The sequence below is a fragment of the Oryzias latipes genome, chromosome 8 (genome assembly GCF_053564925.1).
Source record: "Oryzias latipes strain Hd-rR chromosome 8, Olatipes_Hd-rR_3.1".
Lineage (NCBI taxonomy): Eukaryota > Metazoa > Chordata > Actinopteri > Beloniformes > Adrianichthyidae > Oryzias > Oryzias latipes.
The window spans coordinates 18,258,977-18,366,448 of record NC_136244.1 but is presented as its reverse complement, the minus strand read 5'-3'; the positions used below and the strand labels follow the sequence as shown (position 1 = coordinate 18,366,448).

General features: G+C 40.2%; 13 protein-coding genes and 1 long non-coding RNA gene across 25 annotated transcripts; 5 read left to right on the top strand and 9 right to left on the bottom strand.

The window, feature by feature from the left end:
* Nucleotides 1-18,316: 18,316 nt before the first annotated feature.
* On the bottom strand, nt 18,317-22,107 carry mrpl12 (mitochondrial ribosomal protein L12). Of its 2 annotated transcripts, none has more exons than XM_004071387.5 (5): nt 21,896-22,107; nt 20,905-21,097; nt 20,724-20,798; nt 20,428-20,565; nt 18,317-18,867 (listed from the first exon to the last, which is right to left on the bottom strand). In XM_004071387.5, the coding sequence occupies exons 1-5, from the start codon at nt 21,958-21,960 to the stop codon at nt 18,751-18,753; spliced, it is 588 nt and encodes a 195-aa protein (XP_004071435.1). In that variant the 5' UTR covers nt 21,961-22,107; the 3' UTR covers nt 18,317-18,750. The 2 variants fall into 2 exon arrangements, with proteins under 2 accessions (XP_004071435.1, XP_011476416.1); XM_011478114.4 differs by having other exon boundaries at nt 21,902-22,107.
* Nucleotides 22,108-22,404: 297 nt separating this feature from the next.
* On the top strand, nt 22,405-24,079 carry LOC101165147 (methyltransferase-like 26 B). Its single transcript, XM_078950955.1, has 7 exons — nt 22,405-22,538; nt 22,671-22,906; nt 22,992-23,154; nt 23,262-23,321; nt 23,401-23,468; nt 23,737-23,815; nt 23,894-24,079. Exons 1-7 carry the CDS (start codon nt 22,494-22,496, stop codon nt 23,939-23,941), a joined length of 699 nt encoding a protein of 232 aa, XP_078807081.1. The 5' UTR covers nt 22,405-22,493; the 3' UTR covers nt 23,942-24,079.
* A 129-nt stretch (nt 24,080-24,208) lies between these two features.
* hgs (hepatocyte growth factor-regulated tyrosine kinase substrate) lies at nt 24,209-33,399 on the bottom strand. Of its 8 annotated transcripts, none has more exons than XM_023957510.2 (20): nt 33,191-33,399; nt 31,634-31,718; nt 31,411-31,486; nt 30,744-30,836; nt 30,103-30,226; nt 29,972-30,024; nt 29,766-29,834; nt 29,510-29,634; nt 29,174-29,258; nt 28,943-29,041; nt 28,261-28,356; nt 28,138-28,176; nt 27,893-28,057; nt 27,594-27,807; nt 27,339-27,511; nt 27,113-27,253; nt 26,850-27,033; nt 26,647-26,777; nt 25,924-26,106; nt 24,209-25,372 (listed from the first exon to the last, which is right to left on the bottom strand). In XM_023957510.2, exons 1-20 carry the CDS (start codon nt 33,225-33,227, stop codon nt 25,268-25,270), a joined length of 2,277 nt encoding a protein of 758 aa, XP_023813278.1. In that variant the 5' UTR covers nt 33,228-33,399; the 3' UTR covers nt 24,209-25,267. The 8 variants fall into 8 exon arrangements, with proteins under 8 accessions (XP_023813278.1, XP_078807079.1, XP_023813277.1 ...); XM_078950953.1 differs by having other exon boundaries at nt 30,103-30,223; XM_023957509.2 differs by having other exon boundaries at nt 29,174-29,285; nt 33,191-33,387.
* Nucleotides 33,400-34,181: 782 nt separating this feature from the next.
* Nucleotides 34,182-35,379, bottom strand: cldnk (claudin k). The gene has a single exon (XM_078950957.1). The coding sequence runs from the start codon at nt 35,377-35,379 to the stop codon at nt 34,732-34,734; it is 648 nt and encodes a 215-aa protein (XP_078807083.1). The 3' UTR covers nt 34,182-34,731.
* btr02 (bloodthirsty-related gene family, member 2) lies at nt 34,457-39,915 on the bottom strand. Its single transcript, XM_020705265.2, has 8 exons — nt 39,764-39,915; nt 38,316-38,583; nt 38,156-38,233; nt 37,829-38,071; nt 37,628-37,754; nt 37,524-37,550; nt 36,261-37,431; nt 34,457-35,533 (listed from the first exon to the last, which is right to left on the bottom strand). The coding sequence occupies exons 2-7, from the start codon at nt 38,580-38,582 to the stop codon at nt 36,887-36,889; spliced, it is 1,287 nt and encodes a 428-aa protein (XP_020560924.1). The 5' UTR covers nt 38,583; nt 39,764-39,915; the 3' UTR covers nt 34,457-35,533; nt 36,261-36,886.
* A 115-nt stretch (nt 39,916-40,030) lies between these two features.
* LOC144994159 (GTPase IMAP family member 9) lies at nt 40,031-41,473 on the bottom strand. Its single transcript, XM_078950954.1, has 2 exons — nt 41,306-41,473; nt 40,031-41,192 (listed from the first exon to the last, which is right to left on the bottom strand). Exons 1-2 carry the CDS (start codon nt 41,322-41,324, stop codon nt 40,168-40,170), a joined length of 1,044 nt encoding a protein of 347 aa, XP_078807080.1. The 5' UTR covers nt 41,325-41,473; the 3' UTR covers nt 40,031-40,167.
* A 1,454-nt stretch (nt 41,474-42,927) lies between these two features.
* On the top strand, nt 42,928-45,947 carry rsad1 (radical S-adenosyl methionine domain containing 1). Its single transcript, XM_004071635.5, has 9 exons — nt 42,928-43,239; nt 43,331-43,464; nt 43,544-43,748; nt 43,816-44,181; nt 44,745-44,808; nt 44,878-45,025; nt 45,264-45,318; nt 45,408-45,511; nt 45,633-45,947. Exons 1-9 carry the CDS (start codon nt 43,099-43,101, stop codon nt 45,718-45,720), a joined length of 1,305 nt encoding a protein of 434 aa, XP_004071683.1. The 5' UTR covers nt 42,928-43,098; the 3' UTR covers nt 45,721-45,947.
* Nucleotides 45,948-47,406: 1,459 nt separating this feature from the next.
* Nucleotides 47,407-49,001, bottom strand: rasd2a (RASD family member 2a). Its single transcript, XM_004071390.4, has 2 exons — nt 48,147-49,001; nt 47,407-48,068 (listed from the first exon to the last, which is right to left on the bottom strand). Exons 1-2 carry the CDS (start codon nt 48,865-48,867, stop codon nt 47,545-47,547), a joined length of 1,245 nt encoding a protein of 414 aa, XP_004071438.4. The 5' UTR covers nt 48,868-49,001; the 3' UTR covers nt 47,407-47,544.
* Nucleotides 49,002-52,931: 3,930 nt separating this feature from the next.
* epn3a (epsin 3a) lies at nt 52,932-62,727 on the top strand. Of its 4 annotated transcripts, none has more exons than XM_011478120.4 (11): nt 53,310-53,609; nt 54,543-55,206; nt 57,679-57,791; nt 58,260-58,280; nt 59,758-59,907; nt 60,260-60,340; nt 60,498-60,624; nt 60,719-60,886; nt 60,974-61,042; nt 61,129-61,365; nt 61,468-62,727. In XM_011478120.4, the coding sequence occupies exons 2-11, from the start codon at nt 54,669-54,671 to the stop codon at nt 61,764-61,766; spliced, it is 1,803 nt and encodes a 600-aa protein (XP_011476422.1). In that variant the 5' UTR covers nt 53,310-53,609; nt 54,543-54,668; the 3' UTR covers nt 61,767-62,727. The 4 variants fall into 4 exon arrangements, with proteins under 4 accessions (XP_004071684.2, XP_011476422.1, XP_078807075.1 ...); XM_011478121.3 differs by lacking the exon at nt 53,310-53,609 and adding an exon at nt 53,616-53,820; XM_004071636.5 differs by lacking the exon at nt 58,260-58,280 and having other exon boundaries at nt 52,932-53,609.
* Nucleotides 62,728-63,197: 470 nt separating this feature from the next.
* On the bottom strand, nt 63,198-65,149 carry arl16 (ADP-ribosylation factor-like 16). The gene is made up of 5 exons (XM_004071391.5): nt 64,990-65,149; nt 64,806-64,861; nt 64,611-64,727; nt 64,412-64,527; nt 63,198-64,282 (listed from the first exon to the last, which is right to left on the bottom strand). Exons 1-5 carry the CDS (start codon nt 65,069-65,071, stop codon nt 64,117-64,119), a joined length of 537 nt encoding a protein of 178 aa, XP_004071439.1. The 5' UTR covers nt 65,072-65,149; the 3' UTR covers nt 63,198-64,116.
* Nucleotides 65,150-65,223: 74 nt separating this feature from the next.
* Nucleotides 65,224-68,270, top strand: fn3krp (fructosamine 3 kinase related protein). Its single transcript, XM_004071392.4, has 6 exons — nt 65,224-65,525; nt 66,425-66,576; nt 66,664-66,755; nt 66,861-66,943; nt 67,040-67,162; nt 67,267-68,270. The coding sequence occupies exons 1-6, from the start codon at nt 65,385-65,387 to the stop codon at nt 67,603-67,605; spliced, it is 930 nt and encodes a 309-aa protein (XP_004071440.1). The 5' UTR covers nt 65,224-65,384; the 3' UTR covers nt 67,606-68,270.
* Nucleotides 68,271-68,975: 705 nt separating this feature from the next.
* Nucleotides 68,976-90,287, top strand: tbcd (tubulin folding cofactor D). The gene is made up of 39 exons (XM_004071637.5): nt 68,976-69,457; nt 69,542-69,592; nt 69,678-69,775; nt 69,900-70,001; nt 71,118-71,264; nt 72,460-72,515; nt 73,775-73,904; nt 74,569-74,614; nt 74,761-74,893; nt 75,047-75,186; nt 75,263-75,323; nt 75,461-75,535; nt 75,660-75,754; nt 79,832-79,988; nt 82,470-82,527; nt 82,627-82,656; nt 82,963-83,048; nt 83,523-83,603; nt 83,701-83,774; nt 83,895-84,012; nt 84,834-84,894; nt 84,988-85,010; nt 85,085-85,116; nt 85,222-85,284; nt 85,365-85,441; nt 85,595-85,676; nt 85,758-85,876; nt 85,956-86,047; nt 86,316-86,456; nt 86,915-86,998; nt 87,135-87,293; nt 87,427-87,565; nt 88,468-88,589; nt 88,691-88,768; nt 88,850-88,936; nt 89,024-89,111; nt 89,288-89,397; nt 89,480-89,564; nt 89,691-90,287. The coding sequence occupies exons 1-39, from the start codon at nt 69,271-69,273 to the stop codon at nt 89,709-89,711; spliced, it is 3,588 nt and encodes a 1,195-aa protein (XP_004071685.1). The 5' UTR covers nt 68,976-69,270; the 3' UTR covers nt 89,712-90,287.
* znf750 (zinc finger protein 750) lies at nt 75,810-79,394 on the bottom strand. Its single transcript, XM_004071393.5, has 3 exons — nt 79,258-79,394; nt 76,731-77,983; nt 75,810-76,648 (listed from the first exon to the last, which is right to left on the bottom strand). Exons 2-3 carry the CDS (start codon nt 77,966-77,968, stop codon nt 76,084-76,086), a joined length of 1,803 nt encoding a protein of 600 aa, XP_004071441.2. The 5' UTR covers nt 77,969-77,983; nt 79,258-79,394; the 3' UTR covers nt 75,810-76,083.
* A 7,419-nt stretch (nt 90,288-97,706) lies between the features above and the next one.
* LOC105354550 (uncharacterized) lies at nt 97,707-106,917 on the bottom strand. Its single transcript, XR_909146.4, has 5 exons — nt 106,776-106,917; nt 98,503-98,613; nt 98,156-98,234; nt 97,935-98,025; nt 97,707-97,845 (listed from the first exon to the last, which is right to left on the bottom strand). It is a non-coding gene; the product is annotated as an uncharacterized LOC105354550 (long non-coding RNA).
* Between the last annotated feature and the right edge of the window lie 555 nt (nt 106,918-107,472).

Sequence of the window (107,472 nt, the reverse complement as noted above, 5' to 3'; positions counted from 1 at the left end):
TTGCAAATGTGACAGACATATTTTACACCTACACCCACACAAATGTATTTAGGGGAGTGTGCTTAGGTGAGTTTGTGTTTACTAGAATGTTCAGTGATGTAATGGAATGTGGAAAGGAAGGTACAAACCAGGATGGAGAAGAAGTTTGAGGAAAATCCATCTCCAGACAACCCAACAGCAGCCACAAACAGAGCTGAAGGGTCAACCACAGCAGCTGTCCCGCATAGCAGGATGCTATGGGAATGCAAGCCCCCAGTAAAATTCCAACACCCATCCAAGCCCCACTACCCTCTTGTGAGGGGCTTTCTTATGTCTGGAGGTTCTGAGCCCCCTCTCCCCTGCTGGTTAACTGATTCATTTCTGTATGTTCCCACTGAAATCCATTTCCCAGAAACTTTGGAAAGCACGTGTCTCTAAAAAGGCCATCCTGACTCAAATTAATCAAATTACGATTTTAGCATTCGCTCCAGTGTGAACAATTACTGAAAATCAATTATAACAGGAAATTGCACCAATGATAAAAAAAAGTCAGTGCTTAATGGCTTTGAAAATGTCTGAGGTGTGCAAGAAAACCCATTTCTGCAGCTCACGTGGTCAGCTGAAGCTGAGATGGCTTCCAGCCTTCGCTCATGCTTGCTGTCTACACACATTGGGGACCTTCTGATGCCTGCTGGAAAATATTATCCAGCACTGAAAGCTGAAAAAAACAAACAGCCAGCGGTTTGCATTCCCTTGATGTTGTCTCAGAATTAGCACTCATTGCTGGTTTTCACAGGCAAATGTAATCAGCTGAGTGACAGAATCCTGCATGAAAACAGGCTCGGCTTGTTTTTGACATTTCACCCTGTAGTGTTTGGATGTCAACCTTAACAGGGATAATTAATCAATTATAGATGTAAGAGGCTTGTTGTCCTCTCCTGGCTCAGATCAGAGGACTCATTTATGAGATTACGAGGCTTTTTTTTTTTTTTACCTGGCGTTCTGATGCTGCTTACAGACAAAATGGGGAGATTGCATCCGGGTGGGGGTGTTTAAAATTACCTTGTTAGACTGCCAGTCTGTAGTAATCATTTTCCACTGGCTGCACCTGATAAGCACCAGCAGTGTTCCCATGCAGACCCTGTCATATCTCACAAGTGTCATTTCCCTGCATCATTCATCCGCTGAATTCTTTCCCATGAGGCATTTCATCCGAGCAACTGCGGACAAAAACACAGGGATGAGAGGGTCTGACTGATGTTCGGTAGTAAAGGAAATTGCACCCCCCCCCCTCATCCAAGCCACTCTTGTATCTGAATGACTGTCATTGAGAGCCCATGGCAGGAAATATGCACACAGAGTGCACCACATTCCTTCACCTTTTTTGGACACATTTGGGTGCAACGCATCCCATAATTATAGTTCATTACTCAAACTAGCAAAGTGCAATAGAAAGCTACTGGCGCTGAATTTTCAACCAAATGAAGCCATAAGTCCATCCAAAGGTAACATTTCAACTCCTGCATGTTTTTATTCAGATTCATGAATATGATTCCGCTATGGACCAAGCAAAAAAAACTGTGGTTAGAAGAAAGAACAAAAATCTTTAGAAAAACAGAAACGTGCTCATAAAACACATTTCAACTTCCTTATTGATGCACCCAGTGATGGAGCTTACAATGCAGAGAAAATCAGGCCATTCATAGTTACAAAACCAGCAGCCTCTGTAATCTTCCTCTGGTCTGAGCAAGTAAGGTCAAGCTATTTCAAAGAAAACTATGGGAATTCATTCCACTGAAGGAACAGTCATTAGTTTGTATTGACGACCAAAGTTTCAGAAAGTCAATATATCATGGGAGTCCTGGAAGACAATGCTCATATGCTGCATGATAAGAATTGATTGCTATGTTTCATTTCATGCTGGTTACACAAATTCCACCAAAGCAATCAGTTTTAGAAGAATTTGAGAATAAAATCCTTTTTCAGGTGGATTCTGGTTATTAAGAAGAATCACCTAGTAATATCAATGAAGCTACCAAACAACAAAACAAAGTGTCCAAAATAACTATAGATGAACTTACAAATGTGATTTTTCTTTTGTTATTTTTAATTTTTCTTTGTAATTTTAACCATATGCTACAAACAAATGTCCATCCTTGACTTTAATTTGTCTGACAAAACAAGATGTGTGCTTTTTCTGAAATAAAATGTCTATGTCATGAAAAGTTTGATCAGTCTGACAGGCTGTGATCTCCCCGTTATCCCACCACATCACACCAGTTCTCCAAATCTTACACTGGCTTCCCATAAAACAAAGGTTTTTTTGTATCAAGATTCTCCTCATAACCTTCGAAGCACTCCATGACCTGGCTCCACCCTACATTTCTGATCTTCTTCACATTTCCATTCCCTCCCGAACTCTCCGCTCCATTTCCTCTCTCCAACTCCATCTCCCACCTGCCTGTCTTGCCACAATGGGGGGCAGAGCTTTCAGTCGCTCCGCCCCCCCAGCTATGGAATTCTCTTCCTCCAGATCTACGCAATACCGACTCGCTGTCACTGTTCAAATCCAAACTCAAGACTCATCTCTTCAAACAATCATACAGTTAATCCTTTCCGTTAACACAACTATCTATCTATCTATCTATCTGGGACAGTACACAATAAAATCCTCAGCACAATTAGCCCAATTAACTTTTTTCCCTCTCTTGTTTCCGGACAGATGTTAAAAAAAAAACTAAAAATAACAAATGAAAAGAATGTAAAAAAGCACGTAAAACACCCACAAGTGTTATGGATCAAATGCAAATGTTGTAAGACCTTAACATTGCAATCAAGACACATGTGACTTTTATAAATGTATATGATGTGAACAAATCCAATAGTTTATAGTAGAACTAAGGTACGTATTTGTTGCATGACAGCAGGTGAGGGTCCAACAGGTGCATCATAATTCCGCTTTTACAATAATCCCTGCTGCACTTGGCCTGATGAACCACAGCGCATCCAGCTGACTGAGCGACCTGTTAACCCATCACATTTCTACCAAAGAATATTCTGTCCTTTGTTGTCGATGCACAGCTCTTCTAATAAATAACATCCGCCTTCATTTGGAGAATGTCTTTATTGGGGACCAGTGTTTGAGCAAAACAATATTTCACTAACTCTCCCTTTCCGCTGTTTGATAGAGAAAGTATTATTAGCTTCATAATGATAAATACATCAGTAACAAGCTGCCACTGTGGGTGTGCAAAAGAACATATCGTGTTAGGTGTTGTTTCCATCATTTGTAATGTGCATTTATGGCTGAATCTTACATTTACTTTAAATGAATTCAATCTGGAAACAGGAACAAAGCATGCGAGAAAAGGAAATGAAAGCAATTGTTCCAAAACAGGGCAAGAAAAACAATAGCTGACTGTTCTTACGGGTTAATGGGAAAAGAAATGTCCTGAGGGACATTTATGCAAAGTGTTCGAGGCAGGACGGGGTGGGAAGGTGCTGTTTCAGCGTAGAAATCTTTTGGAGCTGAGTATTACATTTACCTTGAAGCCTTATGTGGCGTGGAACTATCCCGTGTTCATTAAAACCACTTACAGATTCATCATCGGCTAAAATGAAACAGTGTTGACGTTCGGTCAGTATTCTGAGGTCATAAACTCCAACACATTAGTGAAAATAATATATGACAACTTTGAGAGTTTTGGATGGAGGCACACCCCCTGTCAGGCTTGAAGGCTTAAGACTGTTTTAATGTGTGTAGAGTTGCTTTTTCAGGTGAGAAAACATGACTAATGATGGAGGCTTTCTGCAGCTTATTATGCATCTCAGCTCTGGACAGAACAGCAGAACTCCAGGCAGCTACAGGGACAGTTTACTACAAACTGCACGTGCTTGAAATTGCAGAGATTTTCCAGTGACTTTTTGAAAAAGGAACTGAAAAAAATGAAAAAAGTTGACTTCAATCTGTTTGTTTATCCAGCAAAACATATTTAGCTGTTTGTTGCTGTAGTTGATACAGTCTGACTATGACAAGCTTGCACTTTAGATTTCCGTATATTGAGTACTTTTTTTTAAAGGGTTGGAATAAACTCAGAAGTGTGTTCAAACAATTTATGTGATATTATAGAGTAACTACTGCACTTTCTGGGGTTTTCCTTTTCCATCTGTGAGCTTTAGCAAACAGCAGAAGTCTGCAAAGTTACTGAAGTCTACACCCACGGGGGAAATTCTCAAAGAGTTTCCTCCTTAATGACATTACCACGACATTAATTTGGCGTTCCCTCTGAGGGTGTAAAGTTGCTCCGTGATGTGAAATGTCCATTTTCAGTTTAGACAGGAGCATGGACCAAAATGATCAATTCTACTCCACATCCCTCTGAAAAAATGTGGATCCATCACTCACTGAGCATCTTGTCTTTAATAAAGTCTGTATTTTTTTTTAAAGTAAAAAGAAAATGTTGGAGTTGATTCTGATTATTGTTTAAAATTAATTTAAATCAAAGTAGACAGTTTGAATCCAAACCATAGTAGAGCTAATTTGGCATTTCATTCATAATGAAACAAGGCCGTGTTATCTTTAATTAACAACGATCAGGGGGGCTTACAGCAAGTCTCTGTCCTTTTTCGTGCACTGCAGCATCATTGCCGACTCTAGTACAAATCAGCAGGGAGAAACAGAATCCGGATGGAACAGTTTTGTATGTGTGTCTGCCTGACCCCCATTAAAAATCCTTACTGCGCTGCCCTTGAACAAAACCTTTGGCTCCAATTTTTCCAGTGAAGCTACTCAGTGACTTCCAGTACACCTGTGGTGTGATTGTGGACAGGTTGTCCTTAGAGTGAGAGTTCAGTTCCTTGATGGATCTCAACTTTAAAACACAAAGGTAAAAAGTTTGTGTTCAGCTATTCTTTAAAAGCTCTGTGGAAAACAGAAAAATAGTCCCTGAAAAAGAAAGTTGCTGCAAAAAAAAAGAAAACAAGTATGTCAATGTTCTACATGAAAACCGCCTGCTGCTTTTTGAAAAATGCTTTCAAAAACTACAAAAGGTCAATCCTTGTTCACTTAGAGTTACAAAATTCAGATAAAAATACATTCTTTCAGTTTAAAAACATACACTTTTATGGAAAGTGGATAAAAAGAGGTCCCCAAGTGTGTTGACTTTAAAAAACAACTGTTTTATAAATCTTGTTTTTGGTGTTTTCAACATTTTCTTCTGATGATGGAGAACATGTAGGCCTATTCAGAAAATTAAGATTAAAATTGCATTTCTGAGTATTTCTTTATCTGAATTGTTGTAAATCAGGAGCGGATGAAAAATCTAGTTTGAAAAAGATTGTAGTTGTGATGACAGGTGATTTTTGGCTAAAAACAGCATACTTATAATTAAAAGGACCACTTGGAACGCTTTTACAATGGATCAAAAGATGATTGGACTGAGACTATAAGAAAAAGAAAGGTAGAAAAAAAGCTGAATTTAATGATACAGTAAGTATTATCTTGTACTTCTGACATTTATTTGGACAAATGTGACATTTAAAGAACTTATTTTCCACTTTATTTTCCATTTCAAATTCAGAAAAATATATTTGCAACGCTACAAATGTCTTCAGCTGGTCTATATGGTTTGTACACATGCAGACTTGAAGACGTTTTTGATGGGACATGAAAGTGTTCCAACATTTTGCTTAGGTGGTGAAAACAAGTATCCTGCTGGAGGAGAAAACCTCTCTGACCACACTGTCACCGCAGCAGCAGAGAGCTGCCAGAGCGCACAGCGCTTAAAGCTGAGGCCCTCTGCCTGTTTCCAAAGAAACCAGACCCACAAACCAACTTGGAAGGCTCAGACAATTGACTCATGAGAACTGGCCCTATTGATTATCCCCAAAACAGTTCATCTGCAAATCATTTGTCTATGCCTGCTGGATAAGCAGCGATTAAGTGATTAGATTAAAATTAGCGAACGATGGTTTCTCTTCCAGCTGTTCAGCAAAAAATAGCTTCTACTGAGAGCTGCATGATGCAATGAGACAAATGCAAGTCATTCATGTGTGAAATCATTAATTAGACCGTGAGACTGGGCGGGTCATTAACCATTTCACATCAATTATGTTCAACCCTTTAATCCTCGGATGAAACATCTGCTGTGACATATTGCTGCTTCCACAGATTAAAATCAATACGTAGGTATTCTTCCGGAATATATATTTTTTACTTGACTGGAATGAAAAGGAATTGACCAAACACTGGATTAAAAAAAAGCTTTGTAATAGATTAGAAAAACATGTTTTCTTTATTGCAGCTGTTGTTTGATGAGAAAACCACAGTGCAATTCCTCTCCATCAGCAAGAGTCCTCTAAAAACAAACAATCTCAGAAAATGATGCGATTCTGAGACCCCAGGACAACATCCTCTTTTTAATGCCGAGTATCATCATTATCATTAAAATTCTGTAGGAGGAAGACTTTTTGCTTTCGTTTGGCAGCAGTCCTCATTAAACTGTTAAACATTTTGTGGGAATAAAAGGGTTTAGCATGTCTTATCAATTAGAAAATGATTGTAAACATGAGATTTGGTGGTATGATGGAGAAGGACCCAAGGGGCTGACAAGCAGAGACGGGAGGATTCAGTTCAATTAAACTTTCTTCAAACTTAATTGAAGGTAGGGCAGCAAAACAAATGTTTAAAGGAGCAAATTGCTCATTGACGCAAATTTCTAATCAGCCAATCATATGGCTATAGGCATGTAGGTCTGCTGCAGTTCATTTTTCTTCCATCAGAATGAGGAAGAAAAAAGGATTCAAGTGACTTTGAACGTAGCACGGCTGTTGGTGCCAGAGGGGCTGGTATTTCAGACACTGCTGATCTACTGGGGTTTTCATGCACAACCATATCTAGGGTTTACAGAAAATGATCTAAAAAAGAAAAAAGAACTAGTGAGTGGCAGTTTTGTGGGTGGAAATAAATGCCTTGTTGATGTCAGAGGTGAGATTGGCTTCACAGTTGTGCAGCCGACAAATCTGCAGCAACTGCGTGACGCTATCATGACAATATGGATCAAACTCTCAGAAATGTTTCCAGTACCTTATTGAATCTATGCTAACAAGGATTAAGGCAGTTCTGAAGGTAAACAGGGGGTCCAACCCGGTACTAGCAAGAAGTACCTAATAAAGTGGCCGGTTGGTGTATATAGTCTTGTTGGTACATCTTATTTTTGCTGTCACTGTTGTTGTTCACCTTTCAGCATATCCCTTCAGCCATTGATTTTCATAGGTGGTTTGGCATAGATTTTCACTCCGGATGCCCTTCCTGACACAATCTCGTACTTTATCCAGGCTGGGTAACCGGCGCAGGGTTGAGCCCCCTTTTGGCTACATTGTTAGACAGAAGCACAAAGGGTCTTGCCTGAAGGGAAGGGACCCTTGCGCGAAGGGACACTGGATGAAGCTCAAAAGCTGGTTTTCCATGTGCCAGTTCTGCATTTAACCAACTGAGCCATCCAGCTGCTTATCTTTGCTGTCACTATGAGACCAAAAGATAAATAAATATAAATGAAGCTGATCCTCAAACCTGCCGATCAAGACTCATTATCATCCTCACATAAGGTCTTTAGGACGTCATCTCTGCTGGCTTCAGTTCTTTTTATATGAGAATCCCCGTCCTGGCAGGATGTGAAGGCTTCAGCAGTCCAAAGTAGAGGGAGGAGGCACGTAAGCTTAGATCCACAAGAGACCTTAACAGAGAGGTCTGGCTCCCACTCCCACCCACAAGCTTTTCCATAAAGTAAAGTTTATTCTCTCAACTGTCTTTGGTCCAAGTCAAGGATCGATGCTTCTCCCGCACGGCGAGAAGCTGGCAGAGTCCTCCATTAAGGAAAATCTCCAAGCCACAAGTCAGTTTATTTTTCTTTTTAAGTATAATTTCACAGACATTTGGTTCCTGTTGCACCCTTTTTCCCCACTTAGAACATACAAAATGACGGTGTGAGGTGCTTTTGTAGCAATTTTGACTTTTAGGAGATAAGAACTTGCTGTGGATGGCACAGGAGAAGCTGATATTTGTAAAAGCTGGTTGATATCTGACAGAAAAAAGGCTCAGAGAGGTTCAACTGAAATAATGAGTTTTTTATCAGGTAAATGTTGCCTATCAACTTCTTAGAATATGGATTATTTAGTTCTGATCAAATTACGGTGCAATCTAACTGTTCCTATTACAAAATATTTTTACAAAATTCGATTTTTAGACTCACACACACAACAATGATTAAAATAAACAAAGCTGCCCACAAATGCAACTTTGTGCTTCTAAGAGACGTAGATTAATACTTTTTAACAGATTTCTTTTTCTTTTTCCCAAAAATAACTGAAAACCTTTGTAAATTTGACACATTTGAGTCAACATGGAGTGCCCAAGGGAATAAACTATCAAGGCTTGGATTCAAACCATCATCTAGCAGTTGGCTTCTTTACCCTCTTAACCAAAACTGCCTGTCAAAGCGTGTTATAACCTGTGAAACAGACACATTTTTCTCTGAAAAAAATCCCCCTTAAATTAAATCAAGGCAACATGTTTGTCCTCTCAGTGACTCTTACGCCAGCATGCACACTCACAGCTACAAATGTTAACAGCAGCATTGTGCTGTTGTTTGATGTTTTTTATCTAAAAGAAAATGAAAGGCAAAAATGACAGCTTCAAAATGCCAGAAGTAAATAATTGTAGGACTTGATGTTCAATGTACTTTAGTTATAACTTTATAAGAGTTCACCCGAGTAATATTTATCAAGCTAAAAAAAAACAGAAAGGCAAATCTTTGAAATGACATTTAAACTCCATTAATTCACTTTCAAATATGGCTTTAAATGTGAACCCGTTAAAAAAAGAAAAACGCACATAAAAGCTCAACGTCTTAACTGCAGTTGTGTGGTTGACTTTTCAATGAAAGCTTTTCATTAAAGCAGAGGAAATGACACGTGGTAATGATCATTCCAATGCCTGTCCTTTGCATTTTGCTGTTGCACGTTTCGCTGTAGAACGGAAATAGATAGCTGCCTTAAAGTAATTTAGGGAAACATATTCCTATACATGTCAAATCACTTAGAGACAGAGCTGAAAATTATTTACTCTGTGTCAAAATGCAAATAACATAGTTTAAAAAATTAGCATACAAATTTAAACATTTTCTTTCTAGATAAAATTAAAACAAGAGGACTTCATCCTGCTTTGGAACAGGACAAACAATGTATTTGAAAGATCACAAATAAAATTAAATCTGTGCTGACAACGCAATGTATGTGCATACATCTATACAGGGCTTATAGCAGGTAAACCAAAATGTAAATATGAAAACAGTGAATAGGTGCTCCTCCTATACAATGCATTATCTGCCATTACAGACCCGTGTCATCACGCTGCCCTTCCTGCATGCTCCATAACAGCTGCAGATAACTGCCTCAATTAATCGAATTTTTGCACAGGTTTAACAGGGTTATATAACCTCTCCATTATCTGTAAGCAGCTTAAAAGCCCCACTGTATCTCAAAAACACCTATTTTCTATTCAAAGGGCTTCTTTAGACAGATTCATGCCAAAACACATGAATCTTTGGGGGCACATCTGCCTTTCAGCAGGTTGAACTTTCTCCAGATATTAGCATTTTACATTAGCATCAAACACAGAGCTGTCAGAAGTCATGACTCGCTCATCGACTCTGATTTAGGAAGTGAAGAAACCAGTAGACGTGGAAAAAACATTAGAGTGACCGTTTAAGCTAGGTATGATGGATTGTGCAACATTCAAGAAGGAAATACTTGGAGAAATAATGCCTGGAAGAATATTTATTAACGTGAAGCCAGAAACCCACACGCACAAAACCGCAATTTAGATGTGATTTCTGCTGACCGTCCTCATGAGAGTGCAGTCGTTGAAATCAAACGCTCTTATTTTGTAGTGTGTATACTAGGAGTTCTGGGATTTATACATTAATGAGAGAAAAGTTCAATCAGAACTGTGCTGGTGTTGAGAGAAAAATTAGGCCACTTATTAACAAAGGCAACTAATTGTTTTTAGGTGTAACACTGTCCCCCAGAGGGCAAAGAAGGTCATGTTAGACAGAAGTGTCACTTCAAAAGGAAGTGTCCTGTAATATTACAGCATGACTCATTTAGTTTATTAATCATTTAAAAACTTTTTATTTTTATTAAATCAAACCTATAGAAGCTATATTGTGACCAATCTTGATGATCAAGGGCTGTTAAAGTAACTCTGATTAGTCAAGCAGAGCTTTTAGTTTGCTAAATGCTGCCTCAGCTCCTAAAAGAATACAAAGGGCTGTGTAAAGGACGAGGAGTTTGGCTGCTGGGACTAACCCAGGGCACTAATCTAATCTAATTATGATTCAGTGGTGATATCTTGGACCAAAAGATGCAAAAACCTCACATCCTTGTGCTATTAAGAGTCAGGTCGGCATCCTCAGCACCTTGTAAAATGCCTTCAGGCCAAGCTTTGCCCTTCCAGAGAAACATCCTCTGCAATAAAACAAAAGGAACACAAGAGACGAACCAAGTCGAGTCATTTTCAATGGAGCCAAAATGTAAAACGCTCACAGCAACTGTCAAAGATCTTCACAATCATCTATCTAAGATGTGCCATGGGGTTTCCTTCTTGTTAAGAGACAACATCTTCATCCATCTTGTCTTCAAACTCTCTACATTTTTGAAACGATGCATTCATTCTAGTTGCCAGAAGATCAGTAAAGTACATGGCAGCTGCTGCTACTCTTTTCCATTGACCTGAGTGTTGGTTTTCAATGAAAACACAGAAGAATGAACAAACACAAACTCACACTAAACCACATTGGAAGGCTTTCAAAATAGAAGCCTTGGATTAAATTCATAGAAGTTGTCCGAAAGTTTGAGATTAGACAGAAAAATCCCATGTAAATTCTTTGGGCTTCCTTCTAGCTTAAGTTTAAATAGTCTAGGGAAATAAGTCTGTGGATGACAAATTTGACGACTCTGACGAAGACGGAAGACGTCAGACAAAACAAGGTCCAAAAACCCGTGTCTGATTACAGAAGAAACAACAAGTCAGCAAATTTGTGAATGGCTGGACTGTTAACTTAAATGATTTGAGACACTTTGAGACTGAAAAAGTGGGATTAAAGACTACTTTTTAACAAAAATCAATATTTTTTAATATTGCACTTCAAAAAAGAAGAGACCGCATCCATCAAAAAAAGAGGAAATAATGAATATGATTCAGCTTTTAATGTGACTTTATACAAAAAAGTCTCATCCATGTGAGAGTGCAACAGATGGCAGGTGACAACATGTCATGTACAAAAAACCCTTCATCTCATGAGTTTAATTAGAATTTATTAATAATGATTTGAACATCAAGTGTTTGACTCAGAATTGTGGCACAGCCTCCCTGAGCAGATAAAAAGAGGTTGTATCAGAAAATACCATAGGAGATATACAAAAGTGACTACACGGTGACTTTAATGAAAAAGAAAAGAACACAAAAAAGCCAAAAATGAGTAACTGCTTGTTTCTATGTTTCCATTTTCAAAAGAAAAACGTATATCTTGCGGGAAAGTGTGCTTTTTTTGAATTCAGTAAAATTATGTGCAAACAAACCAAAAAAATTAAGTCAAGGATTAACTGTAAATCGGATGTGAAAGCTGAGAGAAGAGTTTGTTGATACATGCAGCAGTCTCTGCAGGACTGAAGAAAGGCAGTGTCTGCACCTTACTCTTATAACTTCTTCACAAACTTAAAAAAAAAACCTTTACTGCCCAACAAAAACCTGTGCACTTCTATCTAAAGCCAGTGAACCTGCTGCAAAAGCATGTGCTTATTTTGTCATTTAATTCCAGTTAAAGCACAGAGCACACTTTAAAGGAATACACAGGTCAGGAGGAGATTTTTTTAACACGACTTCTGCAGATAAACAGGATAATCCTTTTGATACTGCATGTGCCATTCGTTTTATGGATTCATGAATTTTTATTCCATTTAATATTTGAAAAAAATAATTACCTCTATGGCAATCAAGTCTTCCCTCCAAACATATAACAGTCCATCAAGCACACAAAGCAGAACTGGAGAACAAAGACGGTCACAAAATGTGCTTCTTTGTATGAAAAGAACCAAATTGTGGACAATTATGAGACACGATGAATTCCCCTTTTCACGTGTTCCTACTTTCCCTGAAGTTCTGCAGACAGTTTGACGTCATTCTGTATTTTGAGACAATTGACACATTCCAGGAGCAATAGTTATCAAAGTGATTATCTCATTTCAAATTGTTCAAATCTGGAGGTACGGCGTACATAAAAAAATTACAGTTGCCCCCTTTTGTGAGGAAATAATTACTCTGTTTTTTATGAATTTGTTGCAGAAGGTCATCACTCACTGGACCAGAGAGTCCCACCTGCAAAACTTTGCTCAAAAACCTTGTTCAGCGATCCTTTTTTTCAAATAAGATTTTGTTTCAAACATGTTAATAATTAATATATATGACACATACTTATTGATAACTATAGTAGTAAAAACAACAGCAACAATAATGATACTGGTGCAAAATATTGAGTATTTCATACATGCAAAATATATGTTTTAAACTTTTGAATATTTTTACATTGTTTTTGTTCAAACCCCAGACTATTTCTAATTTTGGTATTGGTAATTACAGTTTTTCTCCATTGGTTTGGCTCATTTCTTGAAACAGAAATTACATTCTCAAAACTCTAAGATCATTTACCAAAACAGTCTTAAGGTTTAGCACAACACAATTGCTCACTTGCAAAATCTAACATATCTCCCAAAACTGTTCACTCATGCTTCAAAACTAGATTCCTTTCCCATGTAAAGAGTCAGTGCCATCAAAATGGCAAAGATCCTTCTCAATTGCTTTGGCTCATTTCTTGCTCAGACCGGACGTTCTCAACACTCTTGGTGCTTTTGTCAAAATAAATGTGGATGGTTCAGCACAACGCCATGGTTCACCTGCAAAAGCTCATATCTCTCCCAAAACAATTCACTCATGTGTCAAAACTAAATTTCCTTCTCATTGAAACAGTCAGTGCCCCCAAAACACTTTGTCCCTTTGGCATTGTGTAGGCACTGCAAGTCAAATGTTTAAATGTTTTGTCACTACAGCAGAGGACCATTGAAATATCCCTCATGTCCACCTTTCAGTCTTAGCTTAGTCCTTCAACAATGGTTTCTCTACTGTTTTTGTATAGCTAACAGAATACAATTTTGTATAAAACTCAGAAAAAGAAAAAGGATTTTAGGGTAAGAGCTGCCTCTTAGGTTTAACAACACACATTGCACTCATATTGCCAAGGAAATTCTGACCATTATTGTTACGGTGTCAGTCACTTTGTGTTTTGTTCCTTGATTTCCTGTTTTATTTTGTAGTATTTCCTGTTTTGTTGTTGTTTCGAGTTTAACCTTGCCCCATCAGTCCTGAGTGTTTCCACCTGTGTCTTGTTGCCTTGTATGTATTTAAGTGCTGTCTTTCCCTTCCTCCTGTGCTGGTCCATATTGTATTCTTCCCCGGTTTTTTCGAGCTGAGTGCTTTTGTAGTGTTTCAAGATTCTAGCCTGCCTGCGTGCATGCATGCAGTGGTTTTGTTTTTGTCTTTAGTTTATGTTATTAAACCCTATTCCCTGCATCCTCCTGCCTCCTCTCCTCTCTGCGCCTGGGTACTTCCCATTACCCCCGTGACAATTATCATTCACACACATAAAGTAACTTTCATACATCAGAGTAAAAATAAAACGTATACAGCATAATATACTTTATAATATAAACACAAACAAAAAACAATAACGAAGAAATGCAGCCTACAGTGCTGTAAATAATGCTTGAGTTTTACAAGTAACAGTTCTTCACTGGTTGCTGTCCTCACCCTCCCTCTCCTGGCCATCGTCCTCACCCTGCTGGCCATCCACAAGCTGCTGTCTGTCTCGCTACAGATTTTCGTCTACATCACAGCGTATATTCTCCCTTGCGATGCAACGAGGGAAGAAACGGAGTGCATGTCGCATCCATCCCCTACACTGACCTCCTGTAATATCCTCACACATAGCATCCATTGCATGGAGCAGGGACCTATGATCTTGAGCCCGATGCTCATACACTCTCCACCTCCAAGCGGAGAAAAACTCAATAGGATTGAGGAAAGGAGAGTAAGGTAGGAACACTATGACCCTCCTTGGATGAGTAGTGAACCAGGCCCTGATGAGCAGGCCATGGTGGAAATTAACATTGTCCCATACAGTAACATATAGTGGTAGGTGAGGCCCTACGAGATCTCTCTCATTTTCAGGGATCAAATCAAAATGAAGGCGGTCCAAGAAGATGAGGAGCTTCTGTTTATTGTTTGGTCCAAGACTGGGGATGTGAGTGGCCAAACCATTCTCAGATGTGGCAGCACACATAGTTATATTGCCCCCTCGCAGGCCTGAGACATCCTCCTTCGTTAGTCAAGTTCTAGTTTCACCTGACTGTCAATTGCTGTAATAAATGTATCAAATGTTCCAAGGGATTCATATATCGTGTTCATGGTATTATGTTCTTGACTAATTTTGACAATTGAACAGACTATTGTGCATGTGATGACTTACACAATGAAATGATGCCGACTCATTTTGGATTGAACAACCATTAGACTGAGAATTAACAATCAGTTTAGATCAACAAGATCTCTTCACTTGGAAATTGTGCTAAATGAAGGCTACCTGCCCTTGATCAATTGCAAAGATGTACTGAGACATTGAGACATGTACTAAGACATTTGCAATTTGATGAAACTAATGAGAAATGCCATTCTGTTGTGAACAATTGCCAAGTGGTTTGGACGTTTGTCTATGTTGTTTTGAGAATGTAATTTCTGTTTCAAGAAATGAGCCAAAACAATGGAGAAAAACTGTAAAATTTTCCCTTTCCTCTTAAGTAATGGGATTTTTCTCCCACTATTATAAATTTGTGGATGTTATTTGACAATAAAAAAATATGATATTGGTACAGTTTGATATATCACAGGATCCTGTACTTTTAATAGTTAGGACTGTATAAAGTTAATTATTGTGCTCCAGTATGCTTTGTATCACATTTGTGTGGTAAAGCTGAACTGTGCGAAGGTTGTTATAGAAAAAAAAGATGCTGAAATAAATCAAATCAAACTTTATTGGTACAGCGCTTTTCTTACTATTGCTAAAACATTTTCCAGTTATAAAAACCAAAAGACCAGTATACACAAAAATTTAATGAAATAAAATTCAAAAATTAAAAATCCAAATATAAAAAAAATTATTATGTTTTTTATCAAATTAAAAGACAGAAAAAATATTTTTTTCCATCAACATTACTGCTGTATTTGAGTTTCACAAATAAAAAAGCAATTTTAAGCAAATACTGCACCGAAATAACAAAAATATCTGTTTTTAACTAAAAGAACAGCAAACACTACACAGATACATTATTTTCCCCACCTGATGGCAGAGAGAAGAAGTGAGGCCTTTGTAAAGAACCCGACAACCTTCACTTCTCACTATGTTCACAGCTACCCTGATCATCCTCACCTTCACCCCCCATTGTGTTTGTTAGTACACCTGGAAATGAGCCACGAAGAGTATCAGTCACACCTGCAGTGAAAGCATCAACACTTGTGCTCAACAAAAACAAGCCAGCTTCAGCCGCAAAAGGGTCTCATGATGCATTATTATTATTAGATCAATGTGTTCACCAACAAATATGAAATATCACAGAATTTAGAAGTAAAAGTTTTTTTTTCTGAAATGTCCCCTCAAAGTGGCCCACCTGGACCAGTAAGAGGTCCGGTGTTACAATACCAATTCAATAAAATGTGTTAATTAGGCTGCAATGCTGGACGGGAGCCCTCCATGTTAACAGGATCCAAATGGAGAAACAAATTCAGAAAATGTCCCTCCTCCTCCTCATGGTCACCAACAAAAGCAATTCAAGAGTGATTTTCCTTTTTTTTAATTTATTTTTTTTATTAGGAGCTGGACATATTTGAAGACTGCACAGTAGGATTCTGTTAATAGCTTTAATCAATGATTCTGTGCCAAGAAACGGTGTGCAGCTGGTCTGTGGGAAGAAGGGCAAAAATAGCCTTATGGCTGCAGCAGTTTGGTAAAAGAGATTTTAATGTTCTCCGCCCATAAAACATTAATTTTTTAATGCACTTAAAAAAAAACTATATATTTCTCTAAAGAATTAGCTGAGTCTGCTCAACAGCAGCCTGTCTGTTCTTTGTGCTTTTGTTTCAGCAGCAAGGAGTGCAGCTGTGTAATGAATGGGAAGCCTGGCAGGTCGGCATGTCTGCTGACTAAAGTGCAGGAAGCTTATTTCAGGTGACTGAAACAGAAAGTGGAGACCTGATCAAAGTTGGATCAACGAACGACCAGAAAAAACTCAGCAGGATCAACAGAAGAAGGATTGTGTGGCAGATTGTTTGGTCAGTTTAGTTTGTTGCACCAGATATATATAAAAAAAAGCACAATAACAGTTTTTTTTGGCTTCAAAACAACATTAAAAAAAAATCCTGTCTGAGTCAACACAATTTAGCATCACCAAAACTCATAGCCTCATTCTTATGGCGCTGATTCCACCGGTAATAAATTCTGCTGTTGCTTTTCTTTGGTTAGTTGGTATTTTAAAAACACTTGCATGAAGGAATATTCAGATTTGGTGTCTGGAAATATTTGAACCTCAGAAACCTACTAATACTAATACTAATACTAAAAGTCCTGGGCTTCTCTGAATATTAAAAACAGTAGGATGACTTAAAACATAGCAAAGAATTCACATTTTATTCATGTATTTGTTTGTATGATCATTGAAATGACTTGCATCATAAAGCTTAAATATTCATTGCAGTTGAAATGTCCCTGAATACTAAAAAAAAGGTTTTGATTTAAAAAAACTTAGTAAAAAAAGAAATAAAACTGCTTTGGATAAAAATGACAGAGACTACACAAATGAAAACTATTATATTTATGAAGACGATGCACATGGTGTGTTGTCGTCATCATCAGCTCATCCTTCTTAGTTTGCTGTGACTCTCGCCCGTCCAAATTCCACTGAAAGGAAACTGACCGAGTGTGAAGATGTGTTTTTGTTCACACACTAGCTTCCTCAGTCTGCTCACAGGGACAGAGCTGTTACAATCGTTTTTCTATCAAACCAGGTGAAGCCAAGGCGTTCAACAGATGGAGCATGTGGGCAACTTATTGATTCACACAAATAAAGCCCACAGTTCCCATTTTCTAAACCATCTTCATAGTGCAAATGTATCTCCATGGGTGCGAAGATATCCATGACTTTAAAACTATTTTTCCCTCCAACACTTCAGGATAATATACTGTTTGTAGTGTGTTTTCTGTGTAATTTTCCTATCTAGTAACTCTAAATTTTCTAAGGTTTATTTTAAGTTTTATATCTTACAACTCCCCATCTAAAAATGAAAGTTGTCACATAACATTAACAAAATACAGCAATATATAAGTTCAGAAGACTCCCTTAATACATATATAGTCCTTTTTGTCCTAAAAAAGCAGAAAGATTGGCCATTTCCTTAAATATTTCTTCATTAAATAATTTTTCACAGATACAATAGATTTGACTAAATAGCTGTTTGTTCAGTTTACTGCAGCCCTATATAGATGATTGATTTTTTTAAGCAGAATATACATCACTAGTTTCTTTACAAACTGATCTTTATTTTGAAATTAAGGCTACAAGCGCCACCTGATGGGAGCCTGTTGAATTACATTTGATTCTTCAAATTACCTTTACAATCTCTGCAGTTTATTTTATTTTACACCAAAGGTTATTACCGGTGTGATTTACCTTATCCCATCGAACTTTTGACAGGCTTTCGAGCATATTGTGGGATTAAACTGAACAGTAGTTTACTCAACTACTCTCGCTGCTTATATTTAAGAATATTAGCACATTGTATGTGTCAATTCTTTGATTTAAAAATTAGGACAAAAACTCAAAGGTATTTCCCACTGCTATTTCTTTTTTTTTGCTTAACATTTAAAATTTTATTTGGAAGCAAAAGTAAACTACTGTATCGTAAGTTTTCAAACTGCTGTTTCATAAAGACCTCACTCAAAAAAAGTCTATCACATACAGTACAAATGTAATTTTTAGAAACAATTTTCCCTGCAGTTCTATGCATTTTTATGGTTAATAGTTGTACTAATAGACTTTAAATGGGATGAAAATACATAAATCATTAGAATGTACTACATTCTAAAAAAGTCAACAACAAAAAATTACTCAAAAAGACACGTTTAGAATAATTCATCTTTAATCCCATAACTACTCATTTCTGAGCCAATTACAGTTCATGCTGGTCCAGTATTCCTACTTTCACAGCGAAACCGTCCCTTTATGAAGGACTGGACAAACAGAAACACCAGCCCAGTTCTGGCACCAGGACCAGCATTTTGGTAGCGTTTGCTACACGAGCATCAGACAAACAGGAGCACTCAAACAAACTGCATGGTGGTGGTTTGTGCAGGCCGTGTCCCTGGAAAGTTCCATCTGCAGCGCCAAACCTGATGCTGATGACGCTAATATTGAATGAAGGCCTTTGCTTCTTTTGCTGAAAGTCCACGTCTTCGCACAAAAAAATAAAAACCAACAACAGTTATAAAATAATGAAAAACGAAGTGCGTGGCCAGAGAAATGGCATGGAAGAGGCGAGCATAGAAATGCACTGATTTACTCCAAGACTACAGTGCCGCCTGCAGCCTCCAGGGCTGCTTTCAGCTTCTCTGCTTCTTCTTTGGATACATTGGCTCGGATTTCTTGTGGAAGAGACTCTACAAGCTTCTTAGCCTGGATTAGAGGAGAGACACAAAAACAAGTGGTTATTCTTTTGCTCCAACTATTCCTTGAGATTCATGTGCAAATCAGCATCTGTATTTTTCAGGAAAGATAAGGAACATTTGGATCTCGTTCTTAAAAGTAATGGCTTTTTCTTTTTTTTTTTTTTAACTTGTCCTGTCCAACAGCTGGACAGACAGACGAGAGCTGAGGGCCTCTTGTGTTGGACATATTTTACTTTAACAATAGGGGTTATTAATCTTCAGACAAACCAGAGGTATGTCTGAATAAACCCCTTTTGTAATTGAGGCCAAACTTTATTAATTTCAACCATGTTTGAAAATTTTGGGTGTTGGACCGGACGGAAAAGGAAAGAAGGGAAGAAAAGGGGAGGGATGTTAGAGAGAGAGGGGGGTAGGAGGGTGATAATGGGAGGGGAGGGGGGATGAGACCATGAAGCAGCATAAAGCAACAAGTTTACTGGTTGTTAATCATTACGGTAAGGTTCAAATGTAGTACAAAAAGGGCGGGGCCTGTCCACACACACACTCGAATGTTATCAACACACCTGTTAGCTGCAAAAATGTCCACATGTCGACATGCACACAAAACAGATAGTGTTCACACCCATACCTATGCCTTAAAACCAACTGGCGTGAAATATTTCAGTCATTCAATCATGCAAACTGTTAGTGCAAAGGTGAGCTAACACCTGTGCTCAGGTGAGTGTTTACGTTCTTCTAAAATGGATGGTGGAACGTGAAAAGAAGGAGGGAGAGCCATCCCCACCACAAGATGGGGTGGGGATAATGGCTTTTTCTTTTAACTCGTTTGATCCAAAAACAGTTTTAAAAATTACAATTTAAAATTTTAATTCTATTCAAAGCATATTGTGTATAGTTGAGGGAACGCATCAACATGTGATTTAAACAGAACAAAGGTGGAACTTTCATTAATAAAGGAACTTTTTTTTTTTTTTTTTACAATGACAGATAAATTAAAGTCTTTGTTTAAACAAACAAATAAAAAGGTAAAACAAATCATGGATTTTGATTAATTTTGCATTTTCAAAAACCCATTAGATTTAGTTGAACTGATTCTTAAAACCCCAGACTCAGATGCTTTTACATGTCTTCTTCATGTTTAAAGCCGTTGAGCCATTAGTTAGACGCACGCATGCATGCACACAAACATTCACACGCTGATTGATGGCAGCTAACCCACAAGGAGCAATGTGGGGTTCAGTGTCTTGCCCAAGGACACTTTGACACTGACGGAAACTGAACCTGCGATCAGAAGTCCATCACTCTACTTCTGCACCACAGTTGCATGAATAAAAATGCAGATTTCTGCACAACGTCCACCATTAAACCAACGTTATTTGAGTCATGGGTGTGACCATTTAACAAAAGAAGGTTCTGAACAAACTGGGTCACAGACTTCACTGTTACTTCATTAACTACCACCTATTCAATGCAGTTCTGATTACTAAACAGTTCTGATTGCTGCATAACAAAAACAGATTTTAGTTACAGATTCATTCTACAGAGACATTCTGTACTAAATACTTACTTGTACCAGGTTCAAGCCTTGGATGCAGTTTTTCACTTCTTTTATTAGCTTTACTTTATCTGCCGCTTTCAATTCTGTCAATTTGACTGTGAAGTGAGTTTTCTCTTTTTTGGCCGGTGCCTCCTCCTCATCTGCAGCCTTCATTTACAAGAAGAAAAAACATTGTTACTGTCCATTTCTGATGAAATGATTTGATGCAACTTTGACCAATTAATTTACTGAGTCTTAAAGACTTTTACATGACGCTGCCTGCAACTTTTCCATCTTTTTATTGCAGTTTTTTAAGTTGTTTTTACCGGCGTTGCTGGCATGGCACTTGCTGCCATCGCCCCCATCGGCATCATTCCAACATCCTGAATGTTCAGAGTTTTCTATGATCAAAAAGAAAAGAAAAACTCACAAATCATCATTCAGGATCTGGAGAACGTTACAAAACTCCACCAATCAACATCTAAAATCAGTGACTTGGTCTCAGACCTTCAGAAGCTCGTTGAGGTCCGACACCTCTAGCAAGGTGAGGCTGGCGATGTCGTTGACCAGCTGCTGAACTTTGGGGGAGTACTGTTTGGGTGCTCCATCTAACGGGGGTGTGGCGATGGTTTCTGAATGACAGCTGGTTTTCAGAAGTCGGAGTGCACACAAGGATGGAACCTGATGTTGGAGCTGCTGCCTGAAAGAAAGACAAAATCCAACAGATTAAACTGGGATTTAATAATAATTGATACTTTATTCATCCCACAATGGGGACATTTTTTTCCGCATTTGACCCATCCCCTGGGGGAGCGGGGAGCTGCAGCTGAGCTCAGGAGGCAGAAGTGTTAAGGGTCCTGCCTAAGGACCGTCACCGAGTGATGTTAATAGCTCGTCTTTGATGAGGTAATTGCCCCTCCGGGAATCGAACCCTTGATTCCTGCATGGTAGCCTCTTACCTTACCAACCGAGCAACATGGTGATTCCTACATTTATCACAATGTTTAATATGAGCCATACCGCGAAATGTTAGCATTCCTAGCGTTTATGAACGTCAGATCTGACTCCTCCAGGTGAGTGCATTCAATGACTTTTCCCAGGTAAACACACCAGGTGAGCTACTAACAGCAGCTTGGTGTTAGCAACAAAGCATTTCCTGTTCCTAGAGCATGACCTTTGCTGACAGCAATAACAGGGAAGACGTGTTTAAATTAAACGAACATAAATAAATAAAATTTTATAACAGGACAACGTGAGAAGGAGCAGCAAATATTTTACGTTTTTTATAAAGTAGTTAAAACGACAAATACGAGTCATATGATGATGCTAACACGTCAACATAAAGCCACGGCGGACATGCTAATCTTAAATCTGCGCGTGAACAAACGGATTAACAAAAACTATACGGTTAACCCCAATAGGCTGCGGAACTCTGACTGTCCTTGAAAGAAAAAAGCAGTCCCACAGATGGATGCGCGGAGCCTCGCTGGCTTCGTACCGGTACCGGTGCGTGCTGGCGGCGGCGCGCAGCGTGGTCCGGAGGCAGCGGCTGGTGCAGTACATGCTAACGTTCACGGCAGACGTGTCCCCGGTATCCCGCTGAATCTCAACCGAATCTGTTGCTTTGGTCCAACCCGGTCCTTCTCCTGCACCCCTGCCTCAACAGCACATGGCGTCCCTCCTGACCTACCCACAATGCACCACGAACGTGAACTGTTAGCAAACCTACGGCAACTCACAAGGGTCAAAAGACACGTGAGCACAATAATAAAAGGGTAGCTGTAAATGGATGGACACCGACAGACTGTCAGAAATGTCAGTTTTCTGTTTCACTTGCCAAAGTCAGAGCACTTCTAATTATGCAAAACAATGCGTCACAAAACAATGCACATGAAAATGCATTTAAGTCCTTCAAAGCTTTTGTAAATAGATCCAAAACACAATGTTCATCCTTTAAACTTGTTTTTACTGTAAGCGTGTCATTACTTCAACCATTTGGACACAATGCTTATGTTATTGCTGCTTCTGTTGTATTAAATGCATTTTAACCTAATCAGACACACATTTTTGAGTGATGTGTTGGGTTGTGTCCATGTATGTGTTTGTCTGAGGAGGAGCACAGATTGAATCCTCTTAATCAGGTAATCTGCGCACCCATCTGCTCTTTCAAACATCCACCAGGTCCACTATTCACCAATGTGCCACTTCCATCGAAGGTGAAGGCAAGACGTATCCACTGACAGAGATCACTATAATTTGCTGTGGATTTGCAGAGAAAACGGAGAGCTCCTCCTCAGTTTCTCCAGACCATGCTGCTGTCTCCTCAGGCTGAGAGGAACTGGGAGAGTCTTTGTTCGGTGCTTGAAGATGTGCTGGAGGATCAGTCCCACCGACAGCTGTTTGCCTTGGAGCTGGGTTCTGGAACGGGGCAGCATGTCATACGGTTTGCCCAGAAGATGCCCTTTGTGACCTGGCAGCCATCAGATATCGAGGAGGCGTCGAGAGAAAGGTTTGAGACTCGACTCACTTTGGCAAATAGTTCTCAAATTCATATAAGGAGGTTGAAATAATGGAAAACCCGTCCTTGTTTGTAGCATCAAAGCGTATATTGCTGCGACCCACATACAAACAGTGCTGCAGCCTGTACATCTGGATGCAAGCGAACCATGGGAGAAATGGGCGGGACTTTCCAAAAACTCCTGTGACATCATTATTGCCATCAATTTACTGCAGTACAGCTCGTTCAAAACAGCACAGGTATTTATAAACACCCTGAACTCCTTTGCTTCAGTAATTAGGATTTGTAGAAATATTCATTTAGACCTAACTTATTTTTTTCTATTTATTCTTGTAATTTCCCAAAGGGGGTCATCAATGGAGCAGGAAAAATCCTAAAACCAAATGGGCTTTTCATAACCTATGGGGCACGTACACAGAACACAGTTCAAGAACTCCCCAAGTCAGGATTCAAAAGTCAAATTAGTTTTTCTTGTTCTTTTCCAGGTGTATGCTGTTAACGGCATAATCACACCAAGCCGTAATGAACAGTTAGATGCAGAAATTCGGAAACTGTAAGTGGACCTCATTAACCTCTAATTTTTATATCTTTTTATAATCTTCAGATTAACAACATTTTATATTTAATTAATAAATCCTTGTGTTATTTAATAAGTATCAGTGTAGTGTAGAATTGGAATGCAAAATGTTTTCTAATGGACTTTGTTTTAAAACCTCCCATTTTTTATTTCTGGATTCAATTAACAAAATATTAATTAAACTGCATCCGTATTGTGATCTCCAAAGTATTATAATCTGATCATGTTTAACTTTGCACCACAGAAATCCAGAGTGGGGTCTTCCAGATATTGATGTGCTGAGACAGCACGCGTTTGGGAACGGACTGCGTCTGGAGAGGATGGTAGGGAACTTCAATGCTTTATCTTCAGATACTTTCCTTCCAATTGACTTAGTACTTACGCATCTGTTTCTTTTTCAGGTTGAAATGGAAGATTACTACAAATGTCTGATTTTCAGAAAGCTATAAGGTTTAAAGGCTGTTGGATTTTTTTTTTAATGTACAGGTTTTTTCTGATTTTGCTGTTGAAAAAATTCCAATAACTGGCAGAAAAGGGTTATATAATCTAAAGTCTAATCTGTACTTATAAATTCTTTACACACATGAAAGTTTAAATCCCTTTGATTTACAAATTAAAAACCGTCGTTTCATGGATTTGAATAGAATCATTTTCTGCTACTTCCTGTGTCTTCTACGTGAAATGCAAAAAAAAAATAATAATAAAAAGGAGCCGCATGACAGTAAGAACTTGATGTTTATTAAATATAATTTTAAAATTAAAGTCAGTAAGTCAGAACAAGGAAGTCCACAGTTGGGAATGGAAGTTACAGAAAGCACAGTCGGAAAGTTTGACGCAAACATGCAGCAACACCTCTCAATAGTCAAATATACTGGATGAGCACTCAGCCGTTCTTCCAATGCGGGACATCAACCCAGTGGATGGAGGATCCAGCAACTGGAGGCTCTGTGCTGCCTTTAGCCTTAGAAAGGGGCTTTATATTTGGTAACATGTTATTCAAGTTCAGGAATTAAGTTTTATTTTAAGATTTCTGAACTGAAAGATTTCTCATTTATAGTAGCTGTTCATTTTTGATTATTACTTTTTGTTACGGGGTAATTACTAGAGGTTAGGCAGCATTGTTTTCATTGTAGAATCCCTTTCATGTGTTGTGAAGAACCTACATTTAAAAAAAAAACTGTATGTGCAGCACATAAATATATGTTAAAATAAAGTTTGTGTGGATGATGGGAAAAACTACATCTGGAATGTTAAATCTCGCCCCAAATGAAGACGTAATTAAATGCCTCTTCATTCAGGTGTGACACTCACAATCTCTAAAAACAGCACAGACGTTTCTCAACACCACCCAAAATGTCCGAGCAGGATGTGATCATTCCAGCAGATAATCTCAATTTTAACATGCAGAGTTAAGTTAGAAAAATATGATACAAAGGATGTTTGTGTCTCTCTTCAGTCCTAACTTAGTATCATTTTTTCTATTCATTTCAAGTTGAATTTTGTTGACTACTTCTGCGCTTGTTATTCTTTTAGAAGTAAATACCACATATGCATCAGTTGAAATGATGGAAGGAAGAGGTGAGGGACCTGGGTCATGAAGCTCTCCATTGCAGCTTTAACCCTTTATTTTCCCGTACTAGAGGGAAGTGGGGGTGAGGAAAACTAAAGTTCACGATATTTCACAAGATCACACCAAGTCCAGAGGCAAGGGGGGAGGAGGGAAGGACCGAAGGAGGAGAGAAGATGTAGTGTCTGACGGAGAGGCATGAAGGCTTTTAGTCGAAGCAAATGAGCTGTGCCTCTGTGCTGCAAGGGGCTGCCTGAGGCGCTTGCTGTTGTGCCTGTGGTTGCTGCTGTTGGGAACCACCAGGTGGCGCCACCTAGTCGAAAATGATTATTGAAGAATTCAGTAGGGTAGAAAACTATGGAAGCATTTGTGTAGCATAATTACAAATAAAATGCTTTTTCCTTTTCTACTTCAACACCTAATTAAAATGTTAAAGAAATTGATTTGACATTTCATTTTCAAAAAGTAAATGTGTAGCAAAATTCATTTAGAAATGTCTACTTTGACTATTAAAATGGATTAACAGAAATGCTCTTTCATTTTCAAAATGAAACTGCATTTTTTTGACTCAAAAGGAAAAATCAATACTTCTAAATGCATTTTCATTTCCTACTTAAAAACGCTTATTCTGTGCCATAATCAAAACGGAAATGCAAAGAGGGGATTGCATTTTCATTTTCACATCCACCCTGCGAATAGTGTCGCATATATCAATTCGATTTAGCATGCAGCATCATTTTGAAAATGAAAAAAAAGCATTTCTGGCATTTCTGACTTTTATTTTTAATTATGCTTTACAAATGCTTCCATAGAAAACATCAATTCCAACAAAATTGGCAGAAGACAAATAAATAGTCTGATTACCTGCTGGTACATGGGCTGCTGGCCTGACATGTATTGTTGTTGGGGGGGCATATTGGGATCCTGCCCAGGCAAAGCGGAAATTATGTTCTGCATGTTGTAGGGTTGGTAACCCATGTAACCCATGCCGTTGGTGGGGGCCGCCTGCGACATGTGGGGCATGCTCTGTGCCTGGGAGACTGCATTCTGGGAAAAACACAACAGTTAAGCTTCATCCACACCGACCTCGGCAACGGGTGTTCAAGCAACCACTTCTAATAAGAAGTCTATGTAAATCTGCATATTTGCCAGTTTCTTGCCTTTTTAAGTCTGTTTTTAGGCTCTACATACAAAACATGCATCCATTTCCTTTGACCAATCAGGGACTCGGATTTGGTGGTGACGTATGGATGACATCCCGTTTAATGTAATATTGAAGTGCCAACCATTAAAAACTTGATCATTAAGGAGAAATGGATATTATATATTAATATATATCGGAATAGAGATCTGAGAGAAAAAGTCTGGGGCAAGTTTCGAAGGATTTGCACCGATTCAATATTCTGCACCAAGCCTCTTCCAACTGTGATGCGCTGGTATCGGGTAGCGACAGTCCAGTGAGAACACCATGTGCTAAAGGCGCGTTCAAGAACCTGCGTTCTTTAACGCGCAAAACACATGCATGCGTACGAATTTAGCATAATTGATGACACCTGAGGATGATCTACGCATGTCTCACAGCCATACCTGGTAGGCCGGTGTGGGCTGATAGTTCGAGTAAGCAGGAGTGGTAGCGGGAGGGGCTTGACCGGCGGGAGGGGGAGGTTGCCCGTTGGTGCCCGCAGCCTGGTACATGTAAGCATTCACCATATTTGGATCTGGAAAAGGTCAGGCACATACATCAGTGAACAGGAACCAAACAATTAGTACGACCCATTTATGAACCTCACCTGTCGAAGAGGGGGGCATGGCCTGGTACTGACCCGGTCCAGCCTGCCCGGCCTGACTCATATAGATGTTGTGCATGGGTGAACCCTCTACAGAACCAGCAGGGCTGAAAGTGCCAGGGTAACTGGGCGGGGCCCCTGGCTGGTAAACCAAGCCTCCCGCGACATTCGGGGGTAAAGATTGCATCTGCAGCAGAACAGGAAAACGTCAATCTTCAGGGGCCACTTCTTTCTAAGTCGGTTAAAGCTGCAAGTTCAGTGTTTACTTGAGCGTAAGGCAGAGAGAAAGCCGGCATCTGGGCTCTCATCTGGACTGTGTGCTTTTGCTGCTCCAAACGCATCTGCCTCTCCTTCTCCTGCTCCTGGAGGCGCTGAATGGCCAGCTGTCTTTGCATCTCCAGATACTCCTAAAAAAAGCAAGAAGCATTGATTTATGAGTTAGGAACAGTGTGAGAAAGTCTCAAATAATGCTAAACGGCCAGATTTCATCACCTGCTTCTTCTGCCTCATGATCTCCAGCTTCTGTGCCAGCTGGATCTGCCGCTGTCTCTCCGCATCCTCTGCAGCCCTCCTCAGCTTCTCTCTGTGTTCGTCTCGAAGCGCGTTCAGGGCGGCTCGAGCGTCACGCACCTGGGCCAGCTTGTCCTGCAGTCCCTCATAATACACTGACAAGAGATAGTCCCCAGTGCGGTTTGTGCGCAGTACGGTACAGATGCAAATATACTCAAATGCAAAGTTCCCACTCACGGCGCTTTTCGTCCAACTGGTTGAGGATGTCCAGCAGCTGTGGATGCATGTTGTTGATGGACTGGAAGAGTGAGAGCACTGCACTATCGTTGGTGATGCTGCGCCCACGCATGTGGTTGCTCTTCATGCGGTTAAGGAAGGTCGTGACGGCATACTGCAGATCCTTCAGGAACTGCTCGTGGTTCTCCTCGGACTCGCCGTTCTGGTACGGTTGCTGAAGGACAAGTCGCAATAATGCAAATGACAAACCCATCACAACCAAAGAGGGAAATTTCTCCTCTTGAGAAGTTTTAGTGCACCTCTATGATGCTGACAGGCTGAACAGGGACATGACTCTCCACAGGCTGGCTGACTGCAGGCAGAGGTTCAGCTAAAGACACAGGGGCAGGGGCTGAAGGGGTGGGGCTCTTTCGAGCCTCTTCCTGTTTCTTCTCCCAATAAGTTCTGTTCAGGTAACGAGCCAGCTGCAAAAATGAAGCATGGAAGCACTAAATACATCGGTCAACAAGCCATTGATGCTACTAAAACAAGGAACCATAGATACCTCAGGGTCCACATCCTCAGCTAATGGAGCAGAAGAGTTCTGGAAAGCAGGAATGTTTGGAGTTATTTAAAAGCAAATCAAAGCTGCTGAATGTTAAGTGAAAAGAGGCTTTTGCTGCCTTACCACAGGGGGGGTGTAAAGGGTGCTGACTGGTGGAGCAGAGGAAGTCACGGGGGTTGGATCCGTTTTAGGATACACTGAATAGGAATTCTTGTGTCTCTGTAAGTGACCATGCAGACCTGTCAGATTTGATGTCCTCTCTGGTCTCTAGATGTTGCAGCATTCAACCAAAACATGAACACTAAGAGTTTAGCAGAAAACTGACAAATGAAATAGTGTTCCCTCTCTTTATCGAGGTTCAGCTTTCATGTTTTCACTGTTTCGTGGATTCTTGTTGGCTCAATTTTGCATGTTTTATTTTGTTTTTTTTTAAATCATACCGTGTTCTGCGATCTGATTGGCTGTAGACCTTGGCAATCAAACTCTTGGGTGTAATGTCTCCTGTACAGAATGCTTTCAGTTTTCCACATTTACATCTTTGATCAAGAGCAGATCTTAGTGTTTTTTCTATGATACTGGGCATCTTTTTCTGCCAGAGTTTGAGCATAGTTAAAAAAAAAGAACATGTAAAACTGTCAATGTGTGTCAAAGAAAAGCAAATAAAGTGTCTAGTGAAGGGTTTTCCAGTCTTAAAAAATCTGTAATTCTACTATTTCCTCCATCATAGTTTATTTTTAGAATGTAACCCCCATGATAATCGAGGAAACACTAAGAGGCAAGTAAATGATTTCTTTGTTTAACTCACCATCCGTTCCTTCTCTTCAGCCTCACTTTGGGAAAGGGCAATCGCTAGCTGCAGCTCCTCTTCCTCCTGGAGGGCTGCTTCATCTTTCTTGGGAGGCATCTATCCATCAAACAAAAAAAAACAGCAACATCAGAGCAGAAACCAAAAGAGGAGCCAAAGTCAGAAGTGTGCAACTAGCAAAATATTAGATAAACAGGCGAGAAGAAAGAAGAAATCCTTCTAAATAATTACCTGGGACTGTTGGGACAGAGGGCTGGTCAGATACTCGGGTGGCAGCTCGGCCAGACCTGCAGTAGGAGCTTTCCCTTCAGCTTTTCTAAGGGGAGGAGAGAGGGAGGGGTGGCTGGTGAGGAAAGGGGATCAGGGAAGACAAACAACGCTGTAAATTAGCAGAGAACCTGTTGAATAAACACCAACTCCAGCTCTCCAAACGACAGACAAAAATCAGATAAAAACTGGTTGATCTTTGTATATCATACTCATTTTCTGGTCACCGCACATCACAAACATTTTCTAGGTTTGTCTTCACACAAACTCAGGCTTTCACCATCGTGTCGGTAGACCTACTTGTTGAGCTGCTCAAAGCAGGGCTCGCACACGCGCACTTCCTTCTCAATGCCAAACTTTGGAATGGTGGAGTACTTAGACGAACACTTTCCACAGAAAATCTGTCCACAAGCTCGACAATGGTGCTGGAAAATTGAGCACAAAATGGCAAATTAGAAGTCTTAGTTTTAAGCGTGCACACCACACAAACTGAGTTCACCGCGCGAGCAAAGTGGTTAAATCTCCCAATGGCCTAGATACAAAGAGACCGGCCCACCTTTCTCGTCATAACTCCAAACTGGACTCTGCACCGGTGACACTCCTCGGCATCAACCCAGTCTGGAGCCTGTGTAAAGCACATGGGACATTTGAAATGCGTTTCTCCTCACTCCACTTTCTTGAGTTTAACTTGTGACTATTAGGGGATAAATGACCATATAAAATAAATAACAAGAAGAGTGAAATAAGAGACAGATGCCTTACTCTCTCTGCTGCAAACATGGCATCACTCTCCTTAAACTCAGGGAAAACATGACCTGTTGAAAAAAGATTAGAGAAATAGTTCACAAGTCCAGTAACAGCAGCAGGATATTAACACACTTAGGCACACTTACCTTCCACTTTCATTATCTGATAGGTGTCCTGGACAACCTTGTATTTTGGCTCGTTGCGGAAGGCGTGAGCCCAAGCCTGAATCAGGTAGAGGATCTTGTTCCGGACATTCGGTTCTGTCTGCTTCTGATGGCAACAGACCAATTTAGAGTCAACAAAATACGTGAAGGCATAGAAGATCCTGCTGTTTTAGGCTCTATGTCTGTCTTTTCATACAGTAGCAGCAACACAAACCCAGCTCTCAGTGTTGTTGTGCCAAAGAAGTGAGGTGGGAAGTCCCTTCTGTCACAAGACAATAACCTCACCAGGAAGTTGACACCAAATCAGGCTTAAGCAGCAGAATCATGTGACCCAGTGAGAAGCCAGCTACTGTAGACATGCTAACTGTAGTCACACAACTATGATCTAAACTTAACCATTTGGCTAAACTAAAACGAGAAACATCACTATCAGCACTTTAAAAAGGGTTTCTGAGGCATTCCTAAAAATTGTGTAGATGTGCAGCTTCACTCTATTCTCTACAATCATAATATGTCAAATCCTAGTTTTAATAATAAAAGATCTTCAGTGTCAAGTCATTGTAAAGTTAGTCAACATTTAATTCCAAGCTGAAAAAATCTTTGCCAATTTAGCTAAATTTAACCTTAAGAAGCTCTTTTAGTTCCTCCATGGTTTGCTTGCTTGCCACCTCATCGTGCACAGTCTGTCCACAATTCTTCACCACGGACTCCAGAACCTATAAAGCAACATCACATTATATCTCTCAGTTTGTGCTGCACAAATACAGAGAAGGAAATCCCATTTAGAACGGTATTAAATACCCACTCCCATCAACTTTTCATCTACTTCAAAAGCGTTCCCAGTGATACTTTAATTAGGATTATGCGGTTTTAGCCAATATAAAACAAAACTGTCATTTTCTAGATATAGTTTCTGCAAAGCATTGGAAGTTCATTAGACATTTGTCTCTGAATTGTGGGCGGGATTGTTGACATGAAGCAACCCCCCCCCCCCCCCCTTCCCCAACACTTGCGCAGCAGAGCAGCTTGTGGCCCACGCAGCGTATTTTCTACGTCCCAAACAGGATCTTTATCGAACTGTATTTTTCATTTGCTCCCTGATTCACAATGATTTAAAATAAGAAATACTCAGAAATTCAGTTTTAATCCTTATTTTCTTTCTATATGTCATCAGAAAAATGCCACAAGAACATGGTAAAAACATCACAAATACATTTTTATTAGAGTGGGTCTTTAAGTATTGGGAAATAAGCATTAATGGTGAACAGATAATGAGTAAAAGAATCTTACCTCTAGTGCATAAAGAGCCACATGAGGATTTTTGTCGTTCAGCTTCTTTTTAATGGCCGCAATAGCATTCTTTGCTCTTGAAAGGGAAAATATTTTGCATAGAATGAGTGTAGTTAAAAAAAAAAAAACATGAAAGTGACATTTATATTTAGATGATTAACTAAAAAAACTATTTTATGAGACAAAATAATGAATGTAAATGCAAATTTACTGAATAACTCACTGTGCGTCTCCTTGACGAATGAGATCACAGATCTGCAGAATCGACTCCCAATCGGTTTCCAGCAGCAGCTGACTGGTGGCTTTATCTGCAATTAAATAAAAATATTTAAGAATGCGTTTGTGAAATCAAAACTTTAAAGCATTCTAAATAATTTCAATATCTGCTATAGTATTTTTGTATGAATGCATTTAATTTGATCAAGGGTTTCCTTCACGACTGCAAACATTTTTGTTTGTTGACAAACCACTCCTGAGGAGAAAAAAAAAATCAAGCAGCTTCAATTCAAAGTTTTCCCTTCCCTAAACATTTGAACAGCTGCGGTCTGAGTAGGTCCAAATTCTTTTAAAATAGTTTCATAAAATACTCCTTACTTTACTTTGACAAACATCTTATTCTCTGGTGAGTGCGCAAACCTTTGCAAGTGTCATAAATACCATAAAGAAATACTTAACAGACATAATATATTACACACAAATCATGTCTAAATAAACACCAATTGCATTTGTCTTTCACTTTTAGCCCTTTAGAAGATGCTTTTACTACAAACAACCCAGAGATTTCTCAGACACAGCGACTGTCTGGGATTTGAACCCCTAACCAAATACCTTGCAGATGGCTGCTCAACATAGATAAGACCGCCCACTTCGTTGTTTTTTTTCGGTTACGTGTTCACACATTACTCTGTCGAAACTCAGGCCAAGTATGACATCTATTAGTTTCCATCTACTGTCAGATGAATATGACAGTGGATGGATCAATTGAAATGTGCTTCAGTGCTTGCTAGATCACAGTTTTAACACTAAACACAGAAATCCAATGTGGTTAGACTTTTGCCAAAGACATCCTTTTAATCAGGGCGATTTTCTAACTAGTGCAGGTGATAACTGTAAAGCTACTTAACATGTACTGCAAAGCTGGCATGATTTATTTTCATTCTACAACAATACCCAATCCATGTGTAAATTAACGAGGCTGAGATTTATCTAGGATAAACTTCACAAATGTAATGTAGCGGCAGTAAATTTATCTTTGAGCTACAGCTAAATATTAAATAATTACGGAGATTAATGTAAAGCGCATTTTATAGCCGAGTGGTGGCTAGCTAGCTAACTAGCTAGCTGACTAACTACCCAACCTGTAGTAGTCCTGAAATTACGCCTTAGTTGCACCGAGCTAAATGCAGCATTTTGTGCACTATATTAAGATATTTAATTTACAAGTCACTAGCCTCACCAGCAAATTTTATGATGCTGTTTTAGGAAATTTGAACATCTTTTTCCCGAAGTTACAGCTAAACTTTGCCGTGGCAGCGCTTTGTTACTTGAAGAAATTAAGACTCTTCTTCTGTGTATGTAGACATAATATTCGGATTGATTATTTAAAAAAAGGAATCCAAGTGGGCCTTCGCACAGCAGCGACTTTGTTAGCAGGCTAAAATTAGCCCGTTGGCCTGAAAGCCCCCCTGTGACTGTCAAAACAATACGCCGCTAACGTCGCACTAGTGACTCATTAGTTGGATAACAAGCTGTTAACAAGACAAATGTCCCGTCAACTTACCGAGAAGCCTCTCGAACGTGCCTCCACCTTTTCCCATGTTAGCTTCGGATTCCAAGAAGGGCTGTTGGTGTGCCACGGATGATCAGACACTCCCGATTTTTCAGTGCTGACTGACTCGAGCCTGTTAGCTTCCCTATAGCCGCCACGGAGAACAGCTGTGTCTTACAGCACTTCCTACTTCCGGGACAGAGACTGCAAGACTTGGTAATGTCTCCCTCTAGCGGCCATTAGTGAAATTACATAGACATAACGAGGGTAGGGATAAAAAAAAAGCACTTCTTTTTAAAAGTTTTGACCGAACTACAAATTATTATCAGTGCTGATTTCCAGAGAAATGTATATGCTTACTGGGTGTTGCTCAAATGTGTAAATGCTGTTTACTTTATCAGGTGGATTCAGTTCCTTATTTAGTATTAGCTGTGGGTTGGGCACTTGAACTAACTTCTCTACAACGTAGTGATAAAGGGGGGATCAGTTATCCAAAAACCTAAGCATACTTCTCATTGCTGTCCAGAAATGTAACAACACTTAGGTTCCTGTCAAAGTTAGTCTTGAATGGCCTCCAAGTGTTCACAAAAAGACATTATTTGTGATCAATTGTTGTCAAATTTCGTATTATTTTATGATATCATAGACTCCCCTTGAAGAAATGAAGCAATCTTTTTCTCCCTGTATGTCGTATTGCACTGCATCGCTCTAACATGATGGTATAGGCCTACTTAGGTCATGCATGAGTCACTACCTGGCACTTAGAACACTGCAGCCCATTGTTACTGTGGCACTGTAATGCTCAATCAAGTGGCATTGTGTTGTTCTGTCATCTCCTGTTACGGACAGGAGGTACGAAACCCTATGAAATGATGAATGTCTTCACAGCCAACACTTACTGCTTGCAGAACTTGGAGCTAAAATAAATCCACAGTTTGAACCTTCGATGCTTGTAACAGTCCATGAGAGTAATAGATAGGCATGTATTCACAGCCCACACTCATTGTCTCTGTGAAAGTGTTTTAATTTTCCCGCTGTTACTTGACAGAATGCCACCACGTCATAGATTAAAAAAAAACGAGTTGATGAAATAGAAAAGACACACACATCAACAATGTGGCAGCACAAGTACAAACACCGCCATTGTTCTATTGTTCTTCAGCAGAGAACGTGTTTACATAAATGAGTCAAAGATTTTTTTTCTTATGTCAAAAGGTTTTTCTATGAACTGTAGCACCACTGGTGTAAGGAACACAAAGAAAACAGACAGAGATCAAATACTTTTTTGTCAACTTTTATATTTGTAAAAATGTGAACACGGGGCGCTTTCCTCAGCAGAGGAAATGCTTTTTTTATATTTTTCAGAGAGAAAAAATGGTTGTTATTAAAAGATATCAGCTATCAAATAATACAATAAATTAAAATGACCATATTCAGCCTTTCAAAGAAAATCTGGAGTAGCACTACATGTGAAGAACAACAGGGATCAAATTCAAAAAGAGTAGAGACGGGTTTGTCGTTGTTTAGAGTGGATTTGTGGAGCTTGGGGGCATTCAGACGTAACCCTTGACTTGTGTTGCAGGGGCCCGGCGGGGACTGCTTTCTCCACTGCTGAAGGTGGGGGAGTCTGGGATGCCAGGCGGGCTGGAACCTGCGTACAGCAGGGATCCCCCGATGAGGAGCAGCGCTGAGGCCCCCCAGCCGATATAGAGAGCTGGGCCGAGCTCACGCTTGTGTGGGGCCGCCACGTGCGGGTCGTAGAAATCCCTGATGATGGAGTGGGCAGTCCAGCAGATGGGTACGAGGTACAGGAAACCGGCGACGGCAAAAAAAATACCAGAGATGCGTGCAATGCGGGCTTTAAGGCTGTTTACACCTATGCATTTAGTGCACTTGACTCCAAGGACCGCCAGAGCCAGGGCAAGACCACAGAGCAGGACAGAGAACACAGTGAGGCCACGAGCTGCCTGCATGTCACTGGGCAGAGCCAGCAAGCTATCATATACCTTACACTGGATCTGACCTGTGCTCTGCACTATGCAATTCATCCACAGACCTTCCCAGATTATCTGAGCCGTCACAATGTTGTTGCCAATGAAGGCAGAGACGCGCCACAGAGGGATGGCACAGACTATTGCCCCGCTCACCCAGCCCACAATGGACATGATGAGGCCCAGCAACTGCATGCCAGTGGTTGCCATGATGAAAAGATCGCTTTAGTGCCTAACTTAATCTCAGGTTGATTTATTGTCCCGCAAAAACAAGTCTGTGTTGCCAGAACAGTTGGGGTCCACTTCGGCTCCCACAGTTTTTGGGGATGATGGTGATCAGTTCAGCTTAGTTCAGACGAGGACACTGAAACGAAACAAAAAAATACATAATTAGGAGTTGGTTAATCGTAGCACTTTTCACAGACTAAAATATAGCTGTGAAGCTGGAAAAGTTTTGCAAGTCGAATAGAACGTATATTTATCATAAATATTTGGAAATAGGCTGCGAGTCCCATGTTAAGCGGATTCCAGCGAACGCAGAAGAGAATAGCCCTCTTTCACACAGATGTGGGTGTCAAGCTACGCCTTGCCGGGCAAGTGGACTGTCTCAGAAAAACACGAGAAGACTCTGAACACAAGCAGCTTTTATGAAGGCTTGAAGAGTGGGCCAACAGGACCTGTGTGTCATCTGTTCATCCCAGCTCTCAAACCAGACTATAGAGTTGAAGCTTCAACATCAAACACACTCATCTGCATGAATAAATGGATTCTCAAACAAAACAATAGTTGGATGAGATAAAATAAGAAATTGTAAAGCGTTTAAGATTATATTATTACACAAAACTAAAATAATAAAAACTTAAAATTCAGTTCAAGATTAAATTTACATTTTCTGTTAACAGTTTTAACTTTCATGGAAAGTCCCAGGGTTTCATTTTCTTCTAATTATAAAAAAAAAGACAATGTTTCAGATTCAAAAAATTAATTTAAAATGTTTTCAAAACGAGTTAGGTCACCTGATTGTTTAAAGAAACATTTCTGTGTGTTTTATTGCATTAATAGATCTTTCAGACATCATTGATGATAGTTACCTCTGATGCAGGACGCTGTGCTGTCACGCTCCCTTTGGGGATGTTCCACAGGTTGGTTTTCTGGTCCTTCCAGCTGTGGACGCCTGAATTAGCCCTGAGAGTTCAGTTCAGTCAACAGGCAGCCTGCAGAGCTGAGGCGCTCTGTCTCAGAGGCTAGGGGTGAAGGGCAGAAAGAAGCGCTCGTCCTCTGCGCCGCCGCTTTCTGAGATGCCAGCGCGAGTCTGTGCGGCAGTGGGCAGAAGCGTGCGCTCGCGTGCACGGCAGTGTCAGTGTGTGAATGTGCTTGAATGTGTCTTCCAGTGCCTGGTGTCCGGGCACAATACTCTGCTGTTTGCTGTGCCCTCCCCCTCCTGGTCAACCTCTGTCCCGGCCCTGCAGCCCATCACATCCATCCACCTCAGCAATCCCCTTATTCTCCTCTTTTTTGTTGTCTTAGACTCACTTGTGCTCCCATGACAGCCTTTTCTTCTCTTTTATCCCACTTTTCAAACTGTTTATAGTTTTTTTGAAGTTGTCAGCCATTGTACATCATTTCTAGTGTTCATTGTGGTTCACAACAAATTGTAAAATTCATTACAGAACAAGTATATTAACAAAAACAAACACATTTTGGGGAGTCCGACGGCTCAGATGCTACAGAAACCTGAGCTGATGACAAGAGGAGCTGCGTTTCTCCCTCCATGCAGGCGACCGGGACTGAAGAGAGGATGAAGCCTGTCGCTGAACTTATCTGTAAAGGTGTAAATGTGGATTCCTGTGTCTGCGCAGAAGAAGGACACACGGCCTTCGGCGTAATCCAAAAACACACCCACCCTCCTAGGACGATGCTCTACAGCCACCAAGCTGGGAGAAGAGGTGTTTGCTATGTACTGGCCTCCAGCTTTCAAGCTCAAAGTCCAGAAGCCGTTAGCCGGGCAGAGGGTGAACTTGCCCTTCCTGTTTATGGATTGTCTGGCAACTCCCAGTTTCCACTCAATTTTTTCCCCTACTTCCACTTCCCAGTAGCACCTCCCACTGTTAAAGCTCTCCTTGGCCAGAATATCTGCTATGCGGTCGAAGCGTTTGGGGTTGTCCGGTACCTCCTGGAACTTATCAGTGAGCCTGACCAGTTTTCTGTCATCTGACACAAAAAGGGAGGGATGTGCTGTTTTAGCACTGAGGTTGATATCCACTGAAAGGAAAATAGGGAAAAAGTTAACAATCAGTAAAAAAAACAAAAAAAACATTTTAAATCATTGTATGATCTCTGTAGAAGAGTCTTACCTGCATACTTTTCTATTCTCTTTAGTTCTGATGAAAAGCAAGAAAAAATGATTGGAATTGTTGCTGCATGAAGGCGTTTCTGACATCACTGCTGCTTCACTCACCAGCTTTGCCAAGTCTGTTGACTTCTGCTTTGATCTTCTCCAGAACGTCTGACAGCGCTCTTCTGGTGACCCCAACACAAGGGTCGGTTTCCACAGTGACCTTGGACCAGTCCTTCATCTCTGAGGTCTTCAGTGGGAAGCAACATTTCATCACAACCATGCCACGTCAATCCTCTCACACCGCCTTTAGTACACGCTTACCACTGCAACGTGCTTCATGTCATCACTTTGGCTGGCAGAAATGCGAAGATCTGTCTGACTGGTCTCCTCCTTCAGCTCCTGGATCTCCTGCTGGATCTCTTTGATCAAAGCCTCCACTCTCTTCTCCTCCTCTTTTTGTTTCTCCTCGATTCCAGCAACAACCGCTCTGTGGGTCTTCTCCATGGCGTTTACGAGGGTGGAGAAGATCTTCTGGCTCTCGCGCACCTCGCGCAGGTAAGAACTCTGACAGGAAATCCTCATTCAAATGAATATTTTTCAGGAATCAATGAATCCCATCATTCCATTTTTATGGACATTTCAACGTACCTTTTGAATGTCCAGAGAATATTTTAGCCGGTCTATCTTCTGCAGTCTTTCCTGAATCATTTGTGTGACATCTAGAACCTGCACAGAAGAAAATCCAACATGAATAAACGTACAACCTTCTGCTTTTGTCAGGTGTTAAAAACATTGACAAAACTGTTACCAGCTCATCGTCGGGTGTTTTCTGAGGTCTGACTTTTTTGTAGTTTTCAGCCACATTTGCTAGGATGTGGTTGACACTGAGGTTAGGCTTTTCGGGGAATAACCGTCTGCACTCCGGACAGTATCTGGACTGGTGTCGCGACCAGAACTGGGAGAGGCAGGACAAGCAGAAGCTGTGTCCACATGGTGTGGTCACGGGATTGGTGAAGATGTTTCTGCACAGGGAGCACAGGAAGTGCTTTTCGTGGAGGTTGACCGTTGATGCCATACTTAAAAAAAGAAAAGAAAACATTAATAATATATGATTTAAACTTGAAAAAGGGTTCATGTAAAGTTAACCTAAAAAAATGACAAGTATGAGGAAACGTTTTTCTTTTCTGTCATAAAGATCCAGAGTGGCTGCTTACATAAAGGTGGGTTTGAGTTATATTTAAATGATTTTATGACACCAGGTCACAAAGTGATGTGACATGGTTTCATCTCTTTTAGAGTCTCCTTTTTAATTTGAGTCAGTATTTACACTTTGTTTTGCATTTAATGTCAAATTATACTACAGAAACTTCAATTAGACCAACAGAATTTCGATAATTAAACAGTCTTATCAGTAGGGAAAGTAAACACAATTATTATTAATCTTTACATTAAACAAAATGAAATTTGCTGTATTCCATTCTGTTTTTACAGAGAACTGCTGAAGGGCATGAACTGAGCACGGACAAGAAAATGAACAGGAGTAGTAAACTGAAAATACGTTTAAGTGGACATGCCTCACATTCCTGCATGTGCAAATGATACAGTGCAGAAATGGCAATGGAAACTCTTGGTGAGAACTGAACATATAAAAGGAACAATCCCTGTTAATCATTACAGGTTTTATCATCACGGAGGAGTTATGTAAGCAGTCCGCTACGATAGTTTAAGCCTGTATCATTTGTAAAAACGAAAAAAATTATACATCACTTTAGAGTCTAAACATAAAATATTAACGCATTAAACCTTGTTTGTTTGCCTTTTATTCAATTAAACTAAGTACAGAGCAAATGGTTTTTTAAATGGAACTAAGCCCTGCCCCATTTTTTTCTTTTTGTCTGGGGTTTCTTTATGACTGTCATCATCATACAAGTTCCTTGTGTTCAAAGGCATCAAGGGCAGATAAACTTAACGTCAATAGAGGCGGATAGATATGCAGTCAAACAGGAAGCCGCCATTTCAACAGAATACAGAGCAGAAACATCCAGAATCAAAGCATATGTTTCTCTGGGACTTTTATTTTTCACCTTTCTTAATTTGCCTCCGCAGTTTCTTCCACAATAGTTCTTTCATTGAGTCATAAAAGCCACTGGTTATGCAACAGGTGGGAATAACCAAGAGGAGTGACAGAAAAAGAAAGAAATTGTTTTCAAAATGGAAATAGATGTTCAGAAGTGATCAAGGTGAGAGCAGTCTTACCTGTTTCAGCTGACTTTTTTCCTTCACAGCACTGCTTGTATTTACAGTTTCAGGAGACTTGTCTACACTCGACAGGTGCTCTCAGGTGTCTGTGTGTTGTCTAAGAAAAGGGCCGTGCTGTAGTCGCCAGCAAATGAGCTTGTGGCTCCACCCATCACATCACCTGAGCTATGCTGCAGGTAAGGCAGAAGGAAATGCTGGAGTTTGACAAACATGATAAGAATGCGCACACTGATTCCAAGATTCATTTATTTGTGGCATGTTGACTATTACACACTAAAATGTGAAAATATGTGAACCATATGCTCAAAAAAGAGACAAAACTACAGGAAAAGCGTAAAAAAGAAATTATTCCACAATAAATTCAAAATGAAATATCCTTTTCACCCCTAGACTGACATTGTTCATGTGCGTGAAGCTGCAAAGAAGCGATTGATGAAGATTGAGTTAAAGTTGAGTCGGACAGGTGGGGCCACTCTGTTCTCCATTCGCTTTATTGCCACCTGGGCGGTTCCTCCTGCAGATCCACCTACTGCTCCACCTATGATACCATAAAGCACCATCCCTCCTGGGCCCTCAATAGATCCAAAAAGTGCCCCCATCACAGCCCCAACTAGCATTCCGATCCCCAGACCCCTGGCCAGGGAAGTTCTGAGCCACTCGTTGTCAAGCTCTGCTTTGGCTTGGATCTCTGCGCTGATGTTGGCCATGTACGTGTCCTTTTGGATGCACATTTCCTCTGCTAAGTACTGCTTCTCCATTTTACTCCAAGTCTTTTCTATTTCCACGGCCCTCTTCTTCCTCAATCTTTTCTCCTCCTTCTTCACGCTTTCCTCCGCCTTCTGGAACGTTCTGTTGGAGTAGTGGCCCCCACCTGATGACACCACCATCAGCTCAATCTTGCGCAGCAGCTCCCTGTCCTGGCTTCTGTCCCGCCAGTTCTTTTTAAAAATGTGAAATCGTCCTCCATACTTCTCAACCAGCTCTCTTAGATGCCAGTCAGTCTTCCGTACCTTGTTTTCCAAAGCAACTCCATCCAGATTCCCTTCATAGGCCAAAAGGACCATGCAGTTTTTCAAGCAGTTTTTGCCAAAGCGCTTCTTCAAATGCTTGGTGGTTTTCATGTCATTTGGGGAGATTTTATCCAAATCAAAAGCTACAAGAAAGGCATGAGGGCCAGGTATGCACAAGCACTTTGATCTCCTCAGCTCCAACACTCTCTTTACATGAGACATGTCCTTGTCATAGATGTTTGGTCCATTAATAACAGCCACTCTTCTACCAGCCAGCTCTCCCACATTTTTCACACTTGTTGAAATGCAGCTTGTGTCATTTTCAAACACTTCCCTGCCAAGGATGGCATTACTGAGCTGGAACTGAGAGGGTCCGCTGCTTCCAACCACCATCAACCTCAACTCTTTAGCAGCTCCTGCAGAAAAAGTGTGCATAAACAGACAAGATATGTATGCTTCCTCTTTATCTTCCAAAATTTTCATCACATCTTAAGAATCTGTTGAACTTTTAAAATAAGAACATGCGTACCTTTGGTTCTTTTATCCATCTGAGCAAAATGTTATGCTTCTCTTGCCTTTCTTCACCAGAATCATCTACAACTTTTCATTCCCCTCATCTTTGGCAGTGGAGGCAGAGTTGAAGAGTTTTTATATCAGTTGGAAAAAGCCCTAAAGGTTGGCAGCCAGCAGTGACCACAGTTATTGACATCTCTAGTAACATTCTTTCTCTAATTACAGAATCAATTAATATGTATTGAACCACATGATGTCGACCATAAGGGTAATGCTGAGAGCATTTATAATATTCTTTGTGGGTGTTAAATGGCTCCTTTGTTTGGCTCACATACAGTACAGAAGGCAGATTTGTTCAGCCCACGCCACCAGCTCATCATCTCATACTCTTTTGTGTGCTTGTTTATTTTGGTTTTTGCTATGAAATACATTCTAAATCAAACATTAGCTGACACAATTATGTAAGCCCGCCATACTATGTTTGTTTCTAGTTGGAGCTCAAAGCAATTGATGACTTATTTGACTGTAGCTCAGTGGGCTGAACAGGCATCTGCCAGTTGGACGGTTGGATGATCCAATCACTGCCTTTGTTGGTCATTGTGTCCTTGGATAACATATTTAGGCTCACTTTTGATTTGATTTTAAGAAAAATATTAAGATACTTGCAAGAGACATGTCGTATGAAAAATTATTTCATTTAATTTAAAGTGTATCTGTTCACCTATCAGTGTAAACTTGCAGAAAATGGTCAAATGTAAAAAATTTCATTGTGAGTTATTGCACTATATGTATTCATTTTTGGATTATTAAATGGATTATTGTATGGATTATTAAAACTGTAGAGCACATGAGCTAAAATATTGTTAGCTAAGTTAGACCTAGTTCTAAAAAGATAATACTCAAACTGTAAATTAATTAAGATAATACATTGTATGCTAAATTGCAAAAAGCACAGCAGACACGATAGAGCAGCCATCCTGTTTCACCTCATCTGAATGGTTTGGTAAAACATCTCGATTTTGGAATTATCTACAAATATATCTCACAGGAAAGTTTGGGGATAATGTTACATTATCTTTATGTAGGAACTGGGATTTAACTTTAATAATATAATATGACATTCAGATGAAACACATTAAATAACCCTAATTATAATATTGGCAAAATAGAGTGAAGTGGAAAACGATGATTCGCTGTGGCGACCCCTGATGGGAAAAGCCGAAAGAGAAAGAAGAAGATAATATTGGCAAAATATTAGATACCAAAGAGAAAATGGTCAGGAACAGTCTCATTAATGAGAAAATATTAAGAAATAGATTTAAAATGTATATGGCCTCTATAGAAAAATTCAAATGTATATAATTGAATGTTTTTACATTTATTAATTCTAATTAGCAGATTTTTTATTTTTCTTTTAATTGTCTTTTTTATTTTACTTCATTTTTTTGTTGGGTTAATTATTTTGGTAAGATATATTGATAAACTGTTTATGTACTTTGATTTGTTCGAGGACATTTTTCATGTAAATTTAACTGGTATTGGTTTTTGGATTTTGTCACAATAAAAAAGTACGGTAAAACAGCGCCACTCTGTGGACAAACTATGTACTACTGAACGACGTACTTCCGTGTTTTCCGGATATGACGGACGTCACGCATGCGTCATGGGTTTTAACGCTGCTGCTATTAGTTTTGAAGTGCGACCTGAGTTAGCTTCTTAGCTTCTGGAGTTAAAAAATGAAACATATAATTCTATTTGGGTTTTTGTTAAAGAAATGTCTTTGAGCTGAGTTTGCTCTTGAACCCCAAAATGATTAGAAGCACGTGTTTTCCGCTCCGTTGCGTCCTCTTTCGCTTCTTCCGCAGCTTCTCCCGTGAAGTCCGGACAGATCATGTTCGTGAATGTGCCTCCAAACCTGACCTCACACGGGAAGCTTCTCTATACGTTCATGTGAGCTGCAGGGAATTTGTTAGATTCAACACATGCATAGTAGGCCTATGACCTCATAATAATTAATGCTACATATCTGCCCCCCATATAGTGGCCTTATTGTCTTAGGAGATGCTCCTACTGCAACTTTAACAAGTATATTCCCAGAGAAAACAAGGACAGCATCATGACTGAGTGCCTTCAGAGGGAAACTGAGACGTTGCTGCACCTCAGTCAAGTTTCCTGGTATTGGTCACGATCTTCTCTCATTTATCCTGTCAGTAGAGTAAACACTATTCTCTAGTCATGTGTCTTTGACTTGTAGCATCACCTCAGTGTTCTTTGGTGGTGGCTCTCCAAGCCTGGCTGACCCGTCCACCATAGCCGCAGTCCTCGAGACGGTTTCCAAGCAGGCGAGCCTCTCAGATCAGGCTGAGGTTACACTTGAGGTCAACCCGACTCCTGCAGGGAGGATGAAGTTGGAAGGATTTCACCTTGCAGGGGTGAACCGTTTTTCCGTTGGGGTGCAGGTAAATGTTATCTCTGGATTCCCTTCATCCGGTGTTTGCAGGCTTTGAGAAACTGTTTTCTTTGCAGTCTTTGCAGGATGAGGACTTGAGAAGTCTGGGAAGAGACCACAATTCACAAGAGGCTTTGCAAACTATTGAAGAGGCCAGGAGGCTGTGTCCTGGTAGGGTGTCAGTGGACGTGATGTTCGGACTACCCAAGCAGACAGCTGCATCCTGGGAAGACCAGCTGTCCAAACTCTTTACTGTGTGTGATGACCACGTGTCTCTGTATCAGCTGACCCTTGAGAGAGGGACGCAGCTTTTTAAACAAGTGCAAAGTGGAGAAGTGAGCATGCCTGCAGAAGAAGTGACTGCAGAGATATACCAACATGCCAGAGAGACTCTTCACCAGCATGGCTTTGTTCAGTATGAAGTGTCAAATTTTGCCAGAAATGTAAGTTTTCTTTTTAGCAGAATGAAGTTTAGCATTTACAAATTTCTGGAAAAGGCAGGGAAATCATGTAAAATATGAAAGAAAATCATTATTTAATGTTTCAAAAAAGAGCTTCCAACACGCTGCATTGATGGGATTTCAATTTACAAGTTCACAATTTTTAGTCAGAATTGAGCACAATTTAAATAAAAACATTGTTTTTGTTCTAACAAACAATTTTAACATAAGTGATGCAAACTATAGATGAAAAGGAAACTTTAAATAAAAAGAGAATAAAATATAAAAAGAAAAAACCTTGACAGAAAAGAGGTTTTTGTCTAAAAAAAACGACTTAAAAGAAAAATCTTTCAAAAACTCACATGAATGATTGTGTTAAAAGAAAGATTGTCTAGATCTGGTTGCTGCCACGTTTATCAGCTATATGATGCTCAAAATGATTTGACTCCATATTTGTGTTGATTAATCCTCATTGCAGTTCATCATCTTGGCAGATGGCCCCTTTCCTTCAGTCCATATTGCTTGTTAAGATGTTTGCTGTGAGTAACACTTTTTCTTGTGTGTAGAACTCAGAGAGCGATCACAACTTGAGCTACTGGAGAGGAAAGCAGTACATCGGTGTTGGTCCAGGTAAAACTTTCACCACTGAAAGAAACTAAATCTCTTCGTTGTGGTTCTGAAAGCTGTTTTGTGCAATAGGAGCACACGGGCGGTTCGTTCCTCTTGGGGAGGGTGTAGTTGCCCGGGAGGCCCGCACTCAGACTCTGGAGCCTGACGCCTGGATCCGTGAAGTCCAACAGATGGGACATGGCACGCGGAGGCGAATACTCATGAGCCGTCTTGACCTGTGAGCTGTAGCGCTTGCATTGGTGTTGTGTTTTGTAATCAATATTTTTGGCATTTGCACAAGAAGAGAGCTGCAGAAATGTCCTGACCGTGTGAGTTGTAACAGTGAAATCACAGCTCGTCCACAGGCAGTGTGGGCAGCAGAGGCCTCCGGGTCCCTTGAACATTCTGTCCCGATGAGATGCTTTCATCAGATTCGTCCTTGAGGCTTTTCATTCTGAATGGCTGCCGTTTGACAGGTTGGAGGAGGTGTTGGTGATGGGGATGAGAATGGCTGAAGGCATTAGTCACAAGGTATACACACTGTGAATATTTGATTTCCCTTATAAAATTCTCCATCATCAAGGATGGTCAGTATTCAGTATTTTTTCATTTATTTTCAGCACTGGGACGTGTTTTGCCCTCAAATGGGCCTTCGTGAAGTATTTAGTGAATCTATGTGTGTCCAGGAGCTGCTGCAGGGCGGACAGCTCATTCTGGATGACAGGTGATTATTGATAATAACTGCCATTATCTGCATCCTTAAAAAAACAGAAAACAATAAACAGTTGCTTGAATGTAAAATTGTGATATTATTTTGGCAGTTGACATTTTTTTCTTTTGGGTAGGGGTCTGCGCTGCACGTGGAATGGCCTGGCATTACTGGACTGTTTTCTTCCAACTCTCCTGGCAGAGCTGCAAGGACAAACGCTTTAGACACAGATCTCTGTGTACAGCGGCGAGCAATTACAGACCCAGACCTACAATGGAAGTTACAACTAAAAGATCAAGAGGCATTTTGGTTTTAGGTCTCTTTGAAGCTGACAGGGTGATATGTGAAGAGAAAAAAAATGTTCAACACTTGTAGTTGACACAGAAGCAGGCATAGTTCAGAAATCTCTGATCTCCTAAAGAATTGTTTTTTAATAAAAATATTTTTCATATGCCTGATTGATTTTCTTCCTTTTTTTATGGGGAACACCAAAAACCCGACTTTAAAAAAAATCTGTCTTATTTAAACATAAAAAACGTTTTGACATTTAGCTGTTTCATCCTAGTCTTGCAGTTTTTGTAAGAAATATTCATTCAATAATAATTATTTTTAAAGCTTCTGGTATGTTCTGATCAGATGATTTCTTTGTCAACATACGTGAAATAAATGTAAAAAAAATATGATATTTAGACAAAATGAAATCCTTCCCTCCATACTCCTACTGGACAAAGAAAAAACATGATTTTACCTTGAATCTCAAAGTATTAGAATTTATTACATTGGAATGCTACCTAATTATTTTATTGTATCCATTTACTAAAAAATGTTTTTATAAGCATACATAAGGCAAGTCCAAATTGAACTCAAAGCCACAGCCAAGCTCCTGTATATTTTAGCCAAAAAGGATGCTGCGATCATATCTGACTTAAAAAAAAGAAGAGTGTATATCTGAATTAGAAGAAAAACACGCCCATATTATTGTTTCTTTACTGCCTTGTTAGACATTTAGGATGAGGTCTGGGAAATATTTTCTTCTGGGGATGAAAATCTTTGGTTCTGCTTATTTCACTCATTGTGTCAGGACTTTCAAAAGGACAGACTTCAAACCAGCAAAAGCACAGAAACTTTATGGATCCGTATTCATCCATGATCTAATCAATAACCTCTGGCCATAAATTTGAATTATTCACTATTTCTCCTTTTTTCCTTGTTTTTATGGGAAAGAAGTAATAAATTCACTCCTGTACATTCTTCATTATTTGCTGACCTTCAAGATCTGCAGGATGGATTGAAGTCCTTGATCTTTAAAAGAGAAGTGCACTAGGTTCCTAAATAAGTGAGCTTAAAATATTACATTGGAAAAAATGTAGCCAAACAGGTCTGGATGTGATCGAATTAAACTAAAATTTGAATTGTAGATGGGGAACTTTTGGATTTTAACATTAACTGAAACGTGTTTCATTAAAATGTTGAAGATAATTCGAAACGTAGAATCAGATTTATCCTGTAAAAGTGCGATTGTTCAGTCGTTTCTCCTACATAGATTTTTCCACCCACCCTCTGCTCACAAATGATGCTTCAACACCTTATTCCCTGATAATAATATTAATACCGGTTACCATGGTGACTCAAGAGCATCTGCAGGCTCCGCATCAGACTCTGCATCAGCACGACTCTCCTCTTCCTGGTGGGCTGTCTGAAATGTGAAGGACGTTTTACGCACCATCATGAATACTTGAAGATGCTCGAAGTTCATGTCTGACTCACTCCGTAACCCCCTCATCCCCCAGCACACTCACATACACTCACACACACCTCTACTTTTTTGATGACGTCAATGCGCACAATTCATGCTTCCATGGCATGGTCATCTAAATTGATGACATATAGGATGGAAAAAGCAACAAATCTCTTAGAAAAAAGTATTTTATTAAACGGTTATTACAGGTATAAAGCGCACTGGTCCAGCCAGCTGCCAGAGTATAACTCTTTACGTAAAGGACATTGCAGCATACTACTACAATATGTTTGTCGAGAGACACCACGATTCATTGAATCTGACACTTCTCGGGTTTTTTCTGTTTGGTACTTGATCCAAGCACCAGTTTTAGGTCGCTGGTGAAACTCGGGCGGCGCGCCAGCGGGTCCACTGCGGCACAGGGCGCAGCGTGCTCCCGCAAATGCATCCTCCTCCTCCTCCTGCCCCGCTGATCGACGCACAGCGACTGGTACGTAAGGATGGATACGATCTGATGCCGCGACGGGCTGGTCTCATTGGGGAGTCCGCCGAGGCTGGCCAGAGCCCGGAAGCATCCCTGCAGCCCGGTGCCGGTTTTGGCCGACGCTTCAAAGAATGGGACGTCCTCTCCGAGGATTTCCGTCACATCCGAGCGCGTGACGGCTCTGTGTGCGTCCAAGTCCGCTTTGTTCCCGCACACCACCGCTGGCACCATCCTGGGATGGTTTGATTTGAGTAACTTTGCTTTTGCTGCTCGTATTTCTGCGAGCAGCTCATGGATTTCATTTAAAGAGTCTCTGTCATCCAAACTGAAGACGAGGAGAAAAATGTCACCTGCAGAAAAAGAGATTAAAGTTCAGGGTTTGTCTCTTCTTTAATAGCACATTTCAGGGTGTGGTCAGTTTTTCTCACCTGTCAGAATGGATAATCTCCGCTTTGCGGGGAAGTCCCTCTCACACGCCGCATCCAGAACATCCACCTGGTACGCCTCTCCACCTATGAAGAAGAGCTTTCTGTAGAAGTCTTCCGCCGTTGGTTTATAGTGCTCCTCAAACTCCTCACACAAGAACCGCCGAATAATATTACTTTTTCCAACTCTAGGCGCCCCGAGAACAACTAATCTGTGACAGTTCCTGCGGCTGGTCAGACCCGTTAAATCCACGGACCGGTCCATGATTTCATCAGCAGCCTGGACGCTGCCTCTGGAGCTTGAAGACCTGCGCTTTACCATCTTCCTATCCTGTGGTCTCCAGCACTCTTTCACCGATTTGATGATGCCCTTTTTGGTGATGCTTGAGATGCTGGGATGCTGGAGCATCGGGGTGCAGAGAACTGCGCTCTGAAGCGCCGGATGCGCAACGCGTGCCTGGAAATGGTCGCTGCAGCAATGAAACGTGTCCAGGAGGCCATCAACAGCGAGCTGAAACTTCTTAGTTGCGTTCATGCCCCTCTTGTCAGTAAGAGGCTGTCGCAGTGTGATCCTGTAAATGTCAGCCCCATCTGTCCGACGATGCGGATCTGGGTCTCCTCTCTTATAGTGCTCGGAGTCTGCGTCATCGGCCTCATTCAGAAAGTACTCCTTTTTTAGAAATATGACACCCCCCCCCCCCTCCTCCTTTACCGTCTCACTCATGTAGAAAATGATCCACTTAAGAAAAAACGCACAGAAAAATCCAGAACCGTTGTTGATTAGTTTTTAGTGTTCAAGATCCAAACCCAACTGACCTCCTCAACTAGGGGAAACAAAAAGCTGCCTCAAATGTTCCAGTCTATTTTTAGCAGCACACCTGTGTATGTTTTCTGCCTCATTATGGATAATTATAGATTATGAGCTAACGAATGCAGTCCATTCAGCAGCTCAAACCCCTGAGGGCATGATCAGTGGAGGTGTGAAATGCAGAAAGTATATCCCACCGCTCAGCATTTATCTAAAATCATCTTTTTTTTTTCAAGTTTACATTAGTGTGGATTATTCAACCAAAGCGGCAATTTACCTGCACATCCTGGTCTAACACTGCAGCTGTGATTTTTCTGCTTCTGCATTGGCATGCAGCCTATTTGTTTAGTGATCACGACCCAGAAGCAGGAGACGCTGTTGCGCACTCTCTTTATGATTCATAGAAACTTGATGAGTCTTCTGCAGCCCCTTCAGCAATCATTCCAGTGTTATATTTAAAGGCAGAAACGGTTTAGCTGGTAGGAAAATGACTGTAAACCAAATTATTCTATTTTTTTTTTTCTGGCAGGATTTAAATCGATCAACTGCAGGCAGTTCTGCTTAAACACCAACACATTTCTATAGGAAGCCATCCTTTGATGCCAGCATGATGTTCCTTTTGGAAATTAACACACACTGGGTGTACAGGGGCATGCAACAGACTGCCAACCCATAATGAGAATGCAGTCAGTGGATGGATGGATGGATGGATGGATGGATGGATGGATGGATGGATGGATGGATGGATGGTCAGATTTAAGAAGGCTGGGGTATTTTTGGAGTCCTATTTGCATAAAATGAAAATTATTTTGAAGGTGCAAATTGTCTTGAGCATATTGGCTTAAAGGTCCAAAATTACACAAGGGTTATTTCAACCAAAGTCTTAAAATATAGATTTTTAAATTAAAATACAACAACCCTATTCATATTTTTAAATAAGAAAATTAACAACGTGTTAGAAATCAAGTATGATTATGAATGCTGGTTTAAAAAAAAGAATAAAAAAACCTTAATTGAAAAAAAACGATCTCGCTGTTAGCCATACTACTGAATGTGTTAAGGGACAAAATGACATTTTACAGTTCAGACAAAAATCACATGCTTTAAAAAAGCAGAACAGAAGAAACCAATTCAAATATTCAGTGTTTAATAGATTCTAAAATGATTCAGTATTTCTGTACAGACTTTGATAATGATTATTTCACTTTGTCTAAAAATGCCAAATGATTCTGGTTTCTTCTCTGTTTTTAGGACAACTTAGAAAACTGAACCGAACTGTTGTTTAGTAACTATACTCTAAGCCAATAACAATAACTCTTCATGCACACTAAATGTAATTATAACACATTTTTTATTGTATTTTTGCACGCTCTCTGATATGGCAGTTAAAGCATTTTGCCGCTGGAAAAAGCACACTGACCCAGTGGATTAAAATGTTCTCACCTGCAAGCTTAAATTTATGACAGAATAATGAAGAAAACTAGCTTGAAATCTCTGATTTTACACAGGTTACATTCATTTTTTCAACCAAACATCTTAAAAGATGATGAATTCAAATAAAGTTATTGTAAATGTTGTCTTAATGCACTTGCTTCTGCTGGCACACTATTTTAAATGGCTCCTATGTGGAACTGTTGGCTTTATCAAATAACTTAGCCTGTTTTAAACTGCCAGGCTGAAGATAAGAGCACCTCAAGTATTAAACTGCTCTAAAAGGAGGAGGTCAAATGTTAACACCGCTGTGTTAGACAGACATTCCTCTCAATGACAGAATAAAGCTGATTTCCAAAAATGCTTGAAATGTTTTCATTTGGGTTTTATAGATGGAACCAAATTAGTTAGTTTTTTGCTCAATTTAAAAAACATATTAGCAAATGTTTTTAATAGATTGAAATGCAACAGTATGAGGATGAAAAACACACAAACGGAAGGCAAGTGTTGCTGTGTGGGTGAGACTTGTTTTGTTCTCTTTCAGATGTGTCTTCTTTTATTGTTTTGCCAGAGACATACAAATCTGTCTCCTTCTGAATGCACCATCTTTTGTAAGAAGGAACATTTACTGACGTCCTTTCTGCTTCTTTTAATGGAACATCTCTATCAAATACAGAAATATCTGCTTCAGACAATTGATGGTATTTCAAACCATAACACAAAGATAGCAGGGAATCTAAAAAAAAATTAAACAATAAATAACACGGATACTGCTTTCACTGTCACACCAAAAAACAAACAAAAAAACTGGAAAAAAATCACAATCTTACCTTGTTTCATAATTTAAAAAAATATATAAAGAATTTAAAAAAGCAAATGTTTACAAATGTCTGGACAAACAAATAGTGCTTTATTCTGGAACATTTTTAGTTTACAATAAGGGGATAGTTAAGTATACTGCTTCAGTTTGCAACCTGCAGCCCCAGGGCTTTTCTACCCCTCCATTATGGCTCTCTGGATAAAGAAAAAATAAAACGTTTTTAATTTTCCATTTGTGAACAAATTTAAGGATATTAAGTGGACAGTGTTGTGTTAAAAAATACAGTAAGGGGCATTTAATTAACTCTGATTAAATTTTGATTTTGATTGAGATGACTGTTGTTGTGACTTTGGGCTATACAAATAAAATTGAATTGAATTGAATTTCCAAGTTTCTGGCTGAGATGCACCACAAACAGAAAATATTTTTTTCCCCCCAATCCCTGCTGACATAACTCTACCTCCTACTATATATGCTGAATTAAGATGATGTGACACATGGTGCCTTTTATTTTGAAAGGAAGTCACATCAACCTGTGTCAAAAGTCATCAATAATTTCACGTTTTGAAAAGAAAAGCTATTTTCTCTTTCATTGGTATTTGTCATCAAAGCAAAATCGACATAATTAAAATCAGTGTCTTAGTTTTCTGTAGGGCAAGGTAAGACTTTGTGACTGAGAAATTGACCCAATGGCTCTTTAATAGTTTAAGGTTGCAGAGCCCTGATACAGACTAATAATACTTGAAGTAGACTACTTTTTGCTAAGGGTAACTTTTATTGCAGGCACAGTAACATACATGTTGTGCTTGTGCCTGCAATATGATCCTCCAGAGTCCACATGCTCCAAAATGCCAAAAAGTAAAACCAAACCGATATAATCACATTGACCAGCAGAGGGCGGTAAGCAGCTCTGTCCTTGAATGATTATTTTGACAATAACTTACTTTTTGTTGCAACATTAATAATTAAAACTTTTTAATTGAAAATGTGTTGGTGTGCTCTTATATCAGAATAAATTATAATAAATGTATCCATCTGTTCCCGTCTTTTGTGACAATAATTGACTTCTTTCTGCTACCTTGCTTCTCTCCACCAAAGCCTGGTGAGTCTCAACATGATAAAAGGAGCTCCGCAGCATGACTGCACGCACAGAGTCGAGTCCCCGCCCCCTCGAGTGACGCCACAAGCCCCTCCCTTCCCCATTCTTGCTTGCATGCCCTCCAAACACTCACTGACCTCATCACGCCTTTGTTGGGAAACAAAAAAAATGTCGAGGCATCTGTTTTGACAAGAAATAAAGACAGAGGGTGCCAAAACTGAGTGAACAAAATGAAAATGGACAGATGGAACAGGAGGATGAACACTCCTCACAGGGAGGACTGAACACCAAAGTATGACCTTTGTGTGTGATACTTATCCAGTAAGGAGTGAAGGATTTGTTTCATGTGTCTTAAACTTCAGTTCTTCCATGTTATCTCCAATATGTTTTCTTAAGGTGGAGCTGGAATTTCTTGTAAATCCAGCTCAGTCTGTTTCACTAATCCTTCCTGCTGCTTTTTGTCAGTTAGAGATTCATTTATCATTTAAAAAAACAACAAAAAACCATGGGATCTCTCAGTTTTTGATGTCATCCTGAGATCTTTTGTGAAGCTAAATGAACCAAAACGGATTAAAAAAAAGATATTTTACTTGAATTATGCATAAATAATGCAGGAGGAGGGTACTTTCTAGCATTCCATTAGAGGGGATGAATAAGTAAAGAGAAAACGCTGCCGGGAAGGACATGCGTGTTTCATTTATTTAGATTTTGTGTGGATTTGTCTTTTACTTCCTTGAATGATGCAGCATAAAAGGGGGCTGCTAATATTTTAACTTCTTTTATCTTAAAATACAAATATTTGCGTTAGGGGTTGTCATTTAAATACATTTTACTACGTTTGTCCTCGCAGATTTAACAGGGCCACAGGGCGCGCGTCCCCACATTTACGCAGTTTTGAAACTGCTTAATTCTGGTTGTAGCCCCATGGCTACTCGACTCGGCATTGAAGGAGTTAAGTCTGACTCCGCATTCACAGAGCAGGTTTCTCTCCCTCCTCCTCCTCACCTCCCCTCTCTTTTCATTTTTTCACTGTTTGCTTGTTTGCGCGCACGGCCGTCCCATCTGCGGGCTGCGTCTTTCTGGTTTGCAGTTCTGTGGATTTGTAAATAAGCTGAAGTTGGTGACAGATAGATCAGCATTTCTCGACTCCTTTCACAGAAACGGAATTACGTTGCTTTCAGACCCCCAGCTCTCCTCCTCTCTCCGTGTCCGACGGGCGTCAGGACATATGCGGAGAGGCGGGGACGCGTCCTTTCCCACCCAAATCCTCCCCAAGTCGGGACCCCGCTGACGCGCTGTGGCATGAAGGTAAGAGAAAAAGTGAAGGCAACCAGCCGATTCGTTTACTTTATCCAAGTTTCGACGAGGTTTTAACTTTAAAAGTGTGGGGAAAACATCGCTGAGTCACCGTCAGTGAGTCTCTCACCTCTACGCATTCGCGGAACCAGTCCTGTTTGGGACAGAAAGGACGCGCCGACGTCTGAGAGACTCACGAAAAGCAGCCAACATGAGACAAAAGGTTTGATTTTTGGTGGTTGAAGTTATTATTTTTTTAATAATTAAGACAATAAAAGAATGTCCTCCGATTGCGCCTGTAGGAGACTGAGCCTTTGGGGACTTCATTCACTCGAAAATAAACTCTTTGGAAGTCAGTTTTACGCATTGGAATGCGTTTGAGAACTACTTTGAGGAGTGGAAGTCAGAATTAAAGCAACAAATCCATAACAAACTGTCCTATCGACTGAGGCTCAGCAATGGAGGCACTCTGCCTGGAAACACAATCTGATCAAAGGAAGTGATTAACTGTCACCTAATAGCTCTGATCACTGTTCAAGCAGTGCTTTCTGATTTTAAATGTTCTGCTCTCCATGTGGAACGGGAAATTTACAGCATCCATAGCAAGTTCCAGAAGGATCACAGTTGCTTTTAGTGCACCAAGTGGGACTTAAACCACAAACGAGTCTTGTTCTCTGAATTTCATTTATGGACCAAAAAAGGTAAAGAGGACAAAACGTTTTTCCCCTGCTTTTCAAATCCAGCAAATTTATCCTGTAGACAAAACAGTTCAACACTCAAGGCAAAGCCACAAACCTTCCCAGGGATTTCTAAAGTAAATGTAAATGACATTCAGCTGTTAATTCATTTCCTGTCCAGGACTTCTGTTTTATCACCTTTAACAAAGGCTTACAAGGATCAACAGTTGTAAACATGGTGTACTTTATTTGTGCTTGTTTCCAACAGGACCACATTTTGTGAACTGAAGTTGGAAATTCGACTTTTTTCGACTTGACCAGCTCACCTTTTCCTAAGCAGTGACTTGACCTGCCATCTCTTTACCTGTGCTGCGCGTGAAACCCGACTGCCACCATGCAGACCTCATCGATCCGCCGCCAAATGAAAAACGCGGTCCACAGCTACACAGACGCTGAGATTAAGGTCCGGGAGGCCACTTGCAATGACCCCTGGGGACCGCCCGTCTCTCTCATGTCTGAAATTTCAGACCTGACCTTCAACGTGGTGGCCTTCGCCGACATCATGAGAATAATCTGGAAGAGGCTCAACGATAACGGCAAAAACTGGCGCCACGTCTTCAAGGCCCTGGTGCTGCTGGAGCATTTGGTGAAAACGGGCTCTGAGCGTGTGGTCAAAGCGTGCAAGGAGAACATACACAGTATTCAGACATTGAAGGACTTCCAGTACATAGATCGAGATGGACATGACCAGGGAGCCACTGTCCGAGAGAAGGCGAAGCGGTTGGCGTCTCTGCTGAGGGATGAGGAAAAGCTGAAGAAAGAGCGCTCTCATGCTTTGAAGTCCAAGTCGCGTGTGGCGGGGCTCCCCTCCCCCTTGGATCGCTCCATGTCCAGCTCATCTTTTGATTCCGACTTGCCGCCGTCCTACCCATGTAAGTTACACAGAGCATACATTCCATTCCTTTCAAGATGTCCGGCACACTTACCTGCAAACATTACGGCACCTTGGTCCAAGAAATGGAAGCAGTCGTTTTTTAATTTCAACTCAGACTGTTATAACTATCAGGAAATAAGCCATTCCCATCTTAGGTTATAGCTGGGGACTTTTTTATATTTTCCACTCAGCCTGATCAGCCAGATTTTACCTGTGATCCCTCTGTTATGTCATCTGCTTGCTATTTAAAGGCTAGCACATTGTTGCACAATCATAACTTCCGATTGTTATTATTAGTGACTCGTCTTTTGTGTTTAAGGCCTAGAAGATGTACGTTTGTCTCTCCTCTGACGCTCTCGCTGCATTCCTTCCACTCTGAGCGATCCTGCCAGCTGAACAGATTTCCGCGAAGGCAGAGGCCCTCCATGTGTCCGTTTCTCTCAAATATTGATTCAATACGAAACTGTCCCACAGGTATCTGTGTCATATCATGCAGTGATTCTGGTTGGGTAACTTCAGATGGTGGGGAAAACCGTTTCCTTTTTAAAGACAGCTGTTTCCTTACATAAGATTTTTAATTTACTTCAGATTTTACCAAGAAAGAATAAAATATGCATATTTGATGCATGCCTTTGCTTTCAGACAAATTCCTTTAGTTTAAAAGTTAGCTAAAGTTTAGCACATGTTGTTCATCTGCTTTAGATGCATTTCCAGAGAATGGGATGTTTAGTTCTGAAACTCTCATGAGTGACTAGTTAGCTCCAAGTAAGTAATCACGTTCACGAACAAATACCGCACAGCGAGAATGTGGCAAGTCTGGTTTTGAGAATCAACCTAAGTATTTGTGTGGGCCATGCTTTTTTGTTTTTTCTTAATTGGGGTTTGAGGTTTGTTTAATAACGGATCCCCCGAAAACGTGCCCTGTTTTTACAGATTACACTTGAACCCCTCATCTCTCTTCCTTAGCACTACTCCTACCAAACATGAAAGATGAATGTTGCTCTAACCTTAAAGACCCACTCCGATCCTCTTTTGATCTATTTTCAAAGTGTCCCTAGTTGTTTTTTTATTGTGATTATGCTGTTTTTAGCCCAAATCAAACAGCCTGTGTTGTTTTCTTGGACAAAGTTTCTGCAGAGTGGCAGGAGTTCATTAGAAAATCCCCGCCCTACCTTCCCGTCACCCACATCTGAGCTGTGGACACGCTCCTCCTCTCTTTTACAGTCCCTTACATGCCCCAACCTAAAATTACCAGTGCATCAAAAAAGCCAAGCAATAGTGGAGCTATCCAGCCGGACAGTTTTTAACATTGCATTCTTTTTAACTGTTTTTTTTTTCATCTGCTCCTGATTCACAACAATAAAAAAAGAAGTACACAGAAATGCAATTTTAATGATAATTTTCTTTATATATGTCCTCCATAATGAGAAAAATGCTACAAGAACATTTTAAAAACACCAAAAAACACGATTTTCATTGGTGTGGGTCTTTAAGAATCCTTCTCAGTTTGAATTAATGTACAGGTAGGCCTCCCTTCAAGCCTCCCTGCTTCATACATAAAGAATAAGTGTTAATAAAATAAGGTTAACACGCTAATAAAAATATATAAAGGTTCCTTGACTCCCATAGAAAATAACAGTGACCTTATGGGAACTTGTGCCAACTTTATTCTTTTTGAAAACATCTATTCAGGTCATGAATGTCATTAAAAACGGTGAAACCTTTGATTTTTTTCCCCCCATAATGTGATTTTAAAGTGAAACATCTTCAAACAAAGTACCTTACTGTCAAGAGGAAGGGTTCAGTAGTGCTATTCACTTTGGGATAATAGTTCTTTTTACAAGACAACAAACAGAGCTGCTGTTTGACAGCTTGTGCTATTGCAGTTGAGCGATGGAGATTTTTAAAAGGATGGAATAAAAAGGGGTTTTGGGCAGAACACATGAATATTGTGGAGAGTTTGATCAAGATGCTAATGGAGGTGGGGGGAGATGGGAGGTTGGCGGCAGCTAATTACCATCAAAAGATTCAGCTGAGGCAGGAGACTGGTGAGGGGCAGCACAGTGGAAGTGATTTGTTTCTGAAGCCTGACTCTGCCAGCGTGGGGGCTGCTCCTCTGCTTCAACCCTGTGACCCCACAGCCTGGCACTTACTGCACCACCTCCCTCGTCCACAAATAGGAAAAATATCTGGAGCCAACTTCCCCATCCTGAATGATTAGGGTTAACAAGGTGGGCCCCAATCCAATGCCAGTCCCCTGAAAAAAGCAACCCCACACAGCCGCCGCATTGTTCTCGCTGAAAGCAGAGATAGGCGGACTGGGCGAGCCATGCCAGCAAATGCCACGAACAACCGGCAGCGCAGAATTAACATGCAAAATCAGCGCCAGCTCTTAACCAACCTCCGCCCCTCTCCAATGATTTCCTCTTCTCCCGGTTTCATTCTTCTGTCCTTTTCTGGTTCTTTGTAGCCACCCCGTCTCGTCTTCCATCTGAGATTGAAAAAGCTCTTCCAACAAGCGCTGAAGAAGAGGAGCGGCAGCTGAAGCTGGCCATCGCTTTGAGCCAGCAGGACAATAACAAGGTACCTCTAAAAGGAACAGACACACACTTGCAGGTTTGCTGCTAAGTCGGTACCCCTTCATTATAAATTCAAAAGCAGATTTTCTCGTGGTCATGGACCTGACAAACTCCATGTTGGTTTTATTGTCTATTTTTTTTTTAAAGTGTGTGGACACAGCGATCTTTGCTCTGAACTCTGGAGCATGTGTGTTTACTCGCACTTTAAAAATGAAAACTAATTTGAGTGAACTGACTTTCAGATCTTCAACATAAAATGTCTGCGCCATATATATATTATAATTTTATGGCTTTATGACTTGGTTTTGGTGGGCGTTAACTGAGATTGTGTTGCTTATTGCAACACAAAAACTGTTTTAAAAAGGAGAAGTTATCTATCTGAACAAAGTCCATGTTTTAGTCAATAAAAAGACACAATTTAAACCTAATATTTGCAGCTTTTCATTTTTCCTTCTGATTTTGCATGTTTTAGCTGCCTCAAGAACAAACACAGGTGGGTATAGAAAACTATTTTTCCAATATTTTTTTCCAATCTTTTTTTCCATTCTTTCTTTAACACCAGAGATGTCTTTTATATACTGTAACTTTTCAACCGTTTACACGATCAGCTATGCTCCAGCAGAAGTGGAGAAAAACAGCGCAAAGTCAGTTTTTTTACTCTTCCAGAATCTGCTGGAATTACGTTGATCACATAAGGGGTTAAAAAGTTACAGTAAATCATAAAACATTGACACTGAAGCTAAAGCTCTGGTGTTAAAAGGTTAATCATAGATTAACAAAAAAACTTTTTTTAGTTTTAGTACTTTACAGGGAGAAGCAGACTCAAAAAGTATAACATTCTATTCCTAATCAAGATATTTTGCTAAATGTAATAAACAAACTGACTTTTTAAAATAAATATTTAATAAAAAGCCTCTGCTTCAATTAGAAATAAGCTCAATACAAGAAGTGTCACTTCCTTTCTTCACCTGTAGGGTAGTTGCAGCAGCTGCAAAAATGTCTTTAATCTGTCGGTGCAAAGCCCTAACAGAGGAAGAATTCAAATCTCAAAGAATCAAAATAAATGTTTTTAAAACTTGAAGCATACACATATTTTGACCAATAGATTTTTTCCTTGGCCTTTTTATTGCTCGAGTTTTATGTCCAGATTTTGAAATTAAAATTTAGAAAAAACTAAATACTAAGATTCTGAAAACTGTGTATAGTTTTACATTAAGATGGAACAGAACAACAAGGTTTACTGAACAGTGTGTCAATATATTTGAAAAAGATGCTTTTTTTAAGTAGGGTAATTAAACTCTTTGTGAAAAAGACATTAAAAAGTTGGTAATTTTTTTTTTACTTTATCGCTTTAATTTGGATAAGGTAATAAGACATACAAATTAAAATGATTCTAGAAATGCCTCTGGGTGCTAAAGCGATGCCCCTCCCTGTTTCTCTGTGCCATCAATTCTCATAACTGTTAACAGGAATTTGATGTGATGCATGAAAGCATAATGTGATGTGAAACATGAGAAAGCTGAGATGGAAGGGACAGAAGCCACGCAGGAAATGTGCATTGATTTTAATCGGAGAAAAAAAAATTCCATTCCAAATTCCAGTCTGCTTAAGACGTCTCCTCAGCTTCTGTTGGAAGGCACTAAAAGGCAAAAGACTTTCCTTTCCTGCAATCATTTAAATCTGGGCAATTAATTTTGTGTATTTTCTGATCTACATCAATTTGTTTTTGTTTAGCTTTCCTTCTCTGAAAAAAACCTCCAAAAAAACTACACTCACATTTTCCAATAAACTACCGGTAATATGTAAATAATTCATTATTTTTGACCAGAGAAGGACAGCTGTGACTTTCACCTCTCTGCTAGGATGCAAACTCAATTTCTTCTTTTTTTTTAAAGAGTTTTTAAGCCTCAATGCTTGTGTTGTTGACCACAGTCAAATAATAATTCCCTTTCCCTCTAACGACATCTCAGCCAGCCCAACGTGCACCATCCATTCAGCCAGCCCAACGTGCACCATCCATTCAGCCAGCCCAACGTGCACAAGTCCAAGTCTCTCCAGACCTGGATGAGGACACCCAGCTCAAATTGGCCTTGAGCCTGAGCCAGGAGGAACACCAGCAGGTAGAGGCTTTCTTTCCCATCCCTTTTTCCAACCGCTTTACCTTGCATAATTGTTGTGTAGTTAGAGCATTTATGTGTCCCCCTTTCCATAAAAGTATTTGAATTTTCTCTCCCCCCATTTTGTTGTTTGTCCACGTTCATAAATGGAGCACAATGGTCTGTGGTGCTCTGTTCTCCGTCTCCCCTTTTTCAAGCGCAGAACGTTCTAGTTTGCACCAGCAGCATGTGTATGATGCCTTTGGAAAATACAAGCTGTGCTGTAGCTGAGTCATACATATAATATGATGTGGCAATATGTGAATTTTGCCAGTGGCTGTCATGCTGAAAGGCAACCATGTGTCTGTGTTCACAGGAGGAGCGGCGCCGCAGAGAAGAAGATTTGAAGCTCCAGAAAGTTTTGGAGGAGAGCAAACGTGACGCGGATCAACCAAAAGTATGAGATCTTCTCATGGGGGTTAATTGTATTTATGAATGAGAGCAAGTGTTCATTAACCATCTAAAAAGATTGTTTTATTTATTTATTTACATCAGCAATCAAAATCAGTTCACATGGTGTATGTAATTTTTTTTTTTCTGCCTTGTGTGATCAGTCGGCCTTCATGGACCTGGTAGATGTTTTTGCACAGCCTGTAGATCCTCCTCCCAGTGATTACAAGTGGAAGAGCCCCTTACAAGCAGCTGCCAGTGCAGCAGGAACAGACCCCTGGGACTCTCTAGGTGCGCCTCAAGTTAATCCACCGTGATCCAAACAAATCCTTAGACATGCAGGTTAATCTTTTTTTTTTTCTTTTCTTCATTTTACCAATGAAAGATGGCCCCAGCATTCCTCGATCAGACGCTTCATGGATGGTACCACCACCTTCCTACAGCCCTCCACCGCCATGGGAGCCTCCAACCAAACCATGGGATGCACCCCAGAGCAGTGTTTCTAAACCGAGCTTCTCGAGTAAAGATTGGGATATACCTACAAATGCTGCCTGTGAGTTCACATGCATATTCTCAGACTGCATACAGGTATTTGAATTTGTGTATTTTGCATAAATAAAATGTATCAATCTATTTTTAGCCTCACTGGATGCAAAAGTAAAGAAGGGATCACTGAAGGAAAATCCTCCTCGAAGTGCAAGCCCCTCAGGTACAGAAAGGAGTTTATTAGACTAGACTTCGGCCATGTTTTGTGCATCTGTTTACGTCTGCAGTCCTATCTTGTTTCTTTGCTAGATGGCGATCTGTTCGATGAAGCAATGGATGGTGGACACTTCAGTGCAAATGGCAGAGGGGAAGGAAGTCCTGATCTTTTTGATTTGACTAAGCTTGGAGAAAGCCTGGCTGACTCCACCCCTCGAAAATGTAAGACACCGGAGCAGTTCCTGGGCCCCACTGCAGCCACATTGGTAGACCTGGACAATCTTATCCCAATAAACTCCATGGCCATGCCCAGTAACCCCTTTATGTCAGGTATATTTAACATTTTTTATACTACATATGCTTAAAAATTATGTTGATTGACTAAAACGTACACAAACTGTGTCAACTAAAAACTGTTTTCTTTTGCTTCAGCCCCGAGTGCTCCTTCCTCCATCAATCCATTCCAAGCCGAGCAGCCAAAGCTGACTCTTAGTCAGATGGGGACTGGCTCAACGGCAGCAGCTCCCACCGCTCCTTCTCTTTCATTCAGCCCCTCCTTGCCTCTGTCTCTAAACAATCAAGGTGCAACCATTCCTTCATCGTTCACTCACCCGACCCAGCCCAGTCTGGACATGCCAAGGACCCTCCCTGAACCCCTGCTGCCCTTCTCCTCACCCAATCCTCAGGGACTGCAAGCTGCACAGAGCACTCAAAACCCTTTCTTGGATTAACATATATAATGCAGACCAAATCACAGCTCAAAGGACTTGTCTGAAAAGCCTATTCTTAGCTGTTTTGACATGGTTGTAACGTTCATTAACCATTAGATTGATGCAAACTGGTTCTGCTTCCCAATACCATATAGAAGACGGATCTTTGCTAGAAGTCGGTCATCTAGCCGAGACTTCAATTACAAACTCCAAAAAAAAGCACATTTTTATAATATTTTGCTGCAAACAAACATAGATGTCAAATTGCACCACTTTTCTGGATCATTTGAAAGAGTTGCTTAAGACTTTTTCAGTGCCTAAACTGTTCCTGCTTCCAGAAATCTGCTATTTTCTGCTTTTATGGCTAGGTCCTATTGATTCCTTAACATGTAGTGTTACTTTAGTGAATTTAAATGCAGTGTAAATGTTGTTTTTGGGGCTTTGACAAAGTTTCAGTATTCCTTAAATGCAAGGCAGCATTTGAGAATTTTCTAATGCTAGTTTCTGTTACAGGTAAGGCATCAAATGCATCTGTAGACCTACAAATGTTAAGTTTAATTAGCCTTTCTCTCATTGCTCTTGCTTTGCTCAGAATGAAACTATCACAATCTGGTTTAAACCCAAACCAGTCTGTTTGTCATTTGATTGTTTTGACCGCCACCTGGTGGCAAAAAGCATCCAACACACTTCAAACCAGAAGAGTTGACGATCAATGAACAAACAGGAATTTCAGTGTCATTTTTAAGTGTATCTAAAGAATGGAAGTTAAAATGAACAAATGTTCTCTTTATGTTTTTTGGTTCTCCTTTGATTAGTAGGAATTTATTAAAATATGTCAACTGGGCTCTCATATACTTTAAAGCAACAACCTAGAGGTCTAAAGTGGTTTATAAACAGTTATTATGAGGAAGTCCTGTTTTTTTTGTGTGCTTTTAATGTGGTGGAACGATGATCTTTATTGCAATAAAGTGCAAGAATCTCATCTCAGGGCTCTGAGCATTGGAAAGAAAACATTTGAACAGACTTTTTTTTAAGCAGTCATAAAAATGAATTTAGAGTGTTTGGCAATATTTAAATCCAAAATTCCTTTGAATCATGGGTTTTCCATACCACTGATTAATTTAGCAGAGATACTGAAATCATTTAAGTCGATGCTTTGATGACATTTTTCATAATTTTCAAAGAAGCTTTGCTCACCCTTCATTAGTGGCTAAACAAGAAAGAAAATCAAATGTAACAAATTTTATTTATCCTAGATTAAATAGTTTTTGTTTTGTTAAAGAATAGCATTTTCACTGGTTACATAATGCTTTTTTTTCCACCTTGTAAAAAACATTAAGTTTTAAATTTTCAATAAAATCATAAATGAGATGGTAATTCCATTAACATAAAAACTCCAAACAAAATCAACAATCAAAAACTCAATCAGGAAATATCTCCAAACTATTCCAATAAGTAAAAATAATTCTACCTTTTATTTAAACAGCTGTTGTTAATACACTTGGATATTATATTCTACAGGTAATAAATGACAAAAATGTGAAAATATACAAAACACACGGATATATTCTTAAAGCTTACATAATAAATTACATCATTGTCCCATATGTTTTTTCTAACATCCTCTTAATGACACATCAATCGAAGAGCATGTGGAGAAGCAGAATTAGGATTATTTTTGTCCAGTTTGTCATTTTTGTCTTGTAAGTTTTTGCAAAGCTGTTGTCCAAACCTAAAATAATCCCCTAGTGAAGGTTGTGGGTGGAGAGAAAATAAAGCTTCCATCACTCCTCTAGTGTCTTAATTAATAGTGTATCAGAAGAAACTGTCAGAGATTTAATATTTCTAGGGAGCTCTGTAACACCACATTTGATCAAGGACTCATAAATAACTATCAATGCAAGTCAGATTCATTTTAGTCAGTTTGCTGTGCACAGAGAGAACTGTGAGACTCAAAGCAGTTTTTGAGTTTTGTCTTGACCCTTTCTGTAGGATCTATGCACATTCTTCTTATGTACGAGTGCATTTTTAGGATAAAACATCCCTTCAGAGTTGATTGATGCTTGTTACTGGGTGCATGGATCTGTTGCATGCAATAGTGAGCAGCGAGTGACTGATCTTAAGATCAAGCAGTCACAGAAAATGGCCATTCTGCCTATTATCACTTTGCCTGTACCTCTCACTTGAACTTTTTCATGACCTCCTTTTTGATCAGAAACCAAATACTATTCACTATTCATTGCTTGTCTTGTACTGTGCACATTTTTGTACAACCCAATGCTAAGAGTTGCCAATTTTGCTGCTGGCCAAGCTTTGGGCGCCTTTTCAATTTCTTTGAGGGGAAACGCTATTGTAAATGGACAATCGGAAATCACTTGACAGCAATGGACTCCAGCCATCTCAACACCTCCTGTAGTCCCTGTCCAGAGCGAGCACTGAGCTCCAGCACTGTGATGGGCTGTGTCGCTGATGCAATGATGTCGTCCATCCTAAACAGTGACTTCATCTCGGTAGGGGTCATAACGCACGGTACATCCCTGAAAAAACAAAGACGCAATGATAAATCAAACAGATAAACACTTTTGGAATTAAGAAGGAAAAAAGTCAGCATTTTGGACAGACATCATCCATTTAAAAGGTCATTTGAGGGATTGTTGGAGTTGTACCTCTTGTTGAAGAGAATGAGCACTGAGGCGTTACAAAGAGGTTTAGCAGAGAGCACAGACAGTAGCTGGATACACGAGGAAGATATCTGTGCGATATTGGCTGAGTCCACTACAAACTGTGAATAAAAATACTTTAATAGGTATTTGCAACAAACAGTAAATCCTTTGATAAAGCTTTGAAATGCAAACACGGTCTTACAATAACAGATGAGCAGTCTTTAAAATAACTAGGCCATATAGGACTCATACAGCCTCCAAGCTCCCTTACTGTCACTTTTTTCTTTTTCAGGGTCAGATCTGTCAGATTAGTTCCAACCTGCAAACATTCAAAGTAGTTGAGAACAGAGTTAAAACCCCAACCAACTACATAAACTGATTCCATTGCCGTGCGTACCGTAGGAAGCGTTGCAGGAAGGAAATCAAAATCGGCTGAGCCGTGAACACTGAGTAGTGGAGAAAATCTGTAAGGAAAACTGGTCATTTCGTCACGTGCAACACTTTGTGGAGCTATTATTGCTAGCTAGCGTAAACAACGTTTCCCAATTGTTTTTCTGTATTGTATCAAGTTTAAAGGATATTTTGTAAACGCTTGATTAGCAGCGTTTTTCCAACTCCAGTTGCTCCAAGAAGTAAACACACGTTCACGTTGCTCATGTCCATTTTTTAAGCTAACGCATAACCAGCCTTTGGCAAGGTTTAGCCTCATGAAACACCATGGTGACGCTCACGTGACTTCTTCAAGGCACAACGACTGGACAAAAAACATGTCAATCATCTGGAACTGGTTGTCGATTGGTTACTTTTTGCCAGTATTTAGTGAACGGAACCAAAACAAGAAGTTCGTCGTTAGCATGTGTCTGCTGTAGCGCATAAGAAGGAAACTGCCCTGCAGCACCTCCATGAGCTTTGACATTTGAGTGGCATTTTTAATTTTCCCTACATTTTACTAGGAAGGCCTTTGGAAGTCAATAATATGGAAGCAAAGCTGAAGAAAGAATTGGGGACAAGCAAGCTAAAAGCGACTGGCCATTCAGGAGGTGGTTGTATCAGCGAGGGCCAAAGCTATGACACTGACTCGGGGAAAGTATTTGTGAAGATCAATCACAAAAGCGAGGTATAGTTGATTTTATTGCATTTATGTTAGTTAGGTTATCTAAATTTCAATAAAATTTCATTTGCTCATTTGAAGATTAGTATTTGCACTGATTCTGGCATGACTGAATAGGATTACTTCCAGTAGTTGCACCCTTTGACTGCTATTATTTTCCAGAGACATTTTTGCAATGGCAGCAATTCAATAGTTGTGTTTTCCTCAGTTTGGAAACCTGTATAGAAAATAGGGGTGTAGCGATTCATTTTAAAAACAATTGAATTCATGTCACAGTTTTTGTATGAGCATTCAGATTTGATGAGATTCACTGACCTTAAATAAAACCAGACCTTCTTTAGCCAAAACTTCAACCAGTGACTGTGACTCAGAGATGAATACCTGGGCATAAACATCGGGAAGTTTTCCCGATTTCTTTGTATTTTTCTGCAATATAATCAGGTGTAAATTAAACATGTGTACAAACAAACAAGAATGAATGGCAAATCCATTCACATTTTAGTTTAATGAAGTTCAGCCCACTGTTTTACCACATCAAATTAATACAAATGTAACATAATTAGAACATAATACCACACTGTATGGTGTCATGTCTGCTAAATTCAGTGTTTCCACACATTGGACTGTAATGATGGCTTGATCATTTTCAAGTAGAATAAACCTACCATGCCTTAATGAATCCAAACAGTATCTCCAATATCTATATAACTGATTTATTTCATTTTTTAATGATTTTATTATGGTATTGGTCAATTTGATTAACAACTTGCCTCAGACAGATTGATCTAGGTGGTTCGTAGGCATATAAATCAAATTATCGATTAAGTCATTTAATTACTGCTATTATAAATGTTTTACTACGCGGATTTGCTGCTTAGAAACATTTTGAATTCTATCTCCTCCAGGCTAAATTGATGTTTGATGGGGAGATGGCGAGTTTGGAAGCTATTTTTAGAACTGAGACTGTCAAGGTCCCAAAGCCCATAAAGGTAATTGAGCTGGACAGAGGAGGATGCGTGTTTGTAATGGAACATCTGGACATGAAAGGCCTCAACAAGTAAGACTGTTATCATTTTGTGTCATTTCACACTGTAGAACAGTTGTGGTGTATTTTTCTGTGAATTAGAAAAACATTTCTGAGCAGGTACTCCAAGCAGCTTGGAGAGCAGCTGGCAGATCTTCATCTTCACAACAAGACACTTCAGGAAAAGCTACAAAAAGAGCAACAGACTGTGGGTAAATCATTTTAAATCAAAACATGCACAATTTCACAACAAATTCCAGCCATGCCTTATCTGCAAAGCCACCACAAAAATGTTCTTGTGCAATGATTCGATTCAGGGAAAGGACCTGCTCAATCAGAGGTTGCTGTTGTTGAGAAATTTGGCTTTGACGTAGCTACATGTTGTGGATACCTTCCACAGGTAAAAGAAAATTCCATATAATGTGTCCGCCTTTGCTTTCTGAGTATACATTTTTTGTACGTTTGACTCTAATTTTTTTGTCTTTTATTTTTTAAGCAAAATGAGTGGCAGAGCGACTGGGTGGCATTTTACTCCCAGCAGAGGCTGCAGCACCAGCTTAACATGGTGGAAACGTCTTATGGTGACAGAGAAACAAGGGAGCTTTGGGCCGCCCTACAAGTACACATTGCATTTGATCCCTCACAGAATATTCACAAATTGCCTCAGTGCTCTGACGGTTACTGTGCATATGTTGTGTTTTTTGTTTTTTTTTTTGTTTACAGCTGAAGATCCCTCAGCTTTTCACGGAAATAGAAATAGTTCCAGCTCTTCTCCATGGAGATCTGTGGGGAGGCAATGTGGCCGAGTGGGTGGAGGGCCCAGTCATCTTTGACCCGGCAACTTTCTATGGGCATTCCGAGTATGAGCTTGGGATCGCTGGAATGTTTGGTGGTTTCAACAAGTCGTTTTACTCTGCTTACCATCAAAAGATTCCTCAAGATCCCGGATTTGAAAAGAGAAACCAGCTTTACCAACTTTTCCACTATCTAAATCACTGGAACCACTTTGGCGGTGGCTACAGAGGATCCTCAGTTAGGATCATGAAAGACCTGCTAAAATGACTGCTGTTGCAGTCGCTTATGGAGCGTTTTGCAGTCTTAATCTTCAGCACATATGGCACACATGTCCATAATTTGACGTAAACGTTTAATATAGATTCCAGTCTTTTGAATATCACAGATCAAATGTGCAGTTTCTTAAAGGTGTTAAATGTGTTTAAATGCAAACTGTGGAATATATTACAACTGAAATAATAAAATGCCAAGTACACAAAAAACTTTATTTTATTTCTTTAAAATGACAATAAAAGTTGAATTATCTCTAATTTTTCAGATGATAAAACTGTAAAATCAAAGCTTTTGACATTCAAATATGATTGATCTTTTCTTTGAATATTTTGTTCCTGAAAATATATTTTTTTTTAATTACCGGTAAAAGAGTTACTTTAAAGCATTGTGTTCATCTGTGAAATGACGCAATTCTTCTATATGAATACATGTGTTAATTTATGCAATTATAAAGAGTTGAAGTATTTTTAATAACGCTAACATCATGTATCTTAATCTGTATAACAAAATAGAAATTACTGCTGTCATCCAGATGTGTGTGAAGAAGGAATTCCCTTGTAAATGCAAATTAATAGTTTATCATCCATCCATAGGTGACAACATAGGTTGTTCTGAAATGCTTGCTACTGAAACAACAATAAACCATGAAATCATTCAGACTTGATTCCTTGTTTTTTGCATGTAAAACTATTTGAGGATAAAAGTGTGTCATACAGAAGAGAAACTTAAAAAATCTGATTGGCAATTGATCAATTTGAGGAACTCCTAATCAATTTGAGTTATAAACATTTATCCTGAAATTATTATTTTAATCAAGAGACTCTGAAAAAGTTGTGCCTTTTGGAAAAAAAATACAAACAGAATGAAGATTACTGAAGAGCTGATTTCTAGAGGACTAAAAATTAAAAGCAAAGATTGAAATCATGGATCAGTAAGCTTAGAAAGCTGCAGTTCATTCAGAACACTACAGCAGTTTTGACCAGAACCACAAGAACTGACCACCTCATTTATGTTCCTTAGACTGTCTATCAGTTTAATAGAGAATGGATTAAAAAAATTGATAGTCTACAAATCACTTAATGGGATGGAATTTTGAAGTCTATGTATTTGATGGAACCATAGTATTGACTTAAAATATTGTTTCTTTCTGCTGTCTTGTTTTAAAATGATAGTCTTATCTTTCCATTAAGGCAAAAATGTACTTTTCTTTTTTTTCATCGTTTAATTTTTTTCCTTGTATTTATGGAGTCCTATACTGGACTCCATAAAGAGATGCACCCATTCTGTTCAAATCGCGAATCAATGTGCTCGAAGTGATGTGACGTAACGATGCCTCTTTTCCATCGGTCACGTGATTTGCAGTTTACTCCAATCACTACTGAGCGACACTTCCGGGTAAAAAAAATCGATGGAAGTGTGTGTCGACATCTGTGTTTCAATCTCAATTTGCCTTAAATCAAGCATAGAATTTTCTCTGGCAGAGCTTTGGAAATATTTGATAGTTTTAGGGTAAATTTTTATGTTTCTAGTATAGTTTCAGACTAACTTTCCGGTTCATTCGTTTGACATGCGTATGCTAACAACAAGCTAAGTGTTGCAGCCCACAAAACTAGTAATTTTCTCGGCTGCAAAAACTCCCGTAGAGCAACAATTGCAACAATGGTTTTGATGGAAGTAGAGAACGGGGCTTCTGCTGGAGGTGACGAAGTAGATGCAGATATCATAGCAAAAACATGCCTGTTGGGTGGCTTTAGTGAGGCTAACGAGACGAGGAGCATCCTTTCCAGTCTGCCTGAAGTCCACGGAGATCAACGGACCACCGAGCATGTAACCCAGCGGTTCTTAGGTAAGGTAGTACTGACAAACAGAATCACGGTTCCCACAATCACACACGTACTATTCACGACTCTTTATCCATCTGTTTAAACAGTGATAATGAATGGATATCAAGAGCAGCCTCATCTGCTGGATCCACATCTAGGTAAAAACAAAAAAACAAAAGACAGTTTCAGTATTTCCCACGTGAAAAACGCTCTTTTCACCTTGACCTGCTCACTCCCCGTTAGAATGGATGATGAACATGATGCTGGAGTACGTGAGAAGGGAAGACTGCCCCCCTTCACTGCTGCACCTGAGCTTCAAGTTCTTGTACATCATCTGTAAGGTCAGTCAAAAGACTTTTGTCGTTCTTTTCTGGTTGGAAAAAAAATCCTCAAAGCATAGGTTTGCACTTTCGTATCACTCATTTTGTTGATGCTTCAGGTAAGATGTTCATTTGTGTGCATTAGGTCAGGAGCTATAAAATCTTCATGCAGATTTTACCTCACGAGGTTTCGGACGTGGAGCCGGTTCTTCAGTTGATTTCTAGACAGGATCCCAAAGACTTGGAGGTGAGACCAGCATTTCCAGGTGTTGAACTAAGGGCATAGCTGTAAAATAAAAAAGTAGTTTCAAAATAAAAGTGTGATTTGCTTTTAAATGTATTTCTTGTTATTGCAGAATCAGTATTTATGACTGATTCGTATAATAATGACATTTCTTTTTTTAATAAAACAGAAGGACATAAATCCCATTCACTGAAATGTTTTCATTATAAATTATTGGACTTTATGCAATAATTGCAACATGAAACTTGCATTTTTCACGTTTAATCACATATCCTTTTCCTGATCATTGATCAATAAGCGTTCAATACTTGATAAATATTCTGTTCTTAATCAGATAGGGACCTGATTATGGCAACATGCAAACATGTATTTATAACAGAAATAACTCAATAGAGGTGGGATTACATACATTTGCTTCTTCTCATTCCCTTTCAAGGAAAATATCAAATTATTTGACTCTATCTGATAATCGTTATATTTAATTAATCTATGTTCACACGTTTTTACTGTATGCAGAACGGCAACAAATTCTATAAGAATAGATGTAATTACATTGTCAACAAGATAACGCCATTTTTTTAGCATCTTTGTCAATTTTCCTTTTATTTTCTAAACAATTTATTACATGAGATCTGAAATGGGTTTGATATGTGTTTTCTATTAAAGTATTTGAATATTCATAACTCTTACATTCAATCAATCAAATCAAAATATATGGATTATGTTAGAATAAAGACAATGATGCCGTTATTATTGTGTTTTGATGCCTCACTTTAGTTCAGCTCTCTTTAAAAACCTTAAAATCTTAATAACTGTGTTTTTTGCAAATATTTGTGACAAAAGTGCTTAAGCAAAAAGTGTGGATGATGATGTAAAATTATTCATAAATTCCGTGTTACGAAGTAACAACAGTAAGTCTATTTTTAATCATCCTTTTTCTTTGTCAATTCAAACAGAGTTGAATGGCATCTTTATAAAAAAAAAATCAGCACGATTTCTTTAATAGTAGTATTCTGGAAGGCCTGAAATGTTTAAATGCTTTCCCCAACTTCAGTTTTACACTTTGGTCTTATAATTCCAGGAAGAAAGCTTTAACATTTCACCATCTGTTCCTTTTAGACGTGGGAAACTCGTTACATGTTGTTGTTGTGGCTGTCCATGACCTGCCTCATACCCTTTGACCTTTCCCGCCTGGATGGCCACCTGACGTCCACTGGTGGGAAGAAGGAGGACCTCGTCATGAATCGCATTCTTGCTATTGCAAAGGTCAGCAAAGTAAAGGCTTAGGTTGTTTATTTATTGTAAAGTAAAAAAAAATACATTAATTGGTGTCAAATTGATCTTTACATTTTTCTTTTAAAAGGGTTTTTTATTTTAGGCAAAACTGTTTTTCCTTTATTTCATTTGAGTTTTTGAATCACAGTTTCAGCTTTGTGTGATTTGTTTCACTAGGTCTGTGAAAACTAGTTTTCATTGCAGAATAAAATTGATTTTGAATAGAAAAATAACTCACCATCGAATCATGAACTTGTCAATCGGAAACAAATACTTTCAGTATGTTGTCAGTGATACCAAACCGTTAAGCTTATAAAAGTGGGCAGCAAGGAATTTGTTGTGGTGAATCCAGGAAAACCACAAATTGTGTGGTTAGTAAGTTCTAATACACAGAAAATCAACAATGTTGTTTATTTTAATTTTTCATCCATTGTTCAACAATAACTCTAGAACTGTTCATAACTTTTAAGAAAGTTTAGCTTCCTTAAAGCATTAACCGTGTTTTCATTAAAGTTTTGATTTGATTTGATTTGAAATGGTTTATTTCAAGCAATCAAATAGAAATACACAAAAAGCAATACTATTATCAGTTATACATTCATACAGTAACTAATCAAACTTAGGATAATTAGGCATATTAATAAATATTGCTTGAAAGGGAGTGGAAGGAAGCGAACTTTTGGTTACACTATAACCATTTTATTACATGATTTATCAACATCCGGTTCCTAGCTTTTATCAGAAAAGTTAAAGGATTAAAGTTCACAGATATGAAGCATCATTTTTTATATTTAAAACAATTTAAAATGTTGAACTTTTGCATTTTTGACAACTTTGTTTGAAGCAGTGATGCGAAAGTCGGAGTGGCGATGGCAAACCAGGTGTTCGCCAGTCTTCGTGCAAAAAGGATTTTTTTAGGTCCAAAAAAAACTTAAATTTTTTAATCATATGAAAATGTGAAATGGCAGAAAAGTGGAGATCCCAAAGTGGAAAAACAAAACCAAGTCAGTTTGAGATGCTTATGGAGGAGTTTTGAAAGAGATCAAGTTTTGTTTTACAGTTTTAAAAAGGTAAACAAACCCTGTTTCAATTGAAAAATAAAACAAAAATTTGGCCGTACCAATTAGCTTTAGAATTGTAACTATAGATTAGATTATTGATCATCATTTGTTTTTGTGTTTTATAGTCTTACTTAGTGGTGACTGACAGTCCAAGGGACGCCGCATCTGTGCTCATATCAAAGTAAGTGGATGGATGGATGGTCTCTGTTACAGTGACATTTTAAAATGTGCTCTGTGTGCAGCATTCATATATTAAAAAAAGAAAAGACCATTTTAAAATTTACAAAATAAGTAATGAAAAAATAGCCACTAAAAACAGGACATTATAAACAATCCATTTGTCTCTTGATAAAATGTGCATCAGTCGTTAAAAAACAAGAAGACGCAATTAATTACTGTTAAAACCAGAAAAAATAATAGTATCTTTTTGTTTTAGAATAAAATATACAGTTGAGTTCTAAAGCATAAGTTTAATATTAAGAAGTAATGAAATCAACGTTTTCTTTGAATCCACTCTCTTGATCTTCTGCTCTGGTGTCCTGGAGCTTGATTGTCTGTCTTTGGGATGTGCTTCTGCTGCATCTTTAACCTCCCAGATCGTGTTGTTGCAGCTCACGTTGGCATGCTGAAACTCAGATACAGTTTTTGATTGAGAAAAAACCCAAACATTTGTTTTTCTCTGTGCTTAGCTCCTGCTTATCGATTAAATGACTCAGTAGCTTACGCTTTTTAAAATGTATTTTCTGCCAAGTTATGCAAATCAGTTTCCTGCTGCCACCACGTCGTCACTGCAAATTTATAACAAAATAAGATGAAATAAAAGTGTAAATTGATCAAAAACATGAAACGGGTGAAAACATACTGGCAGCCTGTGTTGCAGCTTCCTGCTGAGCAGAACTCACACAGACCCAAAAGCAGCAGATTAAACAGCACATGCAGAAACTAAAGCAGTGGTGTGTTCACAGTGAACGCGATTCGCATGTCAAACTCGCGTCCACGTCTATGTTTTAAGATATCAAGTCGTCTGCAATTAAATTCTTAAGAATGGAGCAGAGCAGGGAGCTTGTGGCCTGCTCAGCATATTTTCTACTCAACAAATACTTTCTTTTTCCATTTGGTCTGCTCCTGAGCCGGCATGATTTGAATAAAGAAATACTCAGAAATGCAATTTTTAAGCTTACCGTAATTTTCTAAAAATTAGTTCTCCATCATCAGAAAAATGCCACAAGAACATGTTAAAATAAAAATAAAAAAAACAACAAATAAAACCTCTTTTTTATTATTTAGAGGATGTTTTTAAAAAATTAAAGGGAGATGAGGGCTTTTGGGTTGCAGTTCACCCCCCTAACCACTAGAGGGTGAGATTGCTTTTTGTATGCTTATCTGTTTACCTGCTTTTCCTAATAAAACAACTCATCTGACTTTTACATGATCCCCCAGGTTTATGACCCGCCCTGATGTGAAGCAGAAATGCCTCGGAGAGTTTTTGGACTGGAGTCTCACCATGATATCCCAGAGCAGAGACACCTCAGTGAGAGACATGGTGTTGGATGGTGCTCTGCAATCCCTGGTAAAGAAAAAAAACAACAACCCAACAACCCTGTCACTGTTTGGAGGCGTGTGCTCTCCTCTCACAAACCTGTTGAGGGTAATCTGCAAGAGCAGACATGACTGTTAGGTTTCACACAATGCCCTCTGCGGTTTTAGCAGGTGTGTGTGATACACCTGTTGCCTGTGTGGGACCTGTTGCTTCAAGTGGAGTTATGTCAGCGTAATCCACCGCTTTAAGATAAACGGTTCTCCCACTCGTAAAAGCAGCAGGTTTGACATTTGAAGGCAAATCCAGCATCTTCATGTTTCAAAGTCCCATCTTCATGTTTTATGCATTCGTTTACGACCGATGTCAAAGGTTTTAGGATTTAAAGGCTTATGTGTTTGATTGAAGACTGTCGGATGCAGCCCTCAAGCATATCCACCCTGTTCATTTGCACTAAAACTGGCTAAACAAGTTCAGAGCTTCTTTAAGTGGTAAAGTAATAAAACACAGACTAGGTGTTACCTAGGGGGCTTAAAATTGTCTCTGGGTGTTTTTTCACCAGGGCCAGTTTTCTCCTATTCATTGATCACAACTGAGCCTTTAAAAATGGATACACATACGTTTATACAGTTTGACCTTTTTGTAAAGGATGAGTTTGTTCCCTGCAGGACTTGATTTATTTATTTATTTTTAACAGGCAAAACTTTTTAAACATGGAAAACGGGATGATCTCTTACAATATGGTAGGTTTTCTTTTCATTTTTGGATGAATCTGTATTTCTGATATGTCAGTATTGTAAATGTACTAAAGTGATTCTTTGTGTATTTATTTGTTTTGCTTAAATCTTGAAATATTTCCGTCTGGGTGCTGGGTTTCGTGCTTTTCCAGCTCCTACGGTTCTGCAGTGCCTGGAGCAGAAACGTCTCTCAGAGAGCACCGAGGCCATGCTGCGAAAGCTCAACGTCAAACTCATCCAGAGGCTCGGCCTCACCTTTCTCAAGCCGCGGTTGGCCGCATGGAGGTCAGAGGCGTCTTTTCTCGTAACCAAAATGACCCGAAAACAGTTTTGTGTTAAATATAGAACGATCGCTCCTCTCAGCGGAGATCCCTCCATGTAGTGACACACGGGGAGATGGGTCAGGAGCTGCATTGAAGTGAATATGCGTGTTTTCAGGTACCAAAGAGGCAGCCGCTCCCTCGTAGCCAACCTTTCCATGTCCCTTCAGTCTTCAAGCGGTGCAGCCCAGACTCCTCAGGATTCTGATGAACAGGAGGAGGACTACGACATTCCAGAGGAGCTGGAAGCTGTGATTGGTCAGTTGCAGCCTTTGCTAAGTTTTTAAGGGAATCATGATCACAGTTGAACGGGGTCGTCTCTTTACTTTCACAGAACTCCTTTTGATTGGACTGAAAGATAAAGAAACTATTGTGCGTTGGTCTGCTGCAAAGGGGTGAGGATACACACATGTGACTGAAAACCTGATCACAAAGCTTCATGTCGACACTTGTCTGGAAATATTTCATGTTGAAAGCAGGTCCTTGGAGGGAGTTCATGCTCTACAAAAATCTATTTGGTTTGATCTTCCAGCATCGGGAGGGTGACGGGGAGGCTTCCCAAGGAGCTGGCAGACGAGGTAGTTGGATCATTGCTGGACTGCTTCAGGTGAGTTCCTCCCTCAGGCACATTGGCTTCAGCTCCACATCATCACATTCATCACATTTTTGCCAGTCGCACTGGCAGATCATTTAATGTCTGAACTCTTTATGCTCTTCTCTGTCATCAAAAGTTTTCAGGAAACTGACAGTGCTTGGCATGGAGGCTGTCTGGCTTTGGCAGAGCTGGGCAGGAGGGGGCTGCTGCTGCCGTCGCGGCTGAAGGACGGTATGTGCTCTGCAGCGCATTTTCAAAGGGTTTTATATCCTAAAGAAAAAGGGAATGTTTTTCGTTTCTTTATTCAGTGTTTTTTACAATACATTGTAGAATCTTCAATCAACTTTGTACAAAATACAGACATAATCATCTATTAAATAAGTTTATATGCAACTTTTGCATCGAGATGCATCGTTTTTATACAGTATCAGTTGGAATTATTAACATTGAGTATGTGTACTAATTGTCATGAAATATTATGGATGTGCCTTTTGAATCTTACATACATGTGATTTAGAGAAGGAACGTTTCTGCGCTAAATACAGAGTCCTTTAATGTTTTCAGCAGCATCGAAGCCTTTTCCTCAGAGCCCGCCCTGGTGCTTTCTCCCCCCTGTTTGTTTTGTGGCGTTTGCTGTCTGCTTGGGCTCCGTGGCTCCTCTTGGCGCCCGCTGCCCTGGTGGTTGACCGGTTGCTTGGAGGAGGGCGCGTCTCTTCTGTGAGGTCTTGTGAAGCCGTGCGTGCTTCACTTAAATCACTTGAAGAGGTTGCAGAGCTGGCTATAGCAAGCTGGCAAAGTGCAAGAGCTGCAGTCTGCCTCTGGTCACATGGCTCTTCATCCTTGTCATCCTCAGGTTTGTGTGGAGAGTCCGAAGTAGTCGGAGTGTGTTCAGGGCTGCTGTGAGCAACTCGAAGACTGAGGTTAAGTGGGAGGTCGAGTTCCTTGGAGCTGGCTGAGTCGGATCCGTTTGGCCTGCTCTCAGATTCTGGTCGTTGGTCCATGCCTCTGGTTGAAAGGTTGAGGGGGGCTAGATTGGCTTCTTGTCTGTCTTCATCTAGTTCAGATGTTGCATCAGGACATGGCTCAGAAACAGGCAGAGGGACGTATCGGCTGCTCTCAGTCAACCTGAAAGAGACAAATCGAAACGGAAACTTAAAGAAAGTCCCCTCATAAAAAGCCCCAAACTAAAGCTGTAGATGAGACTCACCTCCTGTCCATAGGTTGAGCTCTTAACTGAAGTAAACTTTCTGCCGACTCGTCTTGCCTGGAGTCTCTGTAGACGGCTTCCATGGTTGTGTGTCTGTGCAGGAGGGTGGTCTGAGGGCTCGCCTTGGGCTTCTGCGTCTGCATGTCTCTCTGAAAGATGTTAGCTTGACTCGGTTTGTCGGGGGACCCCAAAGCTGAGTAACCCTCCTTGGGGCTCAGCCTGGTCACCTTGACTCCACTTTGGTGGTCGTCCTCTTTTGCAGAGCCATGTGGAGGGTTGTGATTTGGATATGAATGCATGTAGTACTCGTAATTCTTACTGGCGAGCGTTTGACTGTAATAATCCAAAGAAAGGTATCCGGGTGCTGGAACTGGCATAGGAAGATCGGGGGGTCTGTATGGGATGTTATACAGGGCGGGCGTGGAGGGGAGATAGTGGTAATATCTATACTGGTAAGGTGGAAAGGGGGAGGAATGGGGCGGGGCGATTGGTGGTTGCACTATGGGTCTTTGGGGGTCTAAAAACTCTGGCTGTAAAGGAGCGGAGCTGGGATTATTCACGTGGGGGTTTCCTGGTACACAGTAGGACTCGTAGAGTCGATCTCTCAATGCGTAGGGGGGATATTCATGAGGCATGAAGGAAGTTGTCGGTTTCAGGGCGATTGATGAGGAAATTCGGTCCCAAGGGAAGGTGTGGTAGCCGATAGCTGGACTTTGTTGGTCCTTTGTCTGCTGTGCTGGGATCTTTGAAGCCTCCACTCCGTCACGGTTGGGTGTGACCGGGGAGAAGGCTGATTGGCGTGGCAAATCCATCTTCTTGTTGCTCTCGTTCTCCTCTGACTCTGTACTTGGTTTTGTTGCCTTCTGGACGTTCTTAACGATCGGAGTTTCGTGTTCAACGTCGAGTTCTTCCGCACCATCTCTGCTGTCCGCCCTGCTCTCCTCATCTTCTACCGTCTCCGGGCTTTTGTTCTGGTCCACCTCCGTCACATCTGTACAATCTTTGGGTTTGGCTGAGATTTCCTTTGGCACAGTCTTCATCTGTCGGCTTGGTTGCCCGTTTTTCTGCGACATCAGGGAGATGGAGTTTTTGCACAAGTTGTACTTCATGTGGTTGAAGAGATGAGACTTTTCGTTGCAGGTGAAGGGACACTGGAAGCACTGGTAGTTGAAGGGCTTCCCCGGCGGCCGGGGAATGTAGTGGGGTCTTTTTGGTTTGCGTTCATGTGAAACCTCCATCTTGATCCCAGTTGTCTGTAAGAAAAGTGAGACACACAGGGAAAAAAATTTATTATACTTAGACTGTAGTTGCTTTTACATTGAAGTTAAAGAGCTTTCTTTCTACATATGACCCCAAGTTATTTAGAATCGAATATGTGAACTCCTGCATTGTTTGCGCATGCTTTTCTCTGGGCCGGCAGTCAAGAAACAAGTCTGATAAAGTTGTTTAGAGTTGCTTGACTGGTTCAGGTGGAGAGCTTTTGTCATTGGATGGTTGTCCTCTGCATTTCATTTGCTACATGGATGAGAAATCCGAACTAAACACTGCACCCTCAGGCTAATGTATTTCCGCATCTTTTAGTTCACTGAAAACTGATCAAACCCCAACAAAAATGTTACTTCTTTAAAAAATAAAGTTAATAGTAGTGTTTGTTGTTGTGTTCAACCGTGGATGAACGACGGCGGCTCGCACACGCCTCTGCTCGGCCAATCTGTTCATCCCACAGCCCCACTTTGTATCGTTTCAATCCTCGGCTCCATAACGGCAAATTAACCGCTCGCCCATCAGGCCTAAACTTCAGGCGCTCAGACCTGGAGGACATGCAGAGACTTGCTTCCTCCCGTCGCTTTACTAAGCAGTGCTGCCGGCGTGGGAACTACCAGCCACCTGCTTCCCATGATTACACCTGTGGGATACAGTCATCACTTGATGTGCCTGATCACTTTGCAGAAACTAAACGCTGCACTTGTATTTTTAACCGAAACGGCGTGAATGCACTTATTCTGAGAGACCGTGAAGGGAAAATTGTCTTAAAATGAAACCTGCCCTGAAGCTGGGACTGGAGCGTTGCAAGCGAAGGCATTGAGGAACCTGCTTGTCGTGCACTGTCGCAAGAAGTTGTCACTCAAGTTTCTACTGAAGCGAAGGCACTCCCTTTGTAAGAACTGAATTCTTCTTAAAATCCAGTTCACGTATTTGCGTTCTTTTTTGAAATTCATGTAAGAAAACTTAAATCTCAAAAAAGTTTTTTTTTAAATTTGTTCCACTTTTTCAGAGCCCTCTAAACTTTGGCTAACAGAAAACTTCTGCTAAGCGTAGGAGAAAACATGAGTGTTTGGTGAGCTATTTAAGAGTTTTTTTTTAATCAGGGCATCAGTCTGAGAATAAGCTGATTTTACTTCTGAAAAAGAAACGCGTACATTCACATCCCGTGCCAAATGCACCTGTTTATTTTACAATCTGTAAATCACCTTAAGATTAGTTTTTCTTAAACCGATGATATTCAAGTGAAAAAAATATTTTTTACCTGGATGAAGCTGCGCTTTCTCCTGAGTTCGATGCCGATGAAGACTCTGCTCCACAGCTCACATCCAGCATGGACCTCTGCTCAGGATGCGTGCTGCCCGTGAATGTGGCTGATGGAGAATGTGTGTGATATGAGTTGTCTGTTCAGTTTTTCCCTCTAAGGTGTGACAGATTGGGTGGAGCTTCAAGCCCAAAACCACAGGCCCCTCAGGCAACAGTGATGTACCTGACATTAGTCAAGCCTGGGGCAATGATTTAAATGAGGGAAGCAGGGGGTATTGGACTCTATTTAGTTGAAATCTTCCTCTTTTTTGTAGAAAATGGCTATTTTGTTTACATAAAGCTGGTAGTGAAGTCTGGTGGCCAGCTGACGCGTTGCTAAGTTGCAAAATTGATATTCATTAAAGTTTTTGCTTTGTTCATCGCTAATATGTAATATATTCTTTATTATGAAAAACTGGCAGATGGAAAGAAACCATAATAAAGTCAGCAATAGAGCTCTAAAGTAGACATGTATGCGATAAATAAACACAACTAAAAGGGTTTTTGACAACTCTTTCTTTGTGTACCTGCAGTTGTGCCTCTTATTGTGAAGTCCCTGACCTACGACGAAAAAAGGGGAGCGTGCAGCGTGGGCTCCAATGTGCGTGACGCCGCCTGCTATGTGTGCTGGTCCTTCGCCCGCGCCTACGAACCCAAGGAGCTGGAGCCTTTTGTTAGTCAGATCGCAAGGTAGGCCCTCTTCATTTTATTCTTACATTCCCTGCACAAACCTCGACATCCATCACTGCTTCGGCCGTGAATTAACATCAAGAGTTAACATCAAGTGTTTGATAGGTATGTTTGTAGGAAGATTTGGGGGACATCGTCGCCTCGCGTCCTATGCATATTTATTTATGTTTGTTTGACTTCTTGATTTGTTTTTCCTGAAAAGAAGACGGAAAATAAAGGAATTTCTCTTAAAAAAGTAATTTTGAAGCAATTTCATTTTGGCAAAGCATTCTGGGTCTTCTGCTTTTTGGACTTAAGCACATGGGGTCAAACTTCCCTCGTGAGAAACAAAAAAAAAAGCTTTTCTTTAGTAGGCTTTCTGTCTTTTTGGGTGCAGCTCAGTAACTACAAGTCTGTAACGCGTTAACGAATCAACAGAGCGCTGATTCGTTAACGCGTTACAGACTTGTAGTTACTGAGCTGCCTGCCTAATTGTTCTTTTTTGAGCTAAACCTAAATGTGGTATTTAATGACAAACTGTAAAATATAACAATAAAAAAAGAAAATCAATACAGTTAGATTTTTTTTTCTATTCTGAAAAAGAATTTTTAAGCATTAGAGGCTAATCATGAAATTAAAGCGTTAGGTGTTTCCAATCAAACCTCCAAACTATTTGTTTCATGATTCATTTGTGAAAAAACAATCATTTAACCCAGATCTAGAATTTCATTGCTATTGCAAAAAAAATTGTGCTGCTGAATTAATTGAGCTGTATTAATTTTATTAAATCCAAAAGATTTTGTTTTTGCACACACTTATATAAAAAGTAAGTACATCTTTGCTTTCTAGTACTACATAATGTATTAATAGGGTTAATATATATTACAGTTTAATTTTGTGATAAAACGTTGTTCTTTTACTATTTTAAAACTACCGTGTTGATCTAATAGTTTTAAAGGTAACATGTAAAAACCCATAAAACACAAATAAACAATAAAAATAGATGATTAGCTCAAAACTGTAAGTTTGACCTGATTGGTCGTAAAAATGCGTTGTAGTGTGTGATCCCTTTGTTTTGTCAGCATGAACATTTCATTTTTTTCACCAATGCTCCTCTGAGAGCTCAGGTGTAACCAGAAACATGGATGAAGAGGCATTATACCTACTCCTCCTCCTCTTCCTCCTCCTCCCACCAGCAGCGGTCGTGGCCGATGACCGTCCTGGCTGCAGCAAACAGCTACAGTTGCTGCTTGTCTAAAGATTCTTTCGATTTAGCAGAAACTGCAGCCCGGGGAGTTAGCGGTAAAGATGTACATACCGGTAGTTTTTGCCCCACTGCATCTGTATAAAGTGACATGTGGCTTGTGTTAATGATCCCTTCAGGTAAACCTCGATAATTAAGGTTTATTATTTTTTTTTCTCTCTTTAAAGATTCAGGTTTCTAGCTTGTCTTGAATTCATTCTACATAAAAAAGTGAACACAACAAAAACATTTCGATGTTTCGTTGTGGGTAACATCTCATTCATGTATTGATATATTTCAGAGAAGCAGCACAGTTTGCCTCTAAGCTGTATTTTACTGCTTGAAACCAGTTTTTGTCACATGGATGCCCCTGAGCCTTCCCTGCTGGTTTGTGCTTTTCAGTACATGTTGATACAGGAATGGAAATTCGGCACTTGATCTCATTTTCCTACCGCCATGTTGTCATTAACCGAAAGAACAAACGGACAATCGATTTTTCGTAATTGGAGTATTTCCTGAATATTGAAGAAATACCTTAAACAAGATATTTGGTTAAGACTGGCATGTTAATTTGCTGATTGGAAAGCAAAAATGAAAGTTCTGTTGAATAAGACTGATACGGATTTCACATTGTCCAGGTTTCTAGGACAGCAGAAGAGTTGTATCTTCAGAACCAAGTTTTTAAACTCAAACTAAAGCTGCAACGCGGGATGTGTAGCCTGTGCAGTGCAGAGTGCTGCCTTTTTGTCAACAGTAACTGTTTATAATCATTCATAATCTTTTTTTCCTCTCCCTGTTGGCTTGCAAGTATAGACCTGTGGCCTGTGACTGTGCAGACCAGCTCTGCAGCATCAGTTTTACCTCTCCTTGCAAATTATCTTCGGTTTTTAAGGACAACACCCTCCCTTCTCCCTCGTCCCTGGGATTGCCAGGTTTCGCCTTCTGTTGTAGGTTTCGGTCGCCGTTTGGCAGCAGCGTTGGGACAAGCTGGTTCCTGCTCCCATTCATCACAGTTTGATGACATAAACAGAAAGTTAGGGGGTGGGGGGGCATGCACCAACAGTTACAGTTAGATTATTTTGCTGTTTTTTCAAGCAAACACAAAGGGAGGACAGTAAATTAGATCCCGGCCGTCTGTGATTTATATCCCCGCCTGAACTGTGTGGGACGATGACCTGTAGAAAATCAAATAAGGAGAAAACATTTGAACAATTTGCTGATCCTGATTTGAATTCTTTTCAACGCTCTTCCCTCTGCAGTACGCTGCTGATCACCACTGTGTTCGATCGGAACATCAACTGTCGCAGAGCAGCTTCCGTGAGTTCTGCCTCCCCCCTCATTCCTGCTAAACTGATCACATTTGGTTTTAATGGCCAAAGTTACACTTTTTGTCTCTCTTTTTTTTTGCTGTTCCAGGCTGCCTTCCAAGAGAATGTCGGCAGACAGGTTTGTGACTGAAGCTTTGACAACCTGAACACTGCGATTACCAGAAATTGCCCCGATGTGACCCGCATCTGTAGGCAGATTTACATGTCAGGTTTAAACTTGCCTCATTGCCCAAAACCTTTAAAGAAAAATGACACATCACTGTGGGATTAGCAAACTCTCTGACGTTTGCCAAAAGGCTTTAAGACACAATTCCTTTCAGTTCTATTAAGGTTTTATTTTGAAGTGATACTTTTTAGTAAAAACACAAATCTCCTTTTTCTTGAAGGTATAAACTCTTACGAGTTCATTTTTTTGTCTCAATAGGGAACATTTCCGCATGGGATTGACATCGTTACTGCTGCAGATTATTTTGCTGTTGGAAATCTCAACAACTGCTATCTAAAAATCAGGTAAGAAACTGTTTACTTCAGCAACTAAAAGCGAAAACCACCAAATGCTCAAATAAAATCCCCACTTCTGAAAATCCCCTCAAATTTTCAAAGCTTTCAGTTCTTCATTTTTTTTATTTAGTTTTTCGTCCTATTTAACTTCTGGGATACGCCTCTGTCATTTCTAATCATGAAGGAACTTGCTGGTTATATAAAAGTAACTTGCCAGGGGTGTGATTGATTGGGAGCAACTCTCTGACACTCCAGCTGTTTGATGAACTTTTATTCTTTAGTGCCACTCTGGAATTGTCGCATCTGTCGCCACAAAAAGTGAAAGAAAAAATATACAGAGTGACTGAAGACTTTAGCCTCGGGGCATGAATGAACGCAAAGCTCCACGTAGCAGGAAAACAAAATGTTCTCATCCCCAACACAAAGGTTTTTCACATTTTTGTCCTGGTGGTAAAAGCCTAAGACTCTCTGTTGTTTTCAAAGTGTCTTTATAGCTGGTTTCCCCGAGTACACCAAGTGCATGATAGACCACCTAACAGCCATGAAGATCAATCACTGGGACTGGTGAGTTCTGTTTCTAAAAGCACACCTGGTATAAAGACACAGAGTTACGCGGGTACTCTGGCATTAGCTTTTTACTCAATTTTTTGTTGTTTCGCAGTGCGATCCGAGAACTCGCCACTAAAGCGCTCCATAACCTGACGCCTCAGGCGCCTGATTATATGGCAACAACAGGTAAACAATGTCACTTTACCTGTTGCCCAAGACAACTTTCTTTTAGGACTTCTTTTTGTTGTGAAGGTAGCTCTATCCTCATAAGATGCTTTTCTGTCCTCCTCCTTCTGCATCATACAGTGCTGCCACAGCTGTTAAAAATGGCGGGAGACACGGACCTCCACAGTCGCCACGGGGCCATCCTGGCATGCGGAGAGATCACTCACGCTCTGTACAAAGTGGCCCTTCAGACCAACAGGTACTCCTACAGTGCAGGTCCTTATTAAAAGCTGTTCGGCCATGGCATCATTGTAATGCGTCCCTACCACATGACCAGTTTTGATTGCGACTGTCTGCGATAACTGTGCCGAACTCCCGAGTAGCGTTTATACTTTTCAAGCTTGATGACGCGATTGTCAGCAGCGTTTCAGTGGTTTGGTATCTTACTCATAGTCATACAGTATATAGGGGTCTTTGAGATTCTGTTTTTACATATAGGTTTTTTTTAGATATATAAAGCTTTTCTAAAGATTTTTAGATTTATGTAAATATGGTTCAGACAAGAAAAGGTAGGTGGTACATTACATTTTTTTGTGTTCTAAAAGCCTCAACATACCTAGTAATGATACTTAAAAAACGTTAAATTTGAAATGATTTGCCACCTGCTCCATATCTTAATTAAATATAGCTAGTTACGGTTGCATTAGAAAGTAAATGTAAAGTGAAAATATTTTTTTTTTTAATTTTTGGGAAATGAGTGAGAATAAAATAATGTCTTGCATTTATACTAAATCATGCCTTCCAATTCCTCGACATAAGTATAGGTTTAATGGTGCGATATGCACACGATTGTACTACAGGCGTAAAATTACGGCCGCAGATGATGTCATCAGCCTGAGTCACATTTTGCAGCGATTGGGGCGATTCCCTTCCGATGGCCTTGCGACCAATGCGACCCGAGCGATTACAAATGAAGTATAAAGCAGGTGGTAAATTGTATTTTTTAGGCTGTTTATGTGTCGCCAAAATAAGAGCATTTTTTTCCCATTTTGTTTTTGATGGGTGTGATTTGTCGTTTAGGTCCATATTGAACATCATTTCTCCAGAATGTGTGGATGAATTAAAAACCATTCACTTCAAGGTAAGTGCAGATGAAGCTGCTTGCAAATGTTTTCGCCGGAATAGACGGTGTAAGAATGTCTCTGCTTACAGACTCAAATCTGTTTCCTTTCAGCTACATGAAAGAAAACAATACAGGTAAGCAGAAAAATGTAAACACTTGAACAAAGAATATATGTTTGATCATTAATGATGCCTTTGGTTTTGTGTAGGGGGTTTGGGGGTGCACTGATGAGACCAGCAAGTGAGTTTGAGCTGTTAATTAAAAAATAGGTGAAAAGATTTTAGTTTGTTGGATAAAAACGTGTTTTCAAAATAAAATTGATGATTATTCTGTTTTTCTTCACAGTTTGCTGTCTGATTGAAAAGCTGTCGCTGTCCAAGTTGCCCTTAAAGAACGACCCCGTCCTGAGTGAGATTTATGTTTTATTCTGATATTATCTATAGTTTGCCAAATCTGGATTCCAGCTGAAGGTTGTGAATGTTGTCTAGCTGGTTGGCAGTGGGTGATCGACGACACCTTACAGACTCTTCATCTGATCTCCAGCGGAAACGCAGATGACATTATTGTGAGTTTTATTTTCATATTCATAATCACTGTTAAAGGCTGGAACATTTCAGTTTTGTTTTGACAATATTGACTGCTTTAACCCTTTTGTATTCTGAAGAACAGAAAATCTTTGTCTCTTCTTCTCCGTTGAGTGATGGTTCTTTGTGCGCAGGCTGCCGTTGTTTCCGCCTTATCGGCTTTATGCGAGGGGTACTACCAGGATGAAACAGGCCAAGTAGACTCTCAAATGCAAGGTGGGTTTTTTTTTATTATGTGTCAAAAGGCAAATCTGGACTTCTTCTGCTACTAACTTCCTTCTGCCTGCTCCTGCTCAGATGTTCTGGTGTCACAGTACACTGAAGGACTGAAGAGTCCTCAGATCCTCACTCGTTGCGGCTCTGCTCGTGCCCTCGGCTGTCTACCCAAAGTCATGATCCACAACAAACTCAGTCAGGTCGGTTTGATTTTTTACATTTTTTATTTAAGATCTCACTATCTCAATTGTTCTTTCACTTTTCTGGCTGGTTTGTTAGATCCTTGAAGGGCTTGAGCAGATGTGCACCATCACCCAGAAAGAGGGGAGTTTCACTGAAGCGAGGAGAGATGCAGTCAGAGTGATTGCTCAGTGAGTCTTTTCTTTCTTTTCCGTCTTCCTATTCTTCTTCTAAACCCAGGGTCTGGTGGTTTGCGTAACAAAGGTCTCTGTTTTTCTGTCCTTTATTCTTGAAGTTCTCGTTGAAGCATGTAGCTCCTTAATGCTAAAATAAACATTATCCGACTCTACCTGCAGGACCTGTATGGTGTGTCTGTCCTTATATCTGACTTAGTAGATTTTCACTTTTCAGTTCCTCGCTTGAGGTGCAGTTTTATGCTGTGACCTTTTGTGTCGTCAGGGTGTGCGCGAAGGCCGGCGTTTGCGCCCACGGCCGCCCCGACTCTGTGCTGTGCTCAGAGAACGCGGCTGAGGTTTTCGGTGTTTTGCTCAGCTGTCTCAATGACTACACCATGAGCAGCAGAGGGGACGTGGGGGCCTGGTAAGTATTTGACGCAAAAATACTCACACACATACAGACATGTACAAAATGCACACATGGGGGTTTAATCCGCCGCTGGCTTTAGGAATGCTCCCTCGCTTTCTGACCCTACGCAGAAAAATGTTCGCCTCACTCATAGCTTCAGGTCACGCTTACAGACTCGCCAGGAATGTCACCAGGTCTGTCACCTGTCCTGGCAACCAGGGATGGGCTGCCTCTGAAACGCTGTCTAGGAACCTTCCCTTTAGTCTGCCGCTGTTTTAATGTATCCCTCTTCCCGTGGTTGGGCTTTTGAGCTCCTGCCAATCCCACATCTGTGAACAAACACAAAAATTGATGACAGACAAAACAGTGTTTTCCATCAGTTGCAACAGTGTAACTATTAAATGCAAGCTCCTTTCAGCGTGCTGCTTCAGATACATTTTATTGCGAGTACTGAGTCCCACACTCTTTGACAGGGTGAGAGAAGCGGCGATGACCAGTCTGATGGAGCTGAGCATACTCGTGGCGAGCAGCGCTCCCAATGTTCTTGTGCCAGAGCTGTGAGTACCAATCAGTTTTCCTGAATAATTATTTTAACACCTTTATTTCAACCGCTCTTTTAGGAGTTTTTAATACTCAAAAAGATGGAAGGGTTGACACATGACAGCAGTGTGTCCCCCACGCTTCTGTTTCCAGGGTGAAGCCTTTGATGTGCTGCTTAGCCCAGCAGGCGGCAGAGAAGATCGACCGCTACAGAGCCCACGCCATCAACGTTTTCCTGCGCCTGCTGCACAGCACTGAGCCTGCAATACCCCACATTCCCCACAGAGAGGAGCTGCTGCACATCTTTCCTGCGTGAGTCACTGGAAACCATCTGCAGGTGTAATCAGCTGTGAAAGAACGGGCTTTTGAAAGATAAACTTGATGTTTACATGGTAAAAAAGATGAACGCTGAGAACTTTTTTCTCATCTCTGACCTCCTTTTCAGTGAGACCGTGGCCAGTTTGAACTGGAAAGCCCCATCTCAGGCCTTCAAGTACATCACGCAGCTGCTGGGTTTGCCGGAGTATCAGTACCGCACCCTGCTGGGCCTCTCTGTGTCTGTGGGAGGGATCACAGAGTCCACAGTAAGTGAAAAAGCATGGGATTGGCAAATCAGAAAGGGATTTCTATGGAAAGCAATGGCTTGTTTTTGAGTAAATATCTATGTTCAGGTGTTTCTCAAAGCCATCTGAATACTTTCTTCTCCTGACCAGTAGGAGGAGCTATGGGATAGCTTTTGCTACAATCTCTGACACCTGTGTTCCAGAAAAGACTTAAACTTATGAAATGGCCATAAGAACTTATTTTTAACTCTTCTCACTTACATGTGTTCTAAATAAAATATTTTTAAGCACGTAACAGCAGGGGTGAGGCCATAAAAGTTCTACTAATCTCCCAGTTCAGGTCTTAAAAACGATCCCTAAGAGACAACCTCGCTTATGTTTTCATCTGTGGCTACCGAAAACCCCTCTCTGCCACAGATGCATCCTGAGAGACCAGAGGTACTTTGGTACTATATTTTTGTGCAGGGTTACATTTGGGGAGCCGAGCCAAGACTGCAGCAGTTCTCGGGCCAAAAGTTAGATTCTCACACCACAGGCACAGATTCACACAAGCCAGTAAGAAGCAAAGCGTCCACCAACCTTGCAGGGGATGCATCGCCATCGATCACAAAACACTGCTAAAGCCAAATGGCAGAAACGCTTGGAATACTAAGGAAAAAAATCACTTTAAGATGTGTTTTTTTTTTCATCTTAACTTGATTTTCTGTTATTTCTTATTCCCAGAGAGACACAAAAAGTAAAGTTGTACTCAAATATAGTAAAAGAACTTTCCTTTTTTTGCTGAAATTTGATCATTTTACATTTTCTTTTCACAGCACCCCCACTTTTAGAACAATAATCAAATCATACGGTCATTTTAGCACTTTTAGGTGTGTATTCACATTCATTGCGCTCATATTCTGCACTCCTGTGCCTCCGTTTAGGTGCATTTTTCTTCCCAGTCACTGTTTGACTTTCTGAAAGGAATTCAGGGGGACAGTGAAACTCTGGGACAGTTTGGAGACACACTGCTGAGAATCTTCAGAGACAGTCTCCACAACGACAGGTGGTTGACCAAGTTGAAGGTGTTTTTCTGCGCATTTCCTTCATTCATCCAATCCTTTTGTTGCTAAATTTGTTCCTTCTGCTATTTTTCTTCTTCTTTAGGGTTTCTGTTCCTTTGTTAAAAATGCTCAATCAGTTACTCAACAATAGCTGCTTTGAAATTTTCACCACACAAGAAAAGTAAGTAGTTTGACGCATCTTTTTTATTAAAAGATCTGGAGATTTGTGGTGGATTAAATGCTCCGTTCTGTATCTTTGAAGTCATCAGTTCTGCGTGGATCTTTTGGATCTTTGCAAAGAGTTCAAGAAGTCTAAGGACATTTCCAAGCTGAGCGCCTGTGTCTCTGTGTAAGTTTCCATCCGAAAGAGAAATTCATGCGACGCTGATGCAAAATGACACCGTCGGAGCTGATGACGCTGCCGTGTGTTTCTCAGTTTCTGTGGGCTGATCCAGTTCCAGGGAAAAGTGAGGAAGAGAGTTTTGTCCCAGCTGCTGCTGCTGCTCTGCCATCCATTCCCTGTGGTGAGCACATAGCTGAGAAATACTCTCCTAATCCCCGTCATGTGTAGAAACCACCGACGGCCAACGGCGCACTCGCTGAGATTCATCTTTCCACAAACAAGATGTTTTTTCAGGAAAACTAAAGTTTTTGTTGATACTATCTCAGTAGCTGTTGGTTCACATTTTCCTCTGTGCAGATCAGGAAAACCACGGCGAATCAGATGTATGAGATGCTTCTGACGTATGATGACATCATTGATGCAGAAATCCTGGAGGACGTAATGACCTGTTTAAGTGACACTAACTGGTTAGTACGTTGTTCATTTTTGGAATCTTTTTTACTACATTTGTTGACTTTTTCACATTGTCTTATTTAATGTGGACTTCAGGGAGAGCGACCTCGCCATAGTGCGGACACACAGGAATCAGCTTTGTGATTGGCTCGAAGTACCCAGGCCACAGCTGGTTGCTAAGGTAACTGTTTATCATTATTAGGGTAAACAGCTGTGCAGGGTCCCTGCAGGCAGAAGCAAAAACGCATAGAATTGAGCTTAACGTCTGTGTTGAGTTTGACCCCAAACCGCGCTCTTTAATCAACAGGCCCCCGTCCAGGCTTCCTGATTGCCGTGGCTGTTCCAACCAGCAGCAACTAAAGGAGAAGATTTGGAAACAATCGTGAAAGAACCCACCAAGAAATGATCATTTGTCTTAAAGTTTTCTTTTTGAGTCACATTTGTAATGTACAACGACCTTGAAATGGCTGGAGATGCTGGGAGTCGAGGAAGACTGTGACCAAAAGCGACCTTGCTGGTTTAAAACAGAGCCTGTTGTGTCATAGTTGCTCATTAGAGGCCGATAGTGGCCACATTGTGGCTGGCAGCTTTCGTAACAAAGATGCAATTGTTGCATTGTGCTTGACTTCGTTGTTTCTGATGGTAAGTCATCAACTGCAGAAATTCCCAGTGCTTGTAATCACTATATTACATTTTCTGTAGTGTGTAGTGCAGTTTTCGTAATATGATTCACATAACTGAATTTGTCCTCCTGCATGGAAGCTTGACATGTATTTTGACCCCATTAAAATGAGCCAAATCTGCTTTCATATCATAGGTTTGCTGTCTGCATATAACCAAAGCAACATTTGTCCATTTTTGCTCACAAAATCCCACTTGTATAATAAATTGTCAATGATTAGGATTCCTGTGAAGATTTCAGCAACGCATCACTTTTAAGTTTTTTCTTTTACAGTTTTCATCATCTGGAGTTTTGTATTAAAATCTGTAAATGTTTAGACATCTGAAAATTACGGGGGCATTAGAATGCGAGTGCGAGTGTGGCCTCATACCACACTTGCAGCCACAGTTTCCCTGCATGGGTGTGTTTTAAATTGGGTCTGGGTTGCCCTGCATTGCTGCAGCCCATAATTCCACTTTAATTAATTCGCAGCCTCATAGAAATTCTTGCAGATGCTAATGAAAGAAATGGTGTGTTTGTCTGTAAAACGGGCAGGGCACAGAGGAATGCTAATAATTCCTAAAAGGCTTACAGTCTACCGGCTGTATCCATGGCGATTCTCCACATACAATGGTGGCTTTTTTAGAATAGAAGGGGGGGTTGCTCTCATTGACTGGTTTTGGTTGGATATTAGGAACGAGCTTCCTTACATTTTCCTCTCTACTGGTCATTATGAGATAAAGTGCTGCTCGTGTCTGGTTACCTGACTAGTTTATGAGGATGTAATGATTATTTTGGTTAAAGTTTAAGACTCTGGCTTTGCTGCATTTGCCTAAAAACACATGGATAGTGCAGTCGTTTTATTCTAAACACTGAGCCTGGTATCTCTGTGAGACTATAGAAGCTTTGCCCCCAACAAACGGTAGATTACAGCGCTCACAGAGCAAATAATTTTGATTATAGTCCTTGTATGTTGCGTGCGTCATGCTGCAGGAGGACAGTGGGTGCTTGTGCAGCACTGAAAAATAAAATCATACCCTTTCCAAAAACCTTTTTTTTTATTTCAAAATTCCATGGAGAAAACTGTTTGCAACTTGTCCCGTGATCTGGTGATTGCTATCAACACGCATGCAATCAAAATCACTTCCCATTTCGCAATCAATGCTTAAACTGTGGTCAACGCAGACGGTTATCTGACAGCTGCCTGCATAATAACCTCTTGTTTATACATAGAAAAACTTTCTCTGTTCAGTTTGAACAAGCTGAAGCCTATAAGCAGAATGCCACAATGTTAAGGTGGTATTTTTGACCATACGGAAGCACATTACATTCAAAATGAAGGTAGAATCATCCTGTAAAACAAATATCATGCTTAACCAATGCTTATGACTCATTAACCAGATGACATTTATGATTTACGCCTAATATTTTCCACAATCATTAGAAAAATGTAACCGCCTCAAGACTTCCTGCTGCTTTCACACCTAGTGGAAGAGTAACAACTAAACCACCCGCCGGTTTTTCAGCTTCATTAGTGGAGCTCAAGTCTTAATTGCCCTGGATTTATGGGGCGGTGGTCCTGCAGAGCAGCTGTAAAGACTCCACTGTCCTTTTAGTTCTGGGTCTTTTTTTCTTTTCTTTTTTTTAACAGCCCGTCCAGCTGGACCTTGGGCCACATTCTGAACAGTTTTCGTGTTTATCTGACTCCTGAAAATATTGATTTTTTTAAGTCTTTGGGTTTAGCGGGGAAAAAAAGACTCCTAATCAAACATCTGCATACAATTAGTAAAGTGCTCAAAGCAGACACTTAAAAAGCAAGAACTGCAGTGCATCTGAGGATCTCCATCAACATGAAAACATCAAGACAATACAGAAGCTGAGGTGAAGAGAAAAAAAAAGACTGAGGACTGTAATTATATATGACTGATCGAAATAGCAAATACACAGTAATTATATGATCGATAGAAATAGCAGAAATGCTGTCATGAATATGACAGCTGATGTGGTCTCGCTCCAGGAAACCGCCGACTTTATACGTTTCCAAAAAGCCATAATCAGGAGCACACCAGGCATGCGCTCCCTGCTGAGGAAATTGCCATGTTGAATGGAATTATAGTCATTTGGGATTGGTGCAGCTGAATACGTTTGGGAACGTGGGTTCATTGCTAACCCTGTGCCCTTTTATAGACCACAGGCTAATGGTCGCTGTATTTTTATATCAACAAAACGGACACATGCTCTTCAGGTACCTGGCTGATTGAATCAAAACTTTATTCTTTTATAGAAAATAACATTTATTAGGTAGATTAAACTGTGGTTTCTGACTGAAAGAAATGTAATATTAAAAAAAAAATAGAGGACAATTCTCAGACAATAATTCTGTTTATCTGCCCTTGGTTGTAAGCTTTCAGTTTCCAATTAGCCTCTTTGTCTTTGACCTGAAGGAGTCAGACTGCTGATCTCTCTTTTAGCCCCTCCCACATTCCTTGGTTACTTATTCGTTGTCTGTGCACACGTACCCACCTGTGTATTGTATGTATGCAGACTTATGGGTAATAAAAAATTAAAATTAGGAGGGCAAAGAGTTTGTGGATCATCGGAACATTTAGCTTTAAATCTGGAATTTTTTCTATCCTTTTTATGCTCTTTGACAATAAAAATCCTTCCTGCTACTTTAGTATTTTCAGAAATGTATAGATTTCTGTCAGATAATCATATATTTTCATGAAAATAAATAAAATAAAACCTGAAATGCTTTTTTCTCCCCCCCCTGCACCTTTTGAAGTCTGAGCATGCTCAGTGGAGAAGCATCTCCTCTGGCTTTCATCACCCCGGCCTTGAATGAACCACAGAAAGTCTTGCTGACTGTTTTTATGGGGCCGTCCAGAGAGACTGTTCTGCTGCTGCTGTGTAAATCTCTGCTTGCAGAGGGACTTTACAGAGGAGGCTCACACGTCAGGGGTCTGGCTCGCCTGCAGTTTGGACTCCAGCCAGAGTGAGCTCATCTGTGACAGTGCGTCCAGCTGCTCAGTCTAGGGAGTGCTGTTCTTTGTTGACCTCCTCATCTGGCCCGGGCTGCTGTGAGGATGCGGGTTAGTGTGACACTCCTCAGAAGGCTCCGCTAGGGGTTGACCACTGGCAGTCTGCCGCCCCCTCGGCGCCTGCTGAGCAGCGCGGCCTCAGGCCTCTACTGTTCCCCACGGAGAGGCCCAGTTTGTTCTGGACACACGCCAGTGCTGAGCAGCAGGGGGCATGGGCAGGTCAGCTCTCAGGGGTGGTCTTGCAGTTCATGCGTGTGAATAAATGTGTTACGTGTTTGGAGCCGGGATGATTAGCTTGTGTTTTGCTTCAGTGTGATTCTGTTGTTCTTGCTTCAGAGTTAAGCGTTGGGATGTGAAAGCTCTCTGTCTTCATTAAACCTACTGTGCATCCTGGGAATAGAGAGGAGGACAGGTCATAAATGATTACAGTTCATACTCATTCAGGAGTTTCTTCAAAATAATTGTTAGCAAGCTCTTAAATGAAGGTTTTGTCGCTTAAGGTTGCTGGTTTCACCACACAGTTGCCTCACTTCCTGTGTGGAAGGGTGTCATTCTCTATCAGCAGCACTTAAAGATCCACAGAGCTTTTCAGAGTTTTCAACATCCTGGAAATATAGTCCAGATTTGGTCTGCTGGACTTTGTCATCCAGCCAAATCCTGAGCTAACAAAATCAATCTGCTCCCAAATCATGGGGCCAGCCAAAGGTCATAACCTGAGAAGGAGTCAGATCTTCACGTTCACCCTCCTTTTCTCCTCCTCCTCCTCCTCCACCACCTGATCAGGTTCTCTGTTTGACCACTCCTCTCACACATGACCCGCTCTGGCATGAGCCTGCCATTTGGAATCCATTAGCCAACCCAGTCGGAGGTTTCTGACAATTAAAAATAGATGTTTTCCACGTTCTCTCTCATATTAATGGCCAGTAGGGTGTCATGTTCACTCATGGGATCAGCTCCTGCTCCTTCAGGTGTGTAGTGTTGTGTTTGGGGTCAGATGAACCTGGGTTTTGGGACGTTGTGGCTCTACAGACTGACTCTGCTGAGCTTTTTTGTTCTTAGAAAAAACCTCACCCAGATCTTACAAAATCTCTCTGCGACAGCATTTCTGCAGCACTTGGCTTTAAGTGTTTCTTTTAATTTTCGAGAATTCTTGAGAAAATGGTTCAAATTTAAATTGTGGTGAATCAGGAGCAGATGCAAAAATGTCATTGGAAAAAGCTTGTAGCTGTGACAATAAAGCTACTACATCAGGCCACAAGTTAAAAACGGCACATTTATAGTTAAAAGACTTCTGGGAACGCTTTTAAAATAGATCAAAAGATGATCGGAGTGGGACTTTTCAATGATACTGGTGTTATTTGGGGGTGGGATTTTAAAAACAAAATGATTAAGTTCACAGGAAATGTGTGACTTTTAACAGAATTCATGTTATCTGAGTCATGATTCCTGTTTTTGGGTGCACATATGAACACACAATTTGCACTTTTTGTTTCTTGAATACAAGGATCATAGCAACCATTTGCTTGCAGAGCAGCATGTGATGTACGAGTGTGTCTGATGACAGCAAGGCGCAAGCGGACTCGTCCCCAGAGATACACAAACCACAGCAGGTCTTGAACTTTTGGCATCGAACCTGACCAGCCCATCACAGCCGCGGGGGCCTGGAACCCGTCACAGGACTCTCACATCAGATGATAGTGATAAAAGTCTTTCTGAATTTGTCCTTAAAGCTCCTTCATGGTAATCTTCTGCTGTCATGTGATGCGGGAGGCAGCCGCTGTGCCTCTGTTGGCCTAAAAGTTTTCAATCTCCGCTTTGTTTTATTCACAGCTGCATCCTGTGATCCATGTTTAAGTGAGAAGTTATAGTGAATTATTTTTAGGGCTTTGTAGCAGAGGTCAAGTCAACAAGTCTGTCAGAATAAGGAAAATATTTTTGGAGAGGCTGAAAGAAAAAGGAAACTGAGCAAAAGCAAGGAGCTTTTTTGGTAAAGTCCATCAGCTTGTGCATACCATCACAATAACTGTCTAAAAATGTTTTCATGACCCGTTCAGTTCTGTTCTGTTTGTTTGTTCATGAAACAAGATTTTTTTTTGCATCTAAAATGCGGTGGCGCCCACTGCTTTCAATTCTGGTTAACCTCATTGAGTCATCTGGTGTTGAAAAGCTGCATGTCTCTTTTTTTACCATTACCAAAAAAACAAAAAAGAATTCTGCATTTTCTTCTACTTTTTTCAACCGTTTCTGTTGTAGAATTTTGCAGGCTTTCTGGTGAAGGTCCAAATTACAGGGCTGAAGGAGGTGACTTTCAGCTGGTAGGGCAGCACACCATCTGCTTCTTTTGAACAGTTTGAGTTCATGCCTCATTTCCTAACAGCCTCTGTGCACAGAGCGGCTACCCTGTGCCAGGCGTGTGTGGTTTATTAACACAATAAATAGCCAGCTGACAGTGGCTTACAGATTGGACTAGTTACACATGTGTTTTAGATGATCTGGCATTGTCAAATAAATATTTAAAAAAACCCAGCATAACCAGGAAATAGTTCTTCAGCCTTGTTGGACCATCTGTGAGTTTGAATGCTTACACCCTCCATTTATGAAACCAATAAAGCTCTGACAAAGTAAGAATAAAGGAGGCTTTAAGTAGATTCCAGTGGGCCTCCGAGTCAGCAGATCCATGCACCTCTCCCCCACATGGCAAGCCTGTTGCTTTAGTCACAGGTCGACAGCAGCTTAATAACAACTAGCAGCTCCAATCAGAGGAATTCACGTATAGGCCAGAGCCAGCCGACTTCCCCTCCATTCCTCTATTTTAAGAGTCAGACCAATGGGGGTGAAATTACACTCCAATATACTTAATCATTTCCATCAGTGATGTGGGATGCAGAGATGGAACAGTCAACTGCATTGCGTTTTTTCCCCTTTCTTTCCACAAGGCACATTTGCTATCCACATTAATGCTTTCAAACAGTTTGTACAATAGTCTTTGAAACTGCCAGAGCCATGCGTCACTCTTCCTTTCACCCCAGCGAGAGTGATGCAGAGGAAGAGATCCAGGATGAAACGAAGGAAAAGGGACAGTTGATGTGGTTGTGGCTTTTATCCTGAGTGACTCACTTCTAAGAAGTGGCTTTTATTTTTTTGGACGCGTGCAGAGGAAGTGTGCCAGTTCCTCCTTACTGATTAGCTGTGTTGCTGGCTTGTTCCCCCTATACTTTCTTCTCCCTGAGCTGCGTCTTGTCTTCAGGGATGTTAAATATATCTCACTGGCTTCACAAAGATAATAAGTTAAAAATTGCAGGATGTGGGATTCTAAAATGAAAAAGTCATCTGCCTTCCTGCTTTCATTGGTGTGGTGAAAGAAGAAGTTAAAAAAGCATTAGGTTTAGGCAGCGTGCTTGCTGCTGCTGCTGCTGCTGGCCGGATCACAAACACACAGTGTGACTGTGTATGGTGATTCCCTGACACACACCGGACACCAGTCCATCGCCGCAGTGGCGCATGCTAACAGGAAATCCTCAGCTATCTGCTGAATGACGCTGAAGGTGGTGAGAGAAGGCCATGCATGTCTTCTCCATTCCTCAGAGGGGCCCAGCAGTAGTCTGGTACAAATCTGCCGACAACTGGAAGTTCATGTTTGGAATTACATGGTCAAAGTCTTCACATCATAAATGCTATTTCTGGCTAAACCAGAGCTTGGAGAACACTAAATAATATTTGTTGCCCAACAGTTTGTCAGAATCAAACCATATATTCCAGTTGTGATCCATCAAGCCCTTCAGAAACCGGACCTCAGATTTTCTCTTTCTGACCTTCCTACAGCAATGAGAGCTGATATATGAATATGGATCGTTAAAAATAATAAATATTGGGTTTATTAAAAATGCTTCAAAACATGTTTTTTCTTTATCGTTTTTTCCACAGTCAAACATGACATTTATCTGCAACAACAGAAAAACTATATTGCAATTCATTATTTTACACAGGTTTATTTGAAAAAACAAGTTTAACAATAACTTTTATCAGGATATATGGGGGAAAAAACCACAGCAGTTGCCAATAATCAGCCTCTGATACATTTATTAGCTGGTAGGAAATTTAAAGGCAGATTTCGAGTCAAAAGTCAAAAGTTTGCTGATCCAGATTATATTTGGCAAGAGAAAAAGACACTGGATAAGCAAAAGTTTCTTCACATAAACCTAGAAAGTATCATAAAAGCATTTCCAAAAATTCACTTTTTTCAACATTTTACTTCAATTGTAAGGCAGCGTCGCCAGGGGAAATACAAGTTGTTTTTTTGTTTTATAGAAAAAGTAGCTGTGAACAAATCACAAAATCAAAAAAAGTATTTTAAATCATTGATAGGACCAACCTGCTAACATTGAAGTAAAAACTAATAACACTGGAACAGAAATACATCATTTATACTCTGAAGCATGACAGAGGAGGATTGAAGATGTGGCCTTTTTTTGTGCAAACCACTGGATCTGGATACCTTGGAGGCTCCAAACTGATCCTGAAGTCTTGAGGTTATCAGAGTGTTATGGAGGTGAACCTGAGGTTATCTGCCGGATAATGAAGCTGGATGTGAAAATGGGGGGAAGCTGGAAGACAATGATCTAAATCCAAGCAGCAGATCTGAAGCATGACAGAAAAGTAAAGAATCTTGGACTTGAAGTGATGCACCAAGGGTTTTCTGTTACCTCTAACCGATCTACTTGCCAAAACAAGAACGAAGAGTCACCAGTTTATGCTCATGGCTGGAAGAGAAAAGAAACAAACTTTTGGTGTAGCTTTGAAGTTGCTAAACCAGCACTTGTATCTGGGTTAGTTGGATAATTACACTTACCTCAATGAGCAAACTGTGGTACAGCAGTGAGCAGCACCTCAGATGAATGAGTGAGTCATTAACAAGGAGCAGAGTCCAGGTTTTGCCTCCACTGAAGGAAAATAGCTGTATTATGACTGCTCGGCTCTGATGTTTACAATCTACGAAGGCCTTTGACTCCTGCCCTCCATCACTAACCCGCTCCAACCACCACCAAATCCTCTATTTATTAAACAACCCACCACCTGTCTGCCGAAGAGGAATGTGTGAGCTGTCAGGATCCAAAGACCGCAAACACTGCTCCCAGTTTCTGCCTCCATTCTGGAAGAGACGGTGGAGAAGGAGAGGTGCTGAAAGCTACTGCCTTAATAAACGCTGCAGCCTGCTGCTTCTTTCATTAGCCCGTTCTTTCTCCTTCCAAAATCCTTCTCTACCCTTCACTGCACTGTGAAGTGCTGGTGTGGTTTAGGAATAGTGAAATAGCTTTGTGTCTTCTTTTTTTTTTGTCAAACATTTGGTGAGAATTCCCCCTCCAACTCACAGCTGGCTCAGGAATGTCCTCCAGCTCCTCTCCCAAGTCTCCACTCACCTTCTCGTCCCCGACTGCTGCGCCATCCAATCTCTCCTGCCTCCAACTATTATCTCTGTCCCTCAATAATGTCCTCCTGCCTGTTCGTTCCATCCGGATGGCAGGAGGAGGCTGGAACAGGGGAAGAAGGCACTCAATGCCAAAACTCACAAACTGCTCACTGAAAACACAAAGGGTTGCTGTGGAGATGGGACCATGCATGGCTCAACCGGTGCTTTTATTATTTCTCTGGCTGTTGGCTGTTTTTGGCTTATTCAGACTGGATTCCTCATTGGAATCAGAATACATATTAATACACTTTATTATATATATATATATATATATATATATATATATATATATATATATATATATATATATATATATATATATATATATATATATATATATATATATATAAGAAGCAGATGGTGTGCTGCTCATTCAAATGAATTAACACACATGGAATTATATACATAACAAAAAAGTGTGAAACAACTGAAAATATGTCATATTCTAAGTTCTTCAAAGTAGCCACCTTTTGATTTGATTGCTGCTTTGCACACTCTTGGCCTTCTCTTGATGATCTTCTAGAGGTAGTCATCTGAAATGGTCTTCCAATAGTCTTGGAGGAGTTCCCAGAGATGCTTAACACTTGTTTTGCCTTGACTCTGCGGTCCAGCTCACCCCAAACCATCTCTATTGGTTCACTCTATTGAGTGACTGTGGAGGCCAGCTCATCTGGCGCAGCACCCCATCACTCTCCTTCTTGGTTAAACAGCCCTTACACAGCCTGGAGGTGAGTTTGGGGTCATTGTCCTGTTGAAAAATAAATGATGGTCCAACCAAACGCAAACCGGATGGAATAGCATGCCGCTGCAAGATGCTGTGGTAGCCATGCTGGTTCAGTATGCCTTCAAAAATTAGTAAAAATTTGCATAGCTACACTTGAAGAGTTTTGAAATATGAAGCCCAAAACACGCCTTTACACAGGTTTTTCATTGGAAATGGCCACTTGAACGCGTCTAGCCAAGGGCGGTGCAAACGAAGCTTTACATGCCCTTTATTTCACCGACTGCTTATTTTTTTTTTATAGACAGTTGTTTATCGTTTTTGGCACTTTAGCTTCCTCACTTAGGACGCCATCATTCAAGTGCGGACTTGTCACTTGAACTAAAACCAAAAACTGTAAGGTACACTTCGACTGTCTCAAAGCTGTTTCACAGCTCTGGTTCTGTTCTTTAAAAACACAAACTCCATCTAAAGCTGCAGCTTAAAACTATAATGCATTTTCTCTGCTTATATGTTTTACCACCAAAATCATAATGTGACAAAATGTAGCTCTTTAAACTGTAAAGCCCTTCCTGAAATGTTGAATTTAGATCTATTTAAAATTTAGCATAAAATGACAACACAGATACAGTCTTCTTTTGAGTTATTGGTGAAAGTTGTCCACATTTATGGGAAACTAAAAGTTTTTAAAAAACTATAAACATAGGTTAATCTAAAGCCTGATGGTACGGTCTCAACAGTCACAAGTTGTCAGAAAAATGCAATTATTGCTTTATGTTTTACTATTCCACCATTAATCATGAACACATATCTCTGCAAAACAACTGAAATAAAAATGATGTTCAGTGAAGGCATTTAAAAAAACCTATGAAAACCATTGAAACAGTAATTTGACGGCTAAAACCACAGAGTTAACTCATGTGGGGATCCTAAAGGGTTTGTATCTTCCTTCATTTGTCAGATTAATTTCTACAATAAAGTCGCTGAAATGGAACAATGTCATGATTATCTGATAATAATTTTGTAAAGGCTTGACAAATGCATCAGGATATAATTTCCAAAGAGGTATTTGTATGTAGAAAAGGGAAAAATGGATGTGTGGGGTCACACATGTGCTTCCTGCCCAGCTACCTGCCCTCACTACAGTGGAAAGCAGCAGCCATCCTGGAGGAGGCAGCTCAGGGAGGGTGCAGATACTCAGTCAGCAAACCCAGTACAAACTACAACTCCAACCTGTGACCTTGTCTGTTTCAAATAATTTACAGCATGGCACCTCCTTTTTTTCCGCTCTTCAAAGACAAACAAAGGCAGCGCTGCTCCGAGCACGAAGCCCATATTTATCACTTGTTCTTTTCCTTCTGAGCATAAATCAGCTTGGTTTGGATGAATTGCTGGTAAGCCTGATTTTCCTTTGAGGCTGATTGACCATGGTCTTATAAGGCACAATATGTGGAGAAAGTTTGATCGCTTTCCACAATTCAGTGCACTGGCATTTAGTGCTATCGTGATTTTCCATGACACATACACTGTTTCCAGTTTTTCCCCATCTAAAATCATTTTTTTATTAAAAAATTCCACAAAACACAAATTCTTCCCCAGAAAATCACCTAATGTAATTATGGATGGACTGCTCCAGTGGATAAAGGCCTTATTGTAAGCTTTTGTGGACTGTGTGAATTCCAATTTTTCACCATGAATCTATTGTTCTGCTTCTTGTCTCTCATACAACACAGCAGCTTGAACCATCATGAATAAAAGGCCATCAAAAGCCTCATGAAATATACATTAGTTGCTGTGCTTTGTCACACTTCATTCTATACATTTCATATGCACTCTATGTGTGCGTAGGGCTGGAAAAGTTGCTGCAGCAGCGCAGTGCTGCTGGAAGCACTTTTGATGTTGCAGCTAAAGTGAACCAGATGTACAGAAAGAAAGTCGCTGCATTGCTCTGCACTGAGGTCAGATCTGGATTCTTGTTTGCAATGGTGCTTAATTTGCATGCTTACGCTGGAGTGAGTATTTACAAGAAACAAGGAAATGTTTCATAAAGGTGTTCAGAGGAAGTTGCTCCACTTAGTGTAATATAAGAAGACCTTAAGTGAAAGAAAAAACAGTGGAAGCTGCTGTTCCTGTTTATAGTCTCTTGGCAGTTACTTGCAGAGATATAAAAAGCCAGTTTGGGTTAAATATTATACGGGATTAATGCTGCTGTGACTAGAAAAGGAACTAAAAAGCTGTTCATCTCCTTGAACTGCCAATAACAAAACATTTGAAAGGAGCCGTAGTTCCTCAGATATGCTTTTTAAATAATTGACTAATCTAATCAGGGTATAGGAACTAATGCGGTATGTTCTAAAGACCTAAAAAGAAAAAAAACAGAAAACAGAAAAACTTTTAAACAATAGTGTTTTTATGTGTAATCTGCAATGTGAAACATGTTTTTATGTTATATAACTTCTAAAAATGTTTTTATTCATAAACGATTTTTATATAGCTTTACCTTTAAAGTGCAAATAAGCAAAGTTTGTTTCAAATAATAATAACTACTAAAGTGCCAATCACAACAACAAATCCCTCAACACAAAAATGCATTAAAAGTCACACTGACGCCAACAAAGCAAAACAATTTGTAGAAACGCAACATAGCATTTTAGAAATCAAAACATAATTCCAAGAAAACAAAACATCATTCCAAAAAAATGTTTCGGAATACAAAAGCTATTTATAGAATTCAAAATGAAATGTTAAAAAAACAAAACGAAATAAGAAACAGAAAAAGGTAGGTATTATGTATACTGTATCAATAGACATCACTAATTATATTATATTTGTTTACCCTTTCAACCAGAAGTTATTTGACATGGCAATATCATCCGACAGAAGATATTTCTTTAAAAACCCACTCCAATCATCTTTTAATCCATTCAAAGGTGTTACCAGTGATCTTTTAATTGTAATTATGCTTTTTCCAGACAAAATAAAAAAACCTGTGTTGTTTTCTAGGATATAGTTTCTGCAGACCAGCAGTAGTTTCTCAGAAATCTGTCTCTGAGTTGTGGGCAGGACTGTTGATACGAAAGAAGTCCACCTCACTTCCCATCATCCATCTGTTTACACGCTCTCCCACTAGCTTAAAGCCCATCACATCCCCAACCTAACATTAGCGGTGCAACAAAAATGGTGAGCAACAATAAAGCGGCAGTTTTGAGCCAGATGTCAGCTTGGACGAGGAGAACAAACACATAAGTGCATGTATTTGTCTGCAAGGGAAAGCATCAGAATGGAATGGAGCAGGGAGCTTGTGCGTTTATCTGCTTCTGATAAACAATTTGTATAAAGAAATACTCAGAAAGGGGATTTTAAATTTAATTTTCTTTAAATTTGTTTTCCATCATCAGAAAAATGCCACAAGAACATGTTAAAAACACTAGAAACACCATTTTTGTTGGAGTAGTTTTTAGCATAACCTCTTCAAAAGCTTAGTGATAGCTCTTTAACTACAGTTTATGCTTTCCCTCTTTTTCAAAACTCAAACATCTTCCAATCAGTGATGTCCCATTGTATCTACAATGTTTTTTTGGGGAAATTACTTTGTTTTCCAAACTGTTTTCTTCTAACATTTTGATTTCAAGATTTTTTTAAATTAATGTTGTTTTTTTTTGTTATATTATTTGTTTTTCTTTTTTGTATTGTTGTCATGATCTTTAAAATGCTTTGTGTTTTTGCGATGAGTGATGTGATTTGCACTTCAGGGCCACCGTATAGAATATATGTACGGGCAACACTTTACCAATTCTCTAAAGAAATTTGACACAGAAACAATAATTCTTGTGTAAACTCTCAGAGATCTAGAAAAATTTTAAGCAACGTCCAAATTTTTCCCCAAGAATGAACTTTTTTGTGAATTGTTTCAGACATGTTGATGAATTGTACAGTTCTGGTAGAAATAAATGATTACATTTACACATTAAAAATACTTTTCAAGAATTTTTCTTTTTTTTAACCTGTCCTGTCCAACAGATCAGAGCTGAAGGTCTCTTGTGTTGGACAGAATTTAGTGTTACAATAGAAGTTTAGTAATCTTCAAACTCAGTGTATATTTGATTAAATCCCTTTTGTATTTGAGGCTAAGCTTTATTTGTAATAATTATTTTTATATGCATTCCTTGTTTGATTAGACGGAAAAAAGAAGAGAGGATGTTAGATTGTCTTTAACCTTAAATCAGATCCTTAATATTTTCACGCAATGTGTTGCTAATTCACACTGTGCCATTTGAGAAGGACTTCACTTAGTATCACCTTAAAAAGGAAAGACACTGAAGAATATTTTTGTGTGTGAATGTGTGTGTGACTGGGTGAATGGGACTGTGACTGTAAAGCGCTTCAGGCCTTTGAAAGAAGGTAGAAGCGCTATATAAGTATACGCCATTTATCATTTACCATTTTAGAAATAAAGCCAGACAAGAAGGGGTTAAAACATATATTATAAGAAAAACTGAATGCCTTTTTCATATTTTTTTTGTCTCTGTACTACTTAGAATTCAAACAGAACATCTTTCCAACTTTTATAGTTGGAAATACATATTTGCAGAGAACAAATCCAATACAATTACTTTAAAATCTTTTACTAAAAAGATGATTTTCTGTCATTCATTCAGTTTTAGGTAATTAATCACCAAAAGTTAAATAAATACAAACAGAGAAACCCTCTTTTCCCAATTTTCTTATTTATTTTATAAGAGTCATAGAAAACAGACACGTTGAATCTTTAAGTTGGGCTGACGAATTGGTGGATTTAGTGAGCATACACACATGAGGTCCAGCTAGGACAATGTGCAGGTCCATGCAGACACCCACAAGTTGCAGAGCAGAGCCCTGCTGTCTTAGTTCATTGTGAGGGGAGCCACAGGCATGCTTGGACGCATCAGCCCAGGATCAGATTGCTTTTGTTGGGCTTGTCCCAGGTCCACGCTGTTTTTCACGGCATGAAAGGGCCCTGTCAGTGTTTGTTAGCAAAGATGAGAGGAGGTGCAAGCACAACATAGCCGACTGTGATCAGTAGGGGCCACGAGACACCCTTAGGACAACACGGTGCTGTGTTAGCAGGAGGGGCAGTCATGCAGTACTGACAAAACAAGCAAACGTGATAGCTGAGCCAGCTGACAGACGTGCACATGACAAGAAAACAGCAGGATATACAGGTAGAGGAGTATTAAGACAAAAGCTCAAGACTTTAAATGCCTCTATTTCTACTTGTTGGCTGGGATGTGTTATATTTAAAAGGCTAAAATAGCTGATTACAGACCCACTCTAATAAAAACGGTATCTTTGGTGTTTTTTACATGTTCTTGTGGCGTGTTTCTCATGTTGGAGGACATGTATAAAGACAATCAAGCTTAAAATTGCATTTCTGAGGATTGCACTATTCAAATCGTGGTGTGTCAGGAATAGCCGTAAAATGCAGTTGGAAGAAGCTTGTAGCTGTGATGCAGAAGCTACAATCGGCGGGCCAAAAGCTCTCAGCTGTGCTCCATTCTGATACATCAACTTGCAGACAAATTCATGTACGTCTTTGTTTTCCTTGTCCGAGGTGGCACTTGGATCAAAACTGCACGGCTGGATAGCCCCGATATTGCTCGCAATTTTTGTTGCACTGCTAATATTTGGTTGGTTTTTTGAGGTGCTATAAGCTAGTAGGAGAGGGTTTAAAAGGATGGGTGACTGGAAGTGGGGGCGGAGTCGCGCTGTGCCAATTGTCCTGTCCACAACTTGGCAGTGGCAGTAGTTCATTAGACGCACATTTCTAATGAACTACTGCCACTCTGCAGAAACTATGGCCAAAAAAACAACACCGATTTTTTTTTGTGGCTAAAAAAAAGCCAAAATCTTAATGAAAAGACCTAGGAATGCTTTAACAACAAAGCGAAAGATGACTGGAGCGGGACTTTAAGCAGTGGTTATTGTGTATGTACCACCAAACTGAGCGCATGCACCAATCAACAGTTTGATAAGAGCTACAATAAGACTGAGGTTTGGCATGTTGAGGAAGGATGGAGAGGGTCAAAAGCCACAACACAGGAGGCAAAACATCCTCTCCAGCACTCCCAAAAATCACATCCCCTACGGGTTATTGCAGCCCGACCTGCACATCCTTTCCATGGTCCAAACACAGCAACTGTCTTCGTGGTGCACCTAGTCTGTAATGAATAACAAGGCATTAAAAACTTCAGCTGTGGAAATGTTTGGGTTGTTGGGGAGAGCAGATGCTTATTATCTATTTGAGTTGATACATACTGACTGTTCCACATGAATCCACATATCAGATCATTGAAAATACATATATTTTTTCATTCTATTGTTTAAATTACATTGTGAGTGTGAGTCACTATAACATTTTTTTAATAGTATTGTTAAACGTGTTTGCGCCCCAAACTTAATGATATGATTTCAGGTTGCAGGTTGAAGCTACTCAGAGCATTCGTCTTCAGTGTTTTGGGGTTACTGCTCCTTTTGTTTGCACACAGAGTTGTTTTTTATCGGCAGGTGTGACTTCTGACCCTTGCTCTGTCTGTCTGTCAACACATCCAGACCTGACGTCTCACCCTGGGCATGGAGAGACACGTCGCATCACCACAGGCTTTGTCTACTCACCTGCCTGCACAGATACAATATCCACTCTGTTCATAAGGTTTTCAGTGCTAGCATCTGTTTGTGTTTAGATATTTGTTTTTCTCCAACAAGTTGCAAAGTAAGATGGTAAAAAACACAGGCTGTGGTTCATGATGGACCGCCCTCCCATGAGTAATGACCATAAACCAGTTGTTGAGGTTCAGTTGGAATACGATGATGTCAAAGCCAAAATATCGTTAGGCATTTCCACCCGTGAGCTTCCTCTATTTTTTTTTTTTGAACAACAGGTTAACCTTTTACACAATGATAACATTCTTGGCAGCACTCCTGGTCAAAGCACGCAGACACACACATGGGCAACACACTTTGATTCAATCAGCAGATGTTTCCAGATGCTTCCTAAACGGATGACGGACAGGGACGCTCCTCAGCTGGAAGCTGACCAGCCAGAACCACCCAGTCATCCATGCTTCGTCTTCCCCTCAGAACACCAATAGTTGTGATTTATTTCCACAGGAAGTGTCGGACACGTGAGTGGGATAGGGAGTGACATTGTTAAACTTGAAACTACAAGATAAGATGAGGCCAAAGGAGCAAAAAGTTTTTTTTAAAGTAAATATATCTATACCTCGTTACACTAGTCTATGTTTTGGCAACGTTATTGGAAACATTACCCCCTCAAGGGCTTACGATTGGCAGCAAGAAGTTATTAAACTATTCCAGTGTAGTGCTCTTTCATCACAGATTCACCTTGTAAAAATATCTGGATGTTATTGAATCTGTCACTCTTTAGACCCCGTGCTCTGCCTTACATGTGCACACATGAAAACAAAAACAGCAGCTTCTCCCCACCCAGAAAAACTGTGACCCACCTGATCAATCTGATTACTGGAACATCACCAAAAGTCGCAGACTTCTCCAAATGTCGGCAGAAGTCAAGAGTGGGTGTGCCGTCCACCTGAATGGTAAGATTGTAACAATTATGGTGTTACTTCAGCTCACACAAGAGAGCCATTGTGCAGGGTATGAACTCGCTGTGCTGCTGGTGGATCTGAAGCTTGGCAGGAACAGAGCTGGACAGGGGCGAGGTGCGGAGCGCGCCCACTGCTGAATCGCTGGCTTTGTTTCCAGCCGTGTCTTGGGAGTTTGATCATATGGTTGGAATAGATGAGGTTCAAAGCTGCACAGGACATCAAACACCTGTATAAGCATGTTTAATCTTTCCATGAATAGCTCACTTTTGGAAAATTGTCCAGATCTTTAATTCTAAATTAAAAAACCTAATTCACCATGCTTGTTTTTACTAAGATCTTTTTTTTATATCTCAAGGTGTTTTTTTGCACATTCTACCTTTGTTTTTAACACAACTGGATCTGCAGGAGATTTTGCAATCATTCTTTATTTGTGCGTCTCACCTGTTACACCTGGTTGTGATTCACCTGTACAGATACGTGTCTCGTCATGACTTTTGTATTTCAACAGGTGTCTGCTTCCTCAATAACATGAACTTTGGCACAGAGGCAAATTCAGCACCGAGAAGCAAATGTGGACAGAAGAAACTCACCAAAC

Excerpts from the sequence above, each read along its gene's own strand:
- mrpl12 (XM_004071387.5), bottom strand. The coding sequence starts at position 21,960 with ATGTACTGCACCAGCCGCTGCCTCCGGACCACGCTGCGCGCCGCCGCC. Across the intron at positions 20,566-20,723 it reads GTGCCATGCCAGCAACGCCG|GCTGCAGATGAGGAGGAGGC; the intron begins GTAAAAACAACT and ends TTGTAAATGAAG. Across the intron at positions 18,868-20,427 it reads AAGGCTTGAACCTGGTACAA|GCTAAGAAGCTTGTAGAGTC; the intron begins GTAAGTATTTAG and ends CCTCTAATCCAG.
- LOC101165147 (XM_078950955.1), top strand. The coding sequence starts at position 22,494 with ATGTGTTTGTCTGAGGAGGAGCACAGATTGAATCCTCTTAATCAG. Across the intron at positions 23,155-23,261 it reads GCTCGTTCAAAACAGCACAG|GGGGTCATCAATGGAGCAGG; the intron begins GTATTTATAAAC and ends AATTTCCCAAAG. Across the intron at positions 23,469-23,736 it reads GATGCAGAAATTCGGAAACT|AAATCCAGAGTGGGGTCTTC; the intron begins GTAAGTGGACCT and ends TTTGCACCACAG.
- hgs (XM_023957506.2), bottom strand. The coding sequence starts at position 33,227 with ATGGGAAAAGGTGGAGGCACGTTCGAGAGGCTTCTCG. Across the intron at positions 29,042-29,173 it reads CTCTGTCCCAACAGTCCCAG|ATGCCTCCCAAGAAAGATGA; the intron begins GTAATTATTTAG and ends TTTGATGGATAG. Across the intron at positions 26,107-26,646 it reads AGCCCACACCGGCCTACCAG|AATGCAGTCTCCCAGGCACA; the intron begins GTATGGCTGTGA and ends TGTTTTTCCCAG.
- cldnk (XM_078950957.1), bottom strand. The coding sequence starts at position 35,379 with ATGGCAACCACTGGCATGCAGTTGCTGGGCCTCATCATGTCCATTGTG.
- btr02 (XM_020705265.2), bottom strand. The coding sequence starts at position 38,582 with ATGGCATCAACGGTCAACCTCCACGAAAAGCACTTCCTGTGCTCCCTG. Across the intron at positions 38,072-38,155 it reads ATTCTCTGGACATTCAAAAG|AGTTCTTACCTGCGCGAGGT; the intron begins GTACGTTGAAAT and ends ATTTCCTGTCAG. Across the intron at positions 37,755-37,828 it reads ACATGAAGCACGTTGCAGTG|ACCTCAGAGATGAAGGACTG; the intron begins GTAAGCGTGTAC and ends TTCCCACTGAAG.
- rsad1 (XM_004071635.5), top strand. The coding sequence starts at position 43,099 with ATGATTAGAAGCACGTGTTTTCCGCTCCGTTGCGTCCTCTTTCGCTTC. Across the intron at positions 43,240-43,330 it reads AAGCTTCTCTATACGTTCAT|TGGCCTTATTGTCTTAGGAG; the intron begins GTGAGCTGCAGG and ends CCCCCCATATAG. Across the intron at positions 43,749-43,815 it reads GTTTTTCCGTTGGGGTGCAG|TCTTTGCAGGATGAGGACTT; the intron begins GTAAATGTTATC and ends TTTTCTTTGCAG.
- rasd2a (XM_004071390.4), bottom strand. The coding sequence starts at position 48,867 with ATGAGTGAGACGGTAAAGGAGGAGGGGGGGGGGGGTGTCATATTTCTA. Across the intron at positions 48,069-48,146 it reads GAGATTATCCATTCTGACAG|GTGACATTTTTCTCCTCGTC; the intron begins GTGAGAAAAACT and ends CTTTTTCTGCAG.
- epn3a (XM_011478120.4), top strand. The coding sequence starts at position 54,669 with ATGCAGACCTCATCGATCCGCCGCCAAATGAAAAACGCGGTCCACAGC. Across the intron at positions 60,625-60,718 it reads AGACCCCTGGGACTCTCTAG|ATGGCCCCAGCATTCCTCGA; the intron begins GTGCGCCTCAAG and ends TACCAATGAAAG. Across the intron at positions 60,887-60,973 it reads TATACCTACAAATGCTGCCT|CCTCACTGGATGCAAAAGTA; the intron begins GTGAGTTCACAT and ends ATCTATTTTTAG.
- arl16 (XM_004071391.5), bottom strand. The coding sequence starts at position 65,071 with ATGGACATGAGCAACGTGAACGTGTGTTTACTTCTTGGAGCAACTGGA. Across the intron at positions 64,862-64,989 it reads GCTAATCAAGCGTTTACAAA|TACTCAGTGTTCACGGCTCA; the intron begins ATATCCTTTAAA and ends GATTTTCTCCAC. Across the intron at positions 64,728-64,805 it reads TTCCTGCAACGCTTCCTACG|GTTGGAACTAATCTGACAGA; the intron begins GTACGCACGGCA and ends GAATGTTTGCAG.
- fn3krp (XM_004071392.4), top strand. The coding sequence starts at position 65,385 with ATGGAAGCAAAGCTGAAGAAAGAATTGGGGACAAGCAAGCTAAAAGCG. Across the intron at positions 66,756-66,860 it reads AAAAGAGCAACAGACTGTGG|GGAAAGGACCTGCTCAATCA; the intron begins GTAAATCATTTT and ends GATTCGATTCAG. Across the intron at positions 66,944-67,039 it reads GTTGTGGATACCTTCCACAG|CAAAATGAGTGGCAGAGCGA; the intron begins GTAAAAGAAAAT and ends TTATTTTTTAAG.
- tbcd (XM_004071637.5), top strand. The coding sequence starts at position 69,271 with ATGGTTTTGATGGAAGTAGAGAACGGGGCTTCTGCTGGAGGTGACGAA. Across the intron at positions 70,002-71,117 it reads AGGATCCCAAAGACTTGGAG|ACGTGGGAAACTCGTTACAT; the intron begins GTGAGACCAGCA and ends TGTTCCTTTTAG. Across the intron at positions 75,536-75,659 it reads TCATTGCTGGACTGCTTCAG|TTTTCAGGAAACTGACAGTG; the intron begins GTGAGTTCCTCC and ends TGTCATCAAAAG.
- znf750 (XM_004071393.5), bottom strand. The coding sequence starts at position 77,968 with ATGGAGGTTTCACATGAACGCAAACCAAAAAGACCCCACTACATTCCC. Across the intron at positions 76,649-76,730 it reads GCTCAACCTATGGACAGGAG|GTTGACTGAGAGCAGCCGAT; the intron begins GTGAGTCTCATC and ends TGTCTCTTTCAG.